At 47.2% G+C, this 117,169-nt stretch overlaps 2 protein-coding genes across 7 annotated transcripts; one reads left to right on the plus strand and one right to left on the minus strand.

The window, feature by feature from the left end:
• Positions 1–22,980: 22,980 nt before the first annotated feature.
• On the minus strand, positions 22,981–24,198 carry LOC144149680 (uncharacterized). The gene has a single exon (XM_077681333.1). The coding sequence runs from the start codon at positions 24,169–24,171 to the stop codon at positions 22,981–22,983; it is 1,191 nt and encodes a 396-aa protein (XP_077537459.1). The 5' UTR covers positions 24,172–24,198.
• Positions 24,199–30,451: 6,253 nt separating this feature from the next.
• On the plus strand, positions 30,452–114,259 carry LOC144148658 (kelch domain-containing protein 3). Of its 6 annotated transcripts, XM_077680175.1 has the most exons (11): positions 30,452–30,872; positions 44,644–44,700; positions 84,842–85,034; positions 88,788–88,946; positions 89,634–89,821; positions 91,368–91,581; positions 92,815–92,901; positions 95,646–95,754; positions 97,122–97,222; positions 103,283–103,361; positions 107,081–114,259. In XM_077680175.1, the coding sequence occupies exons 1-11, from the start codon at positions 30,786–30,788 to the stop codon at positions 107,142–107,144; spliced, it is 1,338 nt and encodes a 445-aa protein (XP_077536301.1). In that variant the 5' UTR covers positions 30,452–30,785; the 3' UTR covers positions 107,145–114,259. The 6 variants fall into 6 exon arrangements, with proteins under 6 accessions (XP_077536301.1, XP_077536303.1, XP_077536304.1 ...); XM_077680177.1 differs by lacking the exons at positions 30,452–30,872; positions 44,644–44,700 and adding an exon at positions 70,915–71,157; XM_077680178.1 differs by lacking the exons at positions 30,452–30,872; positions 44,644–44,700 and adding an exon at positions 82,953–83,076.
• The last annotated feature ends 2,910 nt before the right edge of the window (positions 114,260–117,169 follow it).

Genomic DNA, 117,169 nt, shown 5'->3' on the forward strand with positions numbered 1-117,169 from the left:
TTGTAAGATGAAACTGATGAAACACCGGTGGGCATCCTTGCATCGCTCAAGCCCTTCTCGCGTCCGGGCGAGGTATTCGCGAATAAAGTGTACGTAAATCCAGCGTACACACCACACATTATACATAAGTGGTCAGCCCCAGCAGGCTCTCAATTGCACCGATGACCCCACTGTAATAGTGATGCCATACCAAATCTCATTTACTTAATTTGGCTCTGTCCTGTATCCGCCCGTAACCGCCATCAGCTGCTAACAGTAGGTCCTGCACCTGTGACTTAACTGGATCACGTTAGTCGCGTCCGTGACGAATACTTTAGAAATAATAACGCAGTACGCCTTTGAAAACGGTCTCTACAAATTGGTGTAGCGGTGTTACAGACTGTCTCGGACTGACCTTACTGATCTACGTCCGATGTCAATAGCGACATTGCCACTGACTTAGTGAACTGTGCTTTCTGTGAATTGGACCCCAAGACTAGAACTGTGTACACTGTGTGAATTGTGACCTTTCCCTTTCTCTCCCCCCCCCCTTCCCATCCGCACTTCCCCGCAGGGCCTTACGGCCTCTCGTCTTTAATAAAGTGTTTTACTCATTCAGATCCGTTTGCCCAGTACGAGCTGATGTTTGAGTTGATGTTTCCTTTCCATTTTCCGCACACCTACCAATCCCGCTAAATTACACCTAATTCAGCCGGCGCTATGCCTTTCACCTGATTGTACTGCCTGCCAGTCCCTCGGTACACTTCAGCACCTTATGTTGGGATGCCCGAGAGATCCCTATCCAAAAATAACCTCATGTGAGCAGTGGGAGGAGGCGTTGCGCTGCCCAGACCAGGAGGCTCAAGCTTCACTGGTCGCCCGGGCGGCTGCGGTCGCCGCCAAAACGGCGGCCACCATTGTCTACTAACTCTGCTCCCAAATAAATGTGTTTCTTCTTCTTCTTCTTCTTTCCTTTTTCCGTAGCCACCCGGGGCTATAGCTGTGCCAGTCCTGCAGAAAACACGCAACTCCCAGCGCCGTGCACGAACACTGCTCATTAGCTAACTTTGGAAGAGTCCGAACATAAGTTTCTGTGCTTGGTATTTGATGAAAACTTGTCGCTGAACCCACGTATTGACTTCATTCTTGCCGCACCGAATTTCGACAAAGAGGAGAAAAAAAATGCGCCGCAATTCAGAGAATGGTCTACTATTACGTAGCATTCTTATGCCGCTCGTCTAGAGTGTGAGTTCTTTACAGCCAAATACGGCTATGAGTAGCGAGAGACGCTGTATTCTTGTATTGTTCTTAAGTTTTCTTTTGTTTCGTTTCGCCAATGATGTCAATATATATCATTATATCGATGAAGTTCCTCTACGTCGAAAGGTGACGGTCTCTGAATACCAGGGTTGGTCACGAACTCTAGTAACTTGTTCCTACTGCTCATACCCGGCCCGTCGCTATCGGATGCGCGCCATGTACTGAGAGCCACTCGCTCCGTTGCTTGTACTTTATAAAAAACCACGGCCTAAGGGCAGCATCCTGGGCATGTTGGTATTCCATAACTAAAAATAATTGCGCAAAAAATGGGAGACACGGCCAGTGTTTGCATACCAGCGCCAGTGTTTGCATACACGTTTGCAATTAAAGCGAAGCTTTCAGCCTCTCACTGGTGGTGTCCGTGCGCGAAAACGCACTGCAGGACAGTCCCAACTTTCTGGGACGATGATCATGATCGTGGGTTACGTGCAGAAAAAATTACGCCATCTTCCCTGAGTGGTATGCGAATCAGCCATGGGGTCGACTGAATTTCCCATTAGTTTTCAGTTCGTCGTTTCCGTTGTCGTTCAGCTTCGCGTGCCTTCGTTGTATCAGGAGCTTCTGGACGTTCGTAGCACATGCTCCTGTCTCGGTTTGTAGCGCAGTGGGAAGAGCGCCACGTACCTCCCGTTGCGGCCAGAGAGTCGTGGGATCGAAACCGGGCGCCGCCTAACTATTTCTTTTTATAGTGGACTGCGCTGACGTCAGCCAAAACGCTGACGGGGCTGAAGAGACGCGCATGCGGGCTGATGCATTTTGCCAGGCTCTCGTGTGCTCCGGCTTATTTTGACGCTGGGTGTATGTTTTTCTTTTGGTTTTGTTGTGGTTTAATCCCAGCATCGTACGCGCGTATGTAATGCGGTTTGTGTCTCCTCGTAACAGGTTGCCTCACGTCAAAAAAAGAACAACAAATGTCGGCTGGTGTACTAACCCTCATCAGAGTTTGGTGAGCAGGAGGCCTGCGATGACAGGTCCCATGCCCCAAGCCGACAACACCTGCATTTCTTTCCCGCATTTCCAGCTTGCTTAAAGTTAGGGGAAGTGCTTATCTGCGTAAGTGTGAAGGGAACCTCTAAACAAACTCAGTGACTACATAGCGTCACTCAGCACGCCGTGGAAGTAATATGGCGGCGCGCGGAAGCCGCGGAAGGCCATTTGAGGCTCTTTCATAAAAAGAAACGCAGCAGGGCACTGTAATGATGGCTGGATATGTATACAGTAAGAGGCGGAAAGAAACAAACAAACAAACAAAATTAGCAGTGGCTTAGCTCGGCTATGCCAGGCTATACGTAGCGTGAGCTGAGAGGTTCAGGTGGTTATTGTTAGGTCTCCTAGTTGTCTAGGATTAGCGTGTACTGCTGCTATAGCGATTTACAATCCAGTCCAATCCAGTACAGTCCAGTCCAGTCACTGCTGCTCGCGCATGCGCGGTACGGCTGTCCAGGAGCCATGCGAAACGGCTATCAAGCGGCTCCGGCGCAGCGTCAGACTTGGCTACTGCGCAACCGAGACGCACAGCTCGGCACGCGCCGGCGCCAGAGCGTCTGCCGCGGCTATGACGTCACTCCTCTGGAATGCGCAGACCGGCGAATGGGAGGACCGAATTGTCTACACACCCGTACTCCAATTGGATTGGATTTCAATCCAACAGAATCCAATTTAAGCCAATCCAATTCAATCCAATCCGATCCGATCCAAGCCGATCCGATCCAAGTCGATCCAATGCTCCTCGCGCTTGCGCAGAATGGCCCTTTACGGCACACGTGAAACTGCTCAACCTCGGACACTGTAGCTTACGCTACAAAACCCGAATCGGTTCTCACAATGCCGCCATTTCCAGCGGAGGTGGGTTATTACACCCGCTTTTGAAGTTGGGCTGCGTATGGCTGCGTTGGATTTCGCGAGAAAACCGGCCACAAGAGAAGTGTTGGTCGCCCTGTTATCTGCTGCCTTGTATCGACGCAAAACCGGTAATTTATGACCCGCCACTCACGGCCTGCAAGTAAGTGCGAGTATGGCTGCAGCGTTCGTTTTGTTTATGTTTTTCATGTCGCTTATGGAAACAGACCCAACATTTTCTTGCGCGCACACGCTTCACATAATAATATTGTCCCGCATCGTCTGCGACCGGAGGAAATGTCATGTATGGAAGCAGTGGAACGCTTATGCGAATCAATCCCCTTGAAGGGGTATGTGTCAAGTGGTGCTGGATAGCCGACGAAGAGACAGAAGCCGGTGCTCGCTCGTACTGCCGAAACGTCCAGTGGCCGCCTCCTTCAACGTACTCGTTCCCCTGTCTTCCTGTGAATAAACCCTTCTGCACCGTAACAATATGAAATCAGTTCTAAATATAGGCTGCTCCAATAAATAGCAAAATGCTTACTCAATTCCCCTCGGGGCCTGTAAGGTATTTTGAATAAATAAATATATAAATGAATCACGGGTGAAAAGCAGGGTGTGGCCTGGTATAAATCACTTAGTTTAATATTACTTTAAATCACTTAAAATTAATCTGAATCTCTTATAATCACGCGCGTCCCTTGTTAGTGAGCCCACGGAGGTTATGACGATGCCTGTGTGCGTGCGTGTGCGCCTGCGTCAACCGCTTCTCACAGTACCGGTAGCTGACACGCTAACGTATTCCGGTGTACCTGGCCTAGCGGGCCATCAAGCCTGCCAGCCAACCAGTCACCAGATGTTCCAAGGTGGTACCAGCAGGGAAGGAGGGCCTCACATTAAAGACCAGAGCTCTTCCAACCCAGCGAAGCTGGCGCTCCGCCTCTATTTGCTATGTTGGAGTCCATCTATATTGGGGATTTGCTATGCCGAATTATAACAACAGAGGCACGATTTCCAAGTCGCCGACTAAGGGCACACGTGATTGGTGGGGAGAGACAACGACGTCTTATTATAGCGCGGCTACATCAAGCACAGCTCAGGCTCTAGCGCGCCGCACAAATGGCCGCCCGAGGAGCGTGCGCCATTGCACAACGCCGGGGAGAGGGAGACGCCGCGCGTGTACAAAACTCGGGAAAAAGGTGGCCGTGGTGGCGAAGAGCCTAAAGTGGGTCTGCACCCATTCACCCTCCGTGCATGGCGAAGCTTCACTGTGCAACGAACTGGTGTATGTGCACTAACCCTATTGCGATCACCATGAACTGGCCCATGAATTGCAGGTTCTAAGAACTGGCCCAGTTATTGAGTCTACTGAGAACGACCAGCATTTATTTGTTTATTTTCTCTTACCCTACCTCCCCATTCCTTTCCCCCATCGTGACCAGTGGTGATCCTTTATATTAAAGGTTGTCTCTCTCTCTCTCTCTCTGTGTGCAACACCATTATGTGGGAAAGCCACCTTACGAAGACCAAGCTTCAGGGTGTCGAACCGGAACCGGAACCGAACCGAAAACCGGAACCGAACCCGAATTTTTGCCCGGAACCGGAACTGAACCGGAACCGTATTTTTCCGCCATTTTGGAACTGAACCCGAACCGGAACGAATCGAAGGAACCGTTCCGAACCGGTTCCGGGGCTTCAAAAATGTGATTTCTAGTTTTCCAGTTCGGTACCCTACCTTGCGTATGAAGATATTTTGCCATTCCCCAGACAGAACCATGAAATATTTTGCGTAGTCTGCAGTTCCCATGGCCCATCATGTTCTCTTCTAATTATTTCCCTCAATTTAATGTAAAGTTGTCCGTATATACTATCAGTTTGCGTTAGGCACTGTCCATCTCTTCCAATTATATTTTACGTTTAGAATAACTTAAGTTATAATGCATATTACGAGGCAACGTATCATGGAATATTTTTCATGGTTTCTCTACATGGTGTTTAAAATCGCGTAAAGTTTTTAATGTCTTGTTAATTCCCATGCATCCCTGTCCGCTTGTGAAGGCCTTCAGGGACACCATCAACAATACATCCATATCTTCCACTTATAGTTTGAATGGGCAGTTATATACCAACAGCACTGAGACACAAACACTCGCAGTTCTCAAAATTAACGTAACTTTTTCTTGTATACAGTGCCGTTGTGTCTTTCGGTTACTGCTCTAAGAGAACATGAGATTTAAAAAAATGGGGAATCCTAATTTCCACTTTTAAAGTATATTTGATAGCATTTTTATGTTGTCTCGAATCTGCTTAACCTTAAACTTAAGAGGTGAATGGATTGAAGTCGATTAGTGCGGGTTAGCGGGTAGACTCGCCACACCCCCTCGCCACATCGCCTCGCCACACCCCCTGTTTCCTGGACCACGTGTGAATTTCGTCACGAAGTGGATCCTTTAAAAGAACGCTCCATCCACCTCAGCATCACTTGGCAGCGGAGGCAGCGAACAGAACGGTCGCCTGATAGTCGCCTTCCTATTTCACAGGTTTGAATATTCTGCAGTAATCTTTGTTCGCTTACTCAGTGACTTTTTCTGTTGCCTCTGGTGCCAACCACCCAGTGTCATTGCTATTGTGTGCCCTTGTGTATAATCCCGCATTGCTTTGGTCATGAAAACTGACATTGCTGACCTAAGACGCGAGATCGCTGATCTTAAGCGTGAATTTCGAAAAGAAGTAAGGGAAATGCAGAAAAGCTACGAGGAAATTAAAAAAGAATATGAAACCACTAGGAAAGAAAATGTGGAAATGCAAAAAAGCTACGAATTCTCCAACAAAATCTACGAGGAAATGAAAGAAGAATGTGAAACTACAAGAAAAGAAAACGCAGCTTTGAAAGCTTCAATTTCGACGTTGTCATGATAACGGGAAACCTGGTATACGAGTGACACAGAAGTGCTGCGCCTTTCGGGCTTCAACACGTTCTTGCTAAATAGGTCCCACCACGAGGTGGGGGTGTTTTACAGCTCGTGTCTACACAGCTTTCTTGTAGTACAATGAACGAATTTTCGACAGTTACGACAGATTATGAAGCTTTAACGGTGAAATGTAAAAATGCTATTTTTGTTGTTGTGTACCACCCCCCTGTAGGAAAACTCGAAAATTGTTTCGCATTTTTAAAAGACCTCAATTTTGTTTCGTCTTATGGTTTACAAATAACTATTGGTGGGGACTTTAACATTAACATATTACAGGCAAGCGCACATTCGCGTGATCTAGAGCTCCTTTTCGGTTATTTAGGCTGCATGAACGTGATCAAAGAACCGACTCGTATGGGCCGTCTTTCCCAAAGTATTATTGATGTATTTATAACCAGTGATACAAGTAGCAGTACCATGTCCGATGTGACTGGTGTACATATAGGTGACCATTTACCTATATATATGTTCTCAAGGCACACAGAAATACTAAGATGTAAGCAATGCCCCGAATCTTTCGCTTTTCACCATATTAATCAGAATACTTTGACTACTTTTCGTCAGAAAATTCCCTCTATTTGGTGGAAACCTTTACTTCTGTGCACCACTGCAGATGATGCCTACGATACTTTTCTAGAATCATATAAAGATGCATATAAAAAGTCTTTTCCCTTTAAGATGGTCAAGAAAAATAAGAATATAAGGAAACCATGGATTACAGACGAATGTCTGAAGATGATCCGTAAAAAAGATTTATTGTACCATCAGTTTGTAAAAACAAAGGACAAAGACGATTTTGTAGCCTTTAAAAAGTACCGAAACTTTGTGACAAAGTTCTTACGCTATACTAAGAAAATGTACTTCGAACATGTGTTTTCTGAGGCTTCCTCCCGGCGGGATGTCATGTGGCGGGAATTGAATAAACTTTTGCACACACTTACCCACCGTAACGACGACTTTGAATTGACAGTAGATAATAAACCACTCAAGGGTCAAGAACTGGTAACCAAGTTTAATCACTATTTAACGAATCTTATGCAATGCTCCCACAATGAAAGCGCTATGAGCTTCCTAAAGGATTCTAACCCCCACAGAGCTTTTTTTTCTCCGGTAACTCCTCAGGAAATATGGTCGATTTTCTTGTCACTAAAAAATAGCAAGGCCATAGACATCGATAGGCTTCAGATTCGGCCTATTGAGCTTGTACTGGACCTTCTTGTATCGCCGCTTAGCCATATATATAACGTATGCCTTACTACTGGTGTTTTTCCAAAAAAAGATGCAGCAAGCTAAGGTCACGCTACTGTTTAAATCCGGGCACAAAATAAATTTTTCCAATTATAGACCGGTTTCTGTACTTCCAGTTATTTTAAAAGGCTAGAAAAAGTAATCGCGAAACACCTTGTGTCCTTCTGTGACAAACACTCTATTATATCATCAAAACAGTTCGGTTTTCGTAAACATATGCCAACGAATTAGCTTTACTAACGCAAAAAGAATGAATAACCCAGGGATTTGAAGACAAGAAGGTAACTTTAGTTATATTTATAGACTTTTTCAAAGGATTTGATAGAATTAGTCATTTAACATTGCTTTAAAAATTACAACATTATGGATTCCGGGGGCTTTACTCTTTTGCAATCTTATTTAAGTAACCGGCAACAGGTCGTAGCAATAAAGGAACACAACTCTTCTTCACAGGAAGTAAGGGCTGGAGTTCCGCAGGGCAGTCTTCTCGGGCCAATCCTGATCAATATTTATATGAATGATATCGTAGAAATTACTGACATTGTACATTTTATTATTTACGCAGATGATACCAACATTTTCTTTAAATCGTGTGATACTACTCAGCTTTTGCATTTAGCAAACCCTCGAAAAGCTTCACAAATGGACTAAAGCATACTCGTTAAAAATAAATACTAAGAAAACTAAAGCGGTGTTATTTTCACCAGCTCAAAGATCTGTTGACAGAAACCTCAGTTTGTACATCGGATCTGAAAAGATTTGTATAGTTAGTGAAATAAAAACATTAGGCATTGTTTTTTAAGAACATTTAAAACGGGATGCCCATGTCTATCACGCCTGCACTAATTTATCTCGAGCGTGTGGGGTGCTTTGTAGGTTACGGCCTGTGGTTACATCAAATATTAAACTTATTATTTATCATGCTATATTCACAGCTCACATCAATTACTGCAGCCTCGTATGGTTAACCAGTTCCGCAAAAAATATTAATAAGCTGCATTTATTTCAGAAAAAGGCCATTCGACATATCGCAACTGTACCATATGACTCACACCAACGAACTATTTCTGCAGTATAATTTGCTTCCTGTCCAATGTATCTACAACTTTAATCTTCTAACAAAGTATAAAAATAGCTTGCAACACAACGGTGCAGCATATCTAAGTATATGTAGTTTAAAAAAACCGTTGGACGTACCGTACGAAATTAGGGGAAGGAGTACATGGTTCGTGCCGTTTTCAAGAACGAATTATGGCAATGATAGGTTGCAATCCCGAACTGCCCGCCTTTTAAATAACCTAGCCGAGAGTGGCATAGCTATAAATACAATTTTTAAGTGAGACTTAAGGAAACGTTTGCTGCTGAACATAGAACATTTTTAACTGATAATCTATTAAGCGTTGTCTCTCGTGGCAACCTTTGTTTAGCCAAAATTACTTGTAATATATTTCAAGCGTTTTGTTGGCATTGTCTTCATTCCCTGCAAACTTTAGCATCTAAAAAGTACCGTACACTGATTTTTGCCAATATTGTGTGTATTTATTTATGTGGATACTTCTGTAGTGCAGATTTTGATGAGTGTATGCATACCTGTATATAACATGACTTTTTCTTGAAGTTTTGTCTTTTGCTTTTTTTGTGTCTACACACGTTCCGTACGTATCCAATATTTCTCTTTTTATGTACCTGTACCCTGTTTTGTTTTGTAACCTTTATATGTATGTATGTACCTATGAGTGCCTATATGTGTGTATGTATATCATTTAATACGTATCTTTTACAAACTGTGAGCTATAGTGCGTTTTAATGCTTTCTTTTATCTTTGTATGTAATATCGACATGTTAAGGCAGATTTATTTTCTTAGGATTATTTCCTGTGCGTATGCTTTAAACTCCTGTTTCTGCTCTGCCACGCCAACCGTAAGGTGCAAACACCTCGTCAAGCTGCAGTTTTGCAGCTTTTTGTGTTTGTCCTCGCATTTCTATGTACGAATTGCTCAATAAAGTTGAAGTTGAAATTAGTTAGGTGAGTGAATGAGCTAATGTGAATTATTAGTACTGGTGTGTTTAATTTAGATTAAAAGAATTAGCGGGTCAGTTAAGGCGGATTCGACGGTCCGACCAAACATGATATCTTTGGGGTCCTTTGCATTTGAAAATTTTGCAGCGTTCTCCTTCTCGACCAATCAGGAAATTTTGTCACGCACAAAGTAGCCGCAAAGTTATGTGAAGACCGCCTGAATGCTATAAAAGGTCTTTCTTTATGCCCGTATTGCGCTATTATGTTGTTGCTATATTAAAATTGACATCTCGGACTAAAGAACTAATTGCCTAATGCATATTGTATATTCATCAAAGAGTTTTCAAAACGTGTGGATATATGAGGGGAGACAGTTGGAAAGAAACTAAACTGCAAGAAAAAAAGGAAGGGGCGATCAACTGATTTGATGCAAGAGCCGCCCGATAGCATTCTTCAGTACCTTCTCTTTGTGTTACCGTTCTGCAGCCTCCCACAGGTGTAGCATCTCAACTGCCGAACACAGCCCCCTCTAAGCTGAGGAAGCGGCGATAGCACATGCGCTTAGCCAAAGCGGCGTCAAAACTCTCATAACAGACCCTTAGCAGGCGTGGCCCAACTTTTCCAACGGCCGATTGCATGTTACAACACTTCCGATGTTCAATCAGAGACCACCAACGAGACCAGTCACGATTGTATGAGCGCCAGCTCATACTGGCATCCACGGCAAACAAGATCACCAACCTCGTGGTTCGAGATTTGACTCGCTTAGCCGGCGCTGATGAAGCCCGGCCCGAGTGCATGCATCCTGCAGTCACAGACCAAGAAGTTACTCAGCACTCTGGCCTCTTCCATAGAACGTACTCCCCCCCGCACAAATCGCTACCGATTAACCAGGAAACATTACTCCGCACCCTGTGGGCATACACCGTCCCACACAACGCCAGACTTCACCTCTTTGACGGGACACAACTCTCTCCATTGCGTTGCTTCTGTGGAGAGCCTGGGAACCTCATACACATACTAGGCGGCTGCGACTAGTGTGCCGTAGATCCATCCAAGCTTCACGTTTCCATAGAGAATTGGGAGACAGCCATGGCCAGCTGCGGCCTGGAAGATCAGTTGTTCTTGATGAGAACGGCTGTCGATCCGGCCCCCTCGAATGAGGACGCCTCTCTTAAACATTGCCTCGATTGAATTGAATTAAACTTCATTTTCTCTCTCTCTCTCTCTCTCTACAAGTGATCATTACTGCTGCTTGTGGCTTCACTTGGCTATCATCTTTCCTAGAGCCCAATCGCTGTCACCAGTCGCTGAAGGGCCATTAGCAAGTTCCTATCTCCAGTGGTTCCCTATCCAATGTCGTCCTATACCCGCCGTCCAATGAGTCTTTAGAGCCATTCTTTCTTTCTAACAGCTCTGTTAGCAGATAAAAGATGATCAGTAGAACATTTTTCTAAATGCACCTGCCACGCTTCGCAGTCGGCGCCACATACTCGTCACACTACCATAGAAAACATTTTGCGCGTACAGTTAAAGGAGCTCTTCAACACCTTAGATAAACTCGCCGCGGTGGCTCAGTGGCTAAGGCGTAGCGCTGATGAGCACACAGACGCGGTTTAGATTCCCGGTCGCGGCGGCCGCTTTTCTGATGGAAGCGAAAAGCGAAAACGTCCATGTGTCCGAAATTTCGTCGCACGTAAAGATGCCCAGGTGGTCAAAATTAATCCGGAGCCCTCCACTATGGCGCGCCTTGTCGTCGGCGTTGCGACGGCGCGTTAAACCCAACAGTAAATAAATAAATAAATAAATATAACTAGGTAAATAAATAAATAAATAAATAAATAAATAAATAAATAAATAAATAAAAAGCAGTAAATAAATAAATAAACACTTTCGAAAACGCTTTCAATCTTCTTCGCATCTGGAAGCACTGCGAAAACTATAGCTATTGCCAGCACACAGCAACAGTGCGTGATTTGCTCGTCGCTGCGGATACACCTTCCGTTTCTGCTTCGCTTTTGTGGCTTTTTTTAGATGGCTATCAAATGCGTTCTATTCTGCAACTTAAGGAAAGCCGGCAAACAGCCACTACACCGCTGTAATGACGTCATTCAGCGGTCGAAGAACGCGAAGAGCGGGAAGGAGAGAAAAATATTTTGAGCAAGTTTCTATGTTATCTGACGAGGAGAGAACAGTAATTTTTGGCTGAGGCACATTGCGACCCCATACTATAATGCGTTGGTTGACTACTTTCTTCAAGCACTCAAGATTTAGACATAAGTTGAAAAACGTGTTGCAGGGTCGCTTTAATTTGGCGAAGACAAAATATTTGGACAAAGAAACTTTCATTATGAATTTGTTGTTATGCCGATTTGATAAGGAAACGAAAAACGAGCACAAAAAATTAACAGAAAAAAACACGCCTGCTTTTTTTTCTTCGAACCCGTTTGAACCGGTTCGAACGGGTTCGAACCGGTTCGAACCGGAACGGAATGGTGCTCTGGAACTGAACCCGAACCGAACCCGAAAGGCTTGAACCCGAACCCGAACCGAACCCGAAAAAATTCCGGTTCGACACCCTGCCAAGCTTTCACCGAACCTTTTTGAAGTCGGCTTCTCCCTTAAACACGAATGCATTGCTAGAAAGACAATTTTTAGGGAGAAATGTAGCCGTCAAATACCAACATAGTGGCTTCAAGATGGCAAGTTGGGCGAGTTGGTACGGGTTCATGATGAACGAAACAACCAGCGCAAGAAAGACGCTCTACAAACACAGCGCTGCACTCACAACTGAAATTTTTATTGGAAAAGTAAACATATATACACTTGTGCTGCTGAACACGAAGTCGCGGGTTCGATTCCCGGCCGCGGCGGCCGCTTTTCTAATGGAAGCGAAAAGCAAAAACGCCCGTGTGTACGAGATTTCGGCGCACGTTAAAGATCCCCAGGTGGTCAAAATTAATCCGGAGCCCTCCACTGCGGCGCGCCTCATCACCTGCGTTGCGTCGGCGCGTTAATCCCGACAATCAATCAAACATATATACACAAAACACCGCGCATGTCAAAACAGTTCAATTCAAGAAGGGATCAGTACACGAGCCGGCAACCCGTCAATTCACACGTTCTGCAAGATAACAAACTTCGCTTTTGTGCAAGGTCACAGAAGGTTGTCTTACGCAAGTTTCACAATTTTTAGATATGCGAAAAGCTTCTGACACCTCCCTTGTATGGTGATTAGGGTGTTTGAACAACACGGTTGTGTCAGACAAAGCCGGCGTACAATAAAAAGACCGTTGTTAATAAGTGCCCTGACAACCCCAAGTACAAGTATGTTGCGTGTGCTGTAGGCCTCGTCTATCGCATCCCGTTGTCTTGTGGCTTTTGTTACATAAGTCAAACCGGTCGTTGCGTCAATAAACGGCTGCGCGAGCATTATGTGTCCATCCAGAACTCTTCCCTTTCTAACTTGGCTTCTCATTGAGACACGTGTGGTTGTACGCCGGCTTTTTCTGGCACGTATGGAGAGCGCCGACAGGAGTTTGAGTTCGTCACTCAAACTCCTCGCTCACTAACTCCTCGCTCACTGAAAACATCAAAAAACGCCAAAACTCTACGTACAGGTTCAGAAAAGCGGCCGCCGCGGCCTGGAATCGAACCCGCTATGTCCATGGGCTCAGCGGCGCAACGCCTTCGCCACTGAGCCACCGGGGCGGCTTTGCATCAACATGCATTCCACCCCAAATTCGAATCCTTACTGATTCCTTCGGATCCCTCCTAACCCCCGACAACCCAACCTTAACCAATCCGCTTTCTCGCAGAATACTGGGTTAGATTACTACCTTGAGTCGCAACAGCACCGACATTCGCATCGAGTGCATGGTCACCCGACCATGAAGAGTGCTGACCTAGTTAGAAGATCACACGGCTGCGTAATAGGAGAGAGAGTCTTTCGCATATCTCCGCTGCTTTCCCTTTTCCGACCACGCCCACTGCAGCCTCTTCATCCTCACAGGTGGGAATAATTCGATACAAAGAAGGCAAGAGAACGCGCCTCCGAAACCCCAGTCCGCCCAACTTCCTCGCGTCTCTTTACGGATTTTCCGGATCCGGCGAGTTCTGCACGAATACATTGCCCCACGATGGAGGAGATATGGGTACAGTGGAAGGGAGACATGCCATTGCGCCTCTGGAGGGCCCGGATCTGGAGAGCACTTCTTCTGAAGAGAGACAGTGAAGAGTCACTAAACTCACTAATACGAGGACTGCACGAAGAGGACCGGGTGGTGGGTTGGAAGGGTGACCAATGCATCTACACGTATCTGCAGCGTACGATGAAACTTGCTCCTTCCCACTTAAAACACCCACTCGCTCAAAACTAGAGTATACGCCGCCGCGATACGGGACCCGAATCAAAGTTGCCTCGTGGACAACTCAGAAGCCATCCCAAATCGCGCAGTTAGATTTGATTTATCGGATTTTTCATCATTCACTATAGCGTCACAAACCACAAATCGCGCGCATCTATTCCTCTTCTCAACAACCGTCGGAAACTAGCAAGGATGGAATTATTCCACAGGTTTCATTACTCATTATCACCAAACTCTTACGTCACGCCAAAATTGCATGCATAAACCCGCACCAAAAACGAACATCAAGTTTCATACCCTCGCCCACGCACCAACACATCCGCACAATCATTGTTCGCTCAGCCACGAACAATCTTCCCGATCACTCTGTGCAGACCAAAGACTTTCACCTGATTAAAACACTGCTCACTGCGCCCGGAATAGTATAATGTGCTTATGGATCTCTACTTTCCTTTCTTTTTTTCCTTTCGTGGTTTTGCTTTCTCCTTTTCTGTCCGTTTTTTTTTAATGCTTCCCGTTCTTCTCGTCTTCATTGTTCTCAGTGCAGGCGGAGTACTGCAGTGTGGCATACTAAAATTATATTGTCTTTTCTATTCTTCTGCCGAAATTACAGCGACATAGCTCTTAGCCGTTGTTTGCGTCTGACTTGTATGTATGTTTGCACCGTTGTACTGCTGTGATGCACGGTTCATCAACCGGTTTAAACACTGATCAGGTCGCAATGTAAAGCAAGTAGCATGTCCGGCCATGTGTCGTCGTTTTTATGGTTTTTCACTCATTCATTCTTGTATGGGTCTTTTATATAGTTATGTAGCTGAAACATCCCCCCTACCCTCATTTTTTGTATTAGTCTGCCAAGTACCACCCCTTATGTACCACCCCAAGTACCACCCCTTATGTAATGCCTCCTCCTTGGAGACCCTTGAGGTATGAAAACAAACAAACAAACAAACAAACGAACAAACAAACAAACAAAAGACAAACAACCGAATAAATAAATAAATAAATAAATAAATAAATAAATAAATAAATAAATAAATAAATGTGTGATCACATTTCGATTTCTTACACATGCGTCACAAATAGGAATCACCCCCCGATTTTCTTTTATGGCTCGGTGGTCGAATTGCCATAGACAGGGCAGTCGCGGCGGCTGATAACATCCGTCCCTGAAAAGCCAGGGTTGTAAATGCTCTTTCGTAGCACTTGCATAAAAAAAACGACTCCATCGAAATGAGCTAGACCAGCAAGCTAATAAAAGGATAAGCATTGTATACGGGGTCGGCTTTTGCATTCACCTTCTTGACCCCGACAGCTTCCATTCCCCCAAACGATGACGGCGGGTTGGCAAGATTGCCGATTTCTCTTTACCGGGCACCTATCGTCCCCATGCACTTCGGCAGGACGCCGCAGGAGGTGCACGGTCGACGGTGGTTAACCGCTGGGAACGTGGAAGTCGCAGTCACTCACCTCTGCGCGAAAATAGTATAGCGCCCGCCTTATTCGCTGTTTCTTACTTCTTCGGCGGCTGAAGTGAGCGATTGCCGGTCCTAGCGCATATGCAAAAAGCCTCGTTTCCCCGAACGGCTTTTCACTCTCGAAACCCGCGTCGGCCAGTCAAACAACTCCCGGCGCCGCGCACGGGCCGTTGAGCGCTGGGGATTTTCCTGGGTCAGTCGTGCGGTTCATGGTCGAGCGGATGATACGTGCCTTGGTAACATGATAAACAACTAGGGGCCCGCTCTAACCAGCTGACGCAGACGTTGTTACGCCTTTCAAAGACGTTTGGGTTAGCCACGGAAACGTGTAGCAGAATAAGGAAGCAACGGAGACGGAATCGAGCTTGCGCTGTTTACCTGTGAGACATTTAAAAAAATGGCTCCAACCTACGCAGTAAAGGTGATTGGAAAGCAATGCTTTCAACGACACCCACAACAACTGCCCATGCGACGTCCCCTGAATTCACCACGTGGCTCTACAAAGAGTCAAACCAGAGATTCTGCCAGCCGTTACCTGGAACCTGGAATTGGGGGGGGGGGGGGGGGGTCCCGTACGTAGCAGCAGCGTCGGCCACGGCCGGGCTAGAGCGGCGAAAAGAAAACGGAGAGGAGAGTCTTTCGAAGGGTGAGACAGCGGAACCTAGCCATCCTGATGTGCTAGCTCGGAGCTACACCACCGCGCGACACAAGCGCAGACTCCGAAACAATGCGGCATTAGAGCTTAAGGATTCCTATATATACAGATTTAAACTAGTCAGTTTAGTAAGTCTGAGAATTGCGAAAAAGCTTAAGGACCTCTTATAATCGCTATTTATCAGATCCAGTCGCTACTTTCGCCTTATGCAATAACCTCTAAAACACAACCGATTTGATATTCACCAATTTAGAAAACGGAGTCCCGTTCGTGTCAAGCAGTGCGCAAAAGGTAGCATTTCTCTATAGGCCAGAAGCCTGTATGGCGTCTCTACATTTTGTTTTCCCGCCCTGAAAACCAACCCTTAACGTATGTTTGCCGTATGCTCACTTAATTCTGTCGGGTCCAGGTTACCCAGCATGTGCTGTCGAAAAAGTTAATCAAGCCGTGCGAAGAAAGCGCGCTATGGACGCGAAGCAGAGCCAAAACAGGCCCGAAAGAACTGTCGCTAAAGCAGACGATAAAGCCGTCCCGCCGACGTGCCAGCCGGTGTGAGCTGTCACCTGCGTGCGGGGAACGCTGGGTAATAGCGCCCTATCGCAGCGCCATCTGCACTGTTCTCCGTAAGTGAAAAGCGCCCTCCCCATCCCCAGCCGCGTTGGCAGTTTCTTGTTCCGCACGCCACGAAAGAACTGTTGGCCGGTAAAGGTTGAAAGCTTTGCTTGAAAATGTGAAATGTGATACCGGGCGTGCCAAAGAAAGCATGCGTGAACGGATGGACTGGAGCTCGTGTTCTTTGGCCAGGTTTTGGAAATATTCCAGGCGAAAATTTTCGAGTAGGATCCGACTTGTTCCAGTTTAACTGGTTTATCAAATCGTATACCAGGTCGAAGTGGTGCCAATTGGGAATGAACAGGGAATGATCCCAGTTGAGAACGTCCTACAGTTGCCCATTCAAGTACGAACTGCGATATGGCTAATGGGATGAACTAAGCCTCTGGTCTATTGCATTACAATAATTGCTCCGGAGAGCCATCCAAAAAAATTCCGCGCCGTGATTGTTTTTAAGAAAGAAAACGCAGTCATGAATGAATGCTGCTTGGTCGGTTTTACAAAACAAGAATGTCCCACGCACTGTCATATTTCCGGTGTATACCGCCAGAACGAGTGTCCCCACGTATAAAGGTCACCCTCATGATATACTGTTTTCTGTGGGAAGCGTTGGTGCCTTTGAATTTTCTTTTCTGGGGAGAACCATTGTCGACAGGGACAGCCATGGCGCAGATGTATTTACTGACCCACACCGTTAAAATCTTTTAGCGTAAACTGGCATTGCAAATTCGCTGAATTGTCTAATGCTGAACTGGCATTACGATTTGTTGAAAATTCTTTTTTTTTTCACCCACTCCTGTATCAGCTCAGAAGAGCTAACAATGTTAGAATTAAATAAATAAAATTGAACAATTCGGTGACGACGCACAGCTGTCACCCAGGTACGTTACCCAAATTCATGCATGTTATAAGAGTTTCTTTAATCTCTGTTTTCAGCTTGTCAGCTTTAATTCTTGCCGGTAACTGAAGTACGACATTAACCCTTCCACGTATACAGGCACGCAAAACATACGGCTTTCTGTTGGGTCAGCAGTTTCTCCAAGGGACCAGGAATATCACGGAGGAGGAATTTGGGAATAGCCAATTGCGAAAAAAATATTTCGTCGCTTTCACCCCAATTATGCACGTCTGCAACAACAAAAACAAAATTTTCCGAGTGCAGTACTAGACGCGCGGCTTTTTATTGTTACTAGCATCGCGGGAGTCCACCACGCATGTACCGATGGTTGCATCGATGAGTTGTTAGTTAAATATCGGCACTGCCGCAACGACACTTCTGAAATTTTCGGGGCATCTGTTCAAATAGAAACATTGCCCTCTACAACACGGTGCGCCTTATAGACCATGCGTAGCTTCGGTGCGTTCGTAGCTTCGTAGCCAAAGAAAATTAGACCATCAAAACATGACGTAATGTGATGTCTGCTCATTAGTCCTTTACAGCCGAAGCCACGTGCTCACCATGCCAGTTGGGACCAGTAGGTTGAACGGTCGTACCAACTGGCTAGTTATTCATTCCTGTTCAGATCACCTCATACCAGTTGATTTCCAGCTAGTCGCCTATTGGTTCCACCTTTATAAACGCGTATTTTACATATTGTGTGCTATTATGGGGTATTGGTAACAAATGTGACATTGATAACCTTTCTGCGTTGTAGCGTAGAGCCATTCGCTTACTAAACCCGTCAAGCAAATATATTACTTCGAGAAATCTTATGATGCCAAACAATATCCCAGATATAAAAGAAACCTTCTTGCTCAAACTTGCCGTGTTTGTTTCAAAGCAAGTTGCCTTAAACTACTACGTGTTCATTAATAATTTTTTGAGTAGAACTACTGGTTACGCGCTACGTCACACATCTGTTGTTGTAGACAGGCCACGTACAAATTGCGGCATGCAAATGATGGATTATTTGATAATGAAACTTTTTAATGACTACCCTGATGTAATTTCAATTGCTAAGAGTTTCAGGAATGTTCGCAAGTTCAAACGTACTGCTCGAGTACTGTTTCGTTCCACGGATGCGTTATCATTACAATGATGCAACTTTGTATGTTCTACTACTTCTTAAGCGCCATCTTTGTCCTCGTGATTCCTTGTATTGGTTTATGTTATCTGAGCTGATGCGTGATGTTACAAATATTTATTATGAAGTGATTGCTATATATTACCGTATACTACGGGTATTGAAGTGAAATGTGTTTTCTAGATGCGAAGCATCTCATGCTCGGGGCTGTGTCCCTCCCTCCCTCGTTGTCGTTGTCATTGTCCGCCATCTGCACTCTACTGCGCATGCGCGTCTCTTCAGCCCCGTCAGCGTTTGGGCTGACGTCAGCGCAGTCCACTATAAAAAGAAATAGTTAGGCGGCGCCCGGTTTCGATCCCACGACTCTCTGGCCGCAACGGGAGGTACGTGACGCTCTTCCCACTGCGCTACAAAACTTTTTTTTTATTGCCTGCTTTGACATTTCTACAGCACATCACACATCATGTCATGTAATGATCCGTCAACCCTAATTGGCTGACTACGTGGCTTTAAAACTTTCTAAGACACACTAAATCGTCAAGCATAGGCAACCACTCAGGGAGATCATCCTCAGCACGAAACACTTCCCGTATATACTGTACGCTTTCAATGAAATTTTCCCTGACAGGCCGGGCATTTATATCCGCATTCCTCACTGCCATTCTCGTCCTCCATATACTATGAAGGCTGAGAAGCATGATCAAATCATACGGCACACCGCCCTCATTTTTTTCAGGTAGGAACCGAATTCTACGCGGCGTTATGGGTAAGTCTTTCTTTAACGTACGTTGGAGGACGTCCCAGTGGAACACTGGGTCCCAACAGTCGATGAAGACGTGATTAATAGTTTCCGGCTTTTTGCACAGTCTGCAGTCGGTTGTCCACGGCACAAAAATACCTCTTTCTGCTAACCAAGTATCTACGGGAAGGGTTTCACTGTGTAGTTTTAAAAAAAAGGACTTCATTGCAGGCTTCACAGGCATACTTTTAACCCTCCTTAAAACATCAAGCCCTGTGCCCGCACCTTATAACGACCTATACAGTGGCACAGGTAAACAAACATCCACTAAATCTTTGTACAGGCGCTTCCTGGAAACACTACACAGGTAGTCGAAAGAAAACCGTACCTTCAAAAATTCAACAGACAGAGCCACTTCTCGCAAATATCCTTTCACCCCCCTGCACACAACATCACTTGAAGACACTACAATGTCAGGCGGCACATTTTTCAACCGCACTTGAATTACAGTGCGCAAGAAGGCGTCTTTTTGATCCCGCACAAAACAAAACCTTGCGACAACTTGTCGTAAAAATAAATGACAAAGACCAAGACCCTCCTTCTTGACTGGGCGAAAAATGTTAGAGCGACTGGTTCTTTTCCAGCTGGAAGACCAAAGAAAGACCGCAAATATTCTGTGGATTGTTTGGACATTAGCACGTGACATACACAACACTTGCAGCACGTACCACACTTTGGCTAACAAAAAAGGTTGCAGATAGTGGCACGGGCAAACATAGAAAAATAGCGCCCTTGCCAGTTTCTAGTTTTGTCTCTCAACTTTTCGGTCTCGTTAGTCCAGTAGTCTCGGCTATCCCTATAATGCTCCAGAGGCACCCCTAGATATTTTGTTGGTGCCGTGGTCCATTGTATGCATTCAAAAACGGCAGGGGTTGAGCACCAGTTCCCGTGCCACAATCCCGAACATTTATCCCAGGTAATTGCAGCCCCAGATTTTTCACAAAAGGACTTAACCACCTTAACTGCTTCGCTTATGCTCTTTTGATCGCGACAGAAAACAGCTATATCATCTGCGTATGCGAGCAGTTTTAGTTCAGTGTTCTGTAATGCAAACCCCCGTATTCGTTCATGCTTGATTATTTTTAAACAGAAAGGCTCGAGGTACAGCGCAAAAAGAAGAGGCGATAACGGACAACCTTGCCTGACCGAACAACCAACATTTATACTTTCACTTCAATTTTTGTTAACGATTATGCTCGCCTTGCATCCGGCATACGCCATCTTTATACCATCCAAGATAACAGACCCTACATTCGTGTATTCTAAGATTCTGAAAAGTATGTCATGGGACACCCGGTCAAAAGCCTTCTCAAGGTCGAGTTGCACCATCACCACACGACCTGAGAACTCTAACACACTTCTGGCGACGTGCACATTGGTACTTATCGTGCGATGCTTAATGCCGCAAGTTTGATGCGGTCCCACCAAAAACTGAATTACGTTTTGCAACCGTCTAGCTAAGACTTTCATGTAAATTTTGTAGTCAACGTTGGCTAGACTAATTGGCCTATACGCCTTTACGGACTGCACTTTTACTGCGTCTTCACACTTCGGTATCAAGATTATATGTGTCTCCTTAAAAGACTGCGGGAGAACACGTAGTTTGTAAGCCTCTACCAATACTTCACATAAAAATACCGCTACCTCCCTGTTGAAAGCCTTGTAAAATTCCGCGCTTAACCCGTCTGGCCCGGGTGACTTACAGGTGTTCAGATCATCTATTGCATTTTCTAATTTCCACACACTAATTGGTGCTTCCATTATTTCACAAAGCTCTGGTTCTAATTTGGGCATAAGCGATAAAAATTCATCACCAAAGCCATCGTTCATTGGAGTGTGCCTGTCTAACAGCTCAGTGTAATACTCGACGAACGCCCGCTCAATCGTTTCTTTTTGGGCCGTAACACCATTTTTGTACCGTATTTCCCTGATTTCGTTTTTCTGCGCGTAACGTTTTTCATCAGACAACGCACGCTTTGTAAGCATTTCAACGAACCACATCTTATCTGTTCGTGCTCGCACGATAGCTCCCCTATAACGCTCAGTATCGATGACTTCTAGTTTATTTTTTGTGTCTCTTATTTCTTGCTTAAACTCGCCGGCGTTTGCGCTTTCTTCTAACAATAGAGTCCTTAACTGTTGGCGGAGTTCTTTTTCCTTCTCTCTTTTCTGTTTATTGATAATTGTGCTTCTTTCGACTGCACCTATTTTAACTTGTTCTTTAAAAAGGTCCCACTTGACTCCCCAGCTCGTCTATGCATCACTGTGCATATTAGTAAACAGTTCACTGACCCTATAGCTGTAAAAGGTTCATCTTTAAGTACCCGGCTATTTAATTTCCACAACTTCCAATTCCATTTCGTGGTTTTCTGTTTGTTTCCCAGACAGAACGCCACAAGGCAATGATCGCTGTAGGACAAGGCCTCGACCTTATAACTGTCACGCAGTGGCACAAGTTCACTTGATATGTACACTCTATCCAGCCTCGCGTGACTGGCACCTTGAAAATGTGTAAACCAGATTGGATCTCTAGTCGAACAGAGAGCTACGTCATCCAAACAGTATTTTGAAGTTATGTCCATTAAGCATTCGGCGCTTTTATCTCTAACCCGCTCGTGGACTGCTCTGTCCTCTGTCATGAACACACAGTTGAAATCCCCAAGCAAGATAACAACCCTTTCGCACTCAAGGTGCTTACTAATAGTTTGGAAAAAAGTCTCCCGCTCACCCTGTCTGTTCGGTGCATAAATACATATAACTCTCCATTCAATATCGCAAAATGAAAAGTCGCAATACACATAGCGGCCACTCGAATCAGCTACAGCGGTCTGTTCAACAATCCCTAGTGATCGCCTGATAAAAAGGGCACACCCAGCCGATGTTCCCACGGCGTGCGAGACACACACATTAAAATTTGCTTTAAAAGGTTGCAACATGCGGTCTGTCATTTCCTGGCTTTCCTCTTTAGTTTCTTGCACCGCAGTTATATCCAGTTCTCGGTCTGCGAACAGCCTACTAAGCTGGCATTGCTTCCGTCTCGCTGCCAGGCCTCGCACATTAACCGTGGCAACGTTAATTGCAGCTTCTAAACGTACAGCCATTTGGAAAAAATTCCCCCGCATTTCCCCGAGGGGGAGAATGTGAAAGTGCGAATGCACGGTTGTCGGCCCGCTTGCGGCGCTTGCGCTCGGCCCCCGCAGCCCACCGCTTCGCCGCCTTCTCTTCCATCTCTTCCATCGGGTTTGTAGTATCACGTGTACACCACGCAGTTATCAAGCCGCTATAACGCCGCTGAGTCGCCAACGCACGCCGCTGACGACATAGTTTGAATGCGTTAAAGATATAAGGCGCGTTACTGACAATATCAGCGTCGCGTCCGTGGCTTATTCGGTAGAGCGTCGGGCTGCGGCCCGCAAAGTCCTCGGATCGAAACCTGGCGCCGGATGCTGTTTCTTCTTTAAAGAGCACTGCGGACGCCGCCGACGCCGCCGCCGCCGCCGACGCCGGCGGTGGATGGTTTGGGGTCGCTTATAAAGTGCATTGCACTTAAAACTAGACCGCATGCCGCTCACCTCGGACATATGACCAATGCGCGGGTGTGCGTCCGCTAGCGTAGGTCAATGCGGCATGAGGCGTTCGCCCCGTTCTTGGGCACACATAAATCTCGTCACGAGGGGGGCTTTGGCGGCCTCATCTCTTTGACGTGAATGTTCGTCTTAGGTTCAGGGCGCTTTTTCCTCTCTGTGGGCCCAGTCGAGGCAATACCCACCAGGTTCTTCGCGTCAGCGTCCGCAGCACTGTCCTCCCGTGGCCGCTTGGCCGCGAGCTCATTGAATGCACCATCCTTCCCACGAGTGGCGGCGTCCTCGGCGTCCATGGAGGCGTCGCTTGGGTAGCCGTCGTCAATACTTGGCAGCGGGGTATCTTGCGGCTGCACCTCCGGCGCCTGAGCTGCCGCTGTTTCTTCCGTGCCCGTCGTCCCCTCAATAGCACTACCTTCGTCAATGTCCCCTGCTTCTGCTGGCGTGTCCGCCGGGGTCGGTGTATGCTCCTTATCCCGGCCCTTGACGACCTCCTCCGCCTCCGCTTCGTCCATTATGTGCTTCCAACGCTCTTCTGTTGCTCCGGGTCCGGTGGCCGCCGCATACGTTTTCACGCAATTGGCGCCATCATGTCCGAAACGCCGGCAGACGTTGCACTTGGGGACGCGACACTCCTCCCGAATGTGCCCAGTCTGTTGACACCGAAGGCACAGCGGTGGTCTTCTCGGCACGGCGACGAGAGCAAGCTCGGTTCCGATGCGCAGCTGGTGCGGCAAATCGTCCCTTGCAACTCCCCCTTTCAGCCGGAGAACAACGATGCGTGTCATAGTGCTGAAATTCGCACACCCTGTCGCCCGCCACTTTTCTTTCGTCACTTCAACCACAGTTCCGTATGGCGCGAACGCTTCCTTTATCTGATCGTCGGGAACATTGTGCAGGACCCAGTGAAGCTTGACGCGGACGTTTTGCTGGCACGGGTCAATTACCAGGCACCTGTGTCCCTTGACGGTGATTTCTTTCTTCGCGAGCACTTTCTTATTTCCTTCTTCGCTCTTAAAGGTGACTGCCCAGATATGATTCATCTGGTAGGTGCCGAGGGCAGCAATGTCGGCGAGCACAGTGTCTTGCGCTAACGCGTCTCGGAAGTCTTCAACTCGGTACGGTCGAGCCTTTACGTCTCCGTGCAGGAAAATGGTGTTAAAAACAACAGACCCGGTTGGCAGGGGAGGCAGAACAACAGAGTAATCCTGGGCATCTTCAGCATTCCTGTTTCCGCGGTGAGACTGGGCCGCAAACGCCGCTCCGACGGAGCTCATGATTCCGCGTCCGCACGCTGCGGTGATCGGAAGTGGAATCCACTGCGCTACAAACCGAGACGGGAGCATGAGTTACGAACGCGCCTTATGTCCTTCACGCATTCAAACTGCGTCAAGAAGCTACTGATACAACGAAGGCACGCCAAGCTGAACGTCAACGGAAACGACGAACTGAAAACTAATGGGAACTTATTCAGTCGACCCCATGGCTGCTTCGCATACTTCTCAGGGTTCCCCTACGGGAAGATGGTGTAATTTTTTTGCTTATTCCTTCATATGTCTGAAGACTATTTGTATGTTGTATGCTGTTTGTGCACTAGAGCTGCTTATGTTGCTGCTCAAGCGGGGTGAAGCCTATTTCTGCACTGTACTGCCCAAATGCAACAATAAATAAAAAATAAATACAAAACTTCCTGGGAATTCTTTCCAACTGGGAGCAGCCCATGCCAGCTGGGACCAGTTGATCCTGCAGTTGAAACCAGTGGTCCCCCATGATACCAGCTGGTTCCCATCCCCCCTGGGGCCACGACATTTCCGGCAGATACCAGCTGAGACCAGCTCATTCCCAGCTGGAAGTAGCTCACTCACTCCAGCTGAAAACCAGTTTTTCGCGTGGAATGTTTTGAGCAATCAAGACATTCGGTCTGATCGAGAATGCATTCGGGGCTCTGGTTAAGCGAGGAGTGATAAAAAGGGTGGATGGTTCAAGCGTAAAAAATTATATACTTGTTTCACAGCTCGTGCACACTTGCGCAGCCCTGACAGGTTGCATTGTCAATTTACGAAATATTCCAACGTCTCTGCGTATTCGGTTCCACAATTTTTAAGTGCGGAGAACTTTAGGGGCTCGCCTTGTCGTCATAGCTCACTGTAACGCCTCGATGTCAAGCGACTGCCGGAATCAGGCGGCGTATCGAGATAACGGACCCAGGTAGAAGCCGGCGTACCGTCGTAAGGGCGTCCCGCCGAGGCATCGAAAACCATGCGGTTTATACAGTCATCACCGCTCGAAACCCCTGAAACGCTGGCGCTTGTCATACATCTTCCCGTTGTTTAGCGCAAAGAAGACTGCAGGTACATTTGAGGCAAAACCTGTGTATATGGCGACTCACTGCTCTGCACTACTTACGACAGCTTTCGCGTTGAGTGGGATGGATTTTCTTTCTTTATTGCCCGAGTCTCCGACCCATTCGCTCCCCTGTTCTGTCACGGGCCTATAGGGGAATCGTTATATGGTTTGCCTATAAAAGGCTAGAACATTTCTTTCAGAATTTTTTTTTCTTATGTCGCCGGCCCCTTTATATATATACAACTGGTTTTTCTTCATATGCGTACCATTAGCCCACGTCCATGAACTAATTTCCTGGCTCGTCACAAAGCGAGCCGAATCTGGTGAACCTGTATTCGGTGGCAAATGACGCACTTAGGCGAAATCCCCAGATTTATGCTTTTTGAAACGTGTGGTGAGGTACAAAAAACAGTAGCGCCAGCCGGGGAGCACGCACCGGGGAGAAAATGGAGGGGGCCGAGATATACAGGGTGCTTCAACTAAGTTTAGGCAGGGATTACAAATATGCCGAGTCCCTCTAAGACGACGCGACCAAGTGCATGTTGCTCGCTTTTGTATGTAGTGTGTCCCGCTATTTTTTTTTTACATTTTGCTTAATTAGATAATCAGTCAGGGTTAATGAGCCAACTTCTAAACCAACGAAGCTAGACAAATAATCCCAATTTTAAAGTTGTAGAGGGGTTTGAAAACGTCCGAATAAACAGTTTCTGTGTTTTTATCTATTAGGTATTAGTGTTTTTCAGCTTACTGATGATGCCCGTGAAATACAAAAAAAAAAAAAAAAAACGCCACGTGACATGCCGGCTTTGCGCGTAGTGATTGCAGCGCTCCCACACGTTCCGCGTACAAATAATCATAGATGCGCTGGCGCCTAAAGAGCGACAGGGCAGATGACGGACCTGTTGCTTCCGGCCGCACAAGCGCTAACCGCTAGGTCTGCTTATCGCTAGAACGAACTGTGGCGACGGAAGCACATCGCTGGCGTAAAGAGCCCCAGCCAACGCCTACGTCGCTGCCCTGCAGCCTTTTACGCGGCAGCGCTCCTGTGTGTGTTTTCGCGCGGAACGTTTGGGAGCACTGCAATTACGACGCGCAAGCGAGCATGTCAGATGGCGTTTTTTTGTTTATTTGTATTTCGAGAACATCATCAGTAAGCTGAAAAATATTAATACTTAATACGCAGAAAGACAGAAACTGTTTATTCGGACGTTTTGAAAAACCGCTGTGCAACTTTATAATTGGGATTTTTTTCATGCTTTGTTGGTGTAGAAGTTGGCTAATTAACCTTGACTGATTATCTAAGTGAGCAAAGCACAAAAAACATCGTGACGCCCATCATACAGAAGTGAGCAATATTCACTTGGGCGCGTCGTCTTGGAGTGCATCGGCAAACTTTTAAACGCTGGCTGAATTTAGCTGAAACACCGTGGAAAACGGGGGGCTCGTTGTATAAAGACAGAAAAATGAGTAGGCAAGGAAGCCAAGGAGGAAATGTCACAGGCCATTTATTCCTTTTGAAACAGATATAGTTTTTGAGAGAAAGAAAGAAAGAAAGAAGGTGGAGAAAACATGCCCGCCGGGCGGGATCCGAACCCCCGACCTCCAGAATACGCGTCTGGTCCGATGACCACTACGCTACCGGCGGGGCTGTGCTCCCCTCCACTTTCTTTAGTATTTGTGTTAAGGTAATTGTTTCCTGCCCTTGGGGATGTTAGCCAGCGCCACTCGGACAACTCGGGGTGAAGGGGACCTTCTTTCTTAACACCCGGGCCGTGACTCGAGCGCCTACGACATGTCGGGAGTGGCCGACCAGCAATCAACCCCTCTTAAGCTACCTATGGCACCAAGACTGCCAAAACAGAGACTAGAGACTCTCGCTATGCATGTAGAGAATCAGAATAGGAAATGAGGGCCTCGTTGAATGATTGGCTCTCTTGACTGCCCACTCACATTTCTGCTTTCATTCAACGAGCCCCTCATTTCTTATTCACAATTCACTACAAGCGATACCTTCTTATTGTTGTTGTTCTTTTCCTTTTATAGTTTATGCGTGGGGTTCGAACATACACTAAATGAAGTGGCTTCCCGTGGCATTATAAGAAGTCAGCTTACTTGCTGGCCGAGGAACCATGTCTTTTCCTGGGTACGTCATTACAGCCTTTGTGGCACTATCTTTTCTAATATGCGCGTACAGAGAGATAAAAGAAAGGGGGGGGGGGGAGAGAGAGAAAGGTAGAGAGAGCTGCGAAGGCTGCCTTCTGTATTTAGCCAAGCCGGTCGATAATTGAGGTAGCGTGGTCTTTTTAAGCACGATCGAAACAAGGCAACAGAGAAGATAACGAAACCCAGAAATGGAAAATCCTCACGATGCCAAGTTACGTTCGTTTTCCTCTTTGTTTGTTAGTTGGTTTGATCTTTAGGGAGGGACCTTGGATTGGAGCAAAAGCAGCAGCGTCTTCCAGTGTTGGGTGACGTACCATGATTTTCGGGGGAGGGTTTTATTGGAGCCCTACATTGCTGCTTTCCCGCTCTCTCACATTCACTTCACTGCATTGTAATCATCCCCATCTGGCGTATCAAGCACTGCCGCTAGCAGAGCTGACCCCTCTCCAGCCCACATTAAAGAGTTCTCTCTCTCTCTCTCTCTCTCTCTCTCTCTCTCTCTCTCTCTCTCTCTCTCTCTCTCTCTCTCTCTCTCTCTCTCTCTCTCTCTCTCTCTCTCTCTCTCTCTCTCTCATTTACAGTAGGTTTCATGTCCCCACTAGTCCCGTCATTTGAGCCTCCGGACAGGTGACAATTTTAGCCGCGAAAATCAAAGAGCCACAATTACTGTTATGCGAAAGCTCTGTTTTCGAAGGCGAGCAAATCAATGATTAGTGCTGTCTATATGAATAATTTTAAAAAAGGAAACAAACTGAAATAAATCAAACTAGTTATTTGTGTGCATCAATTCTTAAATGAGTTTCAATGTGTTGAAGGAACACCTGCGTGTATCTTTTGTTTTCTCGCAGGGCAGTCGATACACAGCTCGAAAACTTGAAACCATACTTAATGATGGCGATATCAATTACAAGCGAGAAAAAAAAAAGAAAAATACTCGGGCCATTCGGTCCCAAAGTCGGTGAACTAAAATTTACTGCACGCAAATGTCTGTACCCGTAGTGAAAACTATTCTGAAGTGCTTACGTTTCATTCGCAATTTAAGATCACCCCTGCCAGGCAGACCACGCATACTGAGCTAATAATCTTGATAGTACGTTTTTTTAACGGATGTAGGCTACGAAGGTATCGCTGTGGTTGTCAAGATATGTATTTGCAAACCGAGGGAGGCACAGCACCGAAACAGTGGGCAAGATAAGATCAGAAGGACAAGCCTTCTGAGGATGCTTTCGGAGACGTCCTTCGTGGTGCGGGAAACCAGAAATGGCGTGTCCTTAAGGTGAAGATGGAACGTGTGGGAGGCGTTCGAGTGGATTAACTTTGGCTGGGCAGCTGATACGGGCTTACAGAAGTCTTTATAACTTCTACGTCAGGCAATGTGCGCTTTTATTCGAACGCGCTTTATTTACGTGATCGTTTGTGAACGTAGATTATTTAGCACGCACTGCTCACTTGAGAAGTAACAAATCATTGCAACCTTTGAACCGAAATTCCTGCGGAAGTTTTTGGTAACTAGAAACCCTTCCACTTATTCTTACTACCTTTATGGTGACAACAACAGCAATAAACTATAGGGAAGAGAAACAACTGATGACATGCATCAGGTGACGACTTGGGGAGGTCATTGGAGGCTCTCTTAAACGTTACGGCCAAGTCAGTGCACGTGTATACTCAATAAAGGACACTCTCTTTCTTTCCGTGTAGGCATGAAACTGCCGCTGTCGCAAGAACGCGTGGCGGGTCGTGACATTAATTTACTCCGACGACAGCATGAAAAAATTCATTGTAAAGACACTAATGAAAGGCAAGGGGGCAGGTAAGCCAGGTCGTTAGAAACAACCCGACCCTTCTTGGCACTCGGAGAGCTTGTGACGCAAATGCAAACCGTCGCCGTCTAAACACAACTTCAAGGAATTAGCTGCGTTAGGGCTGAACAAAACGAGGCTTAAATGAAGCAAAAAAGCAAAAAAAGAGGAAGCCAAATTTCCTTAAACACTGCAGCATTCGTCGCGTTACAGGAACGAACGGAGGCGAACGGCGTTGCTTACGTAAGGAAGTCAAGGCGAGCGCGTCTCGTATAGCGGAGACAAGCGTTTACCTCGGAGAGGGCAACTTTTCCTGCCTTTTTTTCTTCTACCGCCCTCTTTTGTTTCATTTCTCCGCTTATAATGAACTTATACCCGCGTGTGTATCACAGTACGCGACGCTTACGTTGTCGCCTTCAGCTGCAGTTAAAATGCGCCGTAAATGCCTTACGGCAGTGCGCGTGCGCGTTTCCGATCTAATCGTTGTCTCCGAATAACCCCCCGGGAAGCAGCGTCCCCTCTCTCTCCCTCCCCAGATCAAATGTTCGTTTCACGGCGCGGGCGAGACGTCCGACCCGACCCTGACATCCTTGGAGGCTGCTGCTGCTGCTGTTCGCGGAGAGTGCCGCTCTCAGGAAGGCGAGTAGTTGTGTTGCCTTGCCTGCGAAACGACGCCGCCGCGAGCATTGGATCGTGGCGCGCTTTTTCCGACGCCGGTGTTAACGTACGCGCGCTCCGCTCGATAGGAGACCGGATTTGCCGTTCGCGCAACCGACTACCACGCCTTCTTCCGACCCCCACCCCCCTTCCTCAGCCCCCATCATCACCGCTGGAAGTGTTGCTGAAACGAGAGTTGCCCAGACATCGTCTGTTTATTTCCTGTCGTCGCCAAAAACTGCTATCGTCGAAAATATCGTCTGCTGCGGCCGCTGTCAACTGAAGCTGCAGACATTCGTCAACGTCGTCCGCCGAAGTCGTCCGCTTGTGTTCCGTCGTCGCCAAAACTGACCGCAAACGTTGCAGACGTTTCGTCAACGTCGTCTGCCGAAGTCCGTTTCAGTGTTCGCCCTCGCCCTCACCTTAGCGTCGTCTGCTACGCTCGTTATCTGAAGCTGCCGGCTGTGTGTTCGATGACGCTTGGTATTGGGACCAGTGTTGATTTTCTTCCGCCAACGGTGTTGATCTGCGTTAGTCTTTGCGGCGTTTCTTAAATGGCATTGCTACCGTTGGCATACTGTTCGGCGTACATGTGATGCCATTGCCTGCCTGGACACCATTCTTGCTGCAGACGACCGAAGGATCCGACTTGCAGAGTCGTCTGTGACTAACTTCTAAGGACAAGGAAATTGCGCTATTTCAAACTAACTGGTTCCATGTATCGTGATCGGACCGAATAATGCTCTTTTAAGCATCCCTGCTGTCATCATCGGCGTTGCGCATCGACCACGCTCGGATTCGCGTTGAGGGAAAAGATTAGGCTTACGAACGGACAAACGTCGTCTGCTGGCGTGCGCTCGAACTGCCAGCACTCTCATTAGCGAGCGTCGTCTGCTGCTTCTTTTCCTGGACGTCGTCTGGTGATGGTTCCCGTGACGGCCAAATTCACTGGCTGGTTGTGCCGGCTGTTCAAAAAAATCTTCTACCACGTCATTTGTGACTCGTCCCTGGTGAGTTATGTGCGTCGCTTGCTTTGGATATATCTGACTGAGAAGTCTTGGCGTATTCTGCTTAAAGAGACGGTGAAGATAATGTTGTAAGCACTGTGGGGATATTTTGGGGGTAAACGTTTATGAGATGTGGCGTGTATTCATTAATTTGCGTACAACTTACAGGTACTTTTTAAGGCGAAACTTTCTATACTTCACTTGCGCCGTAGATCGTAACACCAAAACGCGCTGCAAGAAATCCAACTTTAACGATAGGTTTCCACAAATGGTGCATGATGATGATGATGAAACAGGAAGCGCCTAAAGAAAAAAAACGCCTCCCGTGGTCGAAATGAAACCTGGGCCCCTAGATTTATGAAGCTGACGTGCATATAGCGCAATTCCGACACTCTCGAAGCAGTTTGAATTTTGGAATTTGATTATGTGTTCGACTAAGGTTGCATGGGAGCAAGCTTCGCGTTTTAACCATCTTTCTTTTAATAGAGGGGCTTTGATTTTCTTTTCGTTTTCTTTCTTTTTTTTTTTTGGCGAATGTGTGTTCGCAAAACAAATGCCACTTCCTCTCCTCATCTGCTGAGTCGGCACACTTACAGATTCGTCGGAAGGCATTGAGCACATAGGGAGCCCAGACATCCTATGCAAATCGTGGCACTTGGCATGTACGTCAAGCCGCCTATAAGGGCAATTAGTCGTTATAGGCGCCATTTCGAACGTTTACCTACAGAGGCTTCGGCTGTGTCTTGAAAGAAACGAACGGGGGGGAGGGGGGGCTCAAGATAATCTATTATTATTATTCTTTTTTTCGTTGGTGTGTGTGTGTGTGTGTGTGTGTGTGTGAGAGAGAGAGGGGGGGGGGGGTTCTGGAAACTAGAGTGCGTTTTTTCGGCTTCTGAAATTCACGGTATTTTTTTCAAAGTGGTCGGCCCTGGCTTTTCCAACTGAATCTTGCGTCGAAAACAATTTAAATGGAGTAATGTCTCTTTATTCCCTTCAAACATCCTACGCAAAGTAAAACCCAAGGTTAATATTTGCTTGCTCAGGGAAGAACGATCCCGCCATGTGAGTGTCAGTCGAACAGCACTTGTCAGCACTTTCACTCGCGAGATACAATCGACGCGGTGGACGGAATTATGGGAAGGAAAGTAGTTAGTCACAGGCACAGTATAACAGAAACAAGGTGAATGAGGAATCAAGTTTGCAGGCGGATAGCCATGGATCCTCGCTGTTTGGACCACTCCAGCCAGTTATGATTCGTCTAACCTGGCCAAGATCACTGGAGGCTCAGCCCTTTCTCTCTTCCGGAGCTCCTGCATATCTATACGTTGTTCCACCACTGTGTTTACGCTCCCTGAAGCCTCAACAAAAGGCCCGGGCGTGCAGAAAAATGAAATGACCTCAGCTTTGCACAACATGGAATGAAAACGGGCTGAACCATTCGAGCCATGGGGCTTCGTCTTTTCATGTGAGGGACAGCATCGGTTCGCTTCGCTCCTCGCAAAAGGAAAACAAAAAAAAAAAAAAAAAAAACACGGCGTAAGCAGCGAGATAACGATTCCGCGCCTCATTCTGTACACGGGTGCGGCCGCTCATTAGGACACGCGAGCCCAAATAATGATTGATGGATGATCTCTAATCTCCAAGCATCAAAATGTGCTTAGGTAGCCGATAAAGGGCTTGGAACGTAAGACTTATGGTGCAGGTAACACTTCGCCAAGTGATCGATTGATTGATGAAGCGCACATTAATCAATAGGGGATGTCTTGTGATGGGGTTCAAGTTCGTGCTCCGGGTGTCGCAGGCGAAGTACACCCCACACTGTCCAGCCCTCGTACACCGTACGCAGGACCGCCGGGTATTTTCGTTATCTTTATTGCGCAGTGGGAAGACCGTGAACCGGTTGTTGTCTGCCTTGTGTCAGCGGTTCGTTTAGTCGACTGGCATTATACGTGCGGGCCATGGGTGTCTTGTATGTAGTGGTCACTTTTTTAGGAGAGCGAAGCGCACTTCCCAGAGGTAGTGGCGAGCGGCATCGGCTAGGGGTTCTACCGAAACGCCGTTTTACCAAAACACCGGTACCGAGACCCAGATTGGTCGTAGAGGTTGAGGTTGGCAGGAGTGCATGGTATTGGGCCGGACGACATGCAGCCCGGACAGAATAGTTGCCTGTGTGGGTGAGTCAAAGTGTGGCGAGAAACTTCCGGGGTGGTATATTTCAGGACTGTAGGTGGGTTGTTTCCCTCAGTTGTTGCCGCTGAGTGTGTCACTCTGCATGAGGCGGCGGTGTCGCCTCTTCCGCTAATTGGGCGTTAGGTGACGTTTGAAACCTCGAGGGTTACGGTAAATAAACCCCCGCTAAGATGAACTCGAAGGGACAGAGAAAAAGTGTTCTTATTATCCGAAATTCACTTTAAGCGCACATTTTTTTTACATTGTCTATTTGAGAAGAGAGCACTAAGTACTTGAAAATATGGTCTAAAACACTTGATTGGATGGATGGATGGATGGATGGATGGATGGATGGATGGATGGATGGATGGATGGATGGATGGATGGATGTATGAGCGGATCAAATTTTATTCGAAAAACTCTAACACACTAATCAGGCTCTTGCAATCTCTACAAAGTTGTATCTCGTCTTCATAGCCCATTTAACCACAAAAGTACCAGCTTTGATCGTTGGGCCTTTAGGGGAAGGGGAGTTGTTCAACGCGAGGCTGCGCCCACGCGGTCGAGTGCGTACACTTAGCGCGCGGTTGTCAGGTCCGCATGCGACCTTCGCGTGCGGCGGTCGAGTACGACCATTATCTCGTTGAGGAAGGCGCCGCACGACAATTGCGGGTACAATGCTGCGAGAAGAATGAGGGGCAGGAAAACAAAGGCCCTTATGGCGGCCTCGGAAACATTGTTTATAAGCTGTATCTCAGAGGGAAAAAAGAAGCAAATGATCCGGAAAAAAATTGCCTCTTGCTAAAAATATATAGAACTTGATTTCCTGTCATTCGATGGAACACGCGCCTCACATTGTCCTTTAACGTCTATTGCGTGGAAGGTAATAAAGACGATCCTCTTATTACGGACACTTCATACCCAGCCTTCTCGCTCAAAATTCCGACCTCTCTCGAACCTAGCGAAACTACTTCAGGAAAGTGATATTTGGCATAAGGCAAGAAGTCAACGTGAAGATGAAAACGCTAAAAGAACTTTCCAGGAGTCTGAATATTTTGTGTGTAATTCGCTGTCAAATCTTACTCCCCATGCATTTCTGTGGGATACTTTCCGTGGCTCAGGAACCTAGTCGCGCAACGTGCGACACTTGAAACTGCGCACAAAGCAAGTTTTCAACCCCAATATTAGCTGTGCGAAAGAACGTTACATTTCGCTAAATAACTACACAGTAATCACTGTCGAAAGGATTGCCATGAGCGGGAAAGCTGCACATGTAAACGCGAACATTTTGGCGTGAATGTCTGTCTGTCTGTGTTGTGATTAAGCCACCCGGCCAAAAGTTAAAAGAACTCTTGAACGAGACGTTTGTAAACAAGGCAAAACAATTTCCAACCTGGTATGTCACCATTTCTTTTAATTTGAAAAGCTTCGATAATCTTCCATATACACTCTGAGCCTTGTGTTTAGCAATTACAACAACGTTTTCAAAGACGCAACTCCTCCTCCCAACGCTGAGCAATATGCGAATACTTCGTGCGAATATTCAAGTGCGTGAGTGCTCCGTCCGTGCAGTTGGCAGATAGGGAATTTGGTTTCCTAACTGGTCGCGTTGCGCAATAAGCTGCATAGTGTAGGGCTGAGCACGCGTAATTCCTCAACGGATTTAACATGCGATTATCCTCGGTCGCCGAGATATGCGGCCACGTGGTTGTTCAGGGTGTTATATATGTTTGCTGCTTTTTAATTTAATTCAGTTACCCGCCGCGGTGGCTCAATGGCTAAGGCGTTGCGCTGCTGAGCACGAGGTCGCGGGTTCGATTCCCGGCCGCGGCGGCCGCTTTTCTGATTAAGGCGAAAAGCGAAAACGCCCGTGTGTACGAGATTTCGGCGCACGTTAAAGATCCCCAGGTGGTCAAAATTAATCCGGAGCCCCCCTCCACTACGGCGCGCCTCATTGCCTGCGTTGCGTCGGCGGGTTAAACCCTTCAATCAATCACTTTAATTCAGTTGTGAGTTAAGCGCTGTGTCGTCGTCCCTCCTTCTTGCGTTCCGACTCCTTCGCGCCGTTTTATGAAAGGATCGCTTTGTTGACCACTCGTCTAACCGCCGTCTCGCATAACGAGCCTTATGACCATCCCTCTTCTGGTAATCACTGATCATGATCGCGATACCGGGGTCACAATCTTAAGATTGTGACGAGTGGACTGACAATCTCGTTTGCCTGTGGTAACTGATTGGGACTATTAAAATCACCATAGCACTCACTTTATGAATGCACGTATTGTTGAGGAGGAATAATTGGGGAGCGGTTGAGGTGTTCCGGTTTCTAATAAAAATCTTACTTCTATACGTTAAGTGGCATTTGCTGACAGAGGGAGAGGGAGGACAGCTATGCGAAGGGAATGGCTTGCTATATGTTAGGTCGGTGGTGACTGTACCAGCGGAGTAGAAATAGAAGAGCAAGTGGAAAATCCAAATTAAAAAAAAAAATTGGCCGCGTATCTGCTCATTTCGTTGCAAATGCCGTCAAAAGACTATAGTCTTTATCGGCTTTTGCGAAGTAAATGTGCCTTACCGCTCACCGCTCACCTCTTGCGTCGCGCTCCTCCCAAGGTAAAGACGCCAAATGTTTGCTTAAATAATTTTAAATTTCCCGCGTTCCACTGCTCCAAACCGGGTGTCTCGATGCGAACGTTGCCGTACGGCGAAGACGCGCGTTAATCGAGGTACCCTAATTCACCGTTTATAGAACCGCGTTTCCCTACTCCACGTGCGTTGCAAGCAGAACGTGGAAACTATCTAGTGGAACCTTGCGTAACTGTTGCCGGTTGATTTCTTAAAATGGCACCAGAAGCTACATTGGCGCGCGCGACAGGAGGCGACGGCGGAGTGAATTCTCTTTCTGCAGTCGCTGAAGTATTTAATTTCGCAAAAGTCAAGCATGTTTGAATTTTTATAAAGGAACACTGCAAATATAACTTCTGTATTGATTTGTTGTCTCATATTTGATTGATTGATTGATTGATTGATTGATTGATTGATTGATTGATTGATTGATCGATCGATCGATCGATCGATTGATTGATTGATTGATTGATTGATTGATTGATTGATTGATTGATTGATTGATTGTAGGGTTTAACGCGCCGACGCAACGCAGGCGATGAGGCGCGCCGTAGTGGAGGGCTCCGGATTAATTTTGACCACCTGGGAATCTTTATCGCGCGCCGAAATCTCGTACACACGGGCGTTTTTGCTTTTCGCCTACATCAGAAAAGCGGCCGCCGCGGCAGGGAATCGAACCCGCGACCTCGTGCTCAGCAGCGCAACGCCACTGAACCACCGCGGCGGGTGTTGTCTCATATTTGCGTAATGTCTTGTTCTTCTTCAACAATGTTGACAAGTATATATGAACATTACACCGGACATAGACGGGTAGATTTAGCTGTGACTATATAAGACTATTGCGCAGGCATTGTTTTGCTTTGGCCGGGTGGCTGAATCGAGTCACAGACAGACAGACAGACAGACAGACAGACAGACCAAAATTTCTGGGTTTAAGTAGCCCAAGAAAGACTATCGTCTTTAAAAATCGAATATGAAGTCTGAATCGTCTTGCCAAGTACGGGGGTCACTTCGGAAAGGTGTCGGAACACTTGTGTCCTTTCATAAGAGGATTCGTTCCTGCTATATGCGCGCACCCAGGAAATAATCTTGCCGGTGCAGATCACTCGGTCAAGCAGATAAATTTGCAGGGCGGCTGAATGAGCTGCGGTCTATGTCTTGCCGAATAGTACACGTCGGCCAGAGCAAAAAATTGGCCGCATATTCGCTTGCTTAACGGCAAAATGTCGCCGAAAGAAGATAGTTGTTTGCCACCCCTTTAAGCTCCCCGCTCCAACTCCTCCCCCTCTACCTCTCCCATTCCGGATATACTGTCACAATGAATTGAGTGGAGATTTGTCCAATGTAATTCAAGTTTCCCGCCTTCGCACTGCTCGCACGAGCCATCTTTCGGGACAACGTGAATCTTTTACTTTATCTTTTGTTTCTTGTTCTCCCTGGAACAGCCCAAGCGCGAGTTCTGTTTTGTTTGTCCGTGTGCTTGCTTTTATCTAGCACGTGCTGGAGGCATTCAGCGCCATTATTAACGCGTGTTTTTTGCTTGATCTTGTAAAAACCACACCGACGTGTACTGCCAACTAAAACAACAGGTTTACTACCGGTTGTGTTGTTACATTTTGCTTCAAATGTACCTCTGGATTCCTTTGCTCTAAACAATGGGGACATGGATGACTTAGTCCAGCATGCAGTTTCAGCAGTTTCGCATGGTTGTGCCTATATATGTTTCTTTTTGGACGAATTTGTGACAACTTTTGTCCGGAAGGCTTAATCGAGGAACAGACAGACAGACAGACAGACAGACAGACAGACAGACAGACAGACAGACAGACAGACAGACAGACAGACAGACAGACAGACAGATAGATAGATAGATAGATAGATAGATAGATAGATAGATAGATAGATAGATAGATAGATAGATAGATAGATAGATAGATAGATAGATAGATAGATAGATAGATAGATAGATAGATAGATAGATAGATAGATAGATAGATGGACGGACAGACGGACGGACGGACGGAAAGACAGACAGACAGACAGACAGATAGATGGACGGACAGACGGACGGACGGACGGAAAGACAGACAGACAGACAGACAGACAGACAGACAGACAGACAGACAGACAGACAGACAGATAGATGGACGGACAGACGGACGGACGGACGGAAAGACAGACGGACGGAAATACGGATAGACGGATAGACGGACAGACGGACAGACGGAAAGACAGACGGAAAGACAGACAGACAGAGACCAAAGTGTTGCTATCGTCTTCAAAAGTGAACCCTTTCATAACATCCGAACCGGAACGTTGTATTGACGCACCCGCGCCGTCATGCGGGCGAAACAACGTCTCGGAGAGGCAGTTATACGGCCAAGGGGAATACCTCTTTTATGCCGCTCCGTCACCAGCAGCACCTTCCATTCCCCGACCAGGCGCCAAGATACTACGCCCGGACGCGGGAAAGCAATAATGCGGACAGGGCAGTATAACGAATGACCTTCAGCAGGCGGCTGCATGCGTTGATTGGCGGTTGCCGAATAAACAAGACGTAACGGCGCGAAAAGTCGACGAAGGCTTACAAAAACATACAGGACAGGCGCCCGCTCTCAACTGTTTACTGAATATATAAAATGCGCGCATATGCCGCAATTTCGCTCGCGCGGAAGTGCTACAAAACTGTTACTGCCACCACTTCGTTTAATAAACTTCCTCCTCACCCCCTGCCGAGTGGATACTGTCCTTTGCGTTTTTGTAAGTCCTCGCCAAATTATTGCGCCGTTATGTCTTGTTTAGCCGAATAGCAACTTGTCCAACATCATGTTCCGTTGTCGCGTGCACTTGAGCTGTCAGGCAATGGCTGGGATACAATTCCGCGTTCCGCCTTCGTGTATAATAGTAATTTTCCTCCGCAATTGACCGAAGCTTCCCAAGTGAAGCTTAGGAACTTGTATACAAAACCGTGCGATAGCCGCAATTCATACGTATGCTGATCGATAAGCAATCACTGCAGATGTTGGGAAGTACAGACTTCGCCGTTTGCAAGTTAAGCGGTATAGAGCGAGACATTCGTGGCTTAGTGTTTGATTTATTTAGCGCAATCTACTACAGGATATTAATACCGATAGTCAAGGAATTGGGTCTGTCGAGCCATCCGTCATGTAACAGCGGACGTACCACGCGAGTGCGATAGACACTGCGCACTTTGAAATAGCCCAGCGCCGATGGCTTAAAGTGGACATTTTCTTCGATATGAAGAAGATGTTGATGGAAGTTGAGGGAAGGTCGAGCTTCGCGGGACATCCGCTGTTTCCCGGAAATAAGTCCCGCCCGTGAAGCGCGGAAGTTGCAGACAAAGGAAGCGTACACGTACGCTATGGTGATTATGCCAGACATGCGCAAGCAGAATAGACGCAGGAATAACTTGCAAAACGCGGGAAGTTCAAATTTTACATACACGCCGCTGTGAATGTAGAAGGGATGTAGAAGTGAAACACGCACAATGTTTGGGATTGAAATCAACGATGGTAGTTTTCTAAATAAAGTACAGACTGGACCCCTTTCAACGCAGTGCTTCGTTCCCACGGTATACACCCGTCCACCGCTCCCCACATACATCACTGCGCATGCGCGGAAGTATATGCGTTTGAATTTCGCGTCTGCACCGCAGGGTCAATCGCTAAGGAGTTGCACAACTGAGCACGGGGACGCGGGTTACAATCTTGGCCGTGGAGGCGCTTTTTTTTCTTATGGAGGCTGAAACGAGAAACGCTCGCATGTACATACGATAAAGCGGCACACATAAAAGATCCCGAGGTATAGCGTAAACGCGAAGCGCAACCTTCCCACTACGGCGGGAAGGTTGCTATTCCCACTACGTGGCTATTCCCGTGGCTATTCCCACTACGGCGGGAATAGCCACGGTATAGCTTCGAAGCTTAACACCCCAATTTGAACAGGAGCGTTTGAATCTCGTGCAAATGCGAGAGATTACTGCGCTAAGACACTGGATAAAATGTCGTTGTAAATGATCGCGCATCTTCTATCACAGTCATGTATCGGCTTGTGCCCGACCGAGTGCTAAGCGAGCTATCCCGCTACGAGCGTTTCGATATCCTTGCGCGATCTCCCAGACTTGACCGATAAGAGAACTGCATCAGCTTCTTATAACAGAATTGAATGAATGTCTGTTCAAAAGAAAGACCTCTAATTAGCCTCGAGGCACTGTGAGTTGGGCTAAGTGAGACATGGGAGATTAATACTAGTCGATGTCCTCGCCACCCGCCGTCTTGATGTATATCGCTCAGCACTGAGTCACAGTTCTCTAGCTTACGGTCTCCCCAATCTGATAAGCCCGCTCTCGAAGGTCTCTACGGAAGCTATGCTCTTGTACAAGTCCGCAGTTCCCTTGACTGCATTGAGAGCACAAATAAAACCTATTTTCAGGTGTCAGAAGTAATAATCATGCGATCGATCCCGTTCTGTCCAGCCTCTTTCCTCATTGCGGTTTTTGTAGCCTTGATGAGTTATTCAGCGCAAATAATAAATCTGCGTCCACATCGGCCTGCATTCCAAAACACGGCTGCCGCTGTTGGTGTCGCGCAAACTGCACCTACTTATTGTAGACCTTGCAGGGAGGGGCGCTTGCTAGTGTATACGATATTCTGATACCCGTCGTGACGGAAAGGAGCATTGCGCAGATTATTATTACGCGAATGGCTGTAACAAAAATTAAGGCCTGTTTCTTCAGAGAAAGATGGTTTAAACCCGAAGCTTTCTCCCAAGCAACCTGAGTCGAAGGCGAAGTCCAAATAATCCACTCTCCCAAAGTCCAAAATGCAAACTGCCAAATTCCAAAGCCAGTGTCCACTCCGACTGAGCCGAACTCTAAAGTTAACGTCCAAATTCCACACCAGCGATGTCCGAAGCCGAAGTCTAAGCCATCATTCACACAGCCGTCACCTTCTCGGTCACGGCACCGTCACGTCAAGAAACCGCGACGGAGACGTAAACGAGTAGCGTTCGTACTGGAGCTCTCCGTCGGTGTACAGGGTCGTCTGCCTAGTGATCAGTTTAGCCTAGAATTGAGCGTTTTTAATCTGAAAAGAAAAGAAAATGGCTTGCGCTGGTTTAGCGCGGGGCATGGTCCCGTCATGTTGACGTGACGGAAACGTAGAGCTCGGCCTCCCGTCACCGTCGCACCGTTTTCGGCCAGAAATCGGCCGAAAAACGGCTGTGGGAATGAGGGCTAACCCTGCTTAGAAATGTATTTCGTCTTCATCATTGCTAACCGTGTGTATACTGCTGAGCTATATCTTGCGTATTACGAGAGACCCGTTAGGTGGGCAAAGACATCGCATTGTTGGGTTATGTGGTGTACGATTGATGCACCCGTTGCGAAACCCAGTCTGTAAAGTTTGTTTTCCTGCAGTGCGTTTTACTCGGACGTCAACGCCATCAGTGAGTCAAAGAAAGTTTCGCTTTAAAAGCGCGTAACATCAGGTTCCCTGCCACACGCATCGTGATTCTGAGCAAACCTGGATAAGTAAAAAAGAACCAGAAAAATGGGGAGTCGCCTTCACATCGCGGAATGCCCCAGATACTAAAAAAAATACACAGAGACAATTTGGACCGCGAAGCTCGTTCCTGTTAGCAGAGGCGGGGCATTCTGAGTATTTGCATATCTAATGTGGGTATACAGAACACTGGAAGCCCTACTCATAGCTCTTTTGTGAAAGCAAACCCAAAGGAAGCAAAACAAATGTCAAACAAACACGCAGAAAAATGCCCTTTCGCAATGTGCGTAATGAGATACTAGGGCAAGTATTCAGATCCAAATCATGAGAGAAAAATCAGGCGTGGTATAGTTATGGGCTGGGCTACGTTTGGTAAGTATCCTGAAATTTTCAGCAAGTAAGCTATTGCTGTCAGTACAAAAACTAGAATATAACAAATGCGTACTTCCGATAATGACATATAGGGCAGAAACTTGGGGCCTCACTAAGCACATTAAAAAAAAACGTAAATTAGCCCAACGAGCCATGGAACAAAAAAAAATGCTAGGGATATGACTTAGAGATACGAAAACAAGAGCGTGGGTTGGAGCACAAACTAGGGTGGGAGGCATTCCAGTTGGGGTTAGGTTGGCCGTATTGGGTTGGTAGTCACTCCGTTTAACAGAAGGACTACCATTGGATAGTAAGCAAAATAAGTCAATGCGAAGGGGCGAATGGACGAATGAACTGAAAAAAAAAATTCAATACAAACAATGTACTCCAACGCGACGCTGAAAGACCACTGAACACGTTTCTGGCGCTATTTGGCCTTGGATGCCCGTTCGCAATAAAAACCCACACATACAAAGAAAGAACTATGCAAACCCAGGATAGTAGTGACTATAGAAATCTTTGATAATGTCCTGCGTCTTGCTATGAACGCCGACAAGCTGATAACGACGGTGATTATTGATGTGGTAAAAGATGAGGTGTGCTTTATCGAGCGGGGATCGGTTACAGCATAGCCGGTATATATAGTTGATAACTCAGCCGCCCTTCTCTTTCATCTTCTGCGTGTCGTGACGTTACGCTGCAACGATTTCCGCAGAGATAGATGGAGCTGGCCGAACGAGTCAAGGGATGCGGTAATGGCGACGTTTCAATCGGTGACCGAAAGATGATGACGTGGAAAGAAGGACAATTCGCGATCAAACAAACTACCGTATAAAGAAGTTCCTAAAGAACGCCCACCCAAATTTCAGAGATATCGAGCGAAAAATACGGGATGGGTGATCTTTCGGGTGAGGGGCGAAAAAGTACGAAAAGTGGCCGAACCGCCAACCCAAAACGGCGGAGATATCAAGAAAAAATACCAGATGGGCAAACTTGACGGCTCAAGTGCGGAAAGGACAAATAAGTGACCGCCTCAACACATGGATAGATGATTCACGTTTATTTTGTTCACTCATCGGCGCTAAAGCCATCAATTTTAGGAGCTGGGAAATCTTTGGGGTATTTTAGTAAATTGAATATTTTACCCCCAAAGGGGAGTGGGCGATGTTTTGGGGGGTGGGCGTTCGCTCGGAACTTTACGGTATTCGAACTACTGACATATCGATGGGAGAAAAAAATGCAGCATATATACAGCGACCAAATGATTCGTGGCAGAAGAAGCGTTTGTCACCAATAAAAACCCAGCGTCCCGATCTATTTCATTGGAGATGACCTATAAAATAATATCATGTTCGTCAGCGTGTGGTTGGTGAATTCCCTCCGTCAACATTTGTTTGACAATCGTGCAGACGCTGTGGGTACACAGGACCACAAAGTTGGAGTAGTTCTTCGACAACGTCCGCAGTATAGGCTGGCACCCTCGATAACTCAAAACTCGAGGGGGCGCCATGACGAAGGACAACCGAATGAACGCGAAAGGAATCGGACGAGGCGTCCACAGCTGTACGCCTGCAGCGAAAGGGGTCGTTTTTTCCATTCCGGGACAAGTAGTCCGCTCACCCGATAATCCACCGAATAACGGTCAAGGACTGCGGCAGAGGTCCAACTAGGTCGATGTTCACTTTTCCAAACGGCGACGAGGGCGGATTCACCGAGTGAAAAAATCCTGGTCAAGGGCTTGCCAGGTGTTTACGGGCGTTCGCTCTATACGGGCGCCTGGCAAAGTATTGCTTCGAAAGTAGAGAAAACGGTGGATCTGATTGAGCGTGCGGTCAAAGCCATGGCACCTTGGCTTGGCGTCGTTGATAACAGCATGGAGAATGCCCGGGCGAAGGCTTTCTTGAAAGGCGAAACGGCAGTTGTATAGCCAGTATATCTTTGGCTACACAACACAACACACACACAACAACAAATGGAATCGACGACTGTGGCCGTCGGGTTACATCGAGCTTAATTTTCGATAAAAGTGTCATCGAGTTGCTCCTCCACGGAGTGGGACAAATAGGAAGTGATGAACAGATAGGGGTGCGATCGGTCACCACAGTAGTCACTGTCGCACGGCTTGTTTGAAGAGGAAAAGTAGGCGAGCAGCCAGCGCCGGTGTGTCGAAATTCGCTCTACTGCGTACGGAAGATTCGTGCTCTTGTGAACGCAGAGCCCAACGAGATAACCTTCTGGTAGCATCAGCTCTCCACAAAAGGACAGTGGATCACTAGACGGGACATCTCAGGTAACGTCCTGAACTTTTTGAAGGACACAAACCCCGGTGACATTTCGTGATTCGCCGCGAATAGTGCCCCTCAGTCGGAGCAATCACCGGCACGCCTCGCAAAGGTATAGGGCTGCCTGTTTGCTCATTCACTCACTCATTCACTACACTTCACTCACTCACTCACTCACTCACTCACTCACTCACTCACTCACTCACTCACTCACTCACTCACTCACTCACTCACTCACTCAAGCCTGAGAAGTGAGTGGGGGTCTGTGACCACCGAAACCCGTATACATGTACGCACTAAACAATGGGACTGCAAATATCTACGGCAGAATTCTCAGCTTTGGTATTTTCATGTCTGTTTGAGAGCGTCCGTTTCGAGCGAGCCATGATTGGCGGAAAGCGGACGACCCGGATATGACGCAGCACAAGCAAGGCGGTGCTCCGGAATTCGAGCGCGTCACTTGATCGGAGGCCTCGCAAAACAGGCGAGAAATTGACATTTTGCGAAACGGGCACAACTCAAAATAATGCCCGAGTGCGAGACACTTCTGCTGACATAACCTATTGCGTGTCGGGCAGCTTCGCGTGTAGTCTGGGCGAGCACAGCTCCAACGCCCAGACCAATTACGTCGGTTTTGGTTTACGTCGGCGCGATGGAATAAATCAGCTGGTGTGTGCTAGATTGCCTTCGTGTTCTTGTGGTTCACTGCTCCATTTCACTAGTATGGCTGTAAGCTTTATAGTCATTGTAATTGTATTATAGTTTTTCTAACCTCACTTTCTTTCCTTTCATGTTGTCTCGCAGGCGGCCGGCTTCGCGAGCCACCGAGACGGCCTTCCTGGAAATGCGGAAAGAAGATTCGTAAGTTAATTTTGAGCCATTTTAGATTTTCCAACTTTGTGCGCAGGATCGGGCACGAACACCCGAAAGAACGCGCACGCAGGAACAGACGAATTGTATAGTACACGCACATTTCTGCTGCTGTGTAGGGACGCAAGTAAAATAAATAAATAAATAAATAAAAAAATAAATAAATAAATAAATAAATAAATAAATAAATAAATAAATACTTCACCGTCTCTTCCTAAAGAAAGTCGAGAGAAGCGTGAAAGCCGTTTTACAACAGAACTGTGTCGAGAGTGCGCCAAAACACTCGCTAGAAGTGCGCCCAACCTTCGCCGAAAGTGCGCCCAATCGATCGCCAAACCTTCAAAGACCCCAGTTGCGAACGAAGAACAAAATCATGCGACGATTGTTCGCGAGATAAGGAAAGATCTAATGTATACCGATACGTGGTGTAGTAGTAGTAGTACTAAGAATTGTTGAATAAGGCGGACTTAGCCTTATATAGCTGCCGGCAATTGCTCCGCCTAATCGTCCCCAATACCATATCAAATCTCTCAAATTCATAACACCTCACTTAGTCCTAAAATAACAGACACGCAATTTCACCACACCTCACTTAGTCCGGTGGACGGCAAGAATACGAGTAGGAGATGAGACACCTTTCTTCGCACAATCCAGTGGTCCCTAGGAAACATAATGTCCTCCGATGTAATATGGGGCACTCCTAACTTCTGGAGATCACGAAAAAAGGTTGTCCGCTCAGGGTTGGTTTTGGAGCAGTTCATAATGAAGTGATCAATGTCACCAGTCACATTGCACGAGGGGCACAAAGGGGAGGAAACAATGTTGATTTTATGTAGCCAAGCTGGTGTACGGGCTGAGTCTGTTCTTACTCGGTGGAGCAGACAGGCTTCGGCTCTTTTCAGGCCCTTCGTCACGACTGGTTAATGTACTGGTCGCCACAGCTGCCTAAAGTGCTCGCGAACGGTCTGTTTCTGTATGCGTTGGAAATCGCACCGCGTTTGCACCGTCCTTGTAGAAGATAAGGCGTCCTTGGCTAAGCTGTCAGCGTGTTCGTTTCCCGCTACACCGACGTGCGACGGGATCCACTGGAATTACACGGTGAAGCCTTCATGCTTAAGCCGCTTTAGTAGAACTAGGGATCGCTGACAGGTCTTTTCAACAGCTATACCCCGCTGCAACAGGTGAAGGGCTGAATCGCTTTGAATCGCTGAGTTGAGCTGGAAGTATACTATTGTATTCAGTCTTCACGATCGATGCGCGTATTGTCTCGTCTAGAACCGTTCCTCATTCGCGCTTTTCAAGTAACCGTTTTGACGCATGTATTGGAAGCCCGGATTCACGCACGCGCCGTGTCTGAGGCAGAGATCTTACCAGAGTGTTTCGGTCGACCAACCGGTCTATGGGGAAATGCTTCAGTTTTTTTACAGGACGCCATCGGTTCCGCTAAGAAGCTTTCGCTTTTAAAAACAAGCGCTACCCTTGGCCGTGCAAGCAGACTTTGTCTATAGGAATGTATGCACACGGAGAGCAGGAATTTTGGTGTCATCACTGTACACCATCCATGGCTTGCCAATAAAGACCTACCCGCCGCGGTGGCGCCGTGGCTAAGCCGTTGTGCTGGTGAGCACGAGGGCGCGGTTTCAATCCTGGCCGCGGCGGCCGGTTCTCTTATGGTGGCGAAACGCGAAAACGCCCGTGTGTACGAGACTTCGGCGCACGTTAAAGATTTTCGTCAAGCTGGTGGTTTGATCCATGAACGTGCGCCGAAAAACCTCGCCGAGCGATGACGTCATCGCGCGCGCTGGCACGGCAGCTTTACCGTAGCTTTGCCTCGCCGCGCTCGGGCGGGACTGGTGTCGCCATTTGGCGGAGAAGCGATATAACGGGTACAAGCACGGCTTTGGAAACGCGTCTGGGGTGGCTCGCTCCATCGCTTGTTGCGACGAGCGGTGCAGTTGTGACGGTGCAAGAAGTATTCTTTCCAAAATGAAAGAATCCAGCAGGCCTAGTAGGAGCGGGAACGTAATCAACTTCTTAATTAATATTTCGCATGCCAGACCACACAAGACCAACGGCGTCCACCGAATGAGTTCAAAACTTTTAAGCAAACGCTCACCCCGCTGCGCCCTCCGCTATTGTTGGAGAGCTTCACCGCAAGGTCGGTGGGCACGCGTACATTCTACGTTACTTTAATGACCGAGTGTTTAATGCTCTTTAAGGGGCTAACGACGGCACCGCTCAAGAAACTTCCGAGATTCTCAAAGCATAGCCACGCAGAAAACTCGGCCGAGTATCCAAGCGCAACAACGCATAAACTTAGCCAAACCATAAGAATAAGCTATAGGTGGGGCTGCCGGTTTCGCGCCACTAGAGCGAAGAAATTTTTTATTGCCAATCTAATTTTGTATTTGCATTTGCATTGCACATTTGCATTGCCAGGTTTAATTCCGCAAATAATTAGCAATAGACACGTCAGGCACGTACCCAGGATTTTTTTTTCGGGGGGGAGGGGGGGGGGGGGGGGGGCAACCCAAGGTAACTTTTCTACGCAAATTAGGGAGGAAGGCGATGGTACCCGCCGTTACTAGTACAAACACGATGCACGCCCAGCGTTTACCATAAAGGCGCGTAAACCTGCATAGAGAAATGAAATTGAGTGTATCCGCCCTCGTGATGGAGGCGAAAAGCGAAAACACGTATGTTCGAGATTTCTGCGCGGTGCGCGCGTTAAATATCCCTAAGCGAAGTTTCGAAAAGAGCTGCTAATGCTGCCAAGGGGACTCACCGGCTCTTCGTGTATAGTTTTACTGCTCTTTAAGCTCTGTTGCGTGTTTATTGCCTTTTTTTTTTGCTTAAAACTCTATGTACCGTTCTTGAAAGTCGATTCCAATAAAGTTTTCATAAGAATGCCGCACCAACTTGTCTGTTTCAACCGAGTACGAGCCAAATCTGAACTTATCCTAATATTGCTCAAATTCTCGGCATAATTTTTAATTTCTTGTCGCTATATAGTTCCCCTAGCTGACATGTGAAACATGTCATTTAATAGTTTTGACAGCACTGCATTTAGGTCCAGTTCCGAACTTTCGTTTTTTTCCCCCTCAAATTCCCCTTGGGTGGATTTGGCTCATTTCAAAAAAAAAAAAAAAACGCCTTAAATAGCTATCACGCCCAGGATTCATATGGCAGCGCTTTAGAATGTGTGCGAAGGGAGGGGAGAGGTGGCGCGGAGAGGGGGGGTGTGGCCCAAAAAATTTCGGGGGAGGGGGGGCGGGTCCCCCGGGCCCCCCCTCTGTGTACGTCCCTGATAGACGTATCACTAATGTTATCGGGAGAGAAAATCAAGCTGCCCGCTGCCTTGTTATTTAAGCAGAGCGACGGAGAACACTGCTATTGAATGTCTGAAGAACGAATGCGGCCTTTGTTAACAGGGGCGTCAGTAAGTTGTTACGTAACACTTTTCTCCGTCCTATAGTAATACATGTAGCCCTCCCAACCCCCTCCCCCGATGGGATGCCCGCGAATTGCATGTCAATGTGCTCCTTCTCTTGCCTGCTCACTCGGCTTCGGCGCCTCCTAAGCGGAGAAAGAAGGTATATTCGGGTTTAAAACCTCCTGAAATCCACGCGGGCGTATACGTTTTGAAAGAGGCATACTCTTTGCGGATTACGTCAGTACGGACGTGAGGGCACTGGCGGTAGTTGCGCTGACAGATTGGGACATCATTTCTCACGACGTCGCGCAGAACCCGTCGCTGCCAGGGACGACGAGCAGGAAGACCAGTTGGGCGGACGTCGTAGTCTCGGAAATGAAGGGCGGTTGGAATGCCACCCGCCTCTTCTATTTTTGAAGAAGACGAGGAGGAGGCGTTCGGCTACATTCGCTCGTTAGACCGAACAGTGCTGGCAGTCGTCTTCAAACAGCAATCACGGACGTCTTCACGCATCAAATTGATGCCTCACTACTTCCCAATCTCAGTGTATACGGTTGTTACTCCGCAGTTTCCTTCTTTAGAACCTTCATTAGTTCGAACTGAGAGGACGCCCCTTTGCGGTTCAAATTAGCGAGCTTCCCAAAAAGTTGACGTAAGAAATGGCTACCAACCACGCAGGCTTGTTTTTAGACGTTGTAGCCATTTTTACTTTCAATTCACTTGCTACACGGAACAAACCACTGCGGCGACCCTGTTGCATTCCGCGCCGTGCCCTTGACCTGGTCGCAATCGCCTGGGAACCGTTTGAGAGTGCAGTCAATTTTTAGAGGCGAAGCACCGTAGAGGCTCGGGCTGTCGGTGTCTCGTGTCGTCGTCTCGTGTAGTCACGATATTTAAACACCCGGGCACTCGTTTTTCAACGCCGCGCGCTAGAACGCGTCGTGCTTCAAAGACACGAGACTTTCATAGCTAGGCTATATATACATCTACCTCAACTCGGCACTATCTACGACTTGGAAGCGCAGGAGCTTCATCAACAACAGAAGCAGTAGGACGAAGAACCGAAGAAATACGTTATGCATATTGACTAGGATTAGGTACGCGATCGCTGATTGCATATAATAAATGTACATATGGGTACAGTTGAAACAAAATCGTCATCTCTCTCTCATTGCCCATTAGCAGCGATTTCACTGTACGAAACACCGGCGCACACTGCATGGTTCGCGCCTCTCCAGGTTTTACGTTAATCGACCAGATTTAGGGTAAATCCCCAAGGTGGAGTAAGTTTCTGTGAAGGACAGATTGACATCCACCTAAATGCAGCCATACGGCTACAAAGGAAAGCTATACAGCTTTCTGGAAAATTTTCGCAGTTGAAGAAAAATTCGTCCTGGTCCAGGATTCGAACCCGGGACCACTGCTTAACCGGAGCAGTCACTCTACCAACTGAGCTAACCAGGAGGCGTATGGCTGCATTTAGGTGGCTGTCAAACTTTCCTTCACAGGTTTCGCGTTAGTGGAAATGGAAGTTTTTTTCTCTCTTTTTCATTCATATCGGCTTCGTACAGTACATGCACGTTCCATTCAGGATAGACCTTAGTCGGTGTTTTTCTTTTTCTCATTCATCGCGGCTCTTTATACACGATATGCATGTCCTATCGAGGCGGGTGGGACCTTCGGTCGCCCATTGCATCCTCGGTACCGTCACCGCCGCCCTCCTCCTCGCCCATACCGCCCATTGAACGGAACCAGTTTAACGCACCACAGTGTACAAGGTGGTCCGACAAAAGACGTCATCGTCGGCCTCTGAGGGTTAGGCGAGCGATAACGGCTCAGCTGCACGTGAGCCCTTCGGTGAGGTTGCGTAACGGCCCTCGCGTGCTTGCGTGGGACGCGCTGCAAGGCCGCGCCTTTTCCCTCCTCTCTAATGCCACGGGCGTCGGTTTTCGCGTCACTGGAAACGAATGTCCGCGGAACGATGTGCGTAGCTCAAAATAGAAAGAACTACACCCGCATCTGTAAACGCACGTAGCGAGGTCGTTCCGTTCAATTCAGTGTCGCTTCTCGTTTGCACTCTACACTAAAATTATTCACACCCTAATCTCTATAGCAAACACGCACCTTACACCCTACCAAAAAACGAAGAAAAACGCGTTTTCGGGGTGTTTTGCCGTTTATGACATCCTTAGACACTAGGAAAAACACAACAATACACCCTTTCAAAGGTTCTTTTAACGTTAGTTACAACCTTTCCAAGGGTGCTTGTGTTTTGTTGAGTGTAAGGGTGTTTTAAACGAAGAAGGTGCAAATCGTTTTACACTCGAAGAAGACGCCGAAGGCCGTCTTCACCACAGCGCTCCAGAATGACCAATCGAAGTGGCCTAGAGTGCTAACTCGGCGAATAACGTTGCCGAGATCTCAGTTTGAGGGATAAAGTGGCATCTGCGCAGCACGGGCGTAGCCATAAATTTTGTTCGAAAAGGGGGGGGGGGCTGAGATTGCCCCTCGACCTCCTTTACATTATTTTTAAAGGCATTAAAAATATGAATAAAAAATACAGTACTATTAGCTGATAATGTTGTCACGTGACAACGCAGAGATAGGTTGTCGGGAAGAAGGTGTATTTACAAAAGACACCGTATAGTCACCGGCACAGAGGCGGGTTGATGGCGCAAACCCAGTCCAGACAAAACTCCAACTTCGCCTCTCTTCTCTTCCTTTCCGTCGGTCCTTCAACGCCAGCCCATACCCAGATAAAGAGAGATTGGACGTAGCTGGATATGCGCATGGGATTAGCGTCAGCTCCTGGCGATGGTGGCCAAGGTCTGCGACAATATGTATAACTATTAACTCACATTTGTAACTATTAACTGAAAATACATAACTATTACCAGTCAAGAACAAGAAATATGAAATATTTTATCAAAAAATTCATTCGCACGCTCCGAGATTGTGGCAGAATTGCTATCCCTGCTTGCAATTTTCTGCATTGTCTGCATAAGAAGAAATAGCACTTAAAGAAATATGGATGTGTAGAAAGAATATAACCATATACAGTAATCCCTCGCTATAACGAAATCGCTTTACTCGAAATATCGCTTTATTCGAAATTTTTTCTGGTCCCATCCCAAACGCATGCATTTTAATCCGCATTACCCGAAGCGCACGCGGAGAGCGAAGCCGCGAGCGGAGGCGTCGCCGAGCGGCGGCGAGAGGCCGCGACCGAGCGTCAACTTGGCGGGCCAACGCAAGCTGGTGTTTCCCTAGTGATTTATACTTTAAACAAACGGTCCAACTGCGTGGAAGGGTGATTGAATTTTGTCCCTAGACATTGGTCAATGTCGTAGACGTGACGGTGCGCGTGACGTGACGGACACTCCAGCCATAGAAATTGCAGTGTCGTCTACAACGGGACGCCGAAAAACACTTGTTTTGCAAACTTTACGGCTGCACACCTCGGGAGAAAATTGCCCAGTGATCATGCAAAGCCCCTAGTGCAAAACAGGTCACTCTTCATGATTGCGCTGTGTACCCACAATGAACGGTTAATCGTTTTTTGAGCTCAGCAAATACAACCTCGAACTCAAGCGATGGCATTTGCAGCACTTTCCAACAAAAACTCTCAAAGCGTTCCGTGACGCCCGAACCCCCCCCCCCCCCAATAAAGTGGTCACTGCCTTCAATTCCTCATTCGCTCTGAATACACTGAATATATTGTGTTTTGATACCTCGAAGTTGGGGCGCAATTAAACCTCAACTGCTTTAGCTTTTTCTCGAGTGGTCGCCTATATCGAAGTACCGCTTATAACAAAATTTTCAGCCGTTCCGCTGACTTCTTTATAACGAGGGATTACTTATACTCAACAAAAATGGAAGAAAAAAACATGAAAGTAAAGGACTGCGGTTCATCTAAAAGTATACCAAAGCCCGCAGCGGGTGTTAATAACGGGAAAATCAGGAAACAAACAACTTGTGGGTGTATGTTTTATTTTGCTGTCGGTTTGTCATCCAAGAATCATTTTTCCCCATTTTCGCACACATTCGACGGCTAGAGACAAATATTAACAACTCTTTTTTATGCCAATATATTGTGTAGGAGCAGCTTGTACTGCGGATAATGGCAACAGAATTATTCGTGGCACAAAAAAATACGTCAGAATGTACAGTTGTGGTGGAGAAAGCGAGAAGATTATGTTTTGATCAGTGCAACAAAATTACCACTGGCGACAAAGTGTACATTTATACAGAAAGTCCGTTCTAGATATGGCGGAACTTTCCTGCGAATTCGCTGCTGCGGCGCCGCTCCTGCGGCAAAACGACTAATTTTTCTGGCTGTGGCAATCGATCGTTGTGCCGCACGAACGGCGCCGCGGCAGCAAATCTAAATTAAATAGACGAAGTCTGAAGTCGTTAGCGCACTGGTTTCCGGCGGCAGCCATGGTTGCATGAAGATACTGAAGCAGCCAGAACTTCGGTACGTCTAGCCGCGACTCTTTGTTGCAAGCGAGTCCCCGTCGCGTCGCGGAAGCACGATCGAGCTCGTACAACACCCCCGTGGATAAAAGGCCCTGCTTAACATGCAGTTAGGCATGCCAGGCGGGAAACGGGCCACTATACGGGGCAGTTGATGCGCTTTACGGACAGGATTCCGGGGGTTCTAGACAAAACCCTAGGATAGTTTCGGCGCAGGTGGTTGCCTTGGTCGGCGCGCATAACAGCGTGACGAAATTTCGGGGGGTGGAGGGGGGACGGGAGGCTGAACTCCCATAAGCCCCCCTGCCTACATTGCGCAGTGCGCAATGTCATGCACGCCGTGCGTGTTGTCCCTGCGCACATGCACTTTTTTTTAGTCAAATCAGATGTTGGGCTTCGCCATTCATCCCATTTGCACAGTTGGTCACTTCGATTGGTGATTCTGGAGCGCTGTGGTCAGGACGCCCTAGTTTTTTTTTTTTTTAGAGTGTACGTGCCTGAAAATGTGAGCGGCTGAAAAAACAAACAAAAAAGCATCAGACAGAGACAGGTTTTTCTCGTTTTTTTTTTTCAATCAGGGTAACACTTAAAAACACGCACAAAAAAAAAACAGAGCTTTTCCGGCGAAATTCGTTATGATGCGACCAATTCGTTTCCCGGAGTTGCAAACTGCATATTCGTGTGCGACCAGCAAAGCTTGTACAAAATAGAAGCTCAGTTAAGAGCAGAATAGGAATTACTGAAGGTTTATTAGGTAATAAGAAATCAATATCGACCGAAGTTTCTAGCGGAAAGCGTAAAACAAAAGCGCGGCGAGCACTATTCTCGCAGCCAAAACTGCTGTTTCTGGAGGTCAGTCATGACGCACATACATGTTATTTCCGCGCCCGGTCGTTGTTCCGTGGACTCTAAAAAAAGTACCTGTACTGTACCGTGCAACCTTTCGGATGCTTTTTTTTTTTTTTGTTACAGTCATAAATTACAACCGGTAGAATAACGGAATGGAATACTACAAGTGTCTGTGTATGCGCATGCATGGCGTCACCACAACACGACCAAGCTCGAGATTGGCGCGAACGAGCGGCCAGTTAGGCAGTATATAAATCGACGTCGATTCCTAGGGCATGTATACTATCGCGTCAAATGAAACGCGAACACGAAATATGAACCTGAACGCGCACACAGCGCAATTTCTTTCCATGCAAGCCAAAATGGCGCGGGCTTAGTTACAAAAACAAAGTTGGGAAAAGTGGATTTCCAAACATACCAATAGCATGCCATTATATAAACTTTAGGAACAGTATTTTTCAATTTTGCACGTTCTGGTTCATATTTTCGTGTTCGCGTTTCATTTGACGCCGATAGTACGTGCTCACACTACCAAATTTTGAGGCGATTCTTTAGCCATTCGTTCACACATTCTACACCCCAATATGTACGAAGACACGTCGTCACCGCGAACGCGCGGTGACAGGGTCGTTTACTGTTCGCGTGACCTTTCTGCGTGGTGTGAAAGTGTAAGGGTCCCGCCCCATTCTTTCCATCAGCTTTTCCAGTCGTGAGCGAAGTGTAGGATGCATAAAATGATAAAAAAAAACGGCCTAAACGGAACGCCAAAAGGCAGACGACCCCGTACGTGCCTTGCAGACGTCACCGAGAAGCAAGGCATCATGGGCAGTCACGCAGGCGCGGTGCGAGGAGGTGGGCGAAACGAGGGGGAATCGCGGCGCGGGCGACAATGCCATGTTTTGATTTGCAATAACTCCACTAGTACTCTTAGCTTTAACGAAATTATTGAAGGAGGTGATTACTACGACATTGATTTAGCTGAAAATGTGAACACCCATGTATAGGTTAAAACCCCTTTCAGCGCCCCTTTAATAACCCTCAAGTACTTCATCGCCGGGCTGAACATGTTACGGTAGCGTGTTGGACGCAATAGTGCAGGCTCCATCTATATATATGGTGAAAGGAAGCGGGTCGGGGGATTCATTTTACCCTCCTCTAAGGTTTAAATGGACTTTGCGACACTTTCAATAAACTCTTTTTTTCTTTCCTACGCGTCTGGAACCATTGTGAAAGATAGTTATCGCCAGCACGGAACGGCACTGGGTGATTTGCTCGTTACGGCAGATCCGCTTTTCGTTTCTGCTTTGCTTCTGTGTTTTTTTTTCTTTTTTAAAGTGGCCACCGAAAGCGTTTATTGATACAACTGAAAGGAATCCGGCCAGTAGCTTCTGAATTGCTGTAATGACTTAATTTGAGCGCTTGAAGAACGCCAGCGCCGCGAAAGAGAGAAAGAAGTTTGGACAAGTTTTTAGTTACCTGAAGGGCATAGAGCAGCAGTTTGTGGCTGAGGTACTTTGCAAACTCCTATTCTAAAAGCCGGATGTGTTTGTTGGCTGCGTTCTGAAAGCATTTACAATTTAGGAAAAAGATGAGAAAAGTGTTTGAGGCTCCCTTTAGGGCTAGCGGAAAATCACCTTAGGAAGAGCTTCACGAAACGATGCTCTGATTATTTTATTTCGAATGAATGAATGAATGAATGAATGAATGAATGAATGAATGAATGAATGAATGAATGAAATCTTTATATTTCAGATGTGGAAAAAGGTCCCCACAACATCCTCACTCCCACATTGTCCCCACTGTAACACGAACACCAAAGCAGACCTTCACCGCTTAATATGTGTATGCATGCCCATTCTTCAATGCAGATCGTTCTGACATCATACGACACAATGATCCAAACACCATATACCAAGAAGCACATGCCGCATTAGATAAGTCTGTATTACGCAAAATAGCAAATTTGCAGCCAAAAGTGGTCTGTCGCGAGTACTCTGACGAAGGACGACCCCGGCGAAGCCTCCGAACTGTCAGTGAATAGACGAAAAAGTTCCTGGAGCTGGAGCAACCCGTGTAATCCCCTCTCTCATGACCAATTTTCCTCACCTTTAACCTCCCTTCCTCAAATAAAAGTGTTTCTACTACTATATACCACAACAGGTGCAGTTGTTAGAGCACCCGCCCCGATGGAGGGAATCCCTGGCCCAGGATCCCCTGGGTGCGGCTGGCTGCGCGGGCCGTTTTCAGCACGTCAAGCTGGAACGTAGGGTCCTGGCTGGCCGACTGCTCCGTCCACTATTGTATGGAGGTGTTGGGGATTGATTGCAGGTCCGGTGGTTGGTGGCACTCCCACACCTGATAATAAAGGGCACTGGGCGCTGGGCAGTATAGTTGGAGGTGGCTTGATAGTATGTTGGATGAATGATATGAAAAAGGGTGCGGTGCGAATATGTGTTAGTTTGTAGTCGTCTGATCGTTGTTGCTCCACCCCTTGTGAGTTGGGGGTGTGGACTGGGGAAAATTCGCCGTTTGTATCGGTAGTCCACCAAGATGTCTGTGTAGCGCGAGAGAGGTTGCGGGTTAGGTGGAAGAGGTAGTGACTGCCCCGCAAGAGAAACGGCTCGGTGTATACTATATAAGCGCGGGCAGCGGCGTGAGCCGCCTTGTTCCCCTCAAGGCATTCGTGTCCCGGCACTCAAACTATATAAACTTCGGGAATGCTCGGTCCTGTTAAAAGAAGACGAAGTGCCGTTTTAGAAATGCGACCTCGTAGGTGATTTCTGCAAGCTGTCTGAGAGTCGGTGAGTATGGTGATTAGGTTCTGGGGAGTGGTGATGGCGTGGGCTTTCGCGGCTTCTTCGGCAGAATCAAACGCTGTGGTATTGACTGTGCAGGATGTGATTTATTGTCTCCGTCCATTCACTACACAAGTTACGTGGGCGGGATGCGGATAAGGGGATGCGTCCACATAACGTGTATTTAGGTCGTTTGTATATTTGAGAAATTATCGTGGCCTTGTACTTCGGATGCACTTTTCTTGGTATCTGAGCGTATGTGCTATCGGATCTTCAAAGGTACGCTTGTTTTCTCATCTTTCATCGGTGGAGTTGTATAACTTAATCGGTGAAGAGTAGCGCACCCCGTCGTTGTTTTCTTCAAGCGCTCTATCTGAGAGGTGTCGCGCGCTTCCTGTAATTCCTCCCAAGTGTTACGTACACCTAATTGTAATAATTTAGATGTCGACGTCTTCGAGGGTAGCCCGAGTGCAGTCTTGCAGGCTTGGCGAATAATTATATTTAATATGGCATTCGTTTGTTTTAAGGGCCAAGTACGGTGTTCTATTGGTGATTCTACTTATAAGTACTGCTTGTATTATTTTGAGCGAGTCAGATTCTTTGGGGCCATATCGACGACGTGCGACGCGCTGAATTATGTGTCAGCTGGTTGACAGCCTTCTGGAGAGGAGCGATTGTGTGCAGCCCAGAACCATTTTAGGGGACACTGTGCAATAATTTTCAAGTGCGGCGCCGTTGGGACGGGTTGCTCATTAATGAAAAGGTCCGGATCTGGGACGGTGGACTTGTTTTATTTCGGCGTACCAGCACTAAATGTCAGAAGTGCCGATTTCTCTGGGGCACATTCAAGACTTCATTCTCGAAGGTATCTTTGCGCCTTGTCTATAGCGGCTTGAAGGGCTTCTTGTTTCTCGCCCATGGATGCTGTAGGGGTCCCTAAGGTAAGGTCTTCTGCGTAGATGGCGTGACAAAGGTGGGGAATATCTTGCAATAATGGTGGGAGGTCCTTCATGGCAAGGTTGAACAAAAGTGGCGAGAGGACTCAGCCTTGCGGGGTACCATGAGCGACCGTGTTGAAAGGGGCAGACCCCAATTGTCCAATTCCAATGGTCGCGGTGCGCTTCGTAAGGAAGGCTGCGACGTAATTGTAAACTTTCTGCTCACAATCAATGGATAAAAGGCCCTGAATTATAGCGTGGCAACTGATGTTATCGAAATCACCTTTTACGTCCAGAGCCAGGATGCAGCGCGTATGGTTCTTGAGAAGCCGGTCAAGAATGTCTTATTTAATTTGAATGAGTACGTTCTGAGTCGACAGGTGTAGGCGAAAGCCATACATGTGGTGTTGGGAAAATGGTCATGGTCTTCAATGAATGGCGAGAGACGATTTGGACCGTATGCGCGACTCCTCGAAGACTGGGTTATAACATACCACTGGTTAAAAATTAAAAAAAAAACAGTATACCTTTTAAGATACGCCAGTGCATACGCGTGGCTCCAATACCATGAAATATGCGCTCGACTTACAACGACCGAGCACTGGCCATGTCCACAAATATAAAAATTACCGGAAAATGTTCTATGTGGACGCATCTCTTTATCCGCACCGTCCTGACAATGTAGCCCGCGTAGTGAACGGACAGGGACAGGAAATGATGTCCACCATGGTCAAGACCACGTCAGTCGATACTGCCGAAGAAACCGCAGTAGTCCATGCAATAACTATACTGCCACGGCACACTCGCCATACTCACGGACTCACACACCGCTTGCAGAAATTATCAACGAAGACGCATCTCCAAAACTGTACTCCATATTCTCCACTCTGAACACTCGCGAGGTCTACATAGTCTGGGTTCCTGGTCACGAATCCCTCGAGGGAAACGAAGCGGCTCACGCCGCTGCCCTAGCGTATATACACCGCGCCGTTTCCTTTGCGGGAGGATCGTCACCCCTGGCATCTCATCAACAACCTCTCCTGCGCTACACGGGCATACTGGCCCACTACCGACACCAACGGCGAATGTTTCCCCATCCACACCCGGAACTCAGGAGAGATGAAGTTACTACCTTCAGAATACCCCAAACCAACGCCTACCCGCACGGCACCCTATACATGCCATCATATCCGAACAAATATCAAGCCACCTGTAACAACTGCCCAGCACTCGGTGAGAGTGCCAGAAACCACCAGGTCTACAACCAATCCCCAACCCCTCCATTCAACAGTGGACGGTGCGGTTGGCCAGCCCGAAATCTGGGATCCAGCTTGACAGAGCCACGGGATCCCGGACTGAGGATCCCCTCCACCGAAGGGGGGGGGGGGGGGGGAAATGGGGGGGATGGGGGGGCTAACAGCAGCACCTATTGTAGAATAAATATTTCATTCAGTCAGTCATTCAAATAATCTTCCCACGCAGAATCTAAGGGATATGGGTCTCAACTTTGCAGTTGTTAACGGCTTTCCAGGTTTAGGTATTAATGTTACATGGGCATGTTTCCGCTGAGGAGGAATTTGTCCCGTTACCCAATTATTATTTATGTAATCCTGAAGGGCTTCTAAGGCTTCAGAGTCGAGATTGCAGAGGAGCTTATTCGGAATTTCGCCCTTTCCAGGTGTAGTGTTCTCGGAGAGGTTTCGTGCGGCGGCTTCTGTTTGGCAAGGGTAAAGGGGGCATCCAGTTCTGGCTCCAGGGTTCTATTGTACGGTGGGAGAGGAAGCGAGGTTGGGTGTAATATTTCCACGGCTTTTGCAGCTCCTCGGGGAGTTCCGCCTGTATGACCGGATAGTTATGAATACGTCGCTTTAATTGATGGTCTGTGGCTGATATATATTCCTTGTTTCCCATGGGGGACCGAAGGAGATGCCATTTTATACGGGTACGCAGTGTACCTTGCAATTGCAGTTCTGTTGGCTTAGTGTTTTAGCGTAGTCAGCTGCTTCCTGCGTTAATTTAGCTGTCCTGAAACGTATTTTTCGGTTTCTTTTGTGCTTCTTCCACCGCTTAGTTACCCTCTTCGGGCCTCCCACAGGTGTAGCAGGTGCGCCCTCTGGCATGAGAGGCATTTCTTTGGTTCCTTTTTGGATAATTTCTAGCATTCTCTGTGCCCATTCTTCGATTTCTGCAATGAGACTGGTTAGAGTCAATTCGCGAAATTTCGGCCGATCAGTTATGCGGGCAATGACGATCTTTTGTGATTTAAGGCGATAGTGCGAAATTTGAATTTGAATAATGTAATGGTCAATGCCCACCGTTTCAAAGAGACATTCCCATGTGGGATCTTCAACTCCGTATGTTAGTGGCTCGAGAGACACTATTACCGAGCCGGGTCGGGGTGTCTGGGGCATTGCACAAGTGCAAGCTATTACCTCCTTGGGCATCGTAAAGTTGTTGTCCTTTTTTGTAGTTCCTATGATAGCCCCAAGCAATGTATGTCGTGCATTAAAATCTCCAGTTAAAACCAAAGCATGACCATTCGTGCGCTGTTTAGCCGTTTTGAATAGGCGGTCAATCTCACCTATAGGCCGGCCGTCGGAGGGCTGTATAGATATTTAGAAGGAAGAGGCTATATTCTGTTTTTTCTTTGGTGGGAAAAGCTCGATAAAAGTGTAGTTAATACAAGTGGGTGTAGAGTGTACTTGCGCTGCTTTACTCGTCTGTACGAGTATCGCTGTCTTCTTCTGTTGTTCCGTGGTGTAAGTTAGCCTCGGAGATGCACTTTGCCCGTTCTCGTTTCTTGTATGACGATGAGCGGGTGTTGAGACGCGTAGAAAGACAACGATGCCTGTTTGCTACGAAACGAACGACAGTTATACACTGCCAAAGAACCGTTAGTTATGTATGTCGGCCAAAACGCGCGTACCTTCAGGTGGAAGACCCCGACCACAGCGTTGTCGACGCGGACGGTCCGTGACCTCGCCATATCGGGCTCCGAGCCGTTGAATGGCGCCCCATGCGTACGGCGTCGTAAGACCTTCGAGAAGGTCCCCGCTCGAAGACGGAGCCGTGAATAGCCGGCGAGGGCAGCCCTTGGGCGTCCTTCGAGTCTGCGCTTGTGTAAGCGTAGAATCCCTCTTCTGAAAACTGGGCACCGACCCACCCCCACGTCCTCCTTCCGTACTTGGTCAAGGTTGCAACACCTCTGCCTTCCTCAAGGGCCGGTGCAATGATCTGATCGAGCCGCTCGTATTTGCCTACTCGCGGGTGTTGCCCCTGTCCTCGCTCTGGCTCCTTGTCTGAAACGGATCTATGCAAACTCGCCCGCCTTGCAATCTTCATCTTCCACTAAGGTCGCTTACTTGCGGGCCTCTGCGATCACTGCCCTGATTCGGCTTGAGATAGGCGATCGGTTTTGATACCGTCCTCGCCCTACATGTTCTTGGCTTATGAGTAGAACTGCTACTCCTGACCTTATCTTTTCACGCGTACCGGCTATACGTTCGCCAGAATATGCGAAGTCACATACGAGGGACAGTGAGACCTGAGATATCTTGAAAACAAAGAGCACAGGACAGCGCTACATGGCGAACGCGAGGAAAGAAGGGGGAGGAGGGTGGGGTGTTGTGATCATGAACGCCTGCGGGATATGCTCGTTTGCGTGCCAAATAGGAACGCGGTGCGTAAAAGACACCCTGCCAGAGGCGGGCATCCACTGTGAAATAACAAGTGATAAGGAAAGCCTTATCGCTTTTTGAGGCCTCAAAAAGAGATAGAAAAGAAAACGTTTTTGAGAAAACGATTGAAGAAAAAAGAAAAGGAAACGTTCGAGCACATTTGTTGAGCGACTGAACGTTCAGTTAGCGCTCTTTTGCCATGGGGACCGAGTCAAATTATGATTATGATGATGGCGGTACTATGGTGGGGTGCGGTGAATATGATGATGCGTCGCTGCCGTATGTATCGAAGTGATGGCTTGCGTCAGTCCTGTGGGGAGCTTCCGTTTTGACCTTTGCGTAGCGATCGAAGGATCATCTTCGACGGAAGATATCATTAAATAACAACTATACTTGGACACAACTTACCTCCAACGGAAGTTGCCTTTGCGCATTATCACCGCCATCAACTGCTCCTCCGCGAGGCGCAAAGAGGGCCTTACTGCGAGAATTTCGAACATTGCACGAGTCGTTTCCGTGTTTTTTTGCGGGCCTAATCTGCTTTTAAATTACTGCGACGACTACAAACGAACTACGTGAGAAAAAGCAGACGATGTTGCGCATTAAGCACAGTCTCCTTTGAGAACGCGCGCGCGCATTGACGTCACGAGTCCGTCGCTATTGACGTTCCTAACTTGTACCCCCAACCTTACGCGGCCGCGATGTCCATACTCATCACAACGATCAGCCATTCCTAAATGTCTCTGAAGAAAAAAAAATGAATAAAACAATAGCATGGAACGTAGAGAGCCCCCTTCTTTTTTTGACACCGAAGTATTTTTTTTTTAACAGAGTCCTGAATAGAGTCCCCGTTTTCATTGTTGGTGTTTGCTTTTTCAATTTTGTCTCTTTTGGTGTTCTTCCTCTCGCCTTTTTCCGGGAATATTCAACAACCCCAGAAAGGAAATCCGGCATTCCGCTCTGATATATATATATATATATATATATATATATATATATATATATATATATATATATATATATATATATATATATATATATATATATATATATATATATATATATATATATATATATATATATATATATATATATATATATATATATATATATATATATATATATATATATATATATATATATATATATATATATATATATATATATATATAGTCCACTGTATACCTTTTCTGAAGGCTATATATAGCTACCCTGCATGCGTTCTCTGCCCGGGTTGGAAACCTCGCCGGCGAATATTTTGTTTCATCCATTTGTCGGCATTGGTTTATCGCATTTTATTCATAGTTCTTGACAACGGGTTCATAACTGAACGCTGCACAAGCGAATTCCGGCTAATCTACTTCAAGGTTTCATACGGTACGCTCGCCTGCACGCTTCTCTACCGTTTTTACGATAGTCTCCCGTCGCTACGGTGTAGTGAGTGTTTATGATGGAGGAAGGGAGAGGTTATCGCCTAATTCATCGCTGATTCGAACTCCTCGTGGAAGCTGTCAACCGGCAGGGGCTTCCATAACCAGACCAGACGGCACGCGTCCTGGCCTGAAAATCCGCCCACCGGGCACCGCAAGAAGAGTCGGAGGCGACCTGGCAACCGCGCCTCATATACGCCGACATTAATCAGCGCTAACAACTAACACGACGAATATACATCCTCCAGTCACTTATTAGGCCACGAAATAACAGGAAGTCATCCTGAGACAACTATGGACCAACACTTGTACCCACACCCAACACGACTACACGCCATCCTCTATGACCCCCACTTCCAAGTAGTCACTGCCAAGACCCAGGAACACAGCACCATATTGTCTGGGAATGCTGACGAAACCAAGATCTCCCCCCACCCTTATCCCCAACCCCTCACGCGAGCAGTGGGGGAGTACGCTGGCCAGCTTCATGCCCTGGAACGCAGCTTTTGCGCAAAGGGCGAAGACAACCAGCCGCACCAGCATGGTCTTGGTCTAAAGAACTCAATCATCCTCGGTTCAACTCCTATTAAAATCTCTCTCTCTCTCTCTCTCTCTGAAGGGTTTTAACGAAGGGTGAATACTATCGCTGCTGTTGCTGATGTCAATGACAACGAAAAAAATATTGTAGTGGTAGTGGTGTGGGTGATGATGGTTATGGTGATTTAGAGTATTTACCTTTGATGGCGTCTTTTGGTAGATTCACGTTTTAGCTACTCAGGTTTTATGAGATCCAACCTTTCAGCTTTTCTTTCGGCATTTTGTAGTTGTAGAAACTAGATAGCGTTTTCTTTCGACGTCTTTAGTAGTTATACAGCACAGCTGTAACGGCTAGCTTTCTGTATATTTTTCATCTCTTTGTGAAAATTGACCAGTTATTTTATTCGAAAAAGGAGGACGAGGGGACGTTGGTGTGGGAACAGGGGGATAGGATGGACTGCGTGAATATAATATCCAAAAACGGGGCTCCCAGGCTCTGCCTGCGCCGCCTGTTCCGCTCTTTGTTGCATATCTCCCCGAGCGGTCGGCCGAAATTACGTGGCATTAACCGAAACCATTGTTGGCAAGGTGGCCCTGAACAGCACTAGGCCACACAACGAGCCGCCACGAAAGCGACTATCGTTGGAATCTAAATGCCAGGAACAAAGCCCTCCACGGAAAGAGAGAGGGTGGCGACCCCTCACAGGTCGCCAGCTTTGCTGACTGTGAAGGACATGGAGCAGCTCTAGCACAAACCCCCGACCCATCCATGCCTCGACTTGATGACTGGCATCGGTATTCGTTGGCGCACCAACGGTGATGATTTATAAACACTCTATAATCATGATGCACGGCTCAAAATATGGCTGAGAAGTTCCGGCTCCCGTCTGTTCCGATGCGGGGAACGGTTTCGCTTCGAACAAACGCGTAATACTGAAGTGAAAACCAAAACAAAAAGTCTTGCACCTTGACAACTCACTTTAAACTCATTTTCAGTATCACCCAGAAAGTCCAAGTGCGCATCTAGCGGCTCCCATCCTCTCATTCGCTCACTCACTCCACTTCACTCACTCCACTCCACTTCACTCACTCACTCACTCACTCACTCACTCACTCACTCACTCACTCACTCACTCACTCACTCACTCACTCACTCACTCACTCACTCACTCACTCACTCACTCACTCACTCACTCACTCACTCACTCACTCACTCACTCACTCACTCAGTCAGTCGCTCACTCTTTCTCTTAATCACTCATTACTCACTCACTTACTCATTCACTCGCCCTCTTACTCACTCACTCATTACTCACTCACTTACTCACTCACTCGCCCTCTTACTCACTCACTCATTCGCTCACCGATTCGCTCACTCAATCATTCTACTCACTCACTGATCATGGGATGTTCGTTGCGTTGCCGGTTGCGTTGTCCTTTAGTATACGGACCACGGGAAACCGTTGCGTTGTCCTGAGTTCTACCGCGATCACTTCGAGCCCACATTCATTGACCTTTGTGAACGCTAAAGAGCCGTTACTATAGCCCGCTCACGCCGGTGTGGTTGCCAGGCACACTAATGGTCGCGGACACAAGAACTCGTGTCACTCACGCGGCCACTGTAGAGTGCAGCATCGTTTACTTTTTGTTTTTCGCACTCCTATTTTTTGTCTCATGTCTCAGATTGAATTAGAACAGCAGAGTGCTCCTACAATGACGCACTACAAAGCCCTCTCCAGGCCTCCGGGAATTCCATCCAGCAGTAGTAGTAGTTGTACAGTAGTAAAAAACGTTTTATTGAGCCTAGGAAGCGGGAGTGGTTCCCTATTCGCTTTAGCATTGTCTTAGCCCCTTCGCATAGGCCGCTATTCGGTTGCAAGCTGACTTTCTTGCACAACGTCAAAGCTGTGCGGCAAAGCCCAACGCAGAAATATTGGTGGCGGAAGGTTTAAGACAAGTGGGGACCTCAGAGCTGGATGGTATACGGGGTTTAAAGGGACACTAAAGGCCGAATACAATTTTGTTTTAACTGAAAGATCATACGTCTCGTACCTCTCTCGGCTTTTGTTCGACGAGCAACGATGCGTTATTTTCTGAGAAATAGGTAAACAAATCTGGCATCTCTCTCAAGCGCTTCCCTTTCATTTTTCCAGTGACGGAGCCATTGCGTCACAAACTAGGAACGAAGCCTCGGTGCGGTCTACAGCGTAATCGCTGGAGTCGGTAGCTTTTACCTCTCCAAGCCACGGCTGACTACGGCAACGTTTCTCTGGTCAAGGAGGCTGGCTTGGACTTCTGTGATTTTTCACCGACGGAATGAGAGACGCGCTTAGATGCTCGAGCGGCCGATATGCCCGCCTACTCCAGCGCCTCAGACCCCATCGAGCCGGTTGTTGTCGGTGGTGGTAAAACCATTTGTAGGGTATCTTAATGAGAATATGTGGGAGGAATCCCGTTGCGAGCATGGAGGGCTGCGGTGAAGCCGCTTTTGAAGCAACAAGCGCTTTTCGAATATCAAGCGCGGCGTCCCGGGCTCCCGGCTGGAGCCGTTCAGGAGGGCGCCTTCAATTCTGCTCGCCTGGCTATCGACGCCATCTCATATTATCATCTCTCGCGCATGGCGCCAACCCAGCATGAAATGAACACTCTTCGTGGCAGCCGTGTCCAGTAGTCGTCGTTGCCCGCGCTTCCCCTGGCTTATACAAGGTCAGAAGCGACGCACGCGATACGGATTATAAACGGCGGCCCCAGGCGAACGGAGCAGCACAAGGGCGGATCGCTTAGCTAACCACTCGCTGTAAGTTAATTTCACGGGTGATTATGCTCGAACATAATCCTAACATCATCCTAATCCATACGGAAGGTGACATGAAGGACTTGAAAAATTACAGGCCGATCAGCTTACTGTCCGTCGTCTACAAGGTACTTACCAAGGTAATCACTCACAGAATTTCTGCCACCTTAGATTTCAGCCAACCTAATGAACAAGCAGGGTTCCGTAAAGGCTATTAAGCAATGGACCATATTCACACGATCGATCAGGTGATAGGGAAGTGCGCGAAGTATACTCAACCCCTATATATAGCCTTCATAGATTACGAGAAAGCATTTGACTTGGTTGAGACCTCAGCAGTCATTCAGGCATTGCGGAATCAGAGTGTAGACGAGCATTACGTGAGAATACTAGAGGATATCGACAATGAGTCCACAGCTACCATCATCCTCCATAAGGAGAGCAGTATATTTCCTATAAGGAAGGGCGTCAGGCAAAGAGACACAATCTCACCAACGTTATTCACAGCATGTTTACAAGAAGTACTCAGAACGTTGGATTGGGAACAGGTGGGCGTGAGCGTTAATGGTGAATGCCCCAGAAACATCAGATTTCCTGATGACTAAGTAAGTGGGGGGAGGAATTTCAAAGCCTGCTAATCGCACCGGACGAACAGAGTAAAACCGTGGGCCTGAAAATTAATATGCAGAAAACTGAAGTAAGGATCAACAGCCTCGGGAGAACAGAGCGGTTTGAGATAGGAGGCGAGGCAGTGGAAGTGGTAAGCGAACATATCTACTTAGGCCAATTTGTGATCCCGGATCTCAACCGACGCAGAGATAATTAGAAGGATAAGAATGGGGTGGAGTGCATACGGCAGACATTCTCAGATAATGAATGACAGCCTACCATTTTCCCTGAAGAAGAAAGTGTATGACAGCTGCATCTTACCTTTACTCACCTACGGGGCAGAAACTTGGCGGCTCACTAAGAGGGTTCAACTTAAATTGAGAACGACTCAGCGGGCAATGGAACGGAAGGTGATAGGTGTAACATTAATGGACAAGAAGAGAGCGGAGTGCTTCAGGGAACGAACGCGTGTTTAGGACATATTAGAAGAAATTAAGAAGAAGAAATGGACGTGGGAAGGGCATGTAATTGGTTGGTCATTAAGGGTAACAGAGTGAATCCCTAGAGAAGGCAAGCCTTGCAGGGAGCGGCAGAAGTTAAGTTAGGTGGGCAGATGAGGTCAAGAAGATTGCGGGGATAATAAGTTGGTCGCAGTTACCACAGGACCGGGATAATTGGAGATCTATTGGAGAGGCCTTTGCCGTGCAGTGGGCGTATACATATGATGCATACTGCTCATGCAAGGTCGACACTGCCGAAGCCCTAGCAATCGCCCACGCCGCAACAACCCACTCATGCCTTCACTCCCTAACAATCATCTCCGACTCCCAGCAGGCCTGCCGCCTCTACCAAGCAGGCCTTGCCCCACCCCAGGCCATTCCTCTCCTACAACGGCTGCCAGAAGATCTTACCATCACACTCATTTGGGCACCTAGTCACGCTGGACTCCCAGGGAACGAAGGAGCGCATGCTGCCGCCCGAGCGCTTCACTCCCGGGCATTCCCATCCAAGGAACCGGCGTGCCGGACACCTCAGTTATCCCCACCTGACTTACTCACACCCCTCGACGCCACTTCCAATGCCCTTGTATCTCACTATACCCACACACGAAGAACATACCCTCCTCCTCATCACACGCTCACCAACTACGAATGTTACACATACCGCCGACTACAAACTGGCACATTCTTCAATCACGCCATCCTACACCATATCGCCCCCACTATCTACCCTTCCCACTGCCAGCACTGCAATACCCCTCTCACCACTTACCATCTAGTATTCTCCTGCCCATACTCACCTAACCCCCTCCCCTCACCCTCCCTGGAGCAGTGGGAGACTGAGCTGACCAGCCCGGACCCAGCCCGCCAGCAGGCCCTGGTCTCCCGGGCTCTCCAGTCAGCGCGGTCACGAGGCCTTCTGGACTAAGGAGGCCTCCCACACCCCCTCCCCTTCCCCTGTTGCTCCAATAAACGTTCACCACCACCACCACTCCCCCTCCACTGCTCCTTCTTTGCGTGCGGAGAATGCGAGATTAGAAGGTGAGGCGTCTGTAGCGCGAGCTAGCTGTCCTGTGCTCCCCACTTGGGGCACGAACGCACATGAGCTGGCGAGTAGAAGAGGCCGCGAGAGACCTCGCCATGACCTCTGGGCAGTGTTCTTGAAGGTAGAGCTGTCCGACGCCGGGCCCTCCTCACAAGGCTCGGTCTTTTTCCTTGCTATTTTTTTTTGTCTGGCAACGTTTTACAGCGAAACTAAAATTGGACGAACCACCCCACCCCGAGAAAGTGGAGGTCCCGCGTAGCACTGCGGTAGCACTTGCTCGTATCTAACGAAAGGATAAGAAGTTGTACTCCACAAACATTGTTTTAAATCGTGGCAATGGCAGTGACAATGACCTCGTGGTCCCTTTGCAGGGTACACACTGGTGGGTTCCGCAACAACAGTAGCTACATTCTTCGCCGAAACTGATGTGTGAACACTATTAAATAAGTGCACTTTCCTCTGAAACGCTCTGAAATGGGTGTGGAAACACACAAGGGTGTTATGTATATTGGCGAAACTATCTGTGTCGCGTCGTGGATGTCGTCTGTATATAGATGTGTATAGTTCTCGTTTTTTTTTTTAACTTTATTCCACTTCTGTAAGGACCGCTGCTGTCTCAATGTACTTAATCTAACCCCTTGTGGTTCCTTAGGGCAAGTATTGTACCTTTTGTATACTCCAATGCCTGGAGTAGCTAGCTCCTGTTTGGGTTGGAGCTAAACTCTCCAATAAATAATTATTTCTCTCTCTCGCCGAAACTGAATGTACACGCGCTCTGTTCCACGTGCTTGGGTGACTGGGGTCATCTTAAGACAACAGCCCGAAGTAGTGCCTGACAAACGACAGGAATCCCTTTTTGTCTGCTTTACAAGCGTCCGCATTGCAGTCACCAGCTATCATGACAAGTATGTGTTGTTTTTGGTTCCCCCTCGTGAATGCATGCTTGAAGTTGAACTATCCAATGATCGTCCTGGAGTGAGCCGACCTTGTGTAGATAAGAGTTCGTCACTCGTCCATACATCCCCATAGTCGGTGGCAAGTTATTCCGGTGATGGTCGTCAGTGACTTCAGTATGGATGTGTCTCCAAACAAGACAAGAAGGGGTTCATACAGTTCACATTCAACTCCTTCAGAGAGAAGAGAACAATGTCACCAACTGTGGGGATGTATGTGCTTTACAGACAGAAGACAGAACCTCAATATTCAACTCTATGTATCCCCAAGGGCACCCAAAGCTAACATAAAGAAATCGTCTGCATGATCCGTTTCGCCTTGGCGAAACGGGATCGCGCAGTCCGGTGATAGTCCTCGGGGACTTCAATGTGGATACCTCTCCAAGCTAGACAAGAACTGGTTACTACAGCTTATATTGGGAGAGTATGGTTTAGAGGCGGCCGGTGTCAAGGTGCGTAGAGCCTTCATTAATTCTTGGGCAATACCCCACAAGTGGAGTGCAGCATTCCGGTTCACGTCACTGCAGACCGGGTACTGATGATGATGATGCTTAGCGGCATCCACTTTGTAGCAAGGTGGCGTTGCACAGCGACCTTAGTCGTAACGCCACTGTACAATTACCTAGCCAAAAAAAAAAAACTGTATGGAATTTTTGTGATGGTCTCAGGTCTATGTTCGCGTGTCTTCCCAGAATGTTCACTGCTCTTTTCCCACCAGCATTCTACCCTTATTTTACTAATCTGTACTGCTGTTTAATTCACTTTTCCGTTAACCCTAAATAAAACCAAGGGCTTCCATAAGCTGGATGTCTTCCTCACCGAGGACTGGACGGATACCTTTGCACTCCGTTACAATATGTCGCATTGTTTTTGGCTCCCTGCCGCAACCTGCGCACAGTTCTTCCTGTACCGGCTCGCGGAAGCGTTGTTGTCCGCAAGCAACCCGCCCAGGCTTCAAAAAGCAATGCATTCCCTTTAGTATTATCAAAGAACTTTTCCCTCGTGATCACCCGCTTCTCGCTTCTGTATATATCCAAGGACATCTTTGCGTCCATCCTCTTTTTCCAGGTCGTTGTCTCTGATTCTTTCACTTCGTTCTTTATTGTCTTGGTCGTTTCCCCTGCGCTTTCAGGTTTCGTATACTTTGTCCTGCAGCCTTCGGGTTCTTTTCGTCCACTGCGTGTCTACGCTTCTCATGTAAAGATACCGTTACACTTCGAGCCGTCTAATGGTTAGCTTTGAACAATGTGGCTGCATAAGTATATTAAAGACGATAGTCTTTCTTGGGCTACTTAAACCCAGAAATTTTGGTCTGTCTGTCTGTGACTCGATTCAGCCACCCGGCCAAAGTAAAACAATGACTGCGCAATAGCCTTATATAGTCACAGCTAAATGTACCCGTCTATGTCCGGTGTAATGTTCATACTTGCCAACATTGTTGAAGAAGAACAAGACATTACGCAAATATGAGACAACAAATCAATACAGAAGTGATATTTGCAGTGTTCCTTTATAGAAAAATCAAACATGCTTGACTTTTGCGAAATTAAATACTTCATCAACTGCAGAAAAAGAATTCACGCCGCCGTCGCCTGCTGTCGCCCGCGCCACTATAGCTTCTGGCGCCATTTTAAGAAATCAACCGGCAACAGTTACGCAAGGTTCCACTAGATAGGTTCCACGTTCTGCTTGCAACGCACGTGGAGTAGGGAAACGTGGTTCTATAAACGTTGAAGTAGGGCGCCTCGATTAACGAGCGTCTTCGCCGTACGGCAGCGTTCGCATCGAGACACCCGGTTTGGAGCAGTGGAACGCGGGAAATTTAAAATGATTTAAGCAAACCTTTCGAGTCTTTACCTTGGGAGGAGCGCGACGCAAGAGGAACAACATGAGAGGTGAGCGGGAAAGCGAAGGGAGGCATTATCGTCTTTTGACGGCATTTGCAACGAAAGGAGCAGATACGCGGCCAATTTTTTGCTTGACGGACGAACGACACTAAACCAGAATCTGGGTGCCAGATATTCCCGCTGTAAAAAATTACGTCCCGCACCCAAAAAGTCAACAAAGACGTTCGTTTACTCGTATTACACGCCTGCATCAGCAAAACGCCGACCGAGCACGTTCAAATCACGCGGGCCGACGTCACATGCGTGCGCCCGCAGCGCCAGCGTGGCCATTCTGCGCGTCGACAACATGGCCGCTGGCAGCGTCAAGAAATCGAAAACGCTCGACAGCGCACTGCGCCCTGACCCAAGCCTCGGCTCCGGGGAGCGTTCACCTCTGCCGTAGAACGCTCCTACTCGCGAGAATAAGCGCCGAGCCAGTGACAACCACCGTCCCTATCGCCGCCAAGGCCAAGGCTGCCCGAAAAAGGGCCAGCAAGCTCGGAAACCTCGGTTCTCCTAAAACAAGGTAGGCGAACGTTGGAGCGTGTTGTGGTAATGTTGTTGGGCGGTGGAGGAGGAGGGGGAGTCTATGCACTAGCCGACCGAACATTACTGAGTCTAACGTCGTTATGCGCCACGCACTGGGGCTATTCAAACTACCCAGCAACGTGCGAACCGCGGAACTTGGAAGGTACCGTTGGAGCCTGTGGGAACCCTGCGACGTTGCGCGTAGATGCACGAATCGACGGCGCAGATGACGTTGTTTTGATACCATCGAGAGAAGGGTGCTTGTATCGGGGATCGAAACTCAACGCGGGCGTTCGCGTCTCTTTTCTTTTTTCTTTTTCTTGGAGGATGCGTTTTGAAACGCGAGCCGATGCCCGCTAACTGACCCGACTGCGAACGCGTGCTTTATCTGCCTAATTTGGGTTTAGCTGTCCGGTCACGCGCGTTCTTCTTGCCTTACGCTCTCTCGAGGTCGCGGGTAATCGCTTTGAACTTGGGGAGCGCGTATCGACCCTTTGCATTTCGCAAGCCCGCGTTTGCTGCGAAAAGTAAGCAGACGTTAGCGTGTTTGTGTTTTCTTCTAGCAGAGATGCGGGCGTTAGGTTCGTCTCTTCGATCGGGTGGGAGTATATTGTCCGAAAAATCTCTCCCTCGAGCCCTGCCCAGTATCGACAGTATGAAATCAAGCTCGCCTTCCCAAGGGGTATTCGCGTGAATGCTGTTTCTGACTGCAACTCGAAGGCACCGAGTGAATGTTAGAGCGAGTGTCGATGCGCCCCGCAATTTTTCTTGAACGTGCGGAAGTACTCGACACAGGTGTTGTGATATGTGCTGAAAACAAAACAAAACAAAAGTACTACAGTGTAATCCCGGTGAAATTCTAGTGCGAAACTGGTGTAGCACTTTTCGTCCGCTTTGCACCTGCTCTGCTGCGAGTGCATGAAAGGTTGTGCACTTGTCCGCGCAACCGGTGTATTGACAGGTGCAATTATTGAGACGCTGTGAGCCGTGCTATCGAAACAAATTGAGTGCAGTACCATAGCTGGTCCAAGGAGTGTAAGTCAGCCGAATGCACCCCTGGACGCAGTCTGAAAACGTGTTACATCCTGGGCCCAACTGCATGTAAGGTATGGAGCAGCAGAAACACTTTCATGTTGTGCGTAAACAGGGTGGATGACAGGAGGAGGAAAGATGCACGTCTCTTTTGTTGCTGTTCTTTGGGTACTTTATACGCAACTTGAAGCCATACCAACTAAGCTGGCTCTGAACTATTTGAGTACTGGTCTTCTGTTACGGAGTACTAACTCAATTAGTTGCCGTTAGCCTTTTTGGGCTGTGGGGCGTGGACTTTCTATTCTTACTCTCAATGGGGATGTGGATGTAACATTACATTTCATACTCTCATACTTCTCAATGGTCCCACTGTGTCTTGGTCAGCGATTTAATTCACCCCCCCCCCTCCTTCTAGAAAGAGCCTGAAACTCCCAGTAAATGTGTTGGAATATTGAGCCCCCTTCGTTTTTCGGAAATGTGACCGTCACAAAAAAGTTTAAGAAACAGCAGTGGAGCACCACATTTCCTAAATGCCCTTATAACTAGGAACCTGTGCTGTTCTTTTTGTTTGTAGGTGGTATAGTAGGTGCAGTACATGCAAACTTGTCAATATTGGAGAGTCATTCGATTAAGCTACATTCTCTCTCTCTCTCTCTCTCTCTCTCTCTCTCTCTCTCTCTCTCTCTCTCTCTCTCTCTCTCTCTCTCTCTCTCTCTCTCTCTCTCTCTCTATTGAAAAAATAGACCTAACTGTAATTGCATAGATCCTTTGGTGGTGCCTGGTGGCCAAACTATAATGCTTTATTTGCAACTCTTACCTTTCCATTGAGAGTCTCGCAAGAATGTTGGAGGTCAATGGTAGAGGGAGGATTGAAACATGGTGAGAAATTTTTGCGCTCATGCCGCAAATTTGTATTCCATTATTCTCTGCTGGTAGAGGGAGGATTGAAACATGGTGAGAAATTTTTGCGCTCATGCCGCAAATTTGTATTCCATTATTCTCTGCTGGTAGTTTTCATTCGTGGAGCGTCAAAGCAGATACCTGGTAGCACTTTCACTTTTAAAGTGAAGGTTGTAGGATTCGTCAGCATGGAGGTTGTTTAGTTTGTTTCAAGCTTGAATGCTCAAAGTACATCGTGGAATACGAGTTTTACGAGGGGAGCTGTGTTCTTTGGAAGTGGGGATTTCTAAAGTTGGGGCTGTTCAATAAAAATAACCAAGAGAGGAAAACGCGTTTTTGTGCTTGTTCGTCGACTTCAATAATGTGCGTGCAAGCGATGCTGTGCTCTCTATGAACGTGCGCGCGTGTACATGTGCAGAGAAAAAGAGTGCAGAACTCGTCTTTCATATGCCAGGTGTCTTGGCAGGGGGTCGTCGCGCCGACATCTTTTGTAATTGAAATTGAACTGTCGTTGAATGCCAGCTATTAGTGGTCCAGCTGTGTGTGTGAATTTCAGACGCACTTAAAGTCGTCCGTCTGTGACATCGGAGCTTACTAAACATAAATTTGTAAAATAGAACCACCAGGCTGTAGGCCCTTTACCTGGAAATAAATTAACAAAAAGTAAGGTATTTATGCAGTTAGTTGTAACAGTTCCGAAGCTTACTCCTGGCTGCCGTCTGGTGGAGGGGAGGGTTGGAGAGGAGGACTCCTACCTTACCTAACCCTATCTCGGGTGGAATAAACTCGTTCATTCGTTCGAAAAATAGAAATCAAAATTCCAGTTATAATTTTCGGCTGTTTGTGGTGAAGCGACCTGGGGACTATAAAAAAACCTGTCCTATTTTGGGGCGCTCGTATATACAGTGAACCCTCATCATAATGAAATTACTTTATTTGAAATGTCGCTTTATTTGACGAGTTTCGTGAACCCCTCTGCAGTGCCAGAAGGGCAAATGATCTTCCTGTCCTGAGGACTTCAGAGGGTTTACTTGCTCAATTACTGGCTCACTGCTTGCCCAGTCATGCATGCAAGTTTTTGTATTAACTTTCTTAGTGGAACTGATGGGATCCTGTCAAAAAACTAATGCATTGCCCCGTAGCGCGGTTGGTCGACCGAAAGGCTGTGATTGACCCTGCATGACACACGGCGTGTTTGTGGAGCTGGGCTTCCATTGTGTTTTTGAAACGGTTACTTAAAAATCGCGAAAAAGGAATTCTTTTAGCTAAGAAGACAATACTCGCATCAGTCACAAAAAAGGAGTGCAAAAGTAAATGGTTGTCTCATAAATCATACACCAGTATACATTTAGATCATTTGTGGGTGCGTTTACCGAGTGCGCGAGAAATCGTCGCATAGGTTTGTTCTGCGTTCGTGATTTGGGGCCTTGAAGGGTTTGCGATCGATTGGGTGCACTGTTAGCGAAGGTTTGGCGCACTTTCCTATTAGCACCACATTTGGCGGCATTTGTGCTGCCGTATTTTTCCGAAATATGTTGAAAACGACCTGAGAAAAACAGCAAGCAAAAAAAAGGAAGACCTCTAAACCCCAACCAAGAAATAAAAATAAAGCTCGGGGCACTAACGTTCATAGGTATTGCACAATAAACAATTTTTGCATTGTGTTGAAAAACTTATAACCTCAGATGAAACATTACATGTGGCCCTTGAAAATGCATTTCCTGGTCCTTGAAAGTCCTTGGAAACCCTTGAATTTTCTCTCTTGGAGCCTGCCTTGGACCCTGACATACTTCGATGCATGAAGCCAACAAAATTGATACGATTGAAGCATGTACAACATGAAAATATGGTCACAATGAGTGTGTGTATGTTCTCTCCATAAAGGTATTGGATAAAAAGGCCGGTTATTTAAAAAAAATTCCGATATTGAAACATGTCACACACTGGGATTATATTCTTGTTTTTTTTTTGTTGTTGTTGTTATTGTACGGTGCATGCCTGCTTTTGGTTTCCCTTCAAATCCTGTTTCATAAAATCGTTGCTAGTCCCAGCACCTGTGTTGTCCCGCTCTGTTGTTTGTGTGAGCGTCTTTCAAGCCTGGGTTCCATCGTTTGTTCCAAAATTTGCGTTTCTGAAATTTTTCACTGACTGGAGAGTCACCGTGGAGAACAGACAAACCAAAAGAAAACGTGCAAACACTTGACAGAATGCTGTCTGCGCTGTTAGGAGGGACTCTGTTAATAATTTGTGGCAAGGTGGGCGGAGTATGTGGCGCCGACAGCAGGGCTCCATCAGCATGATAAAGGATTCATGGGCGCTCCCGGGGACCTGCCTTTTCCGGTTCCCCATGCAAATGCTGGCTCCGACAGCACCTGTCCCGATTGGATGCTTGATGACGGACTAGGCATTGTCGGGTTTCCAGGAGACTGTTCTTGCGTGCTTGTGCAATAGTGGAGTCAAGTTAAAGTGTGTGCGTGTGTGTGGGATGCAGCCTGGCTTTCCCTTTCCTGCCACTGTCGATGTCTCGGGGGTGTGTTTTCATCACCTCATTTCGATGTTAGTATTTTCTTTAACTTCGGAGCTTAACGTTGGCCCGTTCGGCTTTCTATTTGCACAGACGATGTTTTTGGAAGCTGATGTGTGTGCTACACTTGGTGGTATTGCTGCCATACTGAGGGGAGAGGTCTTTTCCATCGAAATATGACAAGACTCGGTATTTGGGGAATAGCTGGTTGTTTCAGAGAATTTTTGGGTTGACAGTGTTGCTCACGAGAAGCCAGTTTCAATCGGGTAATTTTACATTTTTTTTTTTCTGTTTGAGCGCTACTCTTTTAATGTATGGTCAACTTACAAGCACACAGGCTGCACTTAGCTCACAAGCTTTGGGGACGCTGAGTAGTAGAAAACAGCAAGCTAGTTTGTGAGACCCTAGTTAGCACGTAAGGAACACGTGCGCACATGCACACACACACACACACACACACACACACACACACACACACACACACACACACACACACCACACACACGCACACGCGCGCACGCACACACACACACAGACAGACAGACACACACACACACACAGAGAGAGAGAGAGAGAGAGAGAGAGAGAGAGAGAGAGAGAGAGAGAGAGAGAGAGAGAGAGAGAGAGAGAGAGAGAGAGAGAGAGAGAGAGAGAGAGAGAGAGAGAGAGAGAGAGAGTTGTACTGTGCAGAGGAGGTACCACTAGACCTATTAGGGCCTGCATGCAAAACAAGGACAGGAGGAACTACTTCTCTTTATATCTTTAGTTTCGAAAAATCCTTTGCTCCAAGCACAAGCACGGATTGGGTTTCCACTAGGTTCTGTCCCAGAAGAGCTTTGTTTTTGGCCGAGGAGGTCTGATGAGCCACTTGATCTGCCCAAGAACTGTGAAAAGCAGGAAAAAGGCATCGCCTCTTGCATTCACGAACAGATCAGGTAGGGGTACCCCTTAAGATAGGAGGGGTGACTCGTCTTGAAGAAGGCTCAAATACAAGTGATGGGAGAGGGAAAAAAAAAAGCTGCCATCGTGCATTGTGGGGAACCTCGTCAGCGCGAAGCGGGCCACACTACAATGTTCCATTGTTTTGCACGGTATGCCAGCAATGTGCAGGGGTCATGAGTGCTTTGTTTTCCCCCTGACCTTGTTAGACGGTTGGAAAGAACACGCATATAGATAGAATTATCGGCGGTTTCGCATTGCACTCTTCCCATTGTCGTCTGCCTGCCGTCTCTTCTCTTTTGTGGCGTGGGAAAGTCAGAAGCTGCGCCTCTCATTGCCTCGCTTGTCTGCGCGCTTTCTTTTGGTCCTTAGTTTCCTCCGCTGCGGTTTTCATGGTAGCGGTCGTTGATAGAGCGTGGCCTTGCGGGGTGCCGTGAAAGGGGTGCATGCGTTTGTGTGTTTTGTTGCTTGTTACGAAATCGCTGAGTGGACGAGAATGGCTGTTATTGGCAGCGCAGTCCTGCCTAGCTTGTACAGGAAATAAAATGAAGTGCTGTCCTTCCTCCCCATCCTGCGTAGGACAACACTGGTTGCGGTCGTAGAGATTTTTTTTTTTTTGTCCTTTCTTTGTCCATTTATTACTTCTGTATTTTAATAATTTTTTGCTTCCTCGTTGAAGCAGGTGGCAGCTGTTTCGTGGAGGTTCTGTGAGGTTTGTTTGTTTTGGGGAATTCTCGAACTTGTGAAACTTATTTGAAAGACGAATTTAAAATGCTCATAGCTACAACCTTCTAAGATGGGCAAGACTGTATTGCTGAGGTTAATTGTGCTCCTCGACTCATGTGCATTCCATCAGCACTACACTTAACTGCATCTGTGCAGCCGTATTTTTCTGAAATATGTTGAAAATTTGTAGGAAAAGATAGTTCAGAACTCACGACAGATTGGCTAGTTGTTATGGTGGCATGTTGAAGAAAGGGGCATGAAATAATGCCAGATAAAGGGGAGAAGTGCACGGAAGAGCACTAACACAAATTTTAAATGGATGTTGTAATGAGATTCCTATTTAGAATCGACTTAACCCATTGCAAGTGCAGCTGTTGCAACTATAACGAGCAAGTTCTTGATTTTTAATGACTCCCTCCCGCTCCCTTTAGAAGCACTGCACCTTTAGATAGGTATTGGTCACAAGCGGACAGTCGGATGGTTCGGGTTTACCCAAAAGTGCGGTCAATGGTGTTCCTTCGAACAAAATTTGATAAGAAAAATGGTGCTTTGCATAAATGCAATGTTAGGCAATGGGTTTGTTAGGTTCCGCACGATGATTCAATGCGGTAGGGGCACAGCATTTGAGGCACGAGAATAAATAGCTTCCCTTTGTGGCAGTTGGTGCGACAGCTGCCCGCATTTGGTGGGCCGTGCAGTGAGCAGGGTTTGCGTCACAACCAAAAGCCAGATGCAAACAGCCGTGATGTCTCGCTGACAGCCATCTGTGTTGCTGGGAAAAGGGTCTCGTGGCTTGTTTCTGTCCCTTGCACGACCTAGCGGGTATTCAACGCGTGATACTTTATTTCTGGATGCGGTTTCAACGCAGGTATGTGGCACTGCAAGTATGCCTGTGAAGAATGGAAGGTTAAAACCTTGGCTCAAACATTTTTTTCCATCTGTTGGAAAAGGGGAGAATGAAAACAAAGAAGTCGGCAGGGCTATGGATTTTTTTGCGCAGTGTGGCATTGAACGGATGGTGTTGCTAGGGGAGGGAAGACTACTGCAGCTTTTTGTGTGATATAAAAACTGCATATTTTCAGTGAACTACTCAGTGACACCACTGGTGTAAAAGAGATGTGAGAAAGTACATTCGTAGCGAAGAATAAGTCTTGGAGGAAGTGAAATTCTGAATGAGAGGTGTTGTGTCGAATCGAATTCAGGAACCGAGGCAGGATAAGCGGTACGTAAGTCGCACTTTGCGGCGCATGTGTCTCGTTTCCTCTCCTGCGATCCGAGTGCTATTTCTGTTGGGGCGGTGCATCGCTGCTCGCAAGCCATAATAGTAGCTGTCAATGCACTGGGGGATTGGCCGATTAAAGCAGGGAAACGACACTAGGAAATTGTGTTATGTGCGCCAGTGCGTGCATGCATCTGAGAGAGAGAGAGATGGATTTTGAGAACACAGGTGGCGGAAATGTAGTTTCAAGCTGTACATTTCATGTAACTATTGGAGCTGCGATGCTTTGTTGGCAGCCTTTTGTAGATCCCCACCTCTGCCTTTTCCCCCGACTTTGAAGTTCTATTTGGGCTTGCTTGACGTTTATTTTTCATGGAAAGGCGAAGCTCTCGTTCCGAGCTGACCTGAAAAATGTCCCATTTCACCCTCAATCGGAAAGGTGGAAACACCAGCTACAGATTTGTTTTCACAAAACGTGATTCTATAGTTCTGTGCTGGTTCGTAATGTATGAATGAATGTGCGGATTGTTGTACTAGCAAAAGATATGGGATTGGAGAGGAGGAACAAATTCCTCAGCGGTGCTCTCGTGTGACAAGTCCTACGCTGCCTGCTTGTGAGTGTGATGAGCTATTGGCAGTCACACGTCTATTGTTTTTAAAATCACAATTCACACCCATGTACTGGCTTTACAAGTATGCGCGGGAGTTTTTTTGTTTTTTTGTTTTCTCGAATATTTTCGTCTTGCACAACTAAAAGCACGTTTCTTTTTGAGGAAAAAAGGTTGGCCTTGTTGAGGAGAAAAGGAGGGATGCTTTAGTGAACCTTTAAAATCCCATTTCCTAGTTCAGACAGTTCACTTGGGTCACCCTTTGATTGAGTTCATGGGCAAGAATGTTTATTTCTCTAACTTGTGAGAAATTTTGAAGCAGAGTGGAAATTGACTGGCCGCAAATCCAGCAACAGAGGTTTTCTTGTGCAAGGAGGGATAATGTAGGTGTTGGAACGAGCGCTTGTTCTGCTTGGTAAAGTGCAAAAATGCAGAAGCGTTCATCTGCAGTGTGGGGCGAATCGTAGTTTCCGTTTTTCTTAAATAAAATTAAGCATTGGTCATTCATAAGGTCAAAGGTTGTAGAGTGCGTCATTTTCCACACAAATGGCAGGCAAGAAAGGGAAAAAAGAGAGGTAGATTTCACCGACCCGGCGGGATATTTTGGCCTCTTTCCTGAGGTTGAACCATTGATTAGTCAAGAAAAAAAAAAAAAAAAAGAACGGGCCAAACACATCTCCAGTGACTCATTGCGGTGTTTGTGTGCATTCTTTTGTTTTGTTTCCTGCGCGTCTATGTCTTCCTCGTCATCGTCCTTCTCCTCCTCCTCTACACTCTTTTGAATGTCGAATTTCCCGTGCCCCCTCTGCCCCCCTTCATTCTGGTCGGCTAGAAGTTCAAGTGGACGTCACGTCGCGGAAAAACAGCCGGAGAGATAGCTGTGGCGCATTCTTGCGGGCGTGTGACAGGTTTCTGTTGGCTAGCTGCCTCCTTCCAAACAAAACGCACGTACACAGCAGCTGCGGGACCTGTTAAGTGATGGCAGACACTTTGTGATTCTACAAATTGGACTGTGGTGCACAAATTTGGTTCGGGTGCCTGTGAGATAGGACAGAAATGTGATAACAACAGTGTGACTCATGTAAGGTCACACAGCCTTGTTTTTAGAATGCTGGGTGTGAGTCACAAAGTCGGTTGCACTGTCAGGAATGGCCCCTAGGCTAGGCTTCTTGTCGAAGGGCCCCATGCAATGCCCGAATTTTAGCGTCATCACCGGACCCTTGGTGATCTCATGCTGTGGGAAAAGGGGGAAGACTTGGTGGTGGTGGTGGTGATGTTTATTGACGGGTGGACCTAGCCTTGCGTGGTATGCCGGCAATTGCTCACCCGATCAGCACCTTTTACCGCTATGCACGGGAATTCACCATGATTCGCTGAGGCTTGTGACCCTTAAAAATTGCAGGATCAAACGAAAGATGTCCCTTCGCGTGATCCAGTGGCCTTCCGGGAAAATTAAATCGTTCAAACAGGCATGCGGAGCGGCTTTCCTTCGCAGTTCTTTAAACAAAGCTCCTCGGCATGCTCTCGGCAGTCCATAATAAAATGACCGATGTCGCCTGTAGCACCACACGTTCCGCACAGAGGTGAATTTTCCGATTATTCCCAGTCATTTCTCATACCTTTTAGCCTCATCTGTCGGTTTCAGTTTCCTTATCTAGTCCTTCTAGCTAGTCCTGCCTTTTGTCATTGCCCCATCTCGCAGCAGTTGTCTATTCTGTAGCTCACGGGGTATGTCGGTTGTCCATCCTTGACATGTCTGTCCTGCCGTGGTACTGAAGTTTTAAAGCGAAAGCTTTCTTACTGGGACTGATGGCATCCTGTCAAAGAGCTGATGCATTTCCCCATAGACCGGTTGGTCGACCGACAAGCTCTGGTAACATCTCTGGCCACATGGCGTGTGCGTGAAACTGGGCTCCTTCCATGGTGTCAAAGTGGCTACTTGAAAATTGCGAAAAAGGAACGCGTCTACACAAGAGTACAATACACGCGTCAATCATGAAGGAAAGCAATAGTGCACCTTTATCTCATACACGACGTATTGGTATACCGTTAGATCGTTCGGGGATGCATTTACTCAGTGAGCAAAAAATGTTCATGTGGGTTTGTTCTTTGCAGTAAATTGCATGCACTTTTAGTGAAAGCGTTGGTGCACTTTCGACCCAGTTTTGATGTGAGGACGCTTTTGCGCTTCTTTCAACTTTGTATAGGAAGGGATGGGGAAATTTCTGTCCTAATTTTTTTACCTAATTTAAGGCTACCTCCCCTTCGGACCCGTTTGCTCTCTTCTTCTTTCCATAGCTTTGTGGGCCTAGCTGTAAAGGATGCGCAAGTTTCAACGAGCAAACACCAGAGAACTGTGCACTAAATGTGCAGTGTTTTTTTTGTAAGTGATATAAAGCAAGCTGCTGCCCCTGATCACTCGCAATTACGGGTGTGGAAATGGGCTAGAGAGTTTGTATATCAGTAGGATATCTTTGTAGCTTGGTTTGTATCCATTTCAAGGATTTTGTGCTCGTTATTTTTGAGTACTCGATTACAGGGGAATGGGTGTAATGCAGTTTTGCGACGATCGCTAATGGTTGGTTCGTTGGTAGGCACAGTTCCTGAGAATACGGGAGAACTGGTGATCTTTCAGTCAGCACAAAAAGTAATTCAGCCTTTAGTGTCCATTTTTATGTTGGGTCTCGTGTTGCATCGTAATTATCTACTCGCATGAGTAGATGAAAGCCGGCCATGATCTTGAGGTGGGGAAAATGCGCTCCAACATTAATGCTTGCTCCAAATTGAAGTTTATTTTCTCTCTCTCCCTTCCTGGGTAAATGAGTGTGCAGGCTGCTCTTTTGTTGTTGCCTGGAGCACTGACTTGCACTTGGGCCGCCCATGCCCCAAAGCACTTGTTTGAACTTTGCAACACCTGTTTGGGAAAGAAGCGTCCTGTCTGTGAACTAGATGGTGTCTCTACAGGTAGCCGTACGGGTTGATTGCTAACAAGCCATGTCAGTACGGCAGCTCTGCTATCCATGATAAGGTGGTGGGTGGATTATGTAGCAGTGGAGCTCTCGTTTACTACGGCAGAAGGCTGAGGCATCCCATCAAACACGAAAAGTGACTATAGTTGTCACCGTCGGTGTCAACATGAACGATCTGAGCTGTCACGTGAATTGCGTCCAGTCTGCTGATTCTTGTCAAAATACAAACGAATAAAAGCAAGGAATGAGATGTAAACATGATGCAGCTGCCTTTGATAATATCTAGGTTTTCACCTTTGGTTCACGTAAGCACACTTAAGTGCTTGAGGATGTTTTGGCCTTTTCCAGAGAGAGCAGTGGAAGCCCTGCTCATTGCTAGACAGCGAGCATGGGGTGATAAAGAACGTGCAAGCCAAAGGGATGGCAGTGGTGGAGATGCAAATCGGCCCACCACTCTTTAATCTGCTCGTTTATAGTATATCAGAAGAGCCCTCGCTGTTCAGCCATCGTTCGGCCCACTTTGGAGTTGTGCCTCGTGACGCCTCGAGAGACCCTTGTCACAAGCGGTTGGATCCCAACAGTCGTTGCAATGCGCGATGCGCCACACTCTCGGTGCCAATCAAATCTGTCGCCCCAGACCCTCCTTATCTCTGTTTGGACCTGTCGAGGAGATATATCAATTGTTGCTTACATGCGTTCACGGTCAAGGACACTCGATTAGACGATGCCGGCACTACATTCTGCGTAGCGCGGACATATCTTGCTTACACACTCTACGTGCCAGGGGAGATAAGGGTCGCGTTTTGCTGTCGCATTGCGTGGCTTGGTGGCACAGTCTTGTTTTTTTTTTGCGTGTCTTCTATTCTCGGTTACGGTGCCAGGCACAAGGCTTGCGTTTTGTTGTCGCTTTATGCCCGTCTGGTGCCTGTCACGTGTGTAGGCTTTCGCCTTGCACGAGTTAGCTGAGGAGGAACCCGGAGATGGCTATCACTGGCGGCGGGTGTGTCTCTTGGGTGTTCCTCTAATCGTTCATGCAACTTCTCGTGAAGTGGGGTTGCTGGCGAAGGCAGCAAGAGATCGATTCCTTTCCCGGGTTGTTCCGGCTGCTTGCGATGTTGCTTTGCATTGCGTTGTGCTACCACCATTGGAGACGGCGGCTTCGGGAGGATGACTCTCAGGTCCAGCAAGAAGCAAGTGTTGGCTGCTGTGCAATTTTATACACTCTCATGGGGCTCAGTGGAACTTGTTTGCAACGTTGCGTGTTTTTTTTCTTACTTTTTAGGTGTAGGATATCTAGATTTTGCTTTCAGGCTCTGATTTTGTGAGGGAAGTGGAAAACAGTTCAGGAGCTCACGTGCCTTCCTTCATCAAAAGCCACATTCATGGGTAGTTTAAATTAAGGCGTAGACGAGCATTTGCATGCATAAAGCTTACTCCAGTTGCTATGGTCTCGCTCTTCTGGAAGGATGGTGGTGCCAAAATGGGCACTGTATGTACGATAGGGGCACTAGCACTGGTCATTGTTGGAAGGCCTGTCGGAGCAAGTAGAAGCTGGTTGATTCATTCGTCAGTGCTTTTTAGTTCATGTAGGGAAAGCACTGTGCTTAACTGTGGCGCACACGGGTTAAGGCGAACCATGTTTACGGCGTGGACTCTAGCACGCCAGTGTTCTGCGACAGGATTTAAAATCATGATTTAAAAAGGGAGGTGAATGAGTGGCCATTCAGGTGTTACGCAGGTTACATCGTGTTGAGAACACGGCGAATTGATTGTGCCCGTATCACTTGTTTATCGTCGACTTGGTCTTGCTGAGCCAGAAGCGGCAGCTTTTGGGAGTTTGCCAACAGGCAGGAACAACGTAGTCCTCTCTGTGGAGAATTTTTTTAGGATTTTAATTGATTGCTAGCTCAAAATTCAGCGATTTTAATTCAGGAGGAATCTCAGGCCGTCTACTTTTACATTTGGAAATATGAAAAGATTTTAGGCATGAAAAAAAAAAAAGGCAGTCGTGTATGGTCTCACTGTGTGTTCTTGGTGTGTAAGAAATTTTACCAGCCTTTGCAGAAGCAGCTCCAAGCATGCATTGGCTTCATTTTTTACTTCCCGATACGATGTATGCCTAGCTTCACAGCAAACAATTTGTGTGTGTGTGCTTGTCCACCTCTGAACTTAGTTCTGCCTTATGTGCACATTCCGTGGTGTTGGCAGTAGCTAAAGTAGAAAAGTGTAGCAGACCATTGAGGTATTTGACCGATGCATAATTTTGCGTCTTGCTCATGCCATATATGTTCTATTGAAACGGAGATTTACTGTTGCATGTTACATTCGGCCCATTTGGTTCTGAAGAACAATTGCCGCTGAGTATGTTTTTAATTGCGCTTTCATTTTCAATGTGTGCAACGTTTGGAGGGGCTGCACAAACTGCAAACATGCGATGTTCCAGACAGTGCATGGCTGAGTTGTGTTGTTTACCAGTGCTCTCAATGGTCTCTAGCTTCCCAAGGCTCTTTCGGGCTCTAGAGAAAGAAATGTTTGCTAAGCCGGTCCTGTTGCAGGGCTCCTCTAAGCGTACCACCCACGTATCACAGGGAATGGTAGGACCAGCTGCAATGAAAGCTCTCTTTCTTCAATTTGTCATTTTGGTCTGCCAAGTTCTTATTGCGAGAGCAGTTTTGGACTACCTATGGCCTGCTGAGAACTATTGCGGACTGGCAAATAAAAGAAGTCTTACCCCCTCTCGCTCTCTCTCTCTCTGTGGTGCACAGGGGGTGAGCGGCAGCGGCGGCCGGAGGTCTCGGTGCCACGGGAGGATGTGGACGGTGCGCCTGGAGGGTGGGCCGCGCCGCGTGAACCACGCGGCAGTGGCCATCAACGGCAAGGTGTACTCCTTCGGCGGCTACTGCACGGGCGAGGACTACAACACCCGCAAGCCCATCGATGTGCATGTCCTCAACACAGGTGCGTGAGTAGGGGCATCTCAAAGATGCGCGCTCGCATGCGGGGTCTCCCCAGGGTTCTGCACTGTTGCTAATTCTTTTTAAAGACGACAGTCCTTTTTCTCGGGCCCGGAAATTCTTGTGTGTTTGTCCCACGATTCATCTACGCAGTTAAAAGTCAATAGAGTCAACTCTCGGTAACTTGAAGTCGCTTAACTGGAATTTTCGGTTAAAGGGACCCTGCAACACTTACCGTTGAGTACTCGGAATGTATTTTAAGGTAAAGTCTATTGTCCCAGCGATCTCCTCCTGCAAGAATTAAGAAAATCCGTTCACTATCACCGAAACTACGCGCTATAAAAAATTGCGCATAATTGTTCCCTCTCAACTCGACTGCAGACAACACGACGAAAGCTGTGTGCTCTCTCCTGGGGAGGGGTGCGGCTCGCGGTGTCTTCTCCGGCGGCCTTCGATATATGACAGGCCGGGGAGTTTTCCCCTTTTCTCCTAAACGTGGAGGGGTCTATTTTCAGTTAGGTGCCACAGAAAAGCAGGCATGGCTGCCTGCTCGCAAGTGCGCGCTCGGGCTGGTAGGGCGTCTTTGAAGCAATAAACGTTTGTTGTCGAGTGGTCTGGTTGAAAGGGAAGTATTGAGCTCATCACTCAAACTCCGTGCGCACTCAAAACACAAAAGAAACGGCAAAACTGTGCCTACATTTTCAGGCATAGAAGAGGTTCGCGCACAGCGCCGATGGCAGTGGATCGTCACAGGAAATGCGAGAAATTAGCCGCGAAGGGGACCAGTGACAGCCGGTCGGACAGCCATGGCCCAAATGACGTTGTATAGGCCATGCCAGGGGTGCATAATGAGAACTGAAGAGAGTGCGGTCGGTTTTTCCGTGTCTTTCACAGCGATTTGCGCGCTCACTGCTTCACGTGCACGTGTAATATTTGGCTCAGGTATTCCTGGCAGTGTAATCTAAATGTCGCACAGGTTTACTTGCACTGCTCAAAGAGTGTTGCAGGGTCCCTTTAATTGGTAGTGATGTTCTGGTCCCGGCAATTTTCTTGCAAATCGATAGAAGGGATCACTCAATGATTTGAAGCTAAAACCCATTACATTGAGTAATTGGAAGTTATTTCGAATAAGAAGCATCGAGGGGATCAGCATTTTTAGGTAAAATTAAAAATTTTAAGCACCAAAACACTGCCGTGTTCTGTACTGATGACGGTGCCATTGTAACTGAGGCAATCCATGGTCAATAAAGCAGCAGTTCAGTTGAGACTTGTGCCAACGCATGTGTCTCTCTTTTCAGGTCCTCAACCTTCTTTGTTGCACACAGTGCCATGTAGTGGGCACTTCAGGCTTTGATTTTAGCGACAAGTCTCAACTATCAGGGCAACCCAGGTCGTATGCTTTACTTGGGGACGAAAGTTTAGATCCTGAACAAGATCAAGAAGGGGGACATTGCAGACTAATAACAGTACTGTTCTTGTGTTTTTTGTTCAGTTGAAAATTTGGTTGATTAGAAGTTTTTTGTCGTACCCTTGGCCTTCGTATTAACGGGAGTCGACTGTACCTGCAAAACCCTTCTAAACCACTAAATTTGGTACCATCTTTAATTCTTGTCAACATTGGGGAGCAAAAAAATCATTAGGCATATTTTGGGCAAAACATCAATGCACAAGTGGTACTGGCACTGTTCTTTTAATTGAAAGCAGATGTGCACTTGATAGCTGCAATAGCAAATGAAAGGATGCGTGTTGAGCACAGTATTTTCACACAAAGATACAAAAAGGGCTTGTGTGCGAGCCCAACTCATTTTGTTGGTTTTGGCTAGTTGGCGGCGCACTGAGTGTTGCTGATTCGTTGTCGTCGGGAATTGAATCCTCAAGGCTCACTTAACCAAAGTGCACTGCAGTGTTCTTGAATTTAAACCGGTTGCAAAGCTTTGCTTCGGAATCCGGGCCATGTGACCACCCCTCCTTCGTTGAAGTAGAGGGGCTCGTCTATTGGCGTGCCACTTAGAAACTGAGCTTTGCTAAACATTCACCAATAACACAATTTAAGAAAATATAGCCTGCTTTTCAAACTAGAAACACTAAAGTTGGTGGTGCTTACTCATGTTTCCAGAGCTTTCCTTTTTATGAGTTCTGGCAGCAGCCTCAAGCACTTGAGTACCATTACTACGACTTTCTGCTGACATATTGCAGGCTAGTCAACTTGCCCCCTGCTTGCCTCGAGTGGAGGGGCCAGCCACAAGCTGTTTTTGCTGCTGGTGTATGTTGACATTGAAATTGAAATTGTTTATTAGCAGCGGAGCTTTTGTTACCAGCCGTAGTTTTGCTGTTGCGGGAAAAAAAAATGCCAAGAAAATGCCGAGTGCTCGGGAACATGTCGCTTGTGGTGACCGCTGAGCGTCCCTGGTTTCGGCACGTGCAGTGGCTTTAGCAAAGAAAAAAAAAAGAAGAAAAGGAAAAGAAAACCACTTTCAGCGCTGTCACCAAGCGCTACTGTGCATGTAAAAAAAAAATCCAGCACTAATGCTTAAAGATGAAAAGACACCCTGCTTAAGAGAGGTCACCGCAGTTGCTGCATTCTCTAGGTGCCATTATTGGTAATTGGAGACGTGGCTACAAGTGTGCCAATCCTCCCCGAGACGACTTGCGGATCCTGCAGTCGCTGCCCTGAGTCGATGACGAAGAGCTGGTGGAAGTATACAATTCTGAGGAGGACTTTGGATCCACCACTCGCCACGAAGACGACGGCGACCTCCTTGATGCATAGGACGACGATTACAAGCGCCGCAACTATGCAAATAAACAATGATACTGAAACACACCTGTGTCCGGATGCTCACCTACTGGTTTCGCCATTTAAAGTCTTGCGCAGGAGTGCAACCTTCCGTGAATTTTTTTGTGAAGCTTTCACACGGACAAATACAAACAATACAAATGGAGACAATACAAATACGTACAAACAAATACAAATACAGAATGGCCGAGATCTGTGCTAGTTGGTGCACAGTCTTCGATGAGAATCAGCTTGAATGTACACGAACACAAAGGAAGAGGGAGAGACATGACACATCGCTAACTGAAATTTTACTGAAGGACACACAGATGTATATGCGTACAAAAATACACAATTGTTGCAGCCGGTTGTTGATGTGATTAGCGAAGATCACTGCACAAACTCTTTTTCACTGCTTGACAAGGCCACAGACGGAACACTGACGCAGTCATCTCCAGCTTCGTCTATCACCGAAGCTTCTACTAATTCTTGTCTGATCTTGCGTTTCATTCTTCCGATAACCGCGATTTCGTGCTTGTAGGCTTCACAGTGGCAGTCTCGAACGGGGTTAGCAAGCTGGCCGAAAGGGTTTGCTTGGAGCGATGCAGCATGCTCTTGGGCCGTATCGTTCAGGCAACCGCCTGTTTCTCCTTCTTACTTTGTATTCGTGTGCATTCGAGCTGATTCCCACCGAAGAACAATATACCAATACAAACAAATACGAATACAATACAAACAATACAAACGTATTGCAAACAGTACAAATTTTAGCCATACAAATACAACTGCAAACAATACAAATACAATGCAAACAGTACAAATGTTGTCTTACAAACAACACAAATCCAAGCCATACAAATACTGATGCAAACAATACAATCAATACAGATGAACAGATACAAATGTTTAGTGACTCTGTCTGCAGCCTTGCTCCAAACGAGAAGTGCGACCCTGTCACCTTGTTTGATCCCTCTGGCACAGTGTCCCTGCGGTGGGCGCTGGTGCAGGCGCAGTCCCACCCCGATGACGTGCCTTTCCAACGGTATGGGCACACGGTGGTGGCCTACGGGGACTACGCCTACCTCTGGGGCGGCCGCAACGATGACGGCGCCTGCAACATCCTCTACCGCTTCGACACCAGTGAGTGCGCCGCTACCTTGTGGCATCGTCGTTTGGGGGGCCTGGTCTTCTTGCAGCATTGGTGCAGGGCTCCGAGTGACGCTTCATTTATTTGGGCTGAGGCGTTGTGCTACCGAGCCCAAGGACGTGGGTGCCATTCCCAGTCGCAGCGTCCGTTTTTCAGGTGGAGACAAAAAGTGAAAACAGCCGTGCATGTCGAGATTTCAGTGCGCATTGAAGGTCCCCACGGGGTCAAAAATTAATTTGGAGCCCTCCACTATGGCGCGCCTCTTGGCCAAGGTGTAGGTCCGGTGCGTTGAACTGCTGAAGAAAAAAGAAAATTAAAGTGAAGCTTCAGTGTTCTCACGGATGGCGTCTGTAACGCGAAAACAGGGGAAGTAAAAGAAAAAAACGCTTCCATCGTGTTATGAAGCTGGTGTCTGTCCGATTGCTCCATTTTGACATGGTCGAAGCGGTTTGGCGGAGAAAGTGTGGAATTACTGAAAAATTATTTTGTCAAAATCGGGCCTGTACAGCTTATATAAGTACCTGGTGCTGCTCTGGTACTGATTTTCGGAAGAGAAACTCTGTAAACCAAGAAAAAGTGGTTATCTAAAAATACTTTCTTCAGCTATTTTTGGGCCCTGAGGACCCATGTATCCTATGTGGGCGACTGACGACGCGATCTCGCCCCTCCCCTCGCTGCAGACACCCTGACGTGGAGCCGTCCCCGGGTGTGCGGGCACATTCCCGGTGCGCGGGACGGCCACTCGGCGTGCGTGATGGGGCCCCGCATGTACATCTTTGGGGGCTTTGAGGAGCAGGCGGACCGCTTCTCGCAGGACGTGCACTACCTCGACCTGGACACCATGCAGTGGCAGTACGTGCCCACCCGGGTGAGCGCCGTGTCTCTCTCTTGCGACTTGGCCAACCCTCCAGAGTTAGCATCGCCTGTCACCCTCTCGGGGTTTCTTGTTGCTTCCGAAGAGTGAACCGGTTGGCTCACTGTTTCTGAACTTTTCCTTGAGATGGCACCCCATGTTTTTAAATAGTGGAAGCTTTCTTTGTGGGACCGATGGCGTCCTGTCAGAAAACTAATGCATTCCCCCACAGACCGGTTCGTCATAGCCTGCAAAGCTCTGATCGGAGTTCTGTGAAACGAGGCTTCCACTGTGTCAAGACGGTTTGCATGAACATCGCAAAAAAGAAGCAATTCTAGATGAGACAGTACATGCATTGATCACGAAGGAGAAGTGCAATGGTATATGCCTTTATCCCATAAACCACGTATCGGTATGCCTTTAGATCGTTTGTACATACGTTTACTTAGTGGGAGAAAAATCATCGCATGCCCATTTGGGTCTTTGGAGGTCTGACAATCGATTGAGCGCACTTTCAGCAAAGGTTGAATGCACTTTAAGCAAAGGTTTTGACGACTTTTGATGCAGTTTTGGTGTGGGAAGGCGCGCACTTCTCTCAATTACTGTTTTTAAGGGAGGGATGGTAAACGTTTTTTTAATTGCAGGCATGGTGGGCAATCGCTCGGTACATGACACTGCATGCATGTGTGTCAGTGTGTTGAAATTCCATAAATGAACATTGGCATGGAGGCATAGCCTTACGGGCAGGATTAGGTTCTGTGCTGCAGCGTGGCTTGCCAGAACTTCATTTTTGAGCTGCCAGATTTCTGAACTTGAGTTGGTGTTAAAACCGTTACTGGAGTTCAGTGTCATCGGCTGTTGACAATATCTGCTCTAGTATAAATATATTTCCTAAGGGGTTGGCTACCTGTTAGTTTCAGTTGTACAGCTAGAATGCTACAAGTAACAAATAAAACGGGGTAAGCAGGGCTTAGGCACAAATACCTCGCAGTCCCCTAAGAGTGTAGTTGTGAAGTTTTGCAGAATCTGTGTATTATAGAACAAGAAGGCAGGTGTCTATTTCCTACTCCGCAAATTTAATCGTGGCAACGTCCAACAAAGCCCATCGCTCTGTAATTGAGTGAAGGCCAGGATTGCCATCTTAGGTGCCATTTTGAGAAGGCCACAGAGAGACGAATGATAGGAGTAACACTTGGAGGTTCGGAAAGCAGGCGCGTTGAATTGGGGAGCAAAGCTCAAATCAAGAGAAAGAAGTGTGGAGTTGGACCACCAAAGCTACCAGGTGGCTTCCAAGAGACTTGGGACTAGAATTATAAGGGAAGACGGATAACTTGATGGAGAGATTAGATGAGGAAATTTGGTTGCAGAGAGTGGGTTCAGGCAAGGCAGTATAGGCAGAGCTGGTAGCCAATGGGAGGGGCCTTCATACTGCGGTGGGCATGAAACTGGTTCTTGATGATGATAAGGCCAATTGCCTAGCCACGCAGAGGAGCAATGGTGCTGTAAAACCCTCTCTGCTACTATAACGGGGCCTTCTCCCTCCCCCCTGCTCTTTTCGCAGGGCCCTCCACCGCAGTGGCGGGACTTCCACTCGGCCACAGCGCTGGGCGGCCGGATGTACGTGTGGGGGGGCCGTGGGGACAGCCAGGGCCCCTACCACTCGCAGAGCGAGGTGTACTGCAACCGCATGGCCTTCCTGGACGTGGCCTCCTCCTGCTGGGTGCACCCCCGCACCGAGGGACAGCCCCCCGAGGGACGGCGCAGCCACTCGGCCTGTAAGCAGGGGAGCGGGGGGGCGTTCCTCAGGGTTCTGCCCTGTGCCCTTTGCTGTTCCTTCTTTATTCCAGACAAAAAAGTTGAACGTGTGCCACCACACCCCAGCTCACACATTTTGGCAAAGGAAAGGGGCTGCCCGGTGTTCCTCAGGGTCCAACCCTATGCTCTTGGTTCTTCGTAGCTGAAGAAAATGTTGAATGCGTACCACTCATCACAGCTCATACTTTTTGGCACAAGAGGAGACAAATCCCAAACTGATATCAATGCGTTAGTATCTTAACTTAAAACAAGAGTCTGCGTAATTCTTGAATTCTTGGCTGGGATTTAAAAATTCTTGCAATAGGCACCTCAGTTATATTGCTTTCATCCTGGATGAGAGTAAGGCTTGCACGGCTGGGGCTGGTCTTTTAGGGGGGGGGGGGGGAGGGGAAAGCAGCTAGAAACACTTTTCAATGAGTTGTAGTGGGGGAGCATTTGAGCCAAGTCTGAGCACTTTACTTTGGGGCATATGATTTGCAAATGGTTCTTAAAGAGAAGCGTTTCTTTTTCTTTACTTGGTGATGCTGCTATTTTCTCTGTCACCGCTGTCGTTCCACTGAAAGTGGTCATTGTTCTATTGGCTGTCCACACCCTAGTAAACTTCATAGACCATGTTGCGAGTTGTTTGTGTTGATGTAGGGTTTTTTTTTTCTTTTTCATCTGAAAAGTGCGTTGAAAGTGTCGTTTCTCGTACACCGTCCTCAATAATTTGCTAATGTTGGCCATGACAACGCACTTCTAGTTTGGTAGAACAGTATTTAGCCGACTTCAAGCTGTGTCCAAATGTCCAAAGTGCATATGAACAAACATGAAGTCAACATTTGCTGCAGGTCAGCTGCAGACCGAAATATTAGAGACTGTGGAGGGGGTGGGGACTGAATTACTAGCCAAGTGCATTGCCATTGCAGGTGTTTGTGAAGCAGGCACTAAAGGGGGTGCCTGGCGTTATGCTGTATAAGCTGAGGCTCCAGGCATCCTTTGAACGGTGAAATTGGATTGCGTGTGTGGAACTAAGTGCACAGCTACAAATGAGATTACGGTTATGGATAGCTTTGGCTTTCCTCTCGCAATGGCTACCTGCCCTCCACACCCTGCACCAGTGTCTTTGCTCTTTTTCAAATGCAGTGTGGTGATCTGTGTCTCTGTTGTGCATAAGGCCTTGACCTTCTCTGCAATCCCCCCTCACCCTCCAGTTGTGTACAACGGGGAGCTGTACGTGTTCGGCGGCTACAACGGGCTCTTGCTGACGCACTTTGGAGACATGCACAAGTACGACCCGGGTGAGTGCTGCTTGGGAGAGGTCTTACAAAAAAAAGCTTTTAGGGGAGGCTCTGATATGCAAAGTGCAAAACCGGGGTGACACTGGTGCACAACAGAAGCAGGAGGTTGTCTTCCCATCTCAGTGGGTCCACCGCAAGTGCGTGGTAACTATCACTTCATTTAGGTTTAACTGTGAAAGCTGCCGTGTGATGTGGATGAGCAGGGTTGATGAGAACACCCAGCAAAGGGACTGATGGGAAGGTGTTATTCCTGGAAGAAGGATGCCATTGTTGCAGTGCAAGCCCTTCTGGCGTCTGCAGTGACTTGTTCGAAGCAAATTTCTTTATTTGCAATCCGTAGAGGAGGTTATGGGCGACATTGTTTGCCATCCGTAGAGCAAGGCGGATTTTCAGGGCTAATTTATTTTGTGCAGTGAAATGCAGCGGTGTGTATCACCTCGTGGAAAGTGGATTTTCTGTGAAGAAGCGGGAGATTCAGTTTGTATTGGCTTGCCCTTCGCACTTATCAAATTGCAAAGTCTAGTTTGAGGTAGATTTCTTTTTTTGCACGGGGTGGGAGGCTGATGTCTTGTGCTCTGTTTTTCACGTTACTGTGCACCAACTGCAACATTATGTTCCCACAGGCTCACAAGCTTGGCACTTCCGATGCAATACAGGTCACTAAGGGGAGAAGCTAGTTGAAAACACTTTTTCTCTATTTTTTGAGTTAGGGCTCTATAAATTTTACCAAAGAGGGATTTTTTCTTGTTAGTTTCCATGTAGCCTCATTAGTTCTTCATCATATATGCAGTAGCAAAACAAAGGGTTTGTTACTCTCACTTTTTCAGTGTTACAATCTTTATGTACAGCATCATTCAGTGGCTCATTATGCTAGTTATGAACCACATTGTGCACTTAAGAGCCTAAATTTACGAGAGAAAAATATTTTCATGAAGAATAAGTAGAAGTGCCAGGCAGCTGTATATCAGGGGCCCTTGAAAAATATGATATTTTTATACCGATAATGAATAAATGTCATAAATTCCAATAAATAATGCCACTCTGAAACTGAAGAGTGTGTGTACCAAGTTTCATTGTGATATGACAATTTTACGTGCGTGAAACTATGTGAGTAAAATGTGCCAACCTCTAATAATGCTAAAATGAGAAAAATGTGTTTGAAACCCGTTTATCAATTGGAATGCTTTTGAACATGCTTCGAACTGTGTCCAGTACAAAGAGCGAATGTCCAGAAATCACACGCGGGCCTAGAACTCTTCTGCTATTGTGGATAATTTCTTTCAAAGCTCGAGAAACAAGAGTACCTTCAGCAGTTGAGCCAGCTCACGAGAGGCTTGGTTTTGGTTGCATCAGCCACAAGTACCATCAACGCGTCGATGTCTCACAGCTCTGTAGAGAAATTGTGGTCACTGACTCGGCTTTCGTTGTTTTTCGACAACTTTACCCGTCTTTTTAAAAAAAAAAGCTTGAGCAGCATCGATCGCGTTGCCAAAGTCACCGTTGCAACCACCGCTGATGCGGTTAGGCTTAGTCTGCGGTTAGGCTTAGTGGCCATCCGGTCAAAGCAGCTTCTCGAGGCAATAGTGGGAGTGTTCGAAGCGAACCGGTTGTTGGCGCCAGGTTAAACGGGATGTTTCTGGCTTGTGCCAGCCACTTGAGATTTCAGCACTGACACGCTCTGGGCATTGTTTTGTTGGGTGAGGCGTTGTGCTTGATGGTTCACTGTCTGATTACATGAAATAAGCAGTGTTTCTACAAGGAAGAAGCGTGCAAATAAAGTTGAGAATGTTTTCATCAAAGTTTTCGTTCTTTTTTTTTTTTTTGCAATAATGCTGTGTGATGAACAAAATTTCAAGTGTAGCAACTAGTCCACTACTGTTGGAAGGTGCCACTGCTAGTTTTATTGCGGTGTTTTTTTCTTCTCTCTAGCTTTTTATAAAAACCGCGTTCCGTCTCTCAGCCTAGTCACCCTTTGTTGTCGTCTTGGTTGAAATGAGGGTCACGCTGGAATGAATCCTCCCTTTTGTGTGTTCCAACATGCTGGGCTAATAGGTATTGGTGTCGATTGCGTCCGCAGTGTTAACTGTCTTATGCTTAACTAGATGTTCTGAAGAAGAAGAAAAAAAATTAAATAAAATGGCCGGCAGCAGCTCTGCCTGCTGTCATCCAGTTTCGTGTATGAAGCAGCGGCAATGTTTCATGACGTGTCTGATAGCTCAAATTTCCCCCGGCCTATTTTGGTACACTAGTGACGTTTGGAAGCCTATTTCAAGGAGCATGCGTGTACATCTTGTCTAGCGGCTTCTCATACTACGGCAAAGGCTGGGCACTACCAGCTATGCTGCTTACTTATCTAGATGGGCTGTTCTTCTGTCTCTCTCTAGCCCCGCAAGCTGTCTTCGGATTCAGGTGACAACACTGTGGCAAAAGTTTGGCTGTAAAAGGATTGACATTTTGGCGAGCTGTTACTGGTTATGCATCTCCAACTTGAGCGCAACAAAGACGGGAGGTAAAGGAGACAACGGGACGATGCTGTACTCGCAACTAATTTTATGGAATACAAAATGCAAACGTAAGTACTGTGACATAAGTACTTCTTCTGCGATTAGTTGCGAGTACAGCGTTGTCCTGTCGTCTTCTGTACCTCCCGTCTTTGTCCGTTACGCCGAAGTTTGAGGTGCGTAAGAGTTGGCTACCGCGGTTTCTCCTCCTCCCCCCGATGACCCCTCTCCCCTCCCCTACAGAAAACTCAAGCTGGAGCCAGGTGAAGATCCACCGGGAGGGCCCCTGTGCCCGCCGGCGCCAGTGCTGCTGCATGGTGGGAGACCGCCTCTTCCTCTTCGGGGGCACCAGGTCTCTCCCCCTCTCTCTCCCCCCTCCTCCTGTTCTCTCTCTTGCTCTCGCTTGCGCGAGCCAACGAATTGAATGGCGCAGTTTCTTTCTGTGCCAGTCAAACTGTCACATCACTCAATAAGAGCAGCAAACTTGATAACCATCACTCTCCAGGTATTCCGCAACTGCGTCATTGCGCGATCCTCGCGAACCAAATTCTTTGATTCTGCGTCATCTTCTCATTCGTATCTTTGCATTCGCTTTCCGTTTGTCCGTGACTGCACACGCCTGTTGTTGTGTACCGACCCTGTTTCACTATTGCACCACCATTGCGGGCTTCAGTTTCATGGATTAGAGGGAGAAAGTTTGCAGTAAAGGTTGGGCGAGTTATTTTTTGATACGTCAGGGAAAAAGGCGTGGAGAAAGATGGGGGCATGGAATGAAAAATACACAGGATGACGCGATTCTCTTTTCTATTCTGCATCAACCATCTTTCTCTGTGCCTTTTTCAACGGCGTGTAGTGCAGTGCACCCTACGGCAGTGTCGCGCATCGCTATGTATAGTTTGCCGCAATGAGTCAATTAAGAATTGTGAACCCACGCATTGCCACTGTGAAGGGAATTGGCCTTTTAAAAGTGATAAATTGGGATCTGCGCATTGGGTACAGTGTTGGAGCTTTCACCCTTGGCTTTTTGACTGTGGACAAGGCTGTCAGGTATGGAAAGCTGAGTTAATCCTAAGCGGACTATGGTGAGGCCTGGAAAAAACTTAACGGGTGCAGTCTTGTGGCGGTTACTATGGCCACAAAGAGTGTCCTGGCCACAGCAGTGGGAAGGCTGAGGAATGGGATAGAGGAACCCTATGTGAGCCCAACTCGGACCCTATCGTGAAAGCAAATGCATGTCAGGGACCTAATTGAACCCCTCATTCTTATTGGAGATCCAAATAAACACTTTCGTTTTCAGCTTCTTCCGCATTGTGCTTTTTCACTCCAGGGTATCAAATCAGATTGCAAATGATCAGGGCGTTATGGGGAAGTCCAATGGTTGGGTGCTTTGGCAGAAGCCACCGAATGCCAGCCTCGTGTCAATGCACGAAGGTGGGATGGCCAGTCACATAATGCATGGCATGGTGATGCAGAGCATTGATTTTTGCCCGTTTGAACATACCCCGTATGCCGAGAGGGAGTGTGAACCGATCAGGTAGGTAGGAGAAGAAAAAAAAGGGAAAATCATTGAAGAAGGGGAGGTTTCCGAGCATTTGAAAACGTCGATGACTGCAGCAGCCTTGCCGTACCTTCAATCAATACACCTACCCTCCCCCTGTTGATGCGCAAGCGGAATGGCAGTGATCATCATCGGCACCCTCTCTCTCCTGCTTGGTGCAGTCCGACGCCCAACCAGACGGGTGGGAGGCAGCGCCTGGAGGAGTTTGACCCCAACGACCTGACCCTCATGGACCACTCGGACCTCCATGTGCTGGACTTTGGTGAGTGGGGTGTGAGCGAGGGTGTTGTTATAGGCTTGAGCGGCAACTCTGCTCACTGGATCAGTGGTGAATGTAGCGAAAAAGTACCGATATTTGACACTGAGATTGTGTAAGAGGGCATAGAACGGAATGGCATTGGAAAGTGCTGGAGCTCGAATAGGTACGAGTTAACTTTCTGGCAGTACACTGTATAATTGGTAGCAGAAGCAAAGAGGGCAACTCTCCCCCCACTCCCCCTAAAAAAAAAAATTTACTTCTCCCTAATGGGGGACTCACCTGTTAACATTCCTATGGCCTTAATGACCCACGGACTTAAAAAATTATTGTGCACCAATACGAGAAGTTTGACAAGTACATATCGATGTTCACGACGGCCTAGTTTTCTTATTTTGGAGATACGTAACTACTGCACTGAAATAAAAAAATAAAACCCCTTGCTTCCTACACAGATAGCGCCATCTAGTGACAACTGGATGAACGAAAATGTGTTTCTTTTTTTATTCTTTTATCTCACTAAAGAAGTGACATGTGTCTAAAAGATGCAAACTATGCCCCGTTAGGAACACCTCTATGCATTGGTAAAAGCTTTCGTATCGGTACACGATTCTTTTTGAGCCCGTGGGTCACGATTTAGTACCTCCCCTAGGAATGTGGTTGGGCTGAAAGCAAAGTATCTGGCAACTGGCTTTACGAGAACCAGGAAAAAAGTGGGAAAGGGCGAAAAGGTCAATAGAAAAGGCCGATATTGGACGTGGAGCCTAACCTCCCCTTCTATGGAGTTTCATACAATAATAACTAGAGGGGTGGTGTTAACGCGAACTCCGAGATGGCACTTACACTTTGATGGGAATGATGGGTAGTTCTGGAACCGGATTGCGTAGGATTGAAACGGGCCTAAGGCTGTGCAAATTGCTTTTTTTTTTTTTGTCAATGCAACTCTTATTGCGCGGTTCGCTGTTTGCAATTTACATGGCAAACAAGAAAGTTAAGTTAGTTACCAAAAACAAATTTTGTGCGAAATAAAATGGCGCGTTTAAATGGAAAGTAGATGTGGAGTTGAGGAGGTTTGCAGAGTAAGCTTGCCATTTGCCGCCAACTACGGTGGGACTGGGACTTCTCCAAAAACTGTTCGTAAAAGTTTCGACGCTTGCAGTTTTTAATATTAAGAAAAGTTTTCTTCTCCCTAAAGAAGAAACCGGTTACTTTTTTGAGAAGTTATTCTAGCTTGAATTAGTGACATTTATCAAGCAGTGTTTCTATCGGCTGCTGGTACTGCTGGTTTACGCCGCAGGAGCCGGCGTTCGCACGAGAGGTGTGGCTGTTCCAAGCCATTCGGCTTCGAAAATACATTGCTCTGCTGAATAAGCAACGCCGCAACTCCTAATTCACAGACAACTTTGCCACACACAGCGCTGTCATTTGTATTTTCATGCTCGCTGTGCTGGCAACGAATTGATAAGCCACCCGATTCGCAACTCTGGTTATAAAACATTTCCACTCAGGGTGGCGCCAGTGCGCACTCGGCATGCAGTTTAAGGAGAAACATACTTTTGATCGCTTCTTCCAACATCCCGCGTAGGCAAATGCACTCATGCAAGTCCAAAATGAAAACGAAACTGGCTCCACAATTCAGTCCATAATAAGTTCCGCAAGCCATCGAGTGCCAATCCCAATCCAGAACTACCCATCACGCCCATTGCGGCGGACGATCGCAGTGCCAGATTCCTCTCTAGTTGTTATTGTGTGAAACTCTGTGTCCCTTTCCCTGCAGCATAGGTGGAAGCAGCATGCGGTATTTGCTTCTCTTGTTACATCTGGGAAGCCTCACCACTCGTTTACCCTTGTTCTTCTTCTATGTTGGGAAATCTGGAATGTGGGGGGGCAGTTTTATCGTGTAAGTTGCACAGCTCCAGTGTGTTTGTGCCACCAGGAACCATCTGCTGAAAGTTTGCCGCCGAAATATTAGTAGGAACATCATTGCTCCGTGGCTCTCTTCACACTCCTCGGCTGCCCGCCATGCCCTCACTGTACTGTGAAATCCACTCACACGCCTCCTGTTTATTTGTCAAATGCACCCGCCACGGGGGCTCAGTGGCTAAGGCGTTGCGCTGCTGAGCACGAGGTCGCGGGTTCGATTCCCGGCCGCAGCGGCCGCTTTTCTGATGGAGGCGACAAGCAAAAACGCCCGTGTGTACGAAATTTCGGCGCACGTTAAAGATCCCCAGTTGGTCAAAATTAATCCGGAGCCCTCCACTACGGCGCGCCTCATCGTCTGCGTTGCGTCGGCGCGTTAAACCCCACAATCAATCAATCATTTGTCAAATGCTGGCCTCCATGGGCTATTTAACAGAAATAACGTTTTTTTTTTATTTATAGACTAAATTTGACCAGATTGTTAGGATATCTTCTGCACTTTCTGAGTTACAGGACTCACAACCTGAAGGTTGAATTAGGTGTAATGAACTAATTAGGCGAGAAGTCAACAAGATTTTTACATCAGTGTGGTCAGGAAGGCCTATTCTGTGCAAGGAAGCTACTTGGATTATTGTTTTACATCCTTTAGAAGTTTCACCTTCCTTTCAAAATTAGAAATAGTTTTATGTCAAAACGACAGTGAAACTTTCCTTTTTTCTGGACACCTAAAGGAAATGAAGCAATAATCTAAGAGCTTCCTTGCAGAGGATAGACCTTCGTGATCACACTAACATAAAATCTTGTTGAGTTCATCTCTAACTGGTTAGTTAATGTTGCAGCAACGGTGTGATGGTAAATATGGTCTGGTAACTCAAAAAGTATGCAGTCTGCGCCCGTTACAACAAACCCCCTTAATCCAGAAAAAAATCTCCACTGTATCAAAAGGGGGAGGAAGGGGGTGTATATGAGCATGAAGTGGGAACTTTGACCAGTATTGCGTATACATGCTACAAACAATTTGTTCCTTCTACACGCCTGCAGCACCTCTGCACAGCGTTCAGGTGAGGGAAAACAATTGCCTAACGTTGCTGTCGAAGCTTAGCACCAGCGATTGGAAAAGGCCTGTGGTCGAGTGAGTAGAGATGCCGCTAAGCTGAGCAAATAAAGCAACAATGTAACTAGGAGTAATTACTAACAGCTATAAAAATCTGTCATGGCCAGCAGAATCAGCCAGGCTCTTTTCAAACCCTTCGGAACGAGGCGGGCTTACCCGAAACTGCTCATCAAACAATTCGAATTGCTGCCTGACGCTCCCGCAAGGCAGCTTCCACATTTTTAATGATGTAAGTCTGTTTAGTAAAACGGCCGATAAGAAATAATCTGATGAAGGACAGCTGTGAAATCAAAAGTTGGGCCAGTTGTTCGAATAGGTAGCAGCAGATTTTACACAATGAATGGGAACTGCCCCTCTGCTTGAGGCATTTTTTATCTCTTTCATTGAACAGAAAGGGATTGATGCATGCGTGAGAATGATAAATAGTAATAGTAATAGTTTATTTTCATCTCTTGAATTATACAAATCAACATCGGGTCAGCCCAAGCCATGCAAGGCTTGTCGGGCCATACCCGGCAGTCGGCACAGGCAATAAATGGTATTAGTTAGAGGTACACAAAACAGAAAAATTTTTACGCAGGTATGTTCTTAGGCCACACAGAGAAGAAATAGAAAATATCTCATTGGGTAAGGAGTTAAAAATTTTTGAGACATGTGAGGTCTAACATAGGATCCCAAACGTGTGTAGCAACGCGGTATAACAAATCGAGGACTATGTCCGAACGCTCGCACCGGCACATGAGGGGACAAGAAAGAGCTGCACCAGAAGTTTTTTTTTAAAACAATCGTTTGAAAAAAACAGGGCATCAAATGTAGGCACACTGAAATAAGTGAAGCAATCAGCATTAACGCGTATATCTAGTACATTGTAGGCCAAACTTCACTGAACCTGAGTTCTCTATTACAAAACAAAAACTGTGACCAGGGCGGACTCGATTTGTGGGTTCGCCGCTTGGCCTATTCGAAAGCGCTGTTCTTCAATCTCACCGGAGCCGCGTTTTTCGGCAGCGTCCTTGTTCTTGACGCTCGAGTGGATCGTCTGTTTAGACAGGCCCGTACTTTGGCGATGGTGGCCTATGTTTCGCCATGTTGGACAGCTTTAATTATGCTTAGTTTAGCCAGAGTCTTTCAATGCTTTTGTGGTCGCGAAACTCTGACCACAGTTTCATACAAAGACGAAAGCTGCAGCTAGGGTTACCGCTGTCAGGGAGAAGGCATTCTGCACCCGTGCAACCCGCACGCACGGCGCACCACTTCAGCTGCTTCCCATTCGAGGCAGTTGTTGAGAGCGCAGAGAATATTCTGCTATTGACATACATTGGGGTTGCTGCATTCATGCGTGAAAGAGTTCTCTTCGCTTGCCTTTGCAAGATATCAACACCTTGGGGGAGCCAGTCGTGCGTGCGCAACAATTATAAATGCACATTTTTTTTACAGGAGATTTTTTTTTTATCTCGTGCAAGACAGTGTAAGATTCTGCTTTATTTAAGTGAAGGTTACAGTAAAATCTCGATGATACGATTCCGGGTGGTACGAATTTCGGGATGGTACAAATTTCTGATAAGTCCCGGCAAAATTGCATTGTTTGCAATGGGAAAAATGTCGGCTTCTATGAATGGACCTGCGCGGCCCGGCGGATGATACGAACAAGCCGACGAGGCGCCCCAACTGCTGAGCGAGCAAGCGACGGCGATGTACGGGCTCTCTCTCCTTTCTGTGTCGCCCCTTCTCCAGGAATGGCCAGGCTGTTGTTTTCTGCTCGCAAAAATGCGCCGCGCACTCCACAGACACGCTGACGCTGCCGTGAAACCACCTTCACGCGGCGCGGGGCGCGGCTGGCCGCGGCAACATGGTGGCGGCTTCGGTTGCGAAGTGGTGCGGGGCGCCTGAGTGACCGCTTCTAACCGCTCTTTAACATGCCGCTCCAAGCACACATGAAGTTTCTTGCGCAGTAAATGAGCTAATAATGTGGGCGAAAACAGTGCTATAAAACATCATCCGCGCCGCTAGTGAAAGCGCCCATGAAATAGCTGCCGGGGTGCTAAGCCTAAACATGTTCGGCGGAGCCAGCCGGCTGTCTCGAGCGCTTCGAAACTGCCGCCATGAGGTGCACGCCTCCCCATTGGCGCAAGTCATCAGGCTCCTCCCACTGCCACGCTGCCACTCCCACTGCGCGTCATTTTCTGGCCGAGGCACAGGCGGCCCGCGGGCTCGGAATCACTGACGCGGGCTTCAAAATATCGCGCGCACAACGGCAACACGCACGAATCGCGAGCAAAAACGCTCCTGTAGGCAGCTTGGGCACCACAAGTGAGGATATGAAGGTCCAGAAAGGACCGCTCGCAACATCGAGGTTAAAAAAAATAAAAAGCAGAAACACGTCACGGATTTTTCTAACGCGAAAGTAAGAAGAGAAATAAACGGAAACTTTTTTAGTGCTCACTTTTTTATTCTGTGTTGGTTCATACGAATTTCGAATGATACGAATATTTTTCGCGGTCCCGCGAGATTTGTATCATCGCGATTTTACTGTATTTACTTGGGTTTGTGACACTGGCGAAGCCGCAGAGTTAGAAACTCGCAAATATGAGCTGCGCAGTGAGTCCTGCAGCGACACTGATGGCGCGAGTCATATGCAATCGGACCGTTACGCGGCTGGTGTTCGCCGCAGCTGCTGTACCAAAAATAAAGCTACATGAAAATAAGTGAACTTCAGTCCTGTGCACTTATCACGCAGAGCTTCAGCAAAATTTCGAAGCTCGAGCGATAAAGCTTTCGTTGCGTGAGTGAGTACAGGCTGATTGTCGAGGATTGTAACCCAGCTTAACTTTGACTTTGACTTAAATTTGATATAGACATATGATCGGGAGGCGGGTGTTAAAAGTTTATCAAGAGCATGCTGGTACCCGTGTCCAACTGTAGCAAAGTGTGCTTGGAAATGTCGTTTCTGAAGTGCAGTGTGTTGTTGGGCAGCAGTTCTTTTGACGACGTTATTCCTGTCCCTGTCCTTGCCCCCTTCTCCCTCGTTCCAGCACCGACGTTGAAGACCCTGTGTCTGCTGTCTGTGATAGATGCGCGCATGGACATCAGCCACCTGCCCCAGGACATTAGGTGAGTGACTCTGGGGTCGGCACACTCCAGAGGTCCACCTAATTCCCCTTCTTACTTTTTATCAAGGAGGAGAGAGAGAAAATTTTATTTGCACTTTTGGCTAAGGCCTCCTCATTCCAGGGGGCCACTGGAATTCCTCATTAGTTGGTCTTCCAGGGGTCTAGCCAGGAAGGCGGGGTGCCTATGGTCTTTTGGACAAAGCTTGCCAACGATAGCTGCTGCTCTAGCGTGGCCGGTTAAGTCAGCCACTCCCTGCGAATACTGCTTCTATCTACCTTGGGGCATAGCCATAACATGTGCTCTTGATTGATCGGTACGTGGCATTCATCACACTCTGGCGGGGAAGTGTTCATACAGCCTTCGTAGATGTAAACTTTGTTGGGTGTGAGTAGCGTTTGCATTTGCGTCAGCCTTATAGTGGTTTGCTGTTGCCTGGACAATTTCTTGTGTGGAGGAGTGAATTTTCGTTTGCTGTCTGCGTATTCTTTTAGCTGCAGTTTTGGCGGTGTCACAGGCTTTTGGGTTTGACCACAGTTGGCAGGTGCCCGGAGAAGCCCTTCGCGGGCGAGCAGGTTTGCTCTTTTGTTTCCTGCCAAACCTGTGTGTCCCGGTACCCAGTGTACCCTTATCGTGCCTTTAAGGTGCTTAAGCTCTTCCAAAGCCGGTTTGGGAATGAAGCCTTGTGTTAAAAGGGTGCAGACTTTCTTGCAGTCAGTGTATATGTTGGTGAGAGTGTGCTGTGTCGCAGTGCAGGCGGCTGCCTAAGCTATTGCACTGGCCTCGGCTTCTTCGACGGAATAGCCATTGCCTTGGTTTGTCCCTTCCTGGCCTGAACTGCTCGTGAATGCAATGCCATAGCTATATCCTTGCACTGCCGCGTCGGTGTAAACATGGATCTGATGGGCGTCTCTGGTGGCTTTCTTTGCGTAAAATTTGGCCCGGATGAGTCGTCTTGCTGGGTTGCGTTCCTTGTCCATATTTCTCGGGATGGGTGCTGTCTGAATGAGGTTCGACAGTTCTGGTGGCAGTATAGCCAGTTCTCCGGTAGGGGTTCGCAAGGGGTTGTAGCCCGCAGCGCGGAGAATGTCCTGGCCTTGCGGGGATTTTCGCAGTCGATCCAGTTGGTTATGTCTGTGGACTGCCAATACTTCTTGGAGTGTATTAATGGTACCTGTGTCGAGTAGCAGCTTGGTACTGGCGCACAAAGGTACGCCGAGGGCGATTTTTGTGGCCTTCTGCAAAAGTGTGTTAAGTTTGTTCTCTTGAGTCCTATTGAGATTGACGTACGGTATTTGATATCTGATTCTGGACGTGATGAGAGCATCTCTCAGACGAAGGAGGTCGTCTTCTAGGAGTCCTCTGTTTTTGTTAGAGATTCTCCGAAACATGTGCAGAATCTGTTCTCCCTGTCCGATAATGTTATTCACCGCCATGTGTCCTCCTCCGTCACTCTGTAGTGGCAGTCCTAGTACCTTGATGTGCTTTCCCGGGACGACGGTGTGCCCGTTCAATAACAAGCGAAGTTCTGGAGGTTTCCATCGATGACTATGGACTGCCAGAAGCTCTGTTTTTTCCACGGAGCAGTTTAGTCCTATCCTTACGGCGGCAGCTTCTGTGGCGTCGAGAGCTTGTTGTAGCAGGTCTTGTATGTGCCCAGGACTACCTGTGTTGACCCATACGGTAACGTCGTCCGCGTACAGGGTGTGACGGATGTCTGGTACCGATTCCAAGGCCCTGTGAACCTTCGGCATAGCCAGGTTAAATAAAGTCGGAGATAGTACAGAACCTTGTGGGATTCCTCGCTGCGGGTGTGGAAATTCTTCTGATGTGTGCTCGCCAATTCCAACCGTGAGTACCCTGTCTCGTAAAAAGTCTCTGACATAATTATAGAGACGTGCCCCACAGTCAGTCTTAGCGAGCTCCTCTAACATTGAATCATGATCCACATTGTCAAAAGCTTTCTTTAGATCTATTGCTAGTATTGCTTTGAGTTGCGAATTGCTGGGTTCCTTAGTGATATCTTCGTAGATCTGAAGTAGTGCATCCTGTGTGGAAACGTTTGCTCGGTACCCCACCATGTTGTATGGCAGAGCTCCTTTCTTTTCAAGGTAATCTTGAAGGCGGTATAAGGCCATACGTTCCATGATTTCGCCGGCGTTTGAGGTTAATGTAATCGGTCGTAGGTTTGCAAGTCGGATTGGCTTCCCTGGCTTGGGTATAAAAATCATGTTCCCAATCTTCCATTGCTTCGCAAGGGGTTGTTGCCCCAGCCACATACTGTTAATTTCTCTCAGAAGTGCCGAGGAGGAGATGTGTCAGGGGAAACGCAAAATCGACCTGTTTCTGCTCAGTTCTGACAGCAAAGGGCTCCAGCATGAAATGGGTTCTTCTTTGAGGCATATAGTTCTCACCTTCTGTTGGAAGCGGACATCACGGGCCGTTGATGCGTGCTCTGCGAGTGCCGAGTTCATCTGCTGAGTCTGAGAGGAAAGGGGACGGGAGGAGCTTCACATTCACACCTTACACGATCTTGCACTGCCGTCCATAAACTCTGTACACACTTGATTTGTCACATCCCTCCTCGAAGGGTGTTCATAGATGTTTCGCTGCCCAACAGTCAAATTGCCCCCAACCGCGGGTGGCTTTCGTTAGAAGGGTGTAGAGCAGGGGTTCTCAAGCATGTTGGTCCCAGGGAACCCTGCTAAGTTCCGTTAAATGCCAAGGAACCCTCCCCCCACTCCTGCCAGTTTTCATTCCGTTCATGCTACATTAACGTGCAATAAATTCAAAAGCAAGCAAGGGTATCGCTTTTTTTCCCCCGTCGACTTTACGCGAATGCGTACGCTAGCGGCACCTATCTCCAAACAGGAGAAATGTGCATGGGGGTAATATAAGGCCGAGATTCAGGTGCAATAGTTTAACCACGTGACCCGTTTTCGGAGTCTGGCTGGCTACAAGCTGCTGGCGGGATTTATTGCGCAGCTCGCGCGTTTCTGTTATGTGCCGAGATGTGCTTACTGACACTCGGGCGTGAGTAATGGAGGTTCCTTAGATCGATCGCACCTCAAGTTAACCATATAAGACTTTGCGACTGCGGAACCAGGGAAAATTTATGAGTGGTTCGCGGAACCCTGAGGAGGGGCCTGTGGAACCCCTAGGTTCCGCGGAACCCACTTTGAGAAACCATGGTGTAGAGAATGCCCTCTGGGTAAAAAACAGACGTCAAGCTTGCGCACTCGTATCATTGCCTGCATGTTTTTACAATGGCGGATGTAGCTACGGCCTGTAGAGCAACACCAGTGTGGAAGAAACCAAAGCAAATACCGAAACATTTTTTTAGCTCTGCAAAGGTTCAACCCATGTGCAGAAGGGCTGGCTGGATTAAGAGGTGAATCTTATCAAAGCCAAAAAAAAAGTAAGAAACGAAATGCCAGCAAATGTTCTTTCATGAAGTGATCAACCAACAAAGCTAGTTATAGATTTAAGGGACTCAATAAGTCTGTTGGGCAGTTAATTTGCTTACGTTTGCTAAATGCAGCCTTTCAGGTAACTGCTGCACCACACGTGCTACAAAATATAGTGTTTGCACGCGCTCCAGAAGGCACTTGTGCCTGCCTCCAACCATTGTGTACCTGGTCCCACCCCTTCCGAGTTTGTATGCGCTGTAAATTTGGTGCGTCGAGGCTTCGTGCAATGTGCGACATCACAATGTTTTCCAGGTGGGAGATCAGCGTCATGACGACGAACAACAGCATCTCGCGGCCCCTGCAGACGACGGGCTGAGGATGCGGAAGATGCGGGAGACGATCCCTCCTTCGACACGGCTGTTCTCGGAGGCGGCTGCCACCCCCTCCCATGTACATAGGCTACTTCCACCGTCGGACGGCCGCCTGCCCCCCCTTCCCTCCCTTCCGCTTGGCTGGACGGGACTGATTTTCGTGAAAGGGACTGTTGAAATTCCAGTGGATCTCGGAAGATGGGAAATGTTTGTGAGGTTGGAAAAAAGCGTTGCATTTGGGTTTTTTTCCCCTCTGTTTTTTTTTTTTTTTTAAATCCGGTATGGTCGAAAGCGGCGATTGCAGGCGATTGTTGTCTCTCGGTGTTCGACCGCAAAGTGTATGTGTGTGTGTGTGTCCCTCTATGCGCTGAGAGCGTATTAGCAACAAAATTTCCGAGGGTTTTCACACTTTTTTTCTTTTGCAGTTTTTGCGGGAGAAAAAAAAAACTGATGAACCGTTTTTGTTTTTTTCTGTACATAGGTTCTAGTTGCTGTTTTGGCTTTGATTTGTGTTGTCTTTGTTGGAGGTAGAGAAGCTCAGACCCCCTGACTGCGTGGGAGTTGTTTGAGCGGCACTTGTCCCCACTTGCTGTTTTTTTTTTTTTTTTTTCTAGGTTAGGTGTACTTCGCTAGGTTTTGCCTTTTGAAAGTTTTGTCTGTGAGCCCCTTGCCCCCCCCCTTTTTTGAGTAATTTTTGAGGAAGTGTTTTTGAAGATTGTGTACAAAGGAAGCCGCATGGCAAGCTGTAGCCGGAACGAGCCAGTCTGTGTTGCACGAGGGGTGGTAAACTGTCACGTAAGTTATTGAAAAGTGCTGCAACTTGCCTGCTTCAAGTGATGAGATGAGCGCAGTGCGGTTCGGAGAAGTCATTGCGTACACAGCAACATCTTGTCAAGCTTGTGAGCGTATCAACAAAGAAAGAAAGAAATGTTTGTGATGTTTGTGATTGTGACACCCGGTTAGTAGTACCACAAATATTATCCACTTGCTTTCGACTTCTTGGGCTCCCGGCTCTTTCGACACGCACAATGCAATTTATGTGGCCGGTGCCGGGCGTTCAGAAAAGTGTAGGGCATTTTCTAACACTACCATTGGGTGGTTGCTCAAAAAACAAAAGAAGCGATGAAAAAGTTTTGAGGGCGTGAGCTTTGCAGAAACTTGAACGCAGAATTTTGTCTTACTTATCAGGCTTTTTGCATTTTCGGCATGTTTTTTTGGGAAATGATACCTGCGATTAATAAATTAGGAATTACAGTAATTTGCTGCGTTTCGCTCTGTCATTGAATCGGGCCACAGTTGTAGCCTGGTGAGATAATGCCGGCGCTTTTGAGGGTGGCGGTGATAAGAGTGAGAATGGTGCTGTTATGTGGGCACCTTAATTGCATACATATTTATTGTTTCCTAGAGGGGTGCGAGTATTTGAAACTTTCGAATGTTGAAGCGGATAATTCTGATTCTAAACGGATGGTACTACTATTAGAAATTTTTCCAAGTGTTTTCTGAGCATTCTGAACTTTGGAAACGCGAATGCACAGTTTCTGCTTGCAGCAGTGGGCTTTCCCGCGCTTAGGTGGTGCGCCCCCTGTGCCCTTGGCATTAGGCCAACACTCTTCTTTTGGCCTACACGCTTCTCTTTTGGCATCTTAACTGCACTTAGACTTCCCGGTCAACACCTTCTAGCTAGAAGGCTGAGTGTGTGCAATACCATAGTCCCCAGTTTTCCAATAAAGTGATGTGGAAAGTTATTTTTTTTTTACTTGTAGTGTTTAAGTAGTGTTTTTGCTTGTAGTTTTTGTTTTGTCTATGTAGGCCATCGAAAGATGGTTGCCTTTTCTGAGTTAGTGCTCCCAGAAACCACAATAATGCTCTCTCTACAAAAGGTGTTGACACGGCACTCTTGGGAAGCTAAGTTGTTGAGCTTCGCATGCTAAGCTGCACAGTTGCGTCAGTTTTGGTTTAAATTTTTTTATTTGTTTTAATGAGGTGCGGATTGCCTGCCCTTTGTGGAACCCTAATTTAATATTCTTGTGCACAAGATGCCAGTGTGTTCAGAAAGAAAAATTAATGGGTTGTTTGTTAGTACTACACAATGAACGGGACTAGGGGATTTACAAATTGGGCTCATTTTTTATGCGCAGCGGCGCCCCTTACACAGTGTCTTTTTTAGAGCTTACATGAAGGTTCGCAAAACTACCATTTACGTTTATTTTTCACAAAGGAATTGTGCTGAGCATATAGCTTGTCAGATTATGGAGTTCAACCCTAATCACTCTAACACACTGAATCACTTGTGCTTGAGGTCTACGCATGACCTACGAAAACTGCCTTATGTAAAACATAGTACGATCAGCAAAGCTAAAAATGGGTGGCTGCTTTTCTGATGGAGGCAAAAATTGAAAACGCCTGTGAGTTCGAGATTTCAATGCGGGTTAAAGATTTCCAGGTGGCCAAAATTGATCCATGGGAGCCCTTCAGTACGGTGCGCCTCATCACCTGTGTAGCGTTGGCGCAGTCAACCTCGTAGTGAATCAAAGCTAAAAGCAGCGAGATGGCTCTTTGGTGCTTGTTTTATGCCACAGAAAAATTTTAGATGCCCTTTTAAATAAGAGTTCTAATTTTTATTCAGCCTAGTTACTCAAGCATTCTTGAGATATACTAAATATAGTATAAACATCAGTTTTTCAATTGGGAATCGCCAAATGTTCACTTCGATTTGCAACTATCTGAACAAAAGGGTAATTCGTTGCTCTGTATTTGCCTCGAAACCAAAAATCGCTATTCACGCACCCTGAATTCTTGTTCAGATGTGCTGTATTTGCAGAGTGCTCCAAAAGTAGCTCACACCTGTTAGGTGATGATGAACTCCAGGGAAGATTTTGGTGATGTGTACTTGCTTAGCCAGGAAAGCATGGTGTCTGCGATAGACCAGGAATGAGTTTGCTACAACCTCAGTGGCCGCAATTTGTCACAGTGCAGACCATTTTGCATTGATGCACACATGCAGACATATCTATGCGTACGTGCATAGCTGCTGAGAAAGTTCAGAAATGTCATCTCTGCTGAGGTAAATTTTTGAGAAGCCTATCATCCTCTGAGTTCGAGAAGTGTTGCGATGATTAGGTGTCTGGACACAGATCCCCCAGGCATCAATCACTACGTGGTTGGTTGCACTCTTAATTTTTATTTTCATAGCGGTCGAAATGAGATACTTTGAGCTCTGTTTTGATTTGCAAGGATGTTGATGATTCAATACCCCTTCTTGTCCAAGGCCAGGGTTTGGAAGAGAAGTTACGGGAAAAATTCACTCTTTATTCGGGGTTTGTTTCTTTTGATCAACTGTTTCGCTATGGTGTAAGCAGCTCGTTTGAATTGTTTAAAGGACAGAATGCCTTTTGCTGAATGACACTGCTGTTGTTCATTGAGGCCGCTTGATTAGTACTTCCTTGTATACTATACCAATTTTTTAGTTTTCTCTCGGTAGGGAAACTGAACAGGCAAGGTTGAAACACGTGCTAATGAATTTCAGGGATAGTCGCTTGAATTAAGACACAGTACTGAGGTAATTACCCGCGCATCCTTTTATAGTAAGCAGCGGAAAATAATGCAATAGTTACAAGATTCGCTTAACTGTGGACCTGCACACACGAGCATGAAATCGGAATATGTGCCAAAGAAAGTCCAAACGGTTTTTTGGCTTCCTTCGAAGCATCACCTCTATGCCATGCGCACCTATGAGAGAAGGTGCTTTCACATAACATGGGAGTGTAGACGCATCAATATCAGGTTCGCATCTCTGTAGAAACCACACTTGTCAGCTTCACAGGTGGTCGTACTTCAAAGATACCTCATGTTTCTATGAGCCCCTTGAACAATAGCCGTTAGCACCAGAGTGTAGTTGTGCGCGAAGACTGGCATCAATTTGGGTTGGAGTGTTTCTGTTGGACCTGCTGTTGAAAAATACAGCAATTCCTCGTTAACTTGAAGCCCTAAAATCCGCTGAAAATTTCGAGACAAGCGGGTTTTTGAGTTATAGGGGGCAAATACAAGGCGCCTATAGGAGGCACGGCAAAAAAAAAAAAAAAAAAACTGATATTGTGAGATATCGGAGTTCGAGTAAGCGAGGGAATTCACACATTGTCCCAGCCAAAAATGTTGCATGTTCGTGACTGTCACCCCAAAATCTTTGTCATTCTTGTGTCGGAAATGTAAATGGCAGTTTAATTACGAAGTGTTATTTTTTTCATTTCTTCAGGAAGGCCAAGAGAAAGTGATTTTTGGAAGGGGCGGTGTAGTCTCCACCTTTTTTGATCTCCGCCAGTTTTGTTGGCCTTGTACGACTGGACGTCTGTGGAAGCTGTTTGAAATGAACATGAAGACCATGTGCATCCTTATTTTCGTTGAAAACAACTGAGCTTTGACGACTTGCCCAGAAAGACGCCACTTTCATCATAAAAAAAGATGATTAGTATTTATCAACCTCCCAGTGTCCTCGTACGAGATTTCGTAGACGACGTCGTTGGGATTGTACTATAATATAAACACAAGGTAGTCAGTACGCACCATGAAATGGAGCTACAGGCACTGATAGAATTGCCAATTGCGTCTATTGACAGTAACTTGTTTTTTCAGCCACCAAGCACACAAGCTAATTCCTGTGATGAAAGGGCAGTGCAGGAAAATGACTGTCGATTCTTGGATCCTGCATTTGTTTTCCTCATTGTTTGAAGCCTTTGCTCACTGCGCAGTTTTTCGAACAAGCCAAGCTTGTATATGTTTTCTTCTTAGTCACTTTGAGCGTTCCATCCCTGATCTTCAAAACCGAAATTTGCTGTGGCATTAACGCACTATTTCAGCTCTTGGTAATGGTGTCTACGCTGGGCTTTCCGCCACATCGCTAAGCAAGGGTGAAATAACGTTACGATTGCACTGTCATCATCAGGTGAAAGGGGTTGGGACAGCTGTTCTTCATTTGCTTTGAAAGCAACACCCAATTGTGTGCACTTCGCTGTGTAAAGAAGCTTGATTAGGCACTTTCTTTTATTTAAAAGCTTGTTGGCTTATGTAGACATTGGTTTGTTTGTGTTCAACATAATCGCTATGCTGCATGCATCTACTGTCTGAAAGCCCCTGTGAGCAGCTAGTAGCGGTGTAGTCAACTTTACATCGCGCACATTCCAGGCTGTGGTCAAAGAAGCACGTATAAAAGGAGTGTGCTTCATTTTTTTCTGCAAGTGGCAAAAAGGGAAAAGGCTGTCATCTCTGAAAAACGGTCGAACTAGGTGGAGGCTCGTTTGGCGATGAGCCTACTCTCTCAAGAGGCAACCAAACTTGACTTTCGGAATTCCAACTTTTTTTTTTCTCTCTCTTTTTTCTGGTCTTTTTTTTGTCTGCGACCGAGTGACAGGTTAGTAGCCAGGGAAGATGTAGTGTATTTACAGCTATTTAGTTAGTTTGCAATGTTTACATGCAGAATAGGGTAATACATTCAACTCACTTATAGGGGCAACTTGCTCATTAAAAAAAATCGTCATTGGCTGGCATTTGATGCCAAATCTTTTCATTGGGCACCAGACAAAATTCGTGCCTCGCCGTCTAGTCTTTGATCTCACAACAGGGAATGGATTCGACTTGTCTCTCACAGCTCGTGGCAGCGTTTTGTAACGCTGGCCTGTTTGCTGGTGTGGGGGACTTGGCTTCCGACAACTTTAACATCTGTGTAATGATAGTTGCAGGCAACATTCCGTTCTGAGATGGGCACAGGTTGGGCACTTTGGGTGCGATGCAGAATGTGAATTGAACATGTTGACATGCCACGCCTCGCTCCTAAACCAACCTGAAAAATACCAAACTACCCTCATTTACGAAGAAAATGCACAGAACTTAGCCCAAAGAAGATTTTGCTGTGAAGCAAAAAATAACGGATCTCTCAAAATTTTTGGCACTTCTGGGGCTTGAAGCCAGGCCGTCTGCACCAGAACTCCCGATCCTATTCCTTAGGATAGTGAGGTTGAACAGCGGGGCTCTTTTAGACAACAGGAGCGTTCGAAGCAACCCAGTAGATGATGCTGGGTGCGTTCAAGAAGTGGCAGACTTATACTGACAAGGAAATGTAATCTCGCTGACTGGAGGGTAGTCATGTCATGTTCTGCGTCATCACAGTTTATTCTGCTTGAGCGAAACCATCTTGCGCACATTGTCGTTGACCAAAGCCTCTGCCTCAGAAGTGGTGCACGTATATTTGTGCTGGGGTGGGCAGGTTCTACGTTGGTTCAAATTAACGGCTTACAGTCAAAACTCTCTCGCAGTTTAGTTGTCTACGGTCACGTGCTGTAGGCCGTGGGATAGCTTAATTTTTTTTTTGCTGAGGGGATCACGCTTGCGCTCATCTATCTTGCTGTTGTGCAATTAATGCGTGCATTGTAGCACTGACTGGCCGGTGCATCTATCAAGGCTGTGTGCTGTATCTGGAATGATTGTCGACACGCACACGCTGTGATGCTGTGTGCAACAAGTTGTATAGATGTCAAAAGTTTAGTGTTGTACAGTTGTGCTGCTTTAAGTACTCCACACGACGGGACTCTTGTACGTCTGGTTGTTACTACTGGCTACAAATATAGAGGGAAACAAAAAAGGCAGAGGCTACTTTGGACCCTGGTCCACGTCCCCCACTTTCAAAAAATGGCGGACGTAGCGACTTCGTGTTCTCACAGTGGGCTGCTAGTAGTGATGACATTGTTGGAACGGCACTCGCCGAATGTTGGAATAGTGGAGGGGAACAAATTCACCTGCAGGCATGAGCTTCTGTTAATGTGGCAGTGCGAGGTGAAAGGCAATTGCTGCACCCCCTCTTAAGTCCTTCTTTTCATCATGGCAGAGGGAAGAACAGGCCCTGAAACATGCGCAGCACAGAAGTGACTTCGCCCATTCGTACAATGCCACGTAGAGTACAGCCCTTTCTGGAGGATCCAGGCCAGTGCTGGTAATCGGACATCCTTACCACTAAGGCATAATATACCGGAGAGTAGTCTGGGAATGCTAGCGCAACAAAGCACGCGTGGTTGACTACTCGGAAAAGACAGGAGAGGGCATCGCTGTAGCATATTTGAAGGCAGCCTAGCAGCAGATATCAGAGCCTGCACAATTGCAGTGTGTCCCATAAGATTCAGCCAGCGGGGACAGGATCAGTGGGAAAGACGTTTCGCAAGCATCTGTTTCATCACCTTTGTGGCCATGAAGGAGGTTGATGGGAATGAGTTAACGGTGCAGGATGGTTTAAACAAGTTCCCCGTATACTCCTAGCTCCTAGCTGCAGCATGAGGGACGTGAACAGCAAACTGACAGATAGCGGTTCTACGGATGTATCCCATGTTAACCCCCTATGCGATTGGCGACTTTCGGCTGTGTACTACTTGTTTGTCTGCGCTTTGTTTGCCCCCCCCCCCCAATACTACATGAATGGTCAAATGTTTGTAATGTGCCCGGGTTTCTGCATTGCTATTGTTAGATTGGTGAAGTGGAAACGATTCCCTGTCACGATGAGTGGCTATGTGATGTTCCGATCCACGGGATGCGAAACCGTTATTTATTGCAGGATGTGTGACAATTTACTTGTGGCCGGTCTGCCGCTTGTGAGCTCGTGCAGCACAGTAAAGCCTTGTCATAACCATAGTCCGTGTGTGTGTGTGCAGTGAATATTGCGAAGGCCGCTCTGTCATATCATTGCTGTAACGAAGTTCAACGGGAGAGCCAAGGAATGCTACAAATTGTATCGTCCTGTTATGCTGTAGCTGACCGCAGGCTTCGACGGGAGAGAGACCGTACCAGTTTTTGGTTCAACATTTACGGAATACTTTACGGGGCGACGTTTAACGCCTGAGGATATTGTCCAGAGGCACAGGACCTCGTGCAATTGCTTCTCAGCAATGACAAAGTTTGGTGCAACTCTTTATGCATTTCCGACAAGCTTATATTTCAGCACCGTGGCTCTTATTGTGTGAAGTAGATGCCATACTCGGAATGCTGCTCTCATTTTCCAAGTCAAATTTTCGGAGCTATAGAAGCAGTATCCGGAGCACATCCAGCAAACTGTCTATGTGACCGACAATTCTGGTGTAAGCTCTAGATAATACATTTGAAGTGAAGCTTGCCTAGTGGGAAAATGTCCCGTTCGAATGATGCTTGCCAATGAACATCTTCAAGGTGCATTTTGCATTGTCTTCGTAGCATAATACTAATGCGTCATACAAGCCCACTGCAGGCCTCTCCGTAGCTTTACATGTACGCACATGGTAGATGCACTCTGATGGGGTTTGGGGCAGAAAAAGAAATCGTGAAGTTGTGGTTCCCTAAGCCCGTGCTTTTGTGTTCCATGAAATGGTGCGTGTGTGTGCTACACACATCAACCTGCTTTGCAGATGTGTGGTAGCCAACTTCTAATCAGTGCAATTCTTCAACACTTACTATGTTCTGCTCTCTGTTGGAAGCAGCAGTGGGAAGTGTTCACAGGTGTCCCTTGACGCACAGTGTCATTGCTTGTTTTTTTGGGGGCCACGACTTTGATTTTTTTGTTTACGATTACCGGTGGTGTGATTGTCCACGAAGCGGGATTTCCTCGGCGAGAAATCGGGATCTGGACACAGGCGTGAACTAAGAACACGCAATCTATGCTTTCCTTGTTAGGTTTTTCGTTCTTCTATTCTGCCTGTATTGTCAGTAGTTCAGTGGAAAAAATCTTGCGTTCTGTCGCGTGGGAAATGCCGGTTGGCCGTGCTTGTGTTGGCTGTGTGACCGTGCTGTTTCGGTATGTTTTGCGTCGTGCATTGAGTGTACGCAAGTCGTGCATCGAGCGCGTTGGCAGTGTACGAGTCTATTGCCCTCGGTTGGAAAGAGATGTGCCGGCTTCTATGAGTGACCTCTGCACTAAGGAGACGACCGTTCAAGTTTTCTGCAGGCTCGGCACCTGTATGTTGAGTGCTGCCGCAGGTTCCCCCGTTTAACTTATAAAAAGTTCTCTGATGTCCAACCGTTTTCCGCATGATTCCCTAGTGGTGCGTGCGTGATGGAGCCCGTGCTGCTACTTTTTGTGGTTTCGTGTTGCCAGAGGGCCACGCATGACTAAGTTGCTCTGGAAATGTAAATGTCACTAGTCTCGGTGAATGTAGAGGTCGAGAGTTTCTTTTGCCTCCAATCTTGGTGGCACAGTTTTACACTAGTTTGCCCGTCCGTCCATCAGCGAAGCAATTACTGCTGCCGTTTGGATTTCCTGCAAGGTACTATTAGTGAAAATTTAACGGCGAAGCTTTTGAGCAAATCGTTTTTGTGTGGTATCCGCAGTTAGAAATATTATGAAAAGGCCGAGTAGTCGTTGCTGTGTGCCTCGAGCGCACGTTCATCAAGCTAAGCATGCTTACTTAGGGGGTTGGCTAACATTGGCCATAAAAAAACTCCAGCGTTCGCCCTATCGTGGCAAAACTTGCTCAGAACAAGGAAAACATGCTGTACCATACACCCCTCGTTCGTTCGTCCTCATGTCGTCGTGCGCATGGGCTCTGTACCATAGAGAGAGAGAGAACATTTTAATGAGCTTAAATGTGAAAGTGGAACCCCAGTCCGCGAATAGAAGAGCCGTGACTTGAATGTCTAAGCTGCTGTAAATGATAACTGATTCTTCCACAAGGCCCAGCTGCGATTGCTTCTCAAACCCGGGGCGAAGAGGCCACTCTGCGTCAAGAGGCTCGGCGTGCAAAGCATCCGCCAGAGGCGATAAGTCGTTCTTGCAGAGTGTCGTAGAAAAACTTTGACTAAGACGATGAGCTCACTGAGGCTTGGCTCAGCGTCAGGTCATTGAAATGCCGCAACACTACAATGATACTAAAACTCAACTTTGTGTCTGTCAATAGTCACCTACAACAGATCCGCCATGCAAGTCTTGCACGTGAGTGCAAGCTTGCCAGAATTTTTTTTATACTATGATGCATGCCCGCATCGCGCCAAGCCAAGGTTCCTCTGTGAATGCATCACAGCATCGTTG

This window comes from Haemaphysalis longicornis, unplaced genomic scaffold, assembly GCF_048455015.1.
Source record: "Haemaphysalis longicornis isolate Haplotype H1 unplaced genomic scaffold, Haemaphysalis longicornis Haplotype H1 scaffold_8, whole genome shotgun sequence".
Taxonomy (NCBI): domain Eukaryota; kingdom Metazoa; phylum Arthropoda; class Arachnida; order Ixodida; family Ixodidae; genus Haemaphysalis; species Haemaphysalis longicornis.

Bases quoted from the DNA above. Each gene is read 5' to 3' on its own strand.
- LOC144149680 (XM_077681333.1), bottom strand. From the start codon at position 24,171: ATGAGCTCCGTCGGAGCGGCGTTTGCGGCCCAGTCTCACCGCGGAAAC.
- LOC144148658 (XM_077680173.1), top strand. From the start codon at position 83,108: ATGCAACTTCTCGTGAAGTGGGGTTGCTGGCGAAGGCAGCAAGAGATC. The intron at 91,582-92,814 runs GTAAGCAGGGGA...CTCACCCTCCAG, and splicing joins ACGGCGCAGCCACTCGGCCT to TTGTGTACAACGGGGAGCTG. The intron at 95,755-97,121 runs GTCTCTCCCCCT...TGCTTGGTGCAG, and splicing joins TTCCTCTTCGGGGGCACCAG to TCCGACGCCCAACCAGACGG.